General features: G+C 40.1%; 1 protein-coding gene across 4 annotated transcripts; it reads left to right on the top strand.

Moving 5' to 3' along the window:
• Window positions 1-25867: 25867 nt before the first annotated feature.
• On the top strand, window positions 25868-118317 carry HACE1 (HECT domain and ankyrin repeat containing E3 ubiquitin protein ligase 1). 4 transcript variants are annotated; one of them, XM_084777087.1, is made up of 25 exons: window positions 25868-26296; window positions 34300-34354; window positions 34566-34655; window positions 35517-35621; window positions 42729-42804; window positions 52553-52684; window positions 63755-63837; window positions 72153-72249; window positions 72399-72500; window positions 73457-73563; window positions 77378-77528; window positions 84099-84433; window positions 84901-84969; window positions 85193-85280; window positions 89493-89604; window positions 89700-89797; window positions 90013-90100; window positions 95225-95374; window positions 95910-96106; window positions 102714-102845; window positions 109484-109582; window positions 109861-109931; window positions 111942-112115; window positions 115921-116034; window positions 117497-118317. In XM_084777087.1, exons 1-25 carry the CDS (start codon window positions 26221-26223, stop codon window positions 117597-117599), a joined length of 2904 nt encoding a protein of 967 aa, XP_084633213.1. In that variant the 5' UTR covers window positions 25868-26220; the 3' UTR covers window positions 117600-118317. The 4 variants fall into 4 exon arrangements, with proteins under 4 accessions (XP_084633213.1, XP_084633214.1, XP_084633215.1 ...); XM_084777088.1 differs by having other exon boundaries at window positions 25870-26116; XM_084777089.1 differs by lacking the exon at window positions 111942-112115 and having other exon boundaries at window positions 25878-26296.
• The last annotated feature ends 25862 nt before the right edge of the window (window positions 118318-144179 follow it).

The raw sequence follows: 144179 nt of genomic DNA, 5'->3' as shown, positions 1-144179 counted from the left end.
TTCCGAAGATCTCACGTTATCACAATGGCGATGAGGTTAGAAGCAGCACTCCACTAGTACAAAGGAGGGACCCCAAACTCTGCTGCTCAGGGACAGCTTGACTGCATGGTTACTGAGACCTGTGGCTGCTCAGGGACAGCTTGACTGAGTGATTAGTGAGACCTATGGCTGCTTCCCTTGGCTCAGGGTTTCTTCTGGTTGCACTGTGCCCTGCCTTTCCTGCAGTGTCTCCAGCCCACAGACTACCTTGTTTTCCTTTCGCAGTTGCCTCTGTGCATTCCATTCCTTTGGCTCTCTCCTACCTTAATCTGGTTTTGGTTATTACTGTTCTCAGTTGCTTTCTCACTAAAGCTGCTCAGATGAGAACTATCATTCTTTGTGTTCTTATAAATATGAGATACATACTCTTTTTTTTTTAGGTGAAGTGGGTAGCTCACGCATACTCTTGGATGAAGTCCACCATTGGATATTTTGGATGTTGTGTACCCAAACTTGTTTTTTTCTGCTAATTTTTATCAGTTTCCGACTATTAATATTCCACCCTGCTGGTGATGAAATTTCTTCCTGTAACTTGCACAGTAAAGTTTTATTTTTAGCCTACGTTGTTAGTTACAGGTTCATATTATCAACTCCCTGGTGATTCTCCAGTGAACAGTTTTTTGCTTTAAAGTTTAAATTGCTCATACTGATATTGTTTATGGAATGGTCAATGTGTGTTAACTGGAGTGGTGTTTTTGTAAGAGGTTAACATTTAAACATTCATTTTTACGTTTATCTACTTTGTGTGTATGTACACTCATGGACACATGGGTGAATATACTCATGCCTCAACACGTGTATAGAGGTCAAGCACACCTTGTGGGAGGGAGTCAGTTCTTCTCTCGCACCTCATGGGCTCGAAGGTCAAATTCAGGCCTTAGGATTGGTGGGAAGTGTTGTTCTATCTTGTGGACCCAAAGTTATCATCTAAATTTGTGATTTGTTTTTTTTTGGGGGGGGAAGTGATTGTGCTCCACAACATAGAGCTTGTCCAGTTTTTTGAAGACCTGAGTAGAACTAAAATATTAGAACAAGAAGATGCTCTTCAGTGTGCTGCTCCCAACTTTATCTGCAGCACCGCTGTCCTGGGACTCCAGCTTTTGGTCTGGAACTGCACTATTCCATGTCCCAGGTTCAAGTCAGCTGGCTGGCACCATAGACACTGGATTCACCAACTTCCATAATCACGTGGGCAAATTCCTCATAGTAAATCATCTAAGAAATACATATGCATACATGTGTTTTATCAATGTTTTCGTTGGAGAACCTAGGCATCTTGCTATAATACTTGATTTTTTTGGGATTAATATTTTTGAAGCATATTTTTTATTATTTCTTCCTGAAAATTTTGGGAAATGAAAGACTCTCAGGAATAGTTCATAGTTGTTTTGTTTTTATATTTTCATACATTAAAAAAATAACAAAGTTTTGTTATATACAGAGTATGGATCCTGATTTAGGAAACTTTGAATCAGTCACCAGAGCATCTCAGCTGAATTACAAAAAGCTGTGAGGAGGGCAGACTTTTATTTTTTTCTGTGATGGGCTGTGATGATGAACTATTTTTAGGGCAGCTATTTAAGCCTGTTCTGTAGCCAAGTGGTTTAATTTTACTGAAAAGAACTGAAAGCTGAGAGAAGCAGGTCAGCTAGCTGCAGACCTTCACTTTCCTTCCTTTCCTCCGGAACCCGCCCCTGAGTCTCATCCCTAGTTCTGTAGCTGACCACCTGCTGCAGCCTCCCTTTGCCCACCCCGCCCTCATCTGCAGTTGATCACACAGATGTATCCTTCTAAACTTCATTCCCCTTACTCACTGCTTTATTCCAGTCCCCAACTCCAAAAGTCTTTCTCTGGGAATAGAAGGCCAGTGAAGAAAATAGAATTAAAACAGATCTTCACCTCTCACCTCTCCCTCCATTCCTACAACTGCCATCCCCCGGTCTCACCACTAGCTCTGCAGCTGATCACCTGCTTTGGCCTCTCCTCACTCTCTGTTCCTATTCCCAGGGGACTAAGCAGATTCTGGTGGGACACCCTGCTTTCCTCCTTTCTGTGAACCCCCTGAGCCCCCCATTCCTTTTTCAAAGATGTATTTATTTATTTTGTAATATGGGAACTTTTTCTACATGCATGCCTGCACAGCAGAACAGGGAATTAGATAAAATAGATAATTGTGAGCTACCATGTGGTTTCTGGGAATTGAACTCAGGTTCTCTGAAAGAGCAGCCAGTGCTCTTAACTGCTGAGCTGTCTCTCCAGCCTCTGCCCATTTTCATTCTTAACTGTCACCTTCCAATTCCTAGAATCACATTTATTCTGAAACCCCTCCAACCATGGCCACATCTATCAGGGTCCCAGAAGAACTTTCTCCCAAGCAACACATAACCACAACATTCTACTAAACACCAGATGGGATAACACAAACTAAGGAACAAAACACCCACCCAACAAAGACAAAATCACATATTAGCACCTGAAATTACAATCTTCCCAAACTCAGATGCCTAGACACCAGTGTAAAGAACTATCAATAACAACCAGGACACTATGTTTCCACTACATCCCTTCAAATCTACCTCAGTAGGCCCTGAGTACTGCAACATAGCTGGAGCAGAAGGAAACAACATTAAAATAGCTCCTATGAATCTGATATGGTCCTTAAAGAAAGAGGAAATGAATAAATCCCTTAAAGAAATCTATGGGAACACAAAGAGTAGGGGAGAAAACAAATAAAACATTTCAAGATCTGAAAGTAGAAATCCTAAACTGAGGAAAACCTAGAAATACAAGCTACACAAAATGCACCAGATGGAAGAGAGAATCTTGGGCACAATAGAAGAAGTGATACGTCAAAGAAAATGTTACTCTAAAAATCTCCTGGCATAAAACATCCAGGAAATCTGAGACTCTGTGAAGAGACCAAATATAAGAATAATAGGAAAGGAGAAGAAACTCAGCTCAAAGACACAGAAAATATTTTTTTTAACTGAAAAGAGATTCCTCTCTCATACAATATGCCCAGACCACAGTTCTCCCTCCCTCTGCTTCTCCTGGCAGGAAAGAACAGGCATCTAAGAGACAACAGCCGAACAGGACAAAACAAGATGCAATAACAAACAAAGCAAAAGCCGTCATATGGAGGTCTGACAAGGCAACCTAACAGGAAGAAAAGAGCCCAAGAGCAGGCAAAAGAGTCAGAGGCACATTTGCTCCCACTGTTAGGAGTCCCACAAGAACACCAAGCTAACAGCCATACTACATATGCAGAAGACGTGGTGCAGACCCATGCAGGCCCCATGCTTGCCACTTCAGTCTCAGTGAGCTCATATACACTCTGCTTAGTTCATTCAGTGAGCCATGTTCTCCTGGTGTCCTATATCCCTTGGAATCCTAAAATGTTTCATCCTTCTCTTCCATGGGGTTTCCCAATTCCCAACGAGAGGAACTCAATGAACACATCCAATTTAGACTCTCTCTCTCTCTCCAAATCATGTTTGGCTATGGGTCTCTGTACCTGCTCACATCTACTTCAAGATAATGCCTCTCTGATGGCAACTGGTCAAGGCACCTATGTATGAGTGCATTAGGAATAATTTCATTGAAAATTATTTATTTACCAGTTCTGTTTGGCTCTACTCTAGGTCTCTGAGATAGCCAGACTCCAGATCCTGTCCATCCTGGTAGTGTAAAGCATGGACTCCTACTCCAGGCATGGGACACATGTTAAAACACACATTGGTTGGCCACTCCCACAAATTCTGTGTCACCATTGCCCCAACACATCTTGTAGGCAGGACAGATTGTAGATTGAGGTGTTTTGGCTGAGATGGTGTCCAGGTTTCTCTTTGTGTAGCTTTCAGAGTACCTTTCTGCACCAAAAAGACTAGAACAGAGGGATGAAGGCTCCCTGCAGACACCAGATTCACCCCTCTACATTCACTGAGCTTTGTGGATGTTGTATTCTGTAATGTCCAGCCTCTCATACACACTGCTATCAGTTTTCAGACAAACCTCTGTCCCAGCATCAGCCTGGGTTGTTTAGGGATCTGCACAGGACCCACTCATCCAACAACTCAACCAAATGTAATCCAGTCCCAACCCTGGAAGTCTTGCTGGCTACAAACGATGGCCAGTTGAGACTCTTCCTCCATTATCAAGGGTCCTCACTAGAGCCATACTCATAGATTCCAGGATGCCCTCCCCCAACACTCTCAATTCCAGCTGTGTCTCCTTTCACACACTCGGTCTCCATTTTCCCCCTGATTTCTCCAGTAGATGCATGTCCAGTGTGAGCCTGGCCTTTGGCGAGTACTCTCCCAGGAAGCCAAGCTCAAAACAGGAGTGCACTTTCCGGTCAGAAAAGGGTGAAGCTCAGGTTGACTTGGGAAAGTCAGTGGCTGATTTGTGAGCAGCCAGTATGGACGCTCTCTTGGAACTCCAAAACTGTGAGAGGCAAGAGGTGGGAGCCCCTTTCTGTGCAGGCAGACAAAATGGCTACTTTGGGAACAGCCAGCTGCTTGCTCCCACAGACCTTGGGGACATGCCAGTGAATGACCAAAGCCCTTGGCTGAGTGATGAGCAGCCAAGCCCTGGGGGGGTCCAATGAATTCTTCAGGGAGATCGTGAGCACCTCCTTCACCAGAATAAATTATGACTATCAGAAAATCTTTGATGAAACAAATGATACTAGCCCTTTTATTTCATGTTAAACTTATAAACCTTGGGCAGTGGGAGGAGTTTTGAAGGTGAAGGTGTTTGATTTTCTGGGGCTTGGGTGGCCAAGAATACTTAATTTACAACACAGCCTCATCATAAGAGGGGGAAAGCAATACTTAATTATCCTATGGTCAGGGAAGAACTCCAGTATGAGTTGTTACTTGTGTTATCTTAGCCATCTGACAGGTATAAAATTTAAACTCAAAGTGTTTCTGATTTGTACTTCTGTGATGGCTAATGTGGTGGTTTGAATTAAAATGGCTCCCATAGGCCATATTGATGTGAGTAGACTACAACAGCCATGGTGATGTTCAGGTCCAATGAGAGCCATGTCCAAAGCCTGTTTTGATGTCCATAGCCTGATTAATCATCAAGGACTGTGCAGATGTCCATGGTTTGTGCTGCAGCCTAGATCCATGTTGATATCCAAGGTCCCAGCTGCTTTTGAGGGACTTGTCTGGATTTGTGGACCTACTGCAGCTGGGAGGCTGTGATCATGCTCTGTGATGTCATCAGAAACCACATGTTCTTGCTGACTATCAAAAGGAAGCTACTTTTGCAGTGATATTAATTACTGTAGATGCACAGTTGAGAAAGAGAGACATGAATGACTTCTTTCTATGAGAACCCCTATTCCCTCCAAAGCCACCAAAGTAACAGCTTAAATAAGAAACCATAGAAAAGAACTCTTAAAAAGTATGATAAGGATGAAGTGTAACTCTCTGACAGTCTAGTGGGGACATGGGAGGAGAAAGACTCAGTTGTTCTATTTAAGTGACAGACTACTGAGAGTTTGAGCACTCATTCATGCTCCAGTGAGTATAGAGATAGCACAAATTGGACTTGATTTTTATTTTTATTTTTAAATTTAAATTTAAGCCTTCCAGGGGACACAGCCTGCAGAGCTCCATAACCTAACCCTCTTCCAGGTCTATGGGACTTTGGGAACAGTCAAGTTAGAGCCTGATTAGCCTCTCTTCTGTCCACCTGGAACACAACCAGCAGAGGAGCATCCAGGCCTGTAGGTCCCCAAAAGCACCCAGCCAGCAGAAGGGAACATTCTGCTAGTCCCTTGTCCAACTGTCAGGAAAAAGGCTCTGCCTGCCTCCCCAAGGAGTCCTGTCAGCATCAGGAACATCCAGCCAACAGTAGTGACAACCGGATGGCTAAAAGTCAGCGTAAGAACAAAGTCAACAAGAGCCATGGCAATATGGCATCAGCAGAACCCAGCTGCCCTACTACAACAAGCCTTGGACACCCTGACACAACTGAAGCAAAAGAAGATCCAACCTTAAAAAGATGATAGAGCCTTTAAAAGAGGATATGAACAAATTCCTTAAAGAAGTAGAAGAAAATTCAATCAAACAAGTGAAGGAAATTAATAAATCCCTTAATGAAAATTTAAAAATATAATTATAAAAGTGAAGGAAGTGAATAAAAAGGTCCAAGAGCTGAAAATGGAAATAGAAGCTATAAATAAAACACAAACTGAGGTAATCCTGAAGATAGAAAACCTAGGGGAAAAAAACCAGGAACTATAGACAGAAGCATCACTGACAGAATACAAGATATGGAAGAGAAAACTCAAGTGTAGAAGATACTATTGAAGAAATTGATACATTAGTCGAAGAAAATGCTAAATATAAAAAGCTTTTGACACAAATCATCCAAGAAATCTGGGACACTATGAAAAGACCAAACCCAAGAGTAATAGGAAAAGAAGAAGAGTCCAAGCTTGAAGGGCCAAAAAATATTTTCAACAAAATCAGAGAAGAATATTTCCCCAACCTAAAGAAAGAGATGCCTATAAACATACAAGAAGCTTATAGAACACTAAAGAGGTTGAACTGAAAAGAAAATCCTCTCACCCCATAATAATCAAAACACTAAACATAGAGAACAAAGAAAAATATTAAAAGCTGCAAGGGAAAAAGGCCAAGTCACATATAAAGTCAAACCTATCAGAATCACACTGGACAGATGAACAGAGGCTATCTAAAAGTCAGGAAGGCCTGGGAAGATATCTTACAGACATTAAAAGACCACAGATGTCATCCATGACTACTATACACAGCAAAACTTGTAATTACAATAGATGGAGAAAATAAGACACTCCAAGACAAAAACTAATTTAAACAACATCTATCCACAAATTCAGCCCTACAGAAAATACCAGAAGGAGACCTCCAATCCAAGGAGGCTAACTACACCCAGGAAAACACAGGACATAAATAAACCCATACCATCAAAATCAAAGGACACTACCTCACACATATACTCTACCACCACCACCATCAAAATAACAGAAATAAATAATCATTGGTTATTAATATCTATCAACATCAATGGACTCAATTCCCTAATGGAAAAACACAGGTTAACAGAATGGGTGCAAAAATAGGACCGATTGTTACAGTATTTTGTATCCGTTTTGCCTACAAAGCGAATAACTGACACAGGGAAACTGATACATACTTTAAAGCTGCCAGCACTTTACTGGACAGAGTCTGAACTGATTCTAATCTACCTATAAACTAAACAAACTACTCTAAACCTTATAACATACATATATTCCAAGCACTTGCCACTATGACCCTTGGGGGTCAAGTCCCCACCGTCCTCCTCCAACCGCAAATAACAAAACAAAACAAAAAACAACCCTCATCCCTCTCCAATCTTCAAACTTTTCTCCTCCTTCCAGGAAGTCCCGTCTTCCACTTCCTGTCCTTCTGCCCAACTGATTGGCTAAACAGCGCTGTATTGATGGTTGATACATTTATTTAGCATTCCTCCACAATTCCCCCTTTTATTCTAATAAAAAACCCTTTTACCTATACATTTATATCATTACACCAATATACAATATATGTACACAAGAACCACAAAACAATCGTTATATTTATGTTATAATGTTTTCCTGTCTCCAACCCCATCAGAGACTTGAGAAGGAATAAAATCAATTAGCTGAGTAAATAGGAAGTACAGGTTAGAAGCTTCCAAAATGAAAAAAAAAAAAAAAAAAAAAAACAGAGACACTTTAATACCAGAATAGTCACTTGAAACTCTTTAAGACATTGGAGCATCATCTTCAGCCTTCTGGCCCACTTTATCTGACAGACATGTTTGTAAAGCAGGGACTATTGAGGACTTACTTACCCTGTCTTGGCAGAGTTAGGCCGTCAACTCCACCTGCATCCAAGTTGGCCCATTTCAGCAGAATTCTGTCTGTGGCAGACAATAAGGACATTTTTTTGCCCAAGGGTAGGTTTGCCATATCTGAAGCCATCTCTAAATGTAGGTTCCTCGATGCTCATTACCTTCTTTGAGGCAGGCTGGGTGTTGCCAGGAGTCAACCTGTCTCACTTTCAAAGAATCATTAAAGCAAATAAAATTTCTTTAAATGCCATATTCTGTAGATCTCTGAGGTTTTTGAAGACTTAATCTAAATATTTTACCTTACCTATCTATTAAACCTAAGATGTATAGTCTTGTGATAAAATTGAATAGTACAATAAATTAAAAATAAACCTATTGTACATCAATATCTAATATTCTATACCAATGGATTAAAACTAGCCTTGTGAGTAACAATTAAGGCCTTAAGTTGAAGAGTAAATTCAATTAATAATAATAATAATAATAATAATAATAATAATAATAATAATAATAATAATGATAATAATAATAACAATAATAATAATAATAATCAGTAGCCCTCCTGTATATGAACAACAAATTGGCTAAGAAAGAAATTAGTGAAACAACCTTCTTTACAATAGCCACAAATAATATAAAATATCTTAGTGTAATTCTAACAATGCAAGTGAAAGACTGCATGTCAAGAAATTCAAGTCTCTAAAAAAAATAAATTAAACAAGATATCAGAAGATGGAAAGATCTCATATAGTCATGGCTCAGCAGGATTAATATAGTAAAAAAATACCATCCTGTCAAAAGCAATCTATAGATTCAATGCAAGCTCATCAAAATACCAAAACAATTCTTTACAGACCTTGAAAGAGCAATTCTCAACTTCATATGGAAAAACAAAAAACCCAGAATAGCTAACAAAATCCTATACAATAAAAGAACTTCTGGATGTATCTCCATGCCTCACCTCATCCATCCCTCTACTACCGAGCAATAGTAATAATAACAGCATAGATTTGGCATAGAAACAGACTGGTTCAAATCAATAGTATTGATTTGAAGACCCAGAAATAAACTCACACATCTACGGACATTTGATTTATGACAAAGACGCCAGAACCATACAATGAAAAAAAGAAAACATCTTCTATAAATGTTGCTAGTCTAAGTGGATGTCTACACGTGGAAAAATGCAAATATATCCATATTTATCACCTTGCATAAAACTGAAATCAAAGTAATCAAAGACCTCAACATAAAACCAGAAACACTAAGCTTATTAGAAGACAAAGTGGTAATCAGCTTTGAACTCATTGGCATAGGAGACAACTTCTTGAACAGAACACCAGCAGCTCAGGCTCTAAGATCAACAATTAATAAATGGGACCTGATTAAACTGAAAAGTTTAAGTAAGGCAAGGACACTGTCAACAGACAAAACATCAGCTTTCAGGTTGGAGAAAAGATCTTCACCAAACAACTTTACATCTGACAAAGGACTATTATACAAAATAATATATGAAGAACTCAAGAAATTAAACGTCAGCAAACCAAATAATCCAATTTAAATATTGGGTACAGAAGTAAACAGAATTTTCAACAGAGGAACCTTGAATGGCTGAGAAGCAGTTTTTAAAAATGCTTAACACCAGTAGGAGGGATCCAAGATGGCTGTGAGCAGTGTGGGCTGCGGTTAGAAGCTCTAGTAAATGATTCAAGGAATTGCACAGAATTCTGAACCAGGAACACCAAGCTCCCCACCCCACTACAGTGAGAGTACACCACAGTTCGAAAGGACCAAAATACAGAAAGCCTGCATACCCCTACACACGAGAGGAGTGCGGATTTTCTTGGACCAGAGTGGCAGCGGCGGTGGTGGCAGTGGCAGTGGCAGTGGCGGCTGCAGCTGAGGTTTGTAGCTGGGAACCCTCTGGAAGAGGTGATTGGGTGGTAACTGGTAGGAATTGCTGTGGGAGAAGGGACTCAGTGCAAGATTTGGGCCCTGTGACCCAAGCTCAACTCAGCACACAGCTCGTGCCCTGAGACTCAAACTGGACTCAGAGGGCGGTTCAGCCCCTGAGACTCTAGCTGAGCTTGGCTTGAGATTTGGACACAGAGAACGTAGCTGAGCTCTGTGCACAGTTTGGGCCCAGAGTCCCTAGCTGGACTTGGCAGGCAGTTTGGCTCCAGAGACTCTAGCTGAGCTTGGCGCATGGTCCTGATCCTGAGATTTTGGCTGGACTCGGTGCATGGATTGGCCCAGAGTCCCTGGCTGAATTTAGCATGCTATTTGGGTCCAGAGGCCCTAGCTGAGCTTGGTGGGTGGTTCAGGTCCTGAGGATCTAGCTGAGTTTGGCATGCGGCTTGGGCCCAGGTCCCTGAATGAACTTGGGGGGCAGTTTGGGTCCAGAGAACCTAGCTGAACTGGGCAGGTGGTTTGTGCCCAGGGAACCTAGCTGAGCTTGGCGCACAGTCCCAGACCTGAGACTTTGGCTGGACTTGGCGCGCATATTAGGCCCAAAGTCTCTGATTAAATTCGGTGCACAGTTTAGGTCCAGAGTCCCTGGCTGAATTCGGTGGGCAGTGCAGGTCCTGAGATTCTAGCTGAGCTTGGTGCATTATTTGGGCCCAGAATCCCTAGCTGAGCTTGGTGGACAGTTTGGGTACAGAGACTCTAGCTGAGTTCAGTGTGTGGTCCAGGCCCCGAGACTCTGGCTGAACTCTGTGAGCTCAGTGTGTGGTTTGAGCCCGAGACCCTGGTTGGATTCAGTGCTAATAGGACTAAGTGCATGGATTAGGCTCAGAGACCCATTTGAGTCCACAAACCTGTTTAGGTCCAGAGACACGAACTGGACTCAGTGTGTGTGCGGTTTGGGCCCCATGACACTAACCTGGCAACCATTGAGGCAACCATTAAAGAAAATGCTAAATCTGGAAAAATCCTGACACAAAACATCCAGGAATCAAGAACACCATGAAAAGAAGAAATCTGAGGATTATAAGCATTGAGGAAAGAAAAGATGCAAGACTCCAAGGCCCAGAAAATATTCTCAACAAAATCATAGAAGAAAACTTCCTCAATCTAAAGAAAGAGATGCCTATAAACATACAAAAGGCCTGCAGAATAACAAATAGAATAGACCAGAAAAGAAAAACTTCTCATCACATAATAATCAAAACAAAAAATATACAGAACAAAGAACACATATTAAAAGCTGCAAGGGAAAAGGGCCAAATAACATTTAATGGTAAACCTATCAGAATTACACCCGACTTCTCAGCAGAGACCATAAAAGCCAGAAGGGCCTGGACAGATCCTGCAAACCTTAAGAGACCACAGATGCCAGGCCAGACTACTTTACCCAGCAAAACTATCAATAACCATTGATGGGGAAAACAAAATATTCCATGACAAAAACAAATTCAAACAGTATCTATCCACAAATTTAGATTTACAGAAGGTACTAGAAGGAGAACTCCACCCCAAAGGGACAAGCTACAACCAAAACTACACAGGAAATAGATAACTACACCATCGCAAAAACACAACCACAAAACACTCCACTGGAACCAACATCAAAATTAAGACTCTTAACAGTCACTGGTAATTAATATCTCTCAACATCAATGGTCTAAATTCTCCAATAAAAAGACACAGACTAACTGAATAGATGCATAAATACCAACATTCTTCTGCATCCAAAAAACACATGTCACCCATAAAGATAGACATTACCTCAGAGTAAAAGGTTGGAAAAAATATTCCAAGCAAATGGTCACAAGAAGCAAGCAGGTGTAGCCATTTGAATATCTAACAAAATAGATTTTAACCAAAATTAATCAAAAGGGATGAGGAAGGACACTTCATACTCATCAAAAGTAAAATCAACCAAGATGACATCACAATTCTGAACATCTATGCTCCCAAGACAAGGGCACCCACATTTGTAAAAGATCTGTTAATGAAGCTTAAACCACACATCGATCCCCATACAATAAGAGTGGAAGACTTCAACACCCCACTCTCACTGAAGGAAAGGTCATTGAAACAGAAACTAAGCGGAGAAATAATATCATTAACCAATGCCATGGGTCAAATGGATCTAACAGATATCTATAGAACCTTTCACCCAAACAAGAAGGAATATTGCTTATTCTCTGTACCCCATGGAACCTTCTCCAAAATTGATCACATAGTAGGTCACAAAGCAAGCCTCAACAGATACAAGAGGATTGAAATAATACCCTGTATCCTATCAGATCACCATGGTCTTAGGCTGCAATTCAAAAACAACAGAAATGACAAAAAACCTACACATGGAAACTAAACAACTCTATGCTAAATGACACCTGGTTCAGGGAAGAAATAAAGAAAGAAATTAAAGACTTCCTGAAATTCAATGAAAATGAAGGAACAACATACCTAAATTTGTGAGATACATTGAAAGCAGTGCTAAGAGGAAAATTCATAGCAATAAGTGCCTTTAAAAAGAAATTGGAAACATTGCATATAAGCAACTTAATGACACAGCTGCAAGCTCTAGGAAAAAATGAAGCAGAAACACCCAAGAGGAGTAGATGTCTAGAAATAATCAAACTCAAGGCTGAAATTAATAAATTAGAAACTGAGAAGACAGTCCAAAGAATCAACAAAACCAAGAGCTGGTTCTTTGAGAAAATCAACAAGATAGACAAACCATTAGCCAAACTAACTAAAAGGCAGAGAGACAGTATCCAAATCAACAAAATCAGAAATGAAAAGGGAGACATAACAACAGATACTGAAGCAATACAAAGAATCATAAGATCCTACTTAAAAGACATATATGCCACAAAATTTGAAAATCTAAGGGAAATGGACGATTTTCTTGATCAATTTCACTTGCCAAAATTGAATGTAGAACAGATACACAAGCTAAATAGTCCCATTTCCCCTACAGAAATTGAAGTAATCATTGGTAGTCTCCCAAACAAGAAAAGCCCCGGGCCAGATGGTTTCAGTGCAGAATTCTACCAGACCTTCAAGGGCGAGCTAATACCGATACTCTTCAAGCTACTCCAAAAGATAGAAATGGGTGGAACATTACCAAATTCATTCTATGAGGCCATAGTCACATTGATACCTAAACCTCACAAAGACCCAAAAAAGAAAGAATTTCAGACCAATTTCTCTTATGAACATTGATGCAAAAATACTAAATAAAATACTTGCAAAATGAATACAAGAACACATCAAAGATATCATTCACCATGACCAAGTAGGCTTCATTCCAGGCATGCAGGGATGGTTTAATATATGGAAATCCATCAATGTAATCCACCATATAAAGAAACTGAAAACAAAAAAACACATGATCTTTTCCTTAGATGCAGAGAAAGCATTTGATAAAATCCAACACCCATTCAGGTTTAATGTTTTAGAGAGATCAGGGATACAAGGCACTTTTCTCAACATAATAAAGGCTATATACAGCAAGCCAATAGCCAAAATCAAGTTAAATGGTGAGATACTCAAGGAAATTCTTCTAAAATTGGGAACAAGGCAAGGCTGCCCACTCTTTCCACATTTCTTCAACATAGTACTTGAAATTCATGCCAGAGCAATAAGACAACAAAAAGGAGATCAAGGGGGTCCAAATGGGAAAGGAGGAAGTCAAATTATCCCTATTTGCAGATGATATGATAGTGTACATAAGTGATCCCCAAAATTCCACCAGAGAACTACTACAGCTGATAAACACCTTCAGCATTATGGCTGGATACAAAATTTACTCAGAAAAATCTGTAGCATTCCTATATACAAATGACAATCATGCAGAGGAAGAAATGAGGAAAACTACACCTTTCACATTAGCCACAAGCAATATAAAATATTTAAGAGTTACTCTAACCAAGCAAGTGAAGGACTTGTTTGAAAAAAATTTCAAAACTCTGAAGAAAGAGATTGAAGATGACATCAGAAGATGGAATGATCTTTCTTGCTTGTGGATTGGGAGAATTAATATAGTAAAAATGGCCATTTTACCAAAAGCAATTTACAGATTCAATGCAATCCATATCAAAATACCTACCCAATTTTTTAAAAGATATTGAAAGTTCAATTCTGATCTTCATATGGAAAAACAAAAAACCCAGAATAGCTAAAACAATCTTGTACAATAAAACATCCTCTGGAGGAATCTCCATACCTCATCTCAAGCTGTACTGTTAAGCAACAATAATTAAAACAGCATGGTACTGGCACAGAAATAGGCTAGTTGATCAGTGGAATCAAATTGAAGACCCAGATATGAATCCACACACATATGGTCACTTGATTTTTGACAAAGAAGCCAAATATATTCAATGGAAAAAGGATATCATCTTTAACAAATGGTGCTGGTCTAACTGAATGTCTACATGTAGAGAAATGCAATTAGACCCATATTTGTCACCATGCCCAAATCTCAAGTCCGAATGGATTATAGACCTCAACATAAAACCAGAGACATTAAACCAGTTATTGGAAAAATTGGAGGAAAGCCTGGAACACATTGGCACAGGAGACAACTTCCTGAACAGAACACCAACAGCCCAGGCTTTAGTGTTAACAATTAATAAATGGGACCTCATGAGGCTGAGAAATTTCTGTAAGGCAGAAGACACTCTCAAGAGAACAAAGCGACAGCCTACATACTGGGAAAAGATCTTCACCAACACTTCATCTGACAAAAGTCTAATATCCAAAATATATAAAGAACTCAAAAAAATTAAACACCACCAAACCAAATAACCCAATTGAGAAATGGGGCTCAGATCTTCAACAAATGGTGCTGGTCTAACTGGATGTCTACATGTAGAAAAATGAAATTAGACCCCTATTTGTCACCATGCACAAAACTCAAGTCCAAGTGGATTAAAGACCTCAACCTAAAACCACAGACATTAACCTAGTTAGAGGAAAAAGTGGGGAAGAGTCTGGAACTCATAGGCACAGGAGACAACTTCCTGAACAGAACACCAACAGCCCAGGCCTTAACATCAACAATTAATAAATGGGACCTCATGAGGCTGAGAAGCTTCTGTAAGGCAGGTGACACTGTCAAGAGAACAAAGCGACAGCCTACAGACTGGGAAAAGATCTTCACCAACTCTTCATCTGACAAAGGTCTAATATCCAAAATATATAAAGAACTCAAGAAATTAAATACCACCAAACCAAATAACCCAATAGAGAAATGGGGCGCAGAGCTAAACAGAGAATTCTCAACAGAGGAATATCAAATGGCTGAGAAACACTTTAAAAAATGCTCAACCTCCTTAGTCATCAGAGAAATGCAAATCAAAACGACACTGAGATTCCATCTTACACCCATCAGAATGGCTAAGATCAATAACTCAACTGACACCTCATGCTGGCGAGGGTGTGGAGAAAGAGGAACACTCTTGCATTGCTGGTGGGAATGCAAACTAGTACAACCACTTTGGAAAGCTATCTGGTGCTTTCTCAGAAAAATGGGAATAGGGCTTCCTCAAGACCCAGCTATTCCCCTCCTTGGAATATACCCAGAAGATGCACTACCACACAACAGGGACATATGCTCAACCATGTTCATAGCTGCCTTATTAATAATAGCCAGAACTTGGAAACAACCTACGTGTCCCTCAATAGAAGAATGGATAAAGAAACTGTGGTATATTTACACTATGGAATACTACTCAGCTATTAAAAACAAGGAATTTCCAAAATTTGTGGACAAATGGATTGAACTAGAAATTGTCATAATGAGTGAGTTCACACAGAAGCAAAAAGAGCTAAATGGTATATACTCACTTATATCGAGACACTAGTCCAAGGTGTACGTCCCCATGAAAAACTGTACCTACCAGGATAGTGTGTAAGAGGGGAGGACATCCTATTGAACTTTAGGTGTGAGAAGCCTGGGAGAAAGAGGAAATAGAAGGATCCAGCGGGTCCTGGAAAACTACAGGCAAGTCTGGGCCCTGGGGTCCTCCGCAAACTGTGGCAACAGCCAAGGAAAAAATAGGCAGTAAACCTTGAACCCCTACCCGGACTAGCCGATGGACATTCTCCACTGTTGAGTGGAGAAGGAGATCTAACTTTCACACAAACTCTGGTGCCCCATATTTGAACATGTTCCTTGGATGGAGATGCCTGGTGGCACTCAGAGGAAAGATAATAGGTCACCAAGGAGAGACTTGATACCGCATGAGCATATTCAGGGGGAGGAGGTCCCCCTCAGACACAGACTTAGGGGAGGGGAGGGGAGTAGGGGGGAAGTGGGAGGAAGGGAGGAATGGGAGGATACATGGGATGGGCTAAACACTGAGATGTAATATGAATAAATTAATTTAAAAAAAGAGAAATGGGGCTCAGAACTAAACAGAGAATTCTCAACAGAAGAATATCGAATGGCTGAGAAACACTTAAAGAAATGCTCAACCTCCTTTGTTATCAGGGAAATGCAAATCAAAACAACTCTGAGATTCCATCTTACACCCATCAGAATGGCTAAGATCAAAAACTCAAGTGACACCACGTGCTGGTGAGGATGTGGAGAGAGAGGAACACTCCTTCATTGCTGGCTGGAATGCAAAGTTGTACAACCACTTTGGAAATCTATTTGGTGCTATATTAGAAACCTGGGAATAGGGCTTCCTCAAGACCCAGCTGTTCCACTCCATGGAATATACCCAGAAGATGCTCCAGCATACAACATGAACATTTGCTCAACCATGTTCATAGCAGCCTTATTCATAATAGCTAGAACCTGGAAACAACCTGCGTGTCCCTCAGTAGAATGGATAAAGAAATTGCGGTACATTTACACTATGGAATACTACTCAGCTATTAAAAACAAGGAATTCCCAAAATTTGTGGACAAATGGATTGAACTAGAAATGATCATAGTGAGTGAGTTCACCCAGGAGCAGAAAGAGTCAAATGGTATATACTCACTTATATCTGGACACTAGCTCAAGGGGCGTGTCCCATGAAAGTCTTCACTTACCAGGAAAGTGGGACAGAGGGGAGGACATCCTATTGGGACTCTAGGTGAGAGAGGCATGGGAGAATGGGGAAATAGAAGGATTCAGAGGGTTCTAGAAATCTACAAGAAGAACATTATGATGGGCAGATATGGGCCCAGGGGTCCTGCTCAAACTATGACACCAGCCAAGGCCAATGCGGGCAGTAAATTTTGAATGCCTACCCAGATCTAGCCAATGGACAAGACATTCTCCACAATTGAGTGGAGAGTGTGGTCTGACTTTCACACAAACTCTAGTACCCCATATTCGACCACGTCCCCTGGATGGGGAGGCCTGGTCACACTCAGAGGAAGGATAGCAGGTTACCAAGAAGAGACTTGATACCCTATGAGCATATACAGGGGGAGGAGGGCCCCCTCAGTCACAGTCATAGGGGAGGGGACTAAGGAGAAAATGGGAGGAAGGGAGGAATGGGAGGATACAAAGAATGGAATAACAATTGAGATGTAATATGAGTAAATTAATAAAATATATTTGAAAATGCTTAACATTATTAGTCATCAGAGAAATGCAACTCAAAATGATTCAAAATGACAATGTTACACTTGTAACATGGAATTCTTAAGATTGAAAACTCAAGTGACAGCACATGCTGGGCAAGATATGGGGGAAGGGGAGCACTTCTTTATTGCTGATGGGAGTGCAAAACTGTACAGCCACTCTGGAAATCAATCTGGTCCTTTCCTAGAAAGTTGGGAATAGCTCTTCCTGAAGACCTAGCTATTCCACTCCTGGGCATATACCAAAAAGATGCTCCATCATACAACAAGGACACTTGCTTAACTATGCTCATAGTCACTTTATTTGAATTAGCCAGAAACTGGAAAGAACCCTCTTCCACAAGGCTCCCTTTGCTTCTCCCAGTATTTGGCTGTGAGTTCCAGCATCTGTTTTGAACCATTGTTGGGCAGAGCCATGCTAGGCTCCCTTTTACAAGCATAGCAGAGTGTTGTTAATAGTGTCAGAGGTCGGCCCTCTCCCTTGGTGTAGGTCTCAGTTTGGGCCAGGCATTGGTGGAATAGTCCCTCAATCTCTGGTATATCTTCATCCCTGCACGTGTCGTAGGCAGGGTAAATTTTGCATCCATGTTTTGGGGGTGGGTGGGTTGGTTTCCTCTCCCTCCTTTAGGAGTCCTGTCTGGTTAAAGGGTGGCCTGTTCAGTCTCCATGACCCCCACTACTAGGGGTTTCAGCTAAAGTCTTCTTCATTTCTTCCTAGAAGCCTACCCTGTCATATGTCTCCAGATATTCTCAGAGATGCCCCTCCCTCGGGGTTTATTTTCTCCCTGCAAACTCTCTGTTCTGCTCCTACTCTTTCCACATCCGATCCCCATCCTCATTTCTCTCAGTGCTCTCCCTCTCCTATCCTGTTCCTTCTCTTCAACGGCTACCTCTGTGTATTCTATTTCCCCTTCTGAGTGAAATTAAAAGTTCTTCCTTGGGCCCTCCTCATTACTTAGATTCTTTGGGTCCGTGAATTGTAGTATGGTTATCCTGTACTTTACGGCTAATATCTGCTTATAAGTGAGCACGTACCACACGTGTCTTTCTGGGTCTGAGTTTCCTCACTCAGTATGATCTTTCCTAGTTCCATCCATTTGCCTGCAATTTTCATGATTCTTTGGTTGAGGGACATCTTTCTATGTAGCTGTGCTCTAACCTTGTTACATGACCTAAATTAGCTCCAAATTCACAATCTTATTTAGGCTTTGCCCCCTGGAGCGTTTATATGTGTGATCCACTGGTCTAAGCTAAAACCTGGAGTTAAGTAATTATTTTTCATACAACACGTACAAAACATATTTTCCCTTCCCCTATATCTCCCAAATTCTCCCCATCTCCCTCCCCATTCAGCTTCATGTCCTTTCTCTCTCAAAAAACAAAACCTCAAAACAACATCCAGGAAGATACAAACTACTAAAACAAAACTAATGAAACAAAAATCCCATATACAAATTATTGAGTTTATTTTGTGTTGGCCAATGAAGTCTAAGCATGAGGCCTGTCCTGTGTATATCACTACCCAGTGATATCCCATTGGAGAAAATTTGTTTCCCTTTTCCAGCAGGCATCACTTGCAAATAGTTTTCTTGGTTAGGAGTGGGACTTTAGTGTCCACCTCCCCTTCCCAGTACTGGGCTGGATTAAAAAACAAACAAACAAACAAACAAACAAACAAACAAAATCTCTCTCTCCTCTCTCTCTCCTTCCCTCTATCCCTCCCTTCTTCTCCTCTTTTCTTCTTCTTCTTCTTCTTCTTCTTCTTCTTCTTCTTCTTCTTCTTCTTCTTCTTCTTTTCTCTCTCTCTCTCTCTCTCTCTCTCTCTCTCTCTCTCTCTCTCTCTCTCTCTCTCTCCCTCCATTTTGAAACAAAATTTATCCATGTGATTTCTCTAAACTTTTGGCCAAAAAGTTTTAGCCAACTATCTGGTGCTTGCCACATTGAGGCAGATCCCAATGATTTCTCTAGTAAGTGAGATGAAATCTCAACTACTGTGCACTGATATGAAGTTCCCATTTTATGATTACTTGGTGGCACCTCAAACATTCATTTTTGTAAGTGAAAAGTTTTGTTTTTGATAATGAAACTTACAATACACATTGTGTTATTTTAAAACTTTGCCAGGTATTTTGGTGTTTTGTCCATGTGACAAATGGGAAAACTATGATCTTCAGCTAGTAATCCTTAAGGCTTTGTAGATTTCCTCCCAGTCCTGCCTGGCTGGCTTGCTGTGGCAAGTTGTTCCTCTCCTAGTCGGTAGGCACAAGTGACTCAATTTAAATAAATACATAATGTACATATTAAATATTTCACCTCTCTCTATTTTTCTATATTCTAATTCTTCCTCCTTGAGATATCCTTCCCTCCCTACTAGTCTTTTACTCTATACCTAATCTATGTGGCTTATCTAGATCATAACATGGCTACCAAGTCTTAAGAGCTAACATTCTCATATAAGAAACAGTACGGTATTGGTCTTTTTGGATTTGAATGATCTCATTCAGGATAATTTTTTTTCTAGCTGGCATTCATTTACTTGTGAATTTCATAATTTGATTTTTTGTTAAACTGAATATTTCAAGGTGTTCATGTACCATATTTTCATTATCTGGTCACTTGTTGATGACTATCAACTCTGTTTCCAATTTCTGGCTATTATGAACAGAGCATCAATAAATATGGATGAGCAAGTACCTCTATAATAGGATAGAGTCCTTTGGGTATATGCTCTGGAGAGGTCCAGCCGTATCTTGAGGTGGATCTATGCCGAGCTTCCTGAGGAACCACAACTCTGATTACTATGATTACTCATAGTGGCTATATAAGTTTGCATTACTCCAGCAATGGATGAGTGTTTTCCTTACTCCACATTCTTACCAGCATGAGTGGTCATTCGTTTTATTGATCTTGGAGGTTGTGACTAGGAATCTCAAAGTAATTTTGATTTGTATTCCCATGATGACTAAGGATATCGAACATTTCTTTAAGTGTTTCTCAGCTGCTTGTGTTTCATATTTTAAGAACTATTTAGTCCTGTGGCCCCATTTTTCCATTAATCTTTACATCCTAATTGCAGCCTGCTCCCCCTTCTCCTCCCTGCCCCACCCTCACAAACCCCTCCTCCCCATCCCATTCTCCTCAGAGAAGGGGAGGTTCCCCATGAGTACCAGTCTACTGTGGCACATCAAGTTGCAGTTGAACTAAGCACATCCTTTCCCACTGAGGCAGACAAGGCAGCCCAGCTATGTGAAAGGGATCCAAAGGCAGGAAACAGTCACACATAGCCCCCACTCTAATTGTAAGGGGACCCATACGATGACCAAGCTGCATATTTGCTAATATATGTGTAGGGGTTAAAAGAGGGTACAGGAGGTAGTGACATCAGGATTCATATCTCCTCATGTTAGTAGTCTCAGCTAGAATCTCCACCATAGACTCCAGGGAGCCTCTTCCTCCCCACGACTCCAGAGATGTCCCCTCACCAATATCCGTTCTCTCTTCCTGCCCTCTCTTGACTCTGTTCTCTCCACATCTGATCCCAACCCTCTCTACCACTCTCCCACCCAGTCCCCTCTTCCATCCGCTTCTGATGTCTTTTTTATTTCCTGTTCAGAGTGAGATTTAAGCACCCTCCCTTGGACCCTTCTTGTTACTTAACTTCTTTGGGTCTGTGGATTATAGCATGGTTATCCTGTACTTTGTGGCTAATATCCACTTTTAAGTGAGTACAGACCATGCATGTCTTTCTGGGTCTGTGTTACCTCATTCAGGACAATATTTTCTAGTTCCATCCATTTCCTTGCAAATTTCATGATTTCCTTGTTTTTAATAGTTGTAAATGTACACTTTTTTTTTTTGAGACAGGGCTTCTCTGTATAGCCTTGGCTGTCCTTGACTTGCTTTGTAGACCAGGCTGGCCTTGAACTCACAGTGATCCACCTGCCTCTTCCTCCCTGAGTGCTGGGATTATAGATGTGTGATACAATGCCTAACTTTTTCTATGATTTTGTTGAAAATATTTTCTGGGCCTTGGAGCTGGAAGTCTTCTTCTTCTGGTCCTATTATTTTTAGATTTAGTCTTTTCATATTGTCTCAGATTTCTTGGACGCTTCATGTCTGGATGTATTATTTTGTCAACCATAACTTTTATGCCTGAGATTCTCTCTTCCATCTCTTCTATTCTATTGGTGATGCTTGCACCTATAATTTCTGTGGTTTTAGTTGAGGTCTTCAATCCACTTGGAGTGAGTTTTGTGCAGGGTGATAAATATAGATCTGTTTCCATTCTTTCACTTCAACCATGCATTTTGACCAGCACCATTTGTTGATGATTGTGTCTTTTTTCTTATGTGCATTTTTGGCTTTTTTTAATTTAAAAAACTGCCAGGGACCAAAAGGCCTGAGGCCGACCCCCACCCATTCAGTATTTGCAGCAAACATCCTGCTGGGCCACTCATTAGGTATGCAAGGCATCCGGCTTAGTCCTGAGAAGACAGCGATCTGATCCTAAGATAACCACAGAGACATCCTGCTTTGTCTCACCTGGAAGACCCCTCCCCTTGCAAATGTTCCCAGGGCTCAACCCAGAAGATTTTGTACTTTTCCACTACTCTCCTTGTGTACCCCCGCCCTCACTAAAGCAGGTTTTAAAAAGCCTGCCATTACCTTCAATAAATGGCTCTTGACAAGCAACTGTTCGCTTGAGCTCTACGTCTCTCTCGCCCATTTCTTTAAATACAGGTTGCGACCCCCCTTGGCCCCCCAATAACTGACCAGCTGGACTGGTCGGTGGACTAGTTATCGTTACATGGACTAGTTTAAAAAACCCCACAAAATGAAACAAAAAACAGGTATCTGTGGGGCTGTTGACTTATGTCTGGACCTTCATTTTGACTCCATTGGTTTCCATAGCTGTTTTCACGTAAATACTATGCTTTTTTTTGATTGCTATAGCTCTGTGTTTTTTATGTTTCTATGTGAAGTTAAGGATTGTTTTTTTCATTGTCTACTAGATTGTTGGAATTTTGAGGGAGTTTGTATTGAATCTGTAGACTGTTTTTGGTAGGATCATCATTATCACAATATTAGTCTTACTGATCCATGATCATTGAAGATCTTTCCATCTTCTGATGTCTTCTTTCTTTCTTTAATGTCTTAAAGTTTTTATTTAATTATGGATTTAAAATTCATTCCTGCTAGCCACATTTTGGGCATGTAGTAGCTACATTAGGTAGTGTTTACTGCTGGAAACTATGCAGATTATAGGGCATTTCTGTCACTATTGGAATCTCAACAACTTGACAAAGAGGCGATAAAGCCTATTGTAATGTTATTCATACATCCCAAGAGGAGCTTTGTGGGAGCTTTGCGCTCTAAATGGTAGAATTTGGACTTACCAGTCTACAGTTCAGTAAGTTTCTACCTGTAAGTCCTGGTCCTGTAATAAACAGTGACCAGCTTGGGGAGCATTGCTTACCGATCTGGGCTTAATGCCTAAGGATATAGAGGTGATCTACATGGAGCTGGGGAACTATTGTTATCTTGTTGCAGCTAAGTGCTGAGGGACTAACTTCTATGTAGCAGAGAAATATTTTTTTACCACTTAGCCCTTGTTTTTGAAATAGCCTTCCACTTTGTTGCCCAGAGTAGCCTGGAGCCTTTATGCTCAAGCTGGGGTAGTAAGCCATGGTATCATATCTGGCACTGAACCATGCGTTCCTTTTATTTATTTCTGAAACTCATTGTTCTTTTATGTATTTTTTCTTACATGTATGTTTGTGTACCACCTGTGTGTCTGGTGCCCATGGAGACTAGAAAAGTATGGTGGGTCCCCTGTAACTGGAGTTATGGCTGATTATGAGCTACCGTGCTGGACACTGAATCTAGGTTTTCTGCAAGGGCAGCAAGAACTCTTTACCCTTGAGACATCTTTCCTTTCCTTTTAGTGTGTGTGTGTGTGTGTGTGTGTGTGTGTGTGTGTGTGTGTGTGTGTGTGTGTCTGTGTGTGTATCTGTGTGTGTGTGCAATGAGGCCAAGGCCTTGAGCATGTTAAGCTGGTGACCTTCTGCAGGTGTGTGACCTCACCACAGGAAGCTTACATCTTGGATGATTTAAGGAGGACAAATAGAGCCAGAGCATTTTCACTTGGGGCCAGGTTGCAAAGTTTAAGCACTGCCCTGCTTGGCCTATTGCCTTTGTCCTTCCTCTGAAGCTTTGGCTTTTCCACCCTTCTTGCCAGACAGGTTTGAGTCTCATCTGAACTAACTGGTTAAGTTAGGATGATGGTGATCTGCCTTGAGCCTGTAGCACAGGTGCCTTGTCAGTTGTATGTTGAAACTGGTTAGGACCGCACTGGGCGGGAACCTCATGCCAGCCACCCTCTTCCTCCTTACATCCTGCACTTGGGCTTATAAATGTCAGAGAGTGATTGTCTTTATACATGAGGTGAGCAGGCAGGGGTCACTCTTACCTAGGTGAGATCACTGCAGGGGAAGCTTTGCCTCTTTGAGAGAAAAGCTGAGAATATCTGTTGCTTTGTTTCTCACTTACTCCAGCATCTCTTGGCACTGGTGATACATAGAAGAAAGGCTTCCTCTCTTAATTTTTCCTTTTCAGTAGTGTTAGCCATTCTCATATTCACCACAGATTGGACTGATTCAAGTTTCAGATGCTTAGATTTTTGCCCCTTTGAACTTTTTGGTTACTTTTATAGTATGTGTGACTGCTCTGCCTGCTGGTAAGTGTACAATGCGCATGCAATGACTGCAGAGGCCGGAAGAGATCATCTGATTCCTTGGAACTAGACTAAAGACAGTTGAGTCACTGTGTGGGCATTGGGCATTGGAGAACAATCCTGGGACCTGCAACAGCACCAGTACTCTTTTTTGTTTTTTACACATTTTTTTATTGAAAAATAAAATAATTCATATTACATCTCATTTGCTATCCCATCCCATGCATCCTCCCATTCCTCCCTCCTTCCCACTTTCATCCCATTCCCCTTCCCTATGACTATGACTGAGGGGGACCTCTTCCCCCTGATTATGATGCTAGAGTATCAAGTCTCTTCTTGGTAGTCTGCTATCCTTCCTCTGAGTGCCATCGGGCCTCCCTATCAAGGGGACATGGCCAAATATGGGCACCAGAGTTCGTGTGAAAGTCAGACCCCAGTCTCCAAGCACCAGTACTCTTAATTTCTGAGTCATCTCTTCAGCCCCTTAAACTACTTTAAAAAGATATTTTATTTTTGATTATGTACTCGATGTGTGGGTATAGGCACCTAAGTGTGTCAGCTTTCCTGGAGCTGGACCACATGAACTTTTGGGGTGCCAGTTGTGGGTGCTGTACAAGCTCTTAACCACTGACCCATCTTTCCAGTACCTGAACAAATTAAAAAAAAAAAGTTTTTATGTATTTGCCTGCATGCATGTCTGTGCACCATTTGTATGCTTTGCCCAAGGAGGCCAGAATAGAGCATCAGATGCCCTGGAACTGGAGTTACAGACAGCTGTGTGCTGCCATGTGGGAAGCAAATCTGCTTCTCTGCAAGAGCAGCCATTGCTTTTAACTGCAGAGTCATTGTTCTAGCTCCAGCTTCAAGTTTATTAAAGCATTTTTGTTTTAATTGAGGCTTTGTGTCTACCAGGCCTAGTGGTGAGCACCTGGGATACCAGCATTTGGGAGGTAGAGGCAGGAATATAGTGGTTTCAGCTTCATATCAAAAATCAAAGCTAGCCTGGTCTACATGTGGTAGCGTCAAAAAAGCATACCTCCCCCATCTCAAGTCAGGTCCTCATCGTGTAGCCCAGGCTAACCTCGAACTCAGGATCCCCCTTTCTTTTTATTTTTCTGAGTCCTGGGATTATCTATAAGTATTAGCACACACCACTTGGCCATTTCTGGTTTTCTATGATTTGGTATACTCAGAAAGTTAAGTCTTTGCATTTCCCATTGGGGCCTGCCATGGGAACTGAGACTGCATTTTGCCAAATAAACATTTTTTTTCTTTTGTCATTTATGTCCTCTTCAAAGTTTGGAGTTGGCGTCATGCCATACAACCGGGCATAGGATAGAGCCGTGTCCCTATTCTCAGAAATACAATCAGCTAGAGAAACAAATAATTAAGGCGTTGTTAGGTCACGAGAAAGGAAAAATTTACACATTTTGCTTTCGATTTTGAGTTTTATTACTCTTCAAGCCTTACATACGTAAGCATGATGGTTAAGGCAGTTGTTTATAACAAGTGCATCTATTTTAGCATGGTGGTGATGGATCTAGGGTCAACTGCAATCCTTTATTATGTTTTATTGGAGTGTGTTAGAATTGAGGGAGAATGCTCTTGTACAACTTCGGAGGGGAATAAGAGAGGGCTTGAGGAGACACAGAAAGTCTTTCTACATACCTCTCTGTAGCCCTAGCCTGCAAGCCGCGGATAGGAGGCCATAGAGGCGGGGCTCCATCGGGGTGTGCATCCCAGCCAGCTCAGAACTACAGTTCCCAGAAGGCTTCGCGAGCCCAGGAGGGAAGCGGGGCCGCCGCAGGAAAGGCGCGAGCGAGCGGAGGCGGCGGCCGGTGCCCACCCCGGCGCGGTCTGTCTGGCAGCCGTCGGTGCCGCGGGACTGACTCAGCTTAGCACCCTAGCGTTCCCGAGCGCTGGCCCAGGTGAGCTCGCTCCTTCGCCCGCGGTCCTGGCCGGTGCCGGGATGTAGGGCGCGGGTCGCGGAGGCCGCGGGCGCGGCGGGGGCTTCTCGGAGGCCGCGCCGAGGATGGAGAGAGCGATGGAGCAGCTCAACCGTCTGACGCGCTCGCTGCGCCGCGCGCGCACCGTGGAACTGCCGGATGGTGAGGCGCCCCGGGAACGCGCGCTGGACTTTTCTAGGCTGGCGGGCGGTGGGAGTCCGGGGGAGACGCGGGGGGCTAGGGGACGCGGCCGGCGTGGGCGGGGACCGGCCGCCCCGTGGAGTTCGGTCGGAGCGGAAATGCCCGCGGGGTCCGTCCGGGCGCGGGGACAGGGTGCGGCGACGAGCCTGGGGCTGGCTCGGGCTCGGGACTCCAGTGTTTACTTAAGCCGCAGAGTGAGGTAGGCGGGCTAGTATTTTTTTTAAAATGTGGGGCGCCGCTCTGTTTTGGCACTAGACAAGGGTTGTCAGACACCAGACAGGTATGTCTGAAGCCCTGTTGGTATAGTAGGCAGTCTTTCTGTAGGCATTTCTGTCCTCATCGTTTAGTCAGGAAGACTTGTGTTGAGTGGGCTGGGTGAGAACTGGGGTGAATTCACACCGAGGAATAAAAGCTCTGTTCCGGATTTTTGCTTTGGAAAACTCCAAGTAAAGGAGATTGTGGGGCGGGAGCAGCCCACATTTTCTTGCAGCCCTGTGAAGTCAGACGTTTTAGTGGCAGTGGGAGATGGGAGTTATGTTTGTAAAGCCCAGGCTGGCTGCAAACTTGGTAGCTAGCCTTCTGCCTCAGCCTCCAAGTAATGGGATTCCAGGCATTCATTCACCTACCATGCCCTGCTTAGTTTGTTTTATTCCATTTGCCCCAGGACTTTGCTTCAGTTAGTGACTGAGAGTGATAAAAGAAACGTGGAGTTGGCGAGTTTGGGGATAATGTTTTTTTGGTTGTTTGTTTTTTTGAAAAGTTTTATTTATTTTTACAATTTTGAGTAGAGAAAATTTGGGGTAACTGTTCCTCAAATATAATCTTGCGTTTGTTACTTTACTAGAATGAAGCAATTGATTTAGAATAATTTGAATTTTAGTAAGTAAACTTAAGGTTGAAACTTTTCTCTTTTTCTACCTGTGAATCTTTTCACTAAGGGCTGCTCTCACTTATTTTCTGAGGTCATGCTATTGACACTTGATAGCAGCTGTGTGTATAGTTTATTGGCATTGCTATTTGTATTGCTAACATGTATCTAGTATTTTTCACAAATATGGTATTGAAGGCTTTCCTAATATTTCCTGGTTTTAAAAATTAGTGTATTTTCACTGTAGAAAAATTTGATAACAGAAACAGAAAAATTTGCCATTCCACTCCAGTAATATAAGATATTAGCATTTTCTTTACTTAACATATTGCACACAGTATTTTGTTTTGCATTTAGAACACATCACAAATGTGTATCCATAAATATGGTTAATGGTTTGGTAGGATTTGATAGGATGAATGAAACTTGTGTGTAATTTTATTTATCTATTTTTGCTGATTTTTTTTTTAATGAGGCTCAGCCTTGTCCTTAAGACTTAGTCTTCTGCCTCCTTAGGGTTCCTTCCTAGAAGGCAAGCAGGATTTAATTATATAATCAACATTTTTAAAGACTTTAACTACCAGTTTCTTAACCCATTCTTTGGGAAGTTCTACTCAGCAGTCTGAGTGCTTAAAAACTTGAAAATTGCAATTAAAAATGAAGTGTTTCCCCTTGTTGCTAGGCAACAATGGCACATTGCTTACATCTTCTCCTTGGTTACAAGTCTGTGCTTGATTACACTGAATTTGTTCATGTTGTTCCTTGAACTTTGTTTTGATGAACCTCTTAGTTTGTCTCGTTCAGGTAGATCATGTTCAGTGAATTGTATTCTAAAAATACAAATTGTTGGGGTTGCATTTTAGCTCTGAATAGGGGCTGGTGAGATGGGTCAGTGCGTGGAAGTGCTTGGCCTTACTAACCTGGCTACCTGACTTTGAGCCCTGGACTTCCTACAGGAAGGAAGGAAGGAAGGAAGAGAGAACTGACCCCACAAAGTAGTCCTCTGGCCTCTACACGTGTGCTTTGAAACACACTGATAATAGTAAAAAAGGCTGAATAGAAGCTCTAAGAACTTTGTAAATTTAAGAATTGAGCAGTCAATAAGTGTCTAGTTAGAATAAATTGTTAAGAATATGTGTGTAGTTAGCTTTCACCCTAAAAGTAACTTTCTTGCATAGCACAAATATGTAGATACTTGATTTACCGACTGGGATCCTGAGAGAGATACCCTTATATTACTGCTAAGTGATGAAGAACATGTTGTTGAGTCATCCTAGGCAGGGCTAACAAAGCTTTGTGAAAGAAAAGAAGGAGCAGCAAAGAAATTATGTCAGAGATGTGACTGCTCAGTGAACTATAGAAGGCTCATGTATATTGTGCACCATGTGGAGAAAACTAGTTTGAACTGTTAGATTTACATTGAAGGTAGTTTGTTTAATAGGATAGAATTTGAGTGCAGTTTAACATATATGTATTTGAATCATGGTTAGGATAACTGCCAGCTTTGAAAACAACAGCACATCTTCCCCTTTCGTGGTCATTGCTGGAGCAGGAGCCGTCAAATTAAAGTTCAGTCTCATTTTGACTTCTGACCAAAGGCAGGGACTGTAAAAGACATATCTGTACCTTTTCCCATTTGGAGGAAGATGATGTCTTTCCCTCTCCTCAAAGGGCTGAGGCAGAAGTATGATGTTTTATCTGTGTCCGTTTGAGAGGATGGTGAAGTTCACGGTGTATGAGGACATTACAGAGGCCAGCAGACTGGCACAATAATCCAGGTACACACGAAGGGTTCAGTGAGGAAAGGCTAAAGGCACAGCTGTCTGCGTGGTTATTCACCCCAGCAAGGTAGCTATCACCAGGGTCGAGCTGGACAAATACTGCAGGAAAATCCTGGAATATAAAGTCAGATCTTGCCAGGTAGTAAAGGAAAAGAGCAAATACAAGGAAGGAATGAGGTAGAGAAATCTCATACACAACTTCCTTAAAGACTGCTTAAGTTTGAAGAGAAAATAAACATACAGTGAATAGGAGCACTTTGCTCAGTACGTTTTTCTGTTGAGTAGTTTAGTTCTAAGATCGTATTAGTAAAAATGGTCAACTTACTGATTTTCTCATCCCTTAGAAAGTGTTCTGTGTCTGCTTTTCAGGGTGTCTTTGTGAATGTGAAGAAGGAAGTATCTGTGAACAAAATTCTTAGTATATTATTTCTTAGTCTCTTTAAAATTTTAAATTAAAATTATTTTACACATAAGGGTGTTATGCCTGAATGTATGTATGCACAGTACTTTTGTGCCTGTGAGGTCAGAAGAGGGTGTCATATCCCTTGGAACTAGGGTTAGAGATAATTGTGAGCTGCCGTGTGGGTGCTAGGAGTTGAGCCTGCATCCTCTGCAAAAGTCTGTTATTGTGACATTTCAGTTCAGTAACAAACACTTAGATCGAATGTTTGTGATCTATTATCTGTTTGTCTATCCATCCGTCTCTGTCTTGCTTTGAGAGAGAAAGGATCACCATACGTAGCTCTGGATGTCCTGGGATTCTGCCTCCTTAGTGCTGGATGGAATTACAGATGTGCTACCATGCGTGGCTGTGATCTATGTCTTTATAAGGTTGGATGTAACTTAAAAATGTAAGATCTGTATCTAAATTTTAATACAAATAAAAGCTTTATAAAAGCTAAATAAATATAATCGATGCTCCTTGATTCTCACTTAAGCTGTGTGCTTTAATTTGTTTTGTTTTCTTGAGAGTCACTGTTTAGCCTTGGCCAGCCTGATACTCAAGGGTTGGGTTCGAATTCAAGGCAAGTCCTCTTGACTCAGCCTTTCAAGTGCTGAGATCACAGAGTGTGCCGCTGTGCTGGCCTTGTACTATCACAGTTAAATACAGGTATTACCTGCCTATGACTTTATTCTGAAGTCACTGAACTGGAATTGTCACTGTTTAGAAGTGCAGAGTGTACATGTGAGAAAGAATGCAGTGATGTCAGTGGAAACTTAGGACAGTATTTTCAACTTCCGGTGATGACTGGTTGGCAGTTAGTGAGAGCAGTTTACTGAGATGCAATTAGCGTTTTAAAGAAAAGGATAAAATAATTAGGGTATAGTGCATATATTAAGAATAGAATTGAAGGACTGGAGGATTGCTCAGAGGTTAAGAGCACTGGCTGCTCTTCCAGAGGACCTGGGTTCAGTTCCAACACTCACATGGCAGCTCACAGCTGTCTGTGACTCTAGTTCTAGGGGATCTGACACCCTCATAATGCATTCAGAACATCAGTGAACACATAAAATAAAAATAAAAACCCATTTTTCCCATTAATTAATTTACTTTACATCCTGATTGCAGTCCTTCCTCCACTCATCCCTGTCCCACCCTCTCACTCCTCCCCCATTTCACATCCCTTTCTCCTCAGCGAATGGGAGGTGTCTCCATGGGTACCAAACTGCCCTAGCACATCAAGTTGCAGCAGGACTAAGCGCATCCTCTCCTACTGAGGCCAGACAAGCCAGCCTACCTAGGGGAAAGGGAGCCAACAGCTGGCAACAGAGTCAGAGACAGCCCCTACTCTCATTGTTAGGGAACCCACATGATGACCAAACTGTACATCTGCTACATATGTGTAGGGGGCCTAGGTCCAGCCCATGCATGCTCTTTGGTTGGTGGTTCAGTCTCTGTGAGCCCCCATGGGCCTAGGTTAGTTGACTCTGTAGGTCTTGTGGTGTCCTCACCTCCTCTGGCTCCCTTAGTCCTTCACCTATTTTCTGCAAGACTCCCTGAGCTCCATATATTGTTTGGCTGTGGGTCTCAGCATCTGTTTCCATCAGCTGTTGGTGGAGCCTCTCAGAAGACAGTTATATTAGGCTCCTGTCTATAAGTATAGAAGAGTATCATTAATAGTGTCATGGTTTGGCTCTCCCCCATGTGGTGGGTCTCCAGTTGGGCCAGTCATTGGTTTGCAGTTCCCTCAGTCTCTGCTCCATCCTTATCCCTGCACATCTCATAGGCAGGACAGATTTTGGGTCGAAGATTTTGTGGGTGAGTTGGTGTCCTCATCTCTCCATTGGGTGTCTTGCCTGGCTACAAGGAGATGACCACGCTAGGCTCCATATCTCCTGCTGCTAGGAGTCTTAGCTAGGGTCACACAGTCATACATGCAGTCAAAACACCAGTGCATGTAAAATAAAAATAAATCTCAAAAAAAAAAAAAAAAAAAAGAATAGAATTGTATTGTAGACCTTTTGGTATTGTATAGAGAGGACACTGGCCATTATGTAACATGTACTGTTGGGACTCTGAAATCAGTTGTTTAAATGCCGACATCACACAGCTGAATTTTTAGGGGTAAAATAGGGATCATAGTGCTTGCTTTATAAGGCAGTTGTGATATAAAAGATCTCTTATATGTGGTGTTTAAAGTGATGCCTTTAGGGGAGGCAGGAGGCCAGTCTTGGCAGCATAGAGTTCAAGTGGGTCTCTTGAGACCCAGTCTCACCCACATCTCCTAAAAGAAAGATACTATTTATTATTTTTATAGTGGAAGAATTATATCTGCATACTGATACTGTTTTAAAGAAAGAAAATTCCAAATTATTTGATTTTATCAATGAAGACTCAGGAGCCAGATGCTGGGGTTAAAACTTGCTAGCTCAGAGAGGCAGAAAAAACACCTAGTTGACATGCCTACTCAGCTTATGTCCCAGAAGAAAAAAGCCTAAAGCCCGAGACCAAAAGCTCAAGGCCAGTAACTTGCTAACTCACCTGACAGCCTGGGAGGAAAAAGCCAAAAGCTAAAGAATTCCTTCTTTTTCTCCACACTTCCCGTTCAGCTCTTTATTAGCCAACCAGAAGGTGTTGGAGGAATGTTTATAAAACATTGAGAGTGGTGATGCTTAGCAGTACCAAAGTCCAGTCTGTATTTACTCTCTTTGGTACAGAAATCAGCATTTTAATAACAGGAAGACAGTCTCTACACAGTGCACAAAATGATCACCCTAGCATGTCTGCATAGAGAGTTCCAGACTAGTCAAACAAAACAAACAGATTTAATGTCTCTAAAATCTTCTAAAAGAATTTTGAAATCTATTTCACAACAATGTGAATATTAATAGTGATAATTGTTCACTTGAAAATGGCTAATGTTACGTGTTTGGTTTTATCACAAGGAAAATGTATCATAAACAAAAATTATTTTTGGCTGTTTTAGACTTATAGAAAATTCAGCTTTCCTCCCAACATCTTAGACTAACATTGTAGTCAAATCTAAGAAGTTGCTATTTGCCCAATACTGCTGTGAAATACACTGCAGACTTCCTAGGCTTTTAGCTTTCCCACTGTTCTCTGCTAGCGTGGACCTGGGTACTGCATCAAATGGAGCTGGGCCCTTTAGTCTTCCCGGTTTTCACCGTTCTTCAGTGCCTCTTCTGATGATTGGAAGGAGTTCTGGTCATGCATTTTGTGGCATTACTTGGATTTGTCAGGCGTCTTCTCATCAGATTTCGGTCACACATTTTGGGGAGTGTGCCCTTTTCTGTGGATTGTAAGAGTTATTTGTAATAATATTATCAATCACTAGTCCATTAAAGTAGTAGTGCTGGGGCATTTACTGTAAATTTATTATTTTTCCATTGTAATTTTTGGGAGATACTTTGGTATAAGCCTCAGTACTTTAAAGGCTAAGTAAATTCTCTAAAATAATATGATAGCACTAGTAATGTATTAAAATAAGTGACACTTCAGATACTGTGTGTGTGGTGTATGTGTGCACATGTATAACATGTGCACAGAGCCAGAGGAGGATATTGGGTGTTTCCCTCTGGGTTCCACCCAGTTTCTTGAGATGGAGCCTTCCCTTGGACCTGGAGGCTGGACTGGCCGGCCGGCAGGACAGCAAGCTGGGGCTCCGAGTGCTCTAGGCATATATTTATGTGGGTGTTGGGGCTCAGAACTGAGACCCTCATGCTTGTGCAGCAGGTGTTTGCACCCACAGAGACATCTCCCAGCCCTGAGGATGTTGATTCTTAGTATATTTTTGAATCACACTGTGTTTTTATAAAAATAGGAATATAAGTCTTATTCTTAAGACTTACAAAGCAATAAGCATATAGTTAAGGTTTCTTTCTTAGTAAAGATATTTATCTATCACTCATCTCTCTCTCTCTCTCTCTCTCTCTCTCTCTCTCTCTCTCTCTCTCTCTCTGTGTGTGTGTGTGTGTGTGTGTGTGTGTGTGTGTTTTCGAGTGGCTGTGAGGGTCAGCAGAGGAGGTGAGATCACTTGGAGCTAGAGCAGCTGTGAGCTGTCTGCTGTGTAAGCAGCCACCTTTCCCTTCTGTTCAGGTTTATTTTACTCTTTTCATGTTTACACGTACTGGTTTGTTGCCCCTTCCCCTTCCTTGCTCTGTCCCTCGTTCCCCCGCTCAAGCCTGTCCCTCCCCAGTGTCCCTCCTTTTAGTGTCATATCTTGTTGTTCTTTTACCCTCCCTACTCACGGCTCTTTAAAAACTCCTTTTTACCTCTTTGGCTTTTGCTTTGTTTTTGCTTTTCTTTTTTCTTCTTTTGGAGAGAAAAGGTTGCACTCTGTAGCCCAGGACGGCCTGTAACTCAGTGTATAGCAGTCCTTATGAAACAGTCTCCTGGCCTCACCCTCTGGAGTACTGTGATTGTGGGTAGAGCCACCAAGCCTGGTATATATTTAGGCTTTTAAGATTATTTTAGCACATATTTTAACACCCTACTATTTAAAATTGGGGTGTTAAAATTTCCTGAGTTAAAAAAAAATCCCCTAGCTCTTCTTAGTTACAATAAACCATGTCTAAAAGCACTGTATCTTTTTAGAAATAAAATATTACTTGTTAAAGTTACAGGAAATATTAGATCTCCAATTTTGTTTTCATACTCACAAGCTAAGCTTTCCTGTGACAGGGTAGAAGGCATGAGCAGTAATAGCGATGTGGGATTTGTAATGTCTCTGGTGTTTTGCCTCATTGGACTGCTTCACTTTTTATGTACAGCTAGAAAAATTGTAATTGTTTGTATCATCTGTTGCAAAAGTAGGAGATACTTTAATTCTTTTTCCGTTTATCTTTTTACTCAGATAATGAAACTGCAGTCTACACATTAATGCCAATGGTCATGGCGGATCAGCACAGGTAAGGAAGCTCTTGCTTCTTAAGTGTGCGCCATATACTTTTGTTTTGTTGACTTTAAACAGTGTTATATTGACTGTCATTCTTCAGTTAAAGAACTGTTGGAATTAATAACTATTCTTAAAGAGCTCTTTCTGATATACTATGTTTTAAAAATGTTTTTATTATTACATATCATCAATTCCTCCTTTTGTCTTTCTTGGGGGGAGTATAGGTCTGTTTCTGAGCTTCTTTCAAATTCAAAATTTGATGTCAATTATGCTTTTGGACGAGTGAAGAGAAGCTTGCTTCACATTGCTGCAAAGTAAGTCTGAAATATTTGGCTTTAAACTCTGTTCTAGAGTAAGGATGTAAATTCTGGGCTGTTCCCTTGCAGTGACTATGGGGAAAGAGGAAGGTGGCAGCCAAGGTTGCTAGGCCCTGTTTAGCCCTTGCTGTGCTGTGTACTCCCTTGGGAAGGTGCTAGCCTTGATATGGAATTCATGTCTCAGGTTCATGTGCTTGTAGCCTGCTTTAGGTGAGGCACAGGGATTGTCTAGGTGAGTGTAGAGTGTGCACTCACCAGCATTTCCTCTACCTGACCACTCACTCACTGTTAAGGGTTAAAAGGGCATGGAGATGCATGTGGACTCAGCAGTTGTGTTCTTGTTACCTAGGTGGGAGTGTTCTTTTTATCCATAGTCTGACAGTGACTGACGGATACCTATCTTCTTTCAGGATTTAGGTGGAAGCGTAGAGTAATTTTTCATCATTAGCTAGCTCCTGGAAAGCCAGAACATCAAGAATATTGTATAGTTTCTTTGCGAAACTAATTGCTTATTTTGCTTTATTTGAACTTTCATTCATAGTAGAATGTAACATCTTGAAGGTAGATGATAATTAATTTTTGATATGAGTTAAATGGTAGGTAAATTGGGACCTTAAAAAATGTTAGCCAGGCGTGGTAGTGCACACCTATAATCCCAGCACTCTGGGAGGCAGAGGCAGACAGATCTCTGTGAGTTCCAGGCTAGCCTGGTCTACAGAGTGAGTACAGGATAGCCAAGGCTACACAGAGAAACTGTCTCGAAAAAAAATTTCTTTTAGATAGATTTGTTTGTTTTAAAATTTTGTCTGGTATTGCTGTTCATTGAATGTATCTGATTGTCTTTTAATATTATTGTAGCTGTGGATCCGTGGAATGCTTGGTTCTGCTGTTAAAGAAAGGAGCAAATCCTAACTATCAAGATATTTCAGGCTGTACACCCCTTCATCTGGCTGCTAGAAATGGGTAAACTTTGTTTTCATAATGATGTATCATCAGTCCTGGACATATTTGTTCAAAGAACTCATTCTTGATTTTTTTTTCTTCCAACAATTTATCTTGAGAAAAATTACAAAAGTGGTGTCTGTATTTTTATAACAATTTTTCATCTTTTAAGGATATTTGTCCACTTTTCTCTTTAATATTGATCTCAGATTATTTTATTAAATTTGCAAATGATGATTGTATTTAATAATCTATTGAATTTTGATCTAATAGTTTTCCTTTTGTACTCCTTGGCTTATTTCTAAAACTACTTGTTAATTTTATTAGTGGGGTTAAATTATTAATATATTTCAGAGTTTATAGTTGTTCAAGAGCAAATTATATGAGTAATAGTTCTAGTGAAGGGTAGTTCTCAATACCAAGACTATGCCTCATTTTATGTATTTATTTGTTGGCAATGCTGGAGATTTTACACAATAGGTCAATGTCCAATGATTGAGCTGTGTCCAATGGTTGAGCTCTGCCTAACCCTGTTTCTCATTTAACTGTTGTCTTAGTTGCTTTTCTTGTTGCGCTAATAAAGTGCTCTAACAAAAGCAATTTAAGGAAGAAAGGGCTTAGATTGGTTATAGCTTGGGGGTTCTGTTTATCATGATGTAGAAGTCAGGGTGGTGGGATCTGGCAGAAGCTGATGACATCACATCCATAGGCAGGAAGCAGGAGCAGCGGCTGTCTGCTGCTGCTGCTGCTGCTCAGCTCATTCTCTACTTGCATTGGCCAGAACTTGCATCAGGGAGGCCTTCCCACAGCAATTAGTGAAATCAAGACAATCCCCTGAAGGCATGGCCAGAGGCTTCTGAAGTGAGTCTAAAGTTCATAATCACAGCTATGAGAAAAGCTTCCTAAGTTAATGTGTTTAAAGAAACAATAGCCAAACCAACACAATATTAGTGTTTCCAAAATGTGAAGATGTAAAGATGGCATATTTGGTATATTGTTTGTCTTTTTCTGATAATTCTGATCATTACTAATTAATGTTATTGTTATTGGGTGCTATTTTAAGCCCTGTACTGTCTATGGTGTTTTCTTGTCTTTTTCTGCTACATATTTAGGTGTTATGTCGTTTTACCTTTATCCTGTGTGTTGGATAGCTCTCTGTCAACTTGACACAGCTAAAGTCATTGGGAGAGACAACTTCACTGAGAAAATGCTTCAACCACATTTGCATGTAGCCAGGTCTATGGGTCATTTTCTTGATTAATGATTGATGATTGCTACTGTGAGTGGTGCCACCCCCAGGGCAGATGGTCCTGGGTTGTATAAGAAAGCAGGCTGCACAAACCATGTGCAGTAAGCAGCACCCCTCCATAGTCTCTGTCAGTTCCTGCCATGAGTTCCTACTGGGACTTCCCTCAGTGATTGATTGAAACGTGAAAGCTAATAAACCCTATTGCATTAGGGAATCATACCAAAATGATGGGAATAAAATTTAAAATGATAATAAGCAGTTTTTGATTTAGGCCTTGGGGAATTTAGATATATAAATCTTTTCCAAACATTGTAAAATTTCTCTGTCAGTTTATTTTCCTATTGTGTAACTTTTAATTAGTCTTAGAGATACTTTTATTTCCTGTTCTGAGCAGGAATTCTATGTAATTGAAAATGGCTACATACATGAAATGGCTAAGGAGATAAAATGACCTATTTCACTAACTTGAGGCCAAACTTTTTGCATATGAGTATAGATACTGAACCAAGAAAATAATGAAGCATAATTATATGTAGATTAGGTAGGGGAAAAATACAGGATTTGGTTTACAGTATATTTGATTGTCCCATTTCATGAGTGAGCCAATTTAATTATGCATTAATTGATAGGTAACAAAGTGCTTCTTAAGCAGCTGTTTGTACATTAGGTACGTTGTAATATGGCACATGTGAGGACATCAATTGTTAGCTACCTGCTAGATACATACCTAATGTACTGGTAGAATATATTGGCAGAGATCTTTCTTGAATGGTTAAGTATCACAGTGTTTTTGAACAGCTACAGAGGAAAGGGCAGCTTGGTGCATGGGAGGGATCCAGAAGTTCTCATAGACACACAGTGTGTGAGGACCAAGGAGTAGGTGTCAGACTCCAAAGACTGAACGGTCTTGATCTGACATGACTGTTCAGGTCAGTTCTTCTGAAATAAAATCCTTTTAAGTAGAACATACAAAGTACTTCTGATCATTATTGTCAACAGTAACTGAAAAGACATTAGCATTTTAAAGACACAGAAGTAGGGCAGGAACCGCATAATTCACATAGCAATCAGCAAGATGAAGAGGTTCAGACAACCTGTTCTCTGACTTAGATGCCTTTCCTACTGCTACCAAGAAAACTTGTGACATTCAATACTTAGGTATTTTAACTTTTATTGCTTCTTGAATGGTATTTTCAAAAGTAGCTTTTTTGAGGCCTGCTAGGTGGCTCTGCAGGTAAAGGTGCCATCACCAAGCCAGGCAGCCTAAGTTCTGTCTTGGTTCTTACCTGGTGGAAAGACAGAGAGACTCCTACAAATGCTCCTCTGACTTTCAGATGCAGGCCATGGCATGCACATACATATACATGTATGCACACATGCACACACACATATAGTGAGTAAAAATGTAATAAAAGGAAAAGGCCCAAAGGAGGACTCCTCCTTTAATAACCAGGCAGTGGAGGCACAAGGCTTTCTTTACTCCCAGCACGTGGGAGGCAGAGGCAGGTGGATCTCTGAATTTGAGGCCAGCTTGGTCTGCAGAGTAAGTCCCAGGACAGTTATGGCTATACAGAGAAACCCTGTCTTGAAAAACCAACAAAAAAGCTTTTTACTATAATTGCAGAATGAAATCAAATTTGTGTAAGTTACATAAGAATTTTGTCTTTTTAGCTGGTTCGGTTTAGTTTCTTTTGCTCTCTCAACTGCCCTGTCAGATGGATAGTATGTATCTGTTGGCCTGTGTTAGCTTGCGTAGTTCTCAACACCATTAGTGTTGTCTTGTGTTGCCCTCCTTTCTATTTTCTTTCTTTCTTTTTTTTTTTTGGTTTTTCAAGACAGGGTTTCTCTGTGTAACAGTACTGGCTGCCCTGGACTCACTTTTGTAGACCATGCTGGCCTTGAACTCACAGTGCCTGCCTCTGCCTCCCGAGTGCTGGGATTAAAGGTGTGCGCTACCACACCCGGTCCTCATTTTCCTTTTTCTTAACTTTTTTTTTTTTTTATACACAAGATCTTGCTCAAGCTGCCTTGACTTTTCATCAGTTTTTGTCTCCTACATCAGTATTCTAAATGGTAGGATTACAGGTGTGAACCATCATGCCCAGCATCTCCTTTCCAATATAAGCCCCATTAAGCTTTTATAGGGTTCTGTGTCATTTAGGCCACTGTAAGCATCCTATAATTGTAAGAATGTCTGGGCAGGAAAATAGTTGCTTCTTTGTTTAGGAGATTTATCCTTATTCCTGATTATATGAAATATTAAAAGGAAATACTTTTAATTAGAAATTATTATTTATTACTTTGAAATTATAAACTATAAATTATCATTTATCTGTAAGCTACAGATTGGTAAGGTTTGAAACATGATTAAAAAATATTTGGAGACTAAATTATGAGTTCATAAAGCGCAAAACTAGCACCAGCATTTTAGCTGTAAGTTCCAGCAAAGAGCTGAGCTGTTTCAACTGAGAATGTGGAAAGTAGTGATCGTGGCTTTAGGTAAGAAAGGTAGTACAGGCTTTGTTTCTGTCTTGTCCTACACCTTTTACAGCTTGTTTTTGGAAGGGAGAGCATTACACATAGCTATTTTTCTTCAACCAGCCTTCCTTAAGTGCTTTCTGGGTCTATTTCCCTGGCCCATTTCCACTCGACTGTTTATTTTGGAGCTAGACCAATGGTCTACGTTGGATTCTGAGTAGGTCTTAAGATTCCATCTGAATGGACACAGTCACAGGTGCATATCTGGAACAATGGATTTAAAAATTAATAATAATATTATTTTGAGAGTTTCATATATGAGCACTGTATCTTCATAATTCCTACCTGTTCTCTTCACCCTCCACCTCTTCCCATGTCCCTTTACCAAACTTGTAATCTTTCAATAATTGTTACGTGTATATACATATGGATGTTTAATACACGCACATTATATATGTATGTAATAGTAACTAGGACTAGAGCAGCCTAAAGGGAAGTTTTGTGAGCAGACTTAGTACGTTCACTGAGTTCATTTTGCTTTGCTGTCTGTATGTTTGTTGAGTGCTCATCTCTTTAAGAGATAGGTTCTCTCTTAGCAGGCACTGACCACCTGAAGCTCTTCATCTAGGAGTGAGAGACCACGTGGAGTTTGCCCTGTCCACGTTGTCGTGTCAACTGGTGTTAGCGCTATGTTGATGTTTCTAGGCAGCCATATTGTTAAGAGGTTATAGATGTACTTCCTTGATATGTATGGAAAACACTATTGCACAGTAGATGTTCTGGTCTTAAGCTTGTATAATCTCTGCCCCGGTTATGTGGCTTCCCTGACCTGAGATGTATGGGTTTTGCATATGCATCAGTTGGAGTTGGGTATTAGTCACTTAATAGAGCTGTCAGGCGTGTTTCTTATGGTTGTGTTATTATGAACTTCTAAGATAATTAATAATAATGTTTTAGATACAGAAACTTTGTAGCTGGGCGTGGTGGTGCACACCTTTAATCCCAGCACTCGGGAGGCAGAGGCAGTGGATCACTGTGAGTTCAAGGACAGGACAGCCAGGGCTACACAGAGAAATCCTGTCTTGAAAAACAAAACATAACAAAAAACAACAACAAAAAAAGAAACTTTGTAAAATATTAGAACTTCAACATTATTCACAGCTTTATTTTCTGTTTCTTTGAGTATTATTCAAATTTAAAAATGAGATTTAGCCTTGTTTCAAGAACAAAAATCAAAACAAGAAAGCAGTTGTTTTGCAGTGCTAGTTATTTTTTTACTCATAGGTTGAATGTTTATTAGTAGTCAGTTGATAAAGTATAACTGGCTATGTTTGTCACTGATTTGATTAAACAGTTATATAATCCATGACACACAATGTTGTTTAACTAGTAGATTAAAGATATGTACTCTGTATACCATATACTATGTTAGGTATACTGCTCTATGATAATACTGTATACATCATATAATGCATATATGTTATACTATATTATGATTGACTCAGTTAGATTTGAGCTAACTTCATGTCATAGGTTATATCATAGTTTCTCAATTCAGTACTGGATATGTATCAGTTATCTGTGTGTACATTTCTCTGTCTCATAATTTGATTGCCATGTGAAGGATACCAGTAGGAAAGCAGGAATCTTGAGCAGGTATTATTAATCAAAGTACGTTTAAGATAAATATTGGATAGTAACTAGGAATGGATGAAGTTGGAAGGGAGTTTATGAACAAAACGAAATGAATAGGCAGTTCAGAAATACACAGAAGACTCATTTGAATAGACACCCCCTCAAAGCCACATGGTCATTGAGCGCATGAGGAGATGCTCAGCATCAGGGTTAGAAAATGGAATGAGCTTCCAGCTCCACTAGAAAGTGATGACTATGGAAAACACAAACACAAAAAAGACATTGGCAAGGAAGTGGAGAACTTGGAACACATGTTAGGTGGCGATGTGTAATTGTAAAGCTGTTGTGAAGAGCAATGTGACAGTGCCTCAGAAATTTGAAAATAGAATTTCTATATGATCTAGCCTTTTCACAACTAGATACACTCAAAAGAATCAAAAGCAAGGTCCAAAACATTTTGTTGTGACATATATATCAACACTGTGTATAATGAATGGTAAGATGTGGAAGTAGCCAAGTGCTCCTCAACTGGTGAATGGATGAGGAAAATTTGGTATATATCGATAACAATATTTTTCTTTTATTTCTTTTTCTTTTTTTAAAAAAGATTTATTGCTTTATTATTATGTATATAGTATTTTACCTGCATGTACAACTGTAGGCCAGAAGAGAGCATCAGATCACATTACAGATGGCTGTGAACCACTATGTTGTTGCTGGGATCTGAACTCAGGACCTCTGGAAGAGCAGCTGGCACTCTTAACCACTGAGCCATCTCTCCAGCCCGATAACAGTATTTTTCAACCTTAAGATGAATCAATTTCTGATGTGCTAAAACATACATAAGTCTTGAAGACTTTATCATAAGTAAAGTACCATATAGATCTATACACTTAAAAATGGTTAAGGTGAGCATGCCTTTAGTCTTAGTACTTCAGAGGCAGAAGCCTCCATGAGTTTGAGGCCAGCCTGGTCTACAGAGCGAAATTCCAGACCAGGCAGCCAGGGATCTGTATTGAGACTATGTCTCAAAGAATCAAACCCATCAAACAAACAAACATGGTTAAGATAATAAATTTTATGTTAGATAGATTTTACCACATAACATTTCTTTTTAAATGTAAGTAGAAAGGGTACATATATTTGCAGTTTACCAATTCTTTGATTATGTTTTTTAATCTTATGAGGATTGAACCCAGGGTCTCAAACATGCTAAGCAAATGCTTTGTCACCATGTTATATTTCCAGCCTGGATCTATGTTCTAATTTGTCTTAGTATTTTAAACATTTTGCAATCGAGAAAGCAGGAATACAATATTTGGTATCTTGCTGTGTCTATTGCTTACCCATTGGACGCGTATCTTCTTAAATGTCTAATGAAGATTGCTATTCTGTCTAGTTAGCCAAAGATAGAGATTTCTAATTTGATTTACTTAGTCAAGACTAGAAATTCCTCAGATGTCTGAATGATAAGTTTGTCCCAATGAAACAAAACAAAACAAAACAACAACAACAACAACAACAAAAAACCAATGGATTGTATCATTTCTTTAATCTGTTATTTGGGTCATAGAAACAGTTTTGTATTTTATATCAAAACAATACTTATTTACATACTGCAGCTGTAGTTTGAAATTGTGGCGAAAGATCTTGTCTAATATTGATGGTTGTAATCTAATGTTGGCTGTATCTAATATTTCAGTGGAAGAGTCGTCATTTGTACATTTCCCATCTTAGTCATCTGTTACTGTCTTTTCTCTTTTCAGACAGAAGAAATGCATGAGTAAATTACTGGAGTACAGTGCGGATGTCAACATTTGCAATAATGAAGGCCTTACAGCAGTATGTGCTATCAGCTTTATCTAGAAAATAATGGTGAATGTGCTGCAAATGCCAATTACAGTCCTAGTGTTTCTGTGGGTTACTTCTGCAAAGTGCTTGTGAAATACACAGCGGGTTTATTAAGAAAAGTAATGTTCGTGTTCTTTTCTCCTTTAGATTTATAACTTTCACTTATTTTGAAGCCTTATTCCCCTTGTTTTTGTTAGTAACTTTCAAGATATTTTCTGTAAAAGTATATTACCAGCCAGGCATGGTGACACATGCCTTTAATCCTAGCACCAGGGAGGCAGAGGCAGGCAAATCTCCTGAGTTTGAGGCAAGCCTGGTCTACAGAGTGAGTTCTAGGATACCTAGGACTACATAGAGAAACTGTGTCTCAAGAAACCAAAAATAATCAAACAAACCAAAAAGAAAGGTTTTGCCAGTACACTGCACAAGGGTTATTTTCAATTATGTCTTTTAAAGAACTTTTGCTGTATGTATTTCAGGGAAATTGTATGCCTATGCAGAAAGGGTCAGAGGTAACAGAGAAAATGAGAACTCACCGTATTCCCTGTACACAGATAACCATTATTAACATCCATTTCCTTCCAGGTTTGTTTTACTATATTTAAACTAGTAGTTTCTAAAATCTACTTTTCATGCAAAAATATATAGTATACTTTTGATTTACATATTAGGATATGGTATTGATACTACTGGAGGGATTGTTTTAAAAAATCTCAAAGTTTTAATCACATAATTGTAATTTATTTGAATAGTCTTTGCTTTTGAAATAGAACAGCTGTTTGGAAGACATAGCAGAAGGTGTTAAGCCGAAGCAGAGCAAAATATGTAATTTGTTAAATGGAATTTAACCTTCCTTTGATAATACTAGCATATTTCTTTTGTAAACAGACACAATCTCATTATGTAGCCTTAGTTCATCTAGACCTTTCTATATAGACCTGGCTGGCCTTGAACTCAGAGATCTGCCTGCCTCTTCCTCTCAAGTTCTGGGTTAAAAGTATATATCATCATGCTGGGCATTTGTAGATTTTGAACTTTTTATTTTGTGAATAAAGAAGAGTAATTGAATATCTACTTACCAAACTGGCTTTCAATACATTTTTACTTAAATTTTCTTATGGCTTTTGAAATAAAATCTTGTTGTATAGTTCAGGCTGACATTGAACCAGTGACAGTTACCTTGCCTCAGCTGAATTTAGCATGGCTCCCCACATGTAGCCTGCATCTGACCTTCATCTCTAAACAGGGCTTCCCACTATGTAAACAAAGACTAGGGAGAGTGGACTGGTATAGATCTCTCCAGTCTTATAGGGCTAAAAGGTTGCCATTGAAACTTTGTAAAATAGACTTGGTCCTTGAGGACAGCTTGGCTATCCAGGGTGGTGCCGAGGGTTAGGAGGGGGTTATGGATGGCTGGGGGTAATTGTTTCCAGCGTTTCCGGGATTATAGAGTTGCTCAATGGCTGCGGGGGATGGTGCATGGCTGTTCGTACTTGGGAGAGAGTTTATCTTGTGACTTTAGGAATTTTGGTCTTGATTTTGGGTTTTTATCCTCCGTAGCCAATGAAGGCTCGTTGTGGGGATAGAGCGGGGATAGAGTGTTGTGGGTCATGGAGGACCTTTTCTCTAATTAGACGAGTTGCTTTTTCTGAAGGGACTAACTCACTCCTGGACTGTCCTCAGGATCATGCTCCTCATTTGGGTCTTGTCCTCTGTCCTCCTTTGTTTTTTCCACTAATGGCTGCTCGTTTGGAGGTTTGGGGCTTTTTCCTCTGCATTGCCTAATGACAGTTATTACTGGGGAGGAAGGAGAATGGCAAAAGCCAGCCTTCCTGAGTTTCTAATTTATGAGCCATGTAGGCAATGTGGGCCCAGACATCTGGACCATAGATAGCTGCCAGTAGGAACCATGGCACAAATTGAAGCACCTCATTCCTGAATTCTGGGTCTTCCTTTTGGGAGATTTTAAGTCCTCTTTCTTTAGGTAAGACTCTAAGGGAATGAATTTGGGAATTCCCCATGATAGGAAAGGGAGGAAGTGCTGCCTGAGACTCTCAACGTTCCCAAGGCAGTTTGCCAGCTGAGGATTGACATGCTCAACAGTACACACCTGCCCACATATTTAAGAAACTGGCAGCTGTCCTAGTGTCTTTTAAATAGCCACTGCATCACCGGGTTCTTTATGAGAGGCTACAAGGTTATAAGCCTACACCTAGCTGGGCTATTGAGATAGGTATCCACTCTGTCATGGCAAGAGCTGGGGCAGCAAAGGACACCATGGAGGCTCTGACAGGAGTCTTTCTGCTTTTGGGTTAACTCCCTCAGTATGATCGTTTCTAGTTCCACCCATTTGTGCACAAATTTCGGGATTTCCTTGTTTTTTGTAGCTGAGTAGTATTCCATAGTGTAAACGAACCACAGTTTCTTTATCCATTCTTCTACTGAGGGACACTTAGGTTGTTTCCAGGTTCTGGGTATTATGAATAAAGCTGCTATGAACATGGTTGAGCATATGTCCCTGTTGTGTGGTGGAGCATTTTCTTGGTATATTCCAAGGAGTGGAATAGCTGGGTCTTGAGGAAGCCCTATTTCCAGTTTTCTGAGATGGCGTCACATAGATTTCCAAAGTGGTCGTACAAGTTTGCATTCCCACCAGCAATGAAGAAGTGTTCCTTTTTCTCTACATCCTTGCCAGCATGTGATGTCACTTGAATTTTTGATCTTAGCCATTCTGATGAATGTAAGATGGAATCTCAGAATTGTTTTGATTTGCATTTCTCTGATGACTAAAGATGTTGAGCATTTCTTTAAGTGTTTCTCAGACATTTGATATTCCTCTGTTGAGAATTCTTGGTTTAGTTCTGAGCCCCATTTCTTAATTGGGTTATTTGTTTTCTTCAGTGTCTGTTGTTATATCTTTCTTTTCGTTTCTGATTTTGTTTATTTGGATTGTATCTCTCTGCGTTTTTGTTAGTTTAGCTAATGGTTTATCTATCTTGTTGATTTTCTCAAAGAACCAACTCCTGGTTTTGTTGATTTTTTTTTTTTGGATTGTCTCTTTGTTTCTAATTTATTGATTTCAGCCCTGAGTTTGATTATTTCCAGACATCTACTCCTCTTGAGTGTGTCTGCTTCTTTTTTCTAGGGCTTCCAGATGTGTCGTTAAGTTGCTTAATATGGGATGTTTCCAATTTCTTTATAAAGGCACTTAGTGCTTGAATTTTCCTCTTAGCACTGCTTTCAATGTGTCCCTCAAATTTGGGTGTGTTGTTCCTTCATTTTCATTGAATTTCAGGAAGTCCTTAATTTCTTCTTTGACCCATGTGTCATTAAGTAGAGAGTTGTTTAGTTTCCGTGTGTGTGTGTGTGTAGGTTTTTTGTTATTTCTGTTGTTGTTGAAGTCCAGCCTTAGACCACAGTGATCTGATAGGATACAAGGTATTATTTAAATCTTTTTTGTATCTGTTGAGGCTTGCTTTGTGACCTACTATGTGATCAGTTTTGGAGAAGGTTCCATGGGGTTGCTGAGAAGAAGGTATAATCCTTTGTGTTTGGGTGAAAAGTTCTATAAATATCTGTAAGATCCATTTGTTTCATGACGTTGGTTAATGATGTTATTTCTTGGCTTAGTTTTTGTTTCAATAACCTATCCTTCAGTGAAAGTGGCGTGTTGAAGTCTCCCACTATTAATGTGTGGGGATCTATGTGTGGTTTAAGCTTTGTTAATAGTTCTTTTACAAATGTGAATGCCCTTGTATTTGGAGCATAGATGTTCAGAATTGTGATGTTGTCTTGGTTGAGTATAAAGTGTCCTTCCTCATCCCTTTTGATTAATTTTGGTTGAAAGTCTGTTTTATTAGATATTAAAATGGCTGTGCCTGATTGCTTCTTGTGACCATTTGCTTGGAATATTTTTTCCAGCCTTTTACCCTGAGGTAATGTCTGTCCTTATAGGTGAGATGTGTTTCTTGAATGCAGAATGTTGGATCTTGTTTATGCATCCATTCAGTTAGTCTGTGTCTTTTTATTGCAGAATTGAGACCACTGATGTTGAGAGATATTAATGACAATTGACTGTTAAGTCCCTTAATTTTTCACATTGGTTACAGTAGAGAGTATGTGTGGTTGTCTTTTTGCTGGTGTAGTTATCTATTTCCTGTGTAGTTTTGGTTGTAACTTGTCTCTTTGGGGTGGAGTTTTCCTTCTAGTACCTTCTGTAATGCTGAATTTGTGGATAGGTACTGTTTGAATTTGTTTCTGTCATGGAATATTTTGTTTTCTTCATCAATGGTTATTGATAGTTTCGTTGGGTATAATAGCCTGGCCTGGCATCTGTGGTCTCTTAGGGTTTGCAGGATCTCTGTCCAGGCCCTTCTGGCTCTTATGGTCTCTGCTGAGAAGTCAGGTGTAATTCTAATAGGCTTGCCATTGTATGTTATGCTGCCTTTTTCTCTTGCTGCTTTTAATGTTTTTCTTTGTTCTGTATATGTTGTGGTTTTATTATTATGTGGTGGGAAGATTTTCTTTTCTGGTCTATTCTATTTGGTGTTCTGTAGGCCTCTTGTATGTTCATATGCATCTCCTTCTACAAATTGGGGAAATTTCCTTCTATGATTTTGTTGAAGATATTTTCTGGGCCTTGGAGTTGGACGTCTTCTCTTTCCTCAATGCCTATTATTCTCAGGTTTCATCTTTTCATGGTGTCCTTGATTTCTTTGATGTTTTGTGTCAGGAATTTTTCAGATTTAGCATTTTCTTTGATGGTTGTTTTGAGTTCTACGGTTGTATGTTCAAGTCCCAAGATTTGTTCCTTTCATTTCTTGGATTCTTTTAGAGAATGTCTACTCTGTGTTTCTTTCTTTCTTCTCTAAGGCCTCTGGATCCCGTTTTTCTTTTGCCTGTGCCTTATCATAATTCCATTTTCATCTTCAGATCTTGAACTATTTTATTGATTTCCTTAATCTGTTTGTTTGTATTTTCCTGAAATTCTTCCAGTGCCTCTCTATAGGTCTCTTTTATGTCTTCAACCTGGTTGGTTTCATCTTCCTGCATTTGTTTATAGATTTTATTCGTTTTTTCCTATTATCATCTTCATTACTAAGGATTTAAGGTAGTTTTCTTGTATTTCGATTGTGTTTGGATTCTCAGGTTTGCTTTCTTTGGGATAGCTGGGATCTGGAGATGCCGAACTGTTTTGGCTTTTGTTGTTTGTGGTCTTACACTGTCCTTTAGTCATTTTGCTCTCTCTGATGTTAGGAGGTAGATTCTGGTGTCCTTCACTGGTTGTTGAGAGTGGATAGTTGGTGAGTGATTATAGGTCACATTTCCTTGTCTGTGGGGATCAGGGAGTTCTTTCCTTGAACAGGCAGGTGACCTGATTTTCGTTCCTGAAGACTTTGCTCTGTGCCTTAGGCTCTGGACTGGGTCAGCAGAGGTAGGCTTCTGCCTGGACGCTTACACGCTACTGCTGTGATTCAGACCAGCTGTATGGGGGTCCCAGACCACAGGCAGTGCGTGCTCCAGCTGGGCAAGTTGCTCCCAGCTGCTCAGGCTTCCCCGCAGCCCTGCTGCCAAGTCCCTACCTGGATCTGACCCACTGAGTTGTGGCCACCTTTCAGACCAGAGTATAGGATACCTCAGGACTGTCCAGCCTCTCTTGAGAGCGTGGGAGATCCTGCCGGGCTGTGGGAACTGCCCAAGCTGGGTTTTATCTGCCCACATAGGCAGGCCTAGTCGGCTGCATCTGGTTCCAATTTGGACCTGTTCGCACCACAGGCTGAGCGTGCTCTAGCTGGGCTAGGTGGTCCCCGCCGTCTGGGCTTCCATGTGGCCCCGGAGCCCTCCGCACACCGGCGTGAGGCGGGTAGAGATGTCCTAGGGCGGATTTACCCATTTCCTTGAGACTTCCCCAGGCCCGGAGCTCCGGAGTTGTACCATCCCACACACTGAGTTCAGGCTTTATAGGCTGGCTGCAGTCCATAGGTAGGTTCCGTTCCAGCATCTGGAAAGTGGGTTCAGGACCTCCGTGGGCTGTTGCTTGACCCACGGACAGGCCTGCCTGTGGTCTGCACGTTGTGGGACCCCACTCACCTATTGTCCTCTAGTTCTAGCAGTCTGTGGGTCCACTCAGGTCTCTAGTCTCTGTGCAGTAGATCAGATACAGTGGGTGATAGGCGCCGCCATCTTGGAACTTGGTTGTTAACTTTTGAGCCAGTCTCATTACCCGTAGAATCTCTTAGGAGGATGTTAGCATTTTAGGTGCTGGGTAGGGAAGATGTAAGTGTCTCAGTCACCACGTAGGATGAAAACTTGTATTTAATCTGCCCTTTAAAATGTGTTATGTGTTCTTGATTCCAAGTGCTTTGTATCTGTAATCTACAGATTTCTTAGTTTACAACTCTTTTTAAAAAAATATGTATTTGATCAGATTAATGAGGAGCTTTCCCTGTCATTGTAAAGTTGGTAAGTGATAGGGATCTGAAAGTCTTAAGTTGTATTAAACAAAATTTCAACTTTGATGTGCTTTTAGTTCCATCCTAGTTCATGAGGCCCAAACTACTTACTACTAATTCTGGAGTCTTTTAGGGGTTCTGTGGTCCAAGTTATTACATGCCTTCTTTTTAAAAAAATTTACATTTAAAGATTTATTTATTTTTATATTTTATGTATGAATGTTTTACCTACATGTATGTCTAGGAACCATATATGTGCCTGGTCACCTAGAGGCCAGAAAAGGGCATTGGATCCACTGGAACTGGAGTTAAAGATGGTTGTGAGCCACCATGTGGGTGCTTGGAGCTGAGCCCAGGTCCTGTGCAGGAGCATGATGTATTCTTAATGCATGAGCCCCCTCTATAGTCCCCTCACCTCTTACGTAGCTTTTGCTTTTTCTTGCTTAGGATTCTGTTTTTTGTTCTGACATGACAATAAATATTATCTAGCAAGATAAATTGTAATACATGCTTTCCAGCTTCCAACCTTCTGCTTCCCTCTTGTCTTGATGAGCAGGTTCTTTAAAACAAAACAAAACAAAGCAAAAAAAACTACTCTTTTACTGTTACTTTAGTGGTGTTGTATTAAAAGCAACCAGACTGCACTTCTAAGATAAGAAAGTGTGTCTTAATATTTGTAGTGGGGAAAACATAAAGTGAAAAATAATATGTAATACTTAGTCTGAAATTATCTGCTCCACACCTTAAATTTTGGAAACTTTGTTGGTTCTTTGTGAACTTCACATTGTGCACCTCAGTTTCTCCCATCCTCTAGCCTTGCAGCTTCCTCCCTCAACATAGGAAAAAAAAATCTCATTGTGGAAGCTGTAATGTTTCACGGTGTGTCCCACAGTATACCCTTTTGTCCACACTAATTTGCTTGCAGATGTTCATTGCAATGACTTCTCGTACGGGGCTTCTGGCTTCTGCTGCCATACTAGTACTGGAACCTCACTGTTACTCCTGCTGGATATTCTGTCATTGCCCTGTGTCATGGAGGTCATGTGGTTTTGGACCTGTAGTTTGGCCCCTTCGTGCACTCCAGCAGTTCGTAGATAAGGTAGATGTTGGGCTGGGACAACTCAAAGCCCCGGATCTGGGCCTGGGTGGTATCTGAGCTGGTCAGCTCACAGATCTTCTGCTCTCTTGCCTTCAGGGCTAGTTCACCAGTAATCTACTGTGCTGCTTAGGTGAGGTATAGGGCCTGCTTTCCCAAGTGCTGCAGCTGGTGAGGGTCAGGGGCAGCTCTCTTGCCTGCCATAGACAGCAAGGGGAGAGGATTGGGTAGACAAGTTGTAGGGTCCATTTCTTGCACACTCACACCCTCAGGCTGTCTTTTTCTAGCCTCCAACATCAGGGTCAGGCTACTGTGCTGCCCAGATGAGGTGCAGGGCCTGCTCTCCTGAGCGCTGCAGTAGGTGAGGGGCAGGGCTTCCCACTGTAATTTTTAGTGCTGGGGGATGGAATTTGGAACTCTGTATGTTCTAAGCAGGAGTTTAATATGATCCATATGACAACAGTGGTTTTCAATCTGTGGGTCATGTCTTTATGGGATCACAGATCAGATATTTACATTATGATTCTTACGAGTAGGAAGATTATAGTTATGAACGTGCAACAAAATAATTTTATGGTTGGGAGTTAGCACAACACGAGGAACTGTATTAAAGGGTGGCAGTGTTAGGAAGCTTGAGGACTACTGTGCCACAATGATAATTTCTGTGCTGCTTAATTTTTGTCAACTTGGCAGAACTCACAGTCATTGGCAAGAAGGATCAACTAAGGGTTCCAGTGTGCACCCTTGCTCCAGCTCCAGTTTTTTTCTTTTTTCTCTTTTCCTCCTTCCCTTTCCTCTTTTCAAATCCTACCATATACTGTCCTCTCTAGTCTCCTTCAAATCATGGCTTCTTTTTTCACTAATTGTTATTGTATGCAAACACACACACACACACACATATACACACACACACCTAAACATGCACATAAATGCATGCAACAACAACACACATACATATGCACACATACAGAAAACATGCTCAGTCCAGTTAATGTTACTTACATGTGTGTTTTCAGGGCTGACCTTTTGGAATTGGACTACGCGTTAGTGTGCTCTTACATGAGGAAGACTACCTTTCCTGCTTCCAGTTTTTTGTAGTTGCCTATATTTCTTTGTGTTTCGTATGGAGGGCCCAGCCCACTGTAGACGGTAGCATCCCCGGGTAGGTAAGCCTGGGCTGTATATAAAAGATAGATGAACAAGCCAGGGGAAGCAAGTCAGTAAGCAGCATTCCTCCACGTTCTGTGCTTGAGCTCCTGCCTCCAGGTTTCTGCGTGGGTGCCTGTCCTGACTTATTCAGTGATGGACTGTGATGTGGAACTGCAAGCCAAATAAACCCTTTCCAATGCAAATTTGTTTAGCTCAGTGTTTTATTACTGCAACAGAGAAGCAAACTGGAACAGTCCTTGAAAGGGAATTTCTTTCTTTTTTCGAGACATAGTTTCTCTTTATAGCCCTGGCTGTCCTGGAACTGGATCTGTAGACCAGGCTGGTCTCCCTAGTGCTGGGATTGCAGATGTGTTCCTGACGCTGGATTTCTTGTAATTTAGGCTAGACTTACATTTACTATGTACCTAAATTTGGTCTTGAATTCCTGATCTGCTTGCTCCTACTTACCAGGTGCTAGGATTACAGGTTTGCTTCACCCACCTTCCTCTGTTATTCCTAGTTAGAAATTTAACATTATCTTTCAGTGATATAGGTATTTTACATCTTGTAAAAATTATTGTTACATATTTTATTATTAGTGTAGGATATATTTGCTACTTACCACTCCAAGAAGTGTGTTTTATTTAGGTGTATGTTTGCTTCTGGGCAAGGAAAATTAGTAACCTATATTTTTTTCTAGCAATAAGCTGTTAAGAGGCCAGTGTCATCTAAGAAGCAGATTATTTGGTTACCAAAGCCTAGGGGATGCTTATTGTATAGAATCCTTTAGTTCCTGATTTTGTAATATATGGTGACATAGCCAACATCTTCTGAGATCAGATGAGATCGGGCGCATTCAGGTTAGTATGGCTGTAGACAAGCCAACATCTTGATGCGTGGTTTTTCTCTTTTAAAAGCAGGGAAAAATTATTATAGAACCTTTAGTGTGGATGTTGTGCTCAGAAGAGAAATAGCATTGTTCATATGCTGACTTTTAATGAAACTCTCTTGCTCAAATGCTAACAACAAAATGGCTTCACAGATACACTGGCTGGCTGTGAATGGGAGGACAGAGCTACTCCATGACCTTGTGCAGCACGTCAGTGATGTGGATGTTGAGGATGCCATGGGGCAGACAGCATTGCATGTGGCCTGCCAGAACGGGCACAAAACGGTAAATCCCTCCATGAAGATGTTCAAGGAATGCATGTGTTTGTTTTTAAAAAAGTTTGAATTCATGAGATTTTCATTTTTCGTATTTGTAAACATGCAGCATTATAGCAAAATACTATTTTTTATTTTGTACAGACTTCTGACTAACATTCTATCTGGGCAGAGGGAATAGTAAATAGTGCTTTTGACTTCGCTGAAATTAGTTATAATTTTGATTTTATTTCTGACTCTATTTTAAATAAATGACTATTACAATTTTAAATTAGTATGTCTTTACATGTATTTTAAGCCATTATCTAGTTTTAACAAGTACCAACACATTTGTATTTACCAATTGTCAATTATGGAATTATTGAATAAAGTGAATATTGATATTGCTTTTTAATATTTTCCTTGCATTATCATAGTTTTCTGTTTCCTCCATATGATGGAACTTTCTGTAGATTTCTGTGAACCTGTATTTGTTCTATAGTGTTACTTTCCTCTTACTGTCATCTAGACATTTAATTCGTAATAGTTTTTTTTATTAGGAGACTGCTGCTTTGTATAAAGATGGAGAGCATAAGGCTTTAGATTGCCTTTCCTGGTCTGTTTATGTTGTCTTTCTTCCACATTAAACCTTGATAATAGAATGTAATTTCTTTATTTGATAACCAGAACAATAACAAAATGAGCTGAAAACAAGTCATTACCAGTAACTGAAAAAAGTTTGTATGTTTGCATATAGATACATACTTTTGTTTTTTGAGTCAGGGACTTACTATGTAACTCTGGCTGGCAGGGAGCTCCCTATGTAGATGAGGCTGATCTTGAACTTACAGTAATATTTGTTTGTCTCTTGAGTGGTGAGATTATAGGCGTGACCACATGTACAGTTCACACATTTATTTATTTTGTGGCAGTTCTTAGTCTTACTCTTTTGTTGGAAACCAGTGTTGGGATCTAGATTTCTGTCTCTGTTTCTGTCTCTGTCTCTGTCTCTGTCTCTGTCTGTCTGTCTGTCTCTCTCTCTGTGTTATCTTTCTCAGGTGCCATCCCCCTTTCTTTCTTTTTGAGTGAGGTCTTTCATTGGCCTGGAGTTCATTGAGTAGGTTAGGCTGACTGGCCTTTGATTCCAAGTGATCCACCTGTCCCCGCTTCCCAAGAGCTAGGATTGCAAACTGTGTAACTACACCTACCTGTTTTTCACAGATACTGGTCTTCTTCAAGATGGTGATGTTAATTTGTTTTTAGTAAGGTCTGGGGGAAAAGAGGGATGTAAAATACAGGTTTTTTTTTCTCTTAGAATGTCTTCTAAATATCACTGTTCATGTGTAGATTATGTTTGTTTTTATCATCTGAAAAATATCCAAACACTTTTCTTTTTTGTTTTTGTTTTTTTCAAGACAGTGTTTCTCTATTTAGTCCTGGCTGTCTTGGAATTCACTCTATAGACCAGGCTGGCTTCTAATTCAGAGATCCACCTGCTTCTGCCTCCCAGGTGCTGGGATTAAAGGCATGCACCAGCACTGCCTGGCTCAAGCATTTTCAAGTAGCATTTGTTCTCACTGGTTCATCATTTCTTTTGTTCTTTCATCAGTATTATTGGACTTTAAAGATATTATATTTGAAAAAAATGAAGTGTCTTGATTTGAGTGACTCCGCCCCCCCCCCCCCCCCCCCCGTGGTACCAGAGCTTAAATCCAGGGCCTTACGCATATAGTATTCATTGCTGGAGCTGTGTGCCCAGTCCCAGTGAGCTAGATTTTACAGGAACTACTACATACTAGAAAACGAGTCACTGATCACTCTCAAGGGGTAGAAAAAAAGAATCTACTTTAGTGTCAGCATCCTGCCATACCAGATAAATATAATGTTACTTGCTAAGACTTAGAAACCTTACATTTGTATAGGAACCCTGAGGTTATAATTGGAAGTAGCCCACAGAGGCTAACATTAGCTGTTTGAAGCTAGTGTAGAAACAAAGGTTATTAAGAAAACCTTGGTGGCTGTCCTGGAACTTGTTTTGTAGACAAGGCTGGCCCTGAACTCAGAGAGCTGTATCTCTCCCCAGTGCTGGCATTAAAGGCGTGCACCACCACATCTAGCTATTGTGTATATATTTCATAGGGCAAAATATAAAACTTTAAAGGGGGAAAGAATTGTTATTAAAAATATCTTTGAAAAATCTTACCAGCTATTTCAAATTAAGACAAAATAACAACTTAAAAAAATTGTAATTTGCTTTATCTTCATTTTACAGTAAATCTCAGGAGCTTACGAAAAGATTTTGAACAAATGCCTGAGAACATAAAAGCTTTTTGAGATTTGCAAATAAATATCTATTCTTCCATTTTTTAAAAAAATTTTACAAGAAATGCCTTTTCTAAAAGATAAAACACCTGGAAAATAGACTCTTTTCATGGTTAGATTACATAGAGGGTTAGGTATGAAACTATAACTTATTTCAAAGTGAATTCTACTTTTAAAAGAAGAAATTTTAATCCCTAAGTTCATATAACCTAATATGTGAATCTTCTCAAGCCTCACAAAGCTGTAGTTGAACCCTTGTTTGGGTAGATTTATGCTCTTGAAACTTAAAAACATTTGTGGCATGCTGCTGTGCAAGGTCCACTCAAGGCTTGCTAGGAATAGTGGCCGCTTCTGTTCTGTTGGCGCTCTCGGCATCTTAAGCTGGCTTCAAGCTTTTCTTTCACAGTGACCTGACAGACATGCAGACTGAATTGAACACATTTGTAAGACATTAATCCAATTATGCCTTGAGGCATATAGGTAAGCAGACAAATGTTTCAGAATGTATTTTAATGTTCAGAGTGATTTTATTTATTCCAGTGCTAGAATTTTCCTTTAACTGCTTCTGGAAAATATGACCAGATAATTAAAATTCCTCTGACACTTGTTTTCCTAACACAACTGGATAGTAATGATTTTTGTTGGCTATCACAGAAGGGCCAAAGAGTTCATAGGTTTAGGAGGGTAGGCGTGTAAAGAGGCCATGCTGCTCATTACTGAATATGGAGCTGTCATTTTTTCTTAGCATGTAAATTACTTGTCTTTGCTGTAAGTCATCATTGGAACTATGTAATATAAAAGAATGCTTCTGCTGGGTGGTGGCGCACACCTTTAACCTCAGCACTTGGGAGGCAGAGGCAGGCAGATATTTGAGTTCAAGGCCAGCCTGGTCTACAGAGTGAGTTTCAGGACAGCTAGAGCTGCACAGGGAAACACTGTCTTGAAAAGCCAAAAAAAGAAAGAAAAGAAGGTTCCCTTTTTGTAAAGAATAATATCACAGCTTTACTGTTCTTTACAGTTTGATCCGTGTTATTCTGAGAGTTGACAGTGATAATGCAGAGCTGTTTGGGATTTCTGTGAATTATAGTTTAGGTGGGCTCATGTTAGAGATTGCATGTTAGTGTTCTTGGGAGGCTGTGGTAATGGTTCTTGGGAGGTTATGGAATCTGTAAAAAATGTGTTATATTTAAATGATCCCTTACCATGTGAAAATCCTCTCTATGCTTTCTCCCCCTAGGTCTGTCCTGAGCAGCTTCTCATTCTGTAAGGAGAAAGGGCCTATGTTTTGCATAATCAGGGACTACTAACTGAATAGGTTTTTCCTTTCATATTTTAGACTGGGTCTCATCATGTCTGCCTCATTGCCCTGGAAACCCGTGTAGACCAGGCTAGCCTTGAATTTACAAAGAACCTTGCCTCTACCTTCTGGGATACATGTACGCACCACCTATCCTGCAAAAATTCTAACTGTAAAACCAGTGTTTGTATGTATGTGTGTGCGTGTGATATGCATGTAAGCATGCTTGCCACAGTTTTGTGTGTGGAGGTCAGGACAGCTTTTGGGGGGTTCCTTTTCCTTCCACCTTTATATGAGTTGTAGGCAGTGAACTCAGATTGGCAGGCTGTGTGGTCAGCACGTTAGCCCCTGAGCCATCTCTCTGTCCTGAAACTCCTAGCTTTTTAAAGAACTTCGCTTCTAATTTTGATACACAAAATGACTTCAATTTGGTATAGTTTTTAAAGTTGTATTTGTTAAATTAACTTTAAAATGTATGGGCATCCCCATTCTCATGTGGATGTGACTAGAACTAGTTAGACTCAGTGGCATTCAAAAAGAAAAAAGAAAAAAAAGGACATGTTGGAGGGGGTTATGGAGGGGCTTTGAGAGGAGTTGGAGGGACGAAGTAGGGATTAATATGATCAAAATGCCTTGTATACATGTATGAAAATCTCTAAGAGTAAATTAAAACTTTTATATATTTAAAATTATGTTGATACACTTTTATTGTGAGCTGCTGAACTTATTATTTTTATTATTGTTTTTCAAGACAGAGCTTCTCTCTTTAGCCTTGGCTATCCTGGCACTTACACTGTAGACCAGGCTGAGCTTGAGCTCACAGAGATCCACCTGGCCCTGCCTCCCACGTGCTGGGATTAAAGGTGTGCTCGTCATCAGCCTGGCTCTGAACGTATGTTTTAAAACAAGTAAACAAGAAGCCCTACAGTTCTCAAAATGAGAAATTATGATCATCATTGCAAATTGCAGTTGCACACTTTGGACACTTTGGTCTTAATACAGACAGTTTTAATGAAGGTGTTTGTTTGTGTGTAGAGTTTCAGGGCAAGACATACTTTTAAAATAGATGGGAGAGAATTCTGATTTTCTGCATAGCCGTGATCACCACTTAGGATGCTATGCATCATTTGTTTGCTTTATCTCTTGGTCTTTTTTCCCTCATTGCAATATAAACTCATGAAAAGGGTTTTAGTTGGCATGGTGGCACACAGCTTTAATCCCAGCATGCAAGAGGCAGGGGCAAGAGGATGTAGAGTTTAAGACTATCCTGGTCTACATAGTGAGTTCCAGGCCAGTATGGGTTGCATAGGGAGACCCTCTCTCAAAAGACAGCATTTTGTCCTTTCATTCTTGAACTCTGGTATTTAAAATAGTTTATAGCAGGGCCTCTTTTTTTGGTGTGTGTGCCCACACGCACACGTGTGTGTGTGTGTGTGTGTGTGTGTGTGTGTGTAGGCCTGAAGTTGGGGTTTGATGATCTTCGTTGATTAGTCTTCATTCTGTTTACGAGGCAGGGTCTTCTGTAGCATCTGGACCTGCCAGTGCCAGTTCTAGCTTTTCTAGCCACTGGTCTTGGGAGTCACATCTGACTTCTGAATGCTGGGATTCAGGTAGCTGCTGTGCACTTTTATTTTGGTTTCAGGGTATTCCAACTTCAGTCTTTTTACTTGCTTGGCAAGAACTTTATTCACTGAGCAATTTCTCCAGTTCTGTTTGCAGCCTCTTTTCAAAAGCCTAAGAAAGTTTTTTTTTATTTATAACTTTTGGTATATCATTACATAAAATAGTTGTTGATAATAAGCAGTTCATTGATAAAATACAGTTTTACTGTCTATTAAAGATGAAGGCAAATTTCTGTATTACTAAGATGAATTTGTTTAATTAACAGTTGGCTTTATATATAATACTGCAAGATATAGAGCATCTTCAACTTTTTTTCAGAGTTGATTAATATTTTGTGTTCTAACCAGTGTTGAGAATGCTGCTTTGCGTAAATACATACTATAAAATGACAGAACTATGTTTTGGACCATATCAGAAGTTGTCATAAAGTCCAAGTTCATCTAAGTTTTTCTTTTTAAAATAAAGCCTCTGAAAATACATTCCTTAAAAAAATTTATATGTATGGGTGTTTTGCCTGTATGCATGTTTGTGTACCATATATATGCCTAGTGCCCAAGAAGGCAAAGAGACTGTCAGATCTCCCAGAAAGAGAATTACAGATGCCTGTAAACTGCCATGTGGGTCCTAGGACTTAATCCTGGGTCCTCTGGAAGAGCAGCTAGTGGTCTGAGCCATCTCTCCAGATCCTTTATATACTTTTGTATTAATTTAAATATAAGCATGTATTTAAATAAAACTCATGTCAGCAACTCAAAGAGCAATTTTAAAACAAAACATCTTAATACAATGTATTCCAAAGTTACAGTAACTTGATACTGACATGTTGAGGAAGGAGTGTAAGGTAATATTAACTCTTTCTTTTTTATAGTAAAACTGTTGTTTCTAAAGAGTAGAATATTTTGTATGTTCAATAATAACACTTGAGTTAATAACAGAATTGTCTTGAATCTAAGCCAAGGTGTTTGAGCTATGTGCAGATGGTGTGAGCGTGTGCAGTGCATGGTGTATGTTCAGAACCAAGGCTGCAGGGAAGGTGGAGGGCTGGTTAATAAGTCTAGCTGATGCCATGACAGGCTTCAGTTTCTTGTAAGCTTGGAGTAGACCTTAGAATACCACAGAAAACTTGTCAGCCAACCAGGGGAGGGCCTGGCTACCTGGCCAGAGGAAGATAAGATTTCTTTTTCTTTTTCTTTTTCTTTTTTTTCTTTTTCTTTTTTTGTTTGGGACAAGGTTTCTCTGTGTAGCCCTGGCTGTCCTGGACTCTCTTTGTAGACCAGGCTGGCCTCGAACTCACAGTGATCCACCTGCCTCTAAGATAAGATTTCTTAAGGTTAGTTTACTGATGGTCTGGAAATATCTTGTCTTACGATTAACTGATTAACTTGTGACCTCTGACTAGGGCACAGGCACCCTCTCAGTCTGCCCTAGCTTTGAATGCTCCAACCATGTTAAAGGTCACCAACCCCACCCTTGGAATTCCACTGAATGCCTCTAAAAAGAGCCTGCAGGGTCACCATTTTGCCTAAATGGTGATGTCTGCATGTGTAAAGGCTGCTTGCTTTTTGCATACAGCTCTGTGGTCTTCGAGGATCTAGTGATCTGGGCATAGCAGTGTGTGATGCAACAAGTGCGAGTGCTTCCAGAAGCAGCTCAGATTCATTACACATTTGATTTTGAATTAATATTCAGTCCTTGCACATTCAGAAACCTTTATTGTTGCCAAATTTTTCATGATTCCCTACATTCCTTGAATATGCTGTAGTTCATAGAACATAATAAACAAGAATTTGATTGTTTAAAATGGAACTTAAAAGAGTGCCGTTTTGCCCATTGTTTTCATTGCACTTATGAATACTTGTCATTTTTTCCTTGTAGTATCTTTAAGTGGAGTATATATTGGTTGCTCTTTTTCTACAAATAATTATATCTGATTTATTTGTCTGGTTAAAAATCTTAGGTTTTGAAAATACTTAGGAGTTGAAAAAATTGAATCAGAAATTTACTTTGGTCAATTATGTTGTGCCTTACTGATGTGACTGAAAGTCTTTAAGTCACATTGCTTCAAGAACCTTGCTGTGTTGATTAATTAAGTAAATGTCAGAGAATGTGCTTCCCCATCTGAGTTTCATCCATTATGTGCACATTAGCACATTTACATAGTTGGTAACATTTGTTAAATTTTAAGACTGTATACTGTCTTGAAACTTTTGGGGAACAAATACTTCAGTGTAATTTTATGTAGGCTTTATTTTCTATGGTATTTCACTTCTAGATCGTGAGAGTACTTTTTTTTTTAAAGCAAGAAAACAGTTTGTTGTTGCAATCAGGGATTTCTGCTTTACCATTGACACTTTTTATTGTTGCTTTGAACTATCTTGGTGTGACTTGGCCTTGTGTAATCCAGGCCTGGGAAGGGCTTGAAAGGCTCACTTTGCAGGAGGGCTCAACAGGAACTGCACCCCCAGAACTGGACGGCGGTGCTAGTGACTGGAGATTTAAAGAAATCCTGCGACTACGGTTGCTATCACTTTCTTGCTGCCTTTCTTATCACAGTGTGGAATCAGTAGTTGATTGAGTTTTAACTGTCATTTCCCTTCCTGTTCTAGAGCTTTCCTAAAAAAAGGACCAGCAAACAATTAAAAACATTAATGGTTGATGACTTCTCCTTCTTGTATTTTTTTCTCTCTCTCTGCCATGATCACAATGTCCACATCAGCCAGAGGCCAGAGGAGGGTGTTGGGTAGTCATTTCTTATTGTTTTACACCACCGTTCTATGAGACACGGTATCTTTAATTGAGCTTGATGCTCATGAGTTTAGCTAGGGTGGCTGCCCAGTGAGTTCCAGGCATCCACTCACTTCCTCATTGGGTTACCTCATGCGTGGGGTTACAGGCACATATGGCCATGCCCTGCTTTTATGTGAGTGCTGGGGACTTGAGCTCATGTCTTTGTGCTTTCACAGCAAGCACTTCTACCCATTTGGCTATCTTCCCAGTCTTGCTTGCCTAAACAGAAGGAAGTTGTATAGGAACATAATTTCCTATAACCCTTTGCTTTTGCTGCTGGAGATTGTATCTACTAAGCACACACATGAGCAGAACAAAGCAACCCACGCACAGAAAGGGTGTTCTTCCCTGGAGCCCCTCCTATCATCAGGTGTTCGTGTGGTGCGTTGTGGGGTGTGTTATGGGTGTGTGGCTGTACTGTCATGCACATGTGGAAATCAGAAGTGTGTGGAGTCCTTCCACTCCTGCACCAAGTCAGTCCTGGGCATTGAGCTCAGGTTGTGAGGTTTGTACAGCACACAGTTCCGTCTTCTGAGCCACTTCATGAGCCCCAGCTTTTCAGTTTCCCTTGTGTGCGTTGGCAGTTTCCCTGCTATGTTCCAATAACATTGCAGTGCTGTTGTCTACAAAGACAAGTTTGTTAGAGAATCTCTGCCAATTCTGGTTTTCTTTCGCTTAATGTGGAACATTTTAAATGTCTTGTGCTCAGTTTCTTACATTGTGGTTTCTTTATCATCTGTTTCTTGCTTTATTTTTATTTTTTTTGAGGGGGAGCAAAGGTTCCCCAAATTTCTGCTTTTGAGAAAGTATTTTAAGTATTAAAGTATTATAGGTAAGTACATTTTAGACCATGCATCTGAATAATAGAATGGGTGACTCGAGATTTATACCTTTGAAATAATTTTTAAAAACTTGAAGGCTTTTAAAAATGGTTTAGATTCCAGTGTTAGATTTATGAAGTTTAATATTAGTCTGATTTCAGGTTATCTCTGAGATCTTATGTACTTCATGCTAAAAGATTTCACATTGACATTGCTTTGTTGAGGTTCTTTAAGTGTGTTCAGACCGGGGGCTAAGTGAGTTGCTTAGATCTGGCTATTCATGCTGTTCAGTTCTGGACAGACTTTTGGGATTACTTCTTGACATCTCTGTCAACCATGCCCATCACTCTTGGTTTCTGTCGTTTGTCTCTCTGTACTGAGTCACTGATTTTCTCATCTTATTTTCTGTTTATTTGCTTTTCCTGTCTTGTTGATGTCCCAAACATTGTCTTTCTAAGTGTTAGTTGGATTATTTCTTTTATACAATTGTAATTTTTCTTATTTTCTAAATGAGGGAGTACTCCTCAGGGTCCGACCCTTATTCTATGGTTAAAATACTCTTTGCATCCTTGTGTATCCTCCTTTCTCCTACCTTTTCCCCGTCTCTATCTCCCCATTCTGTCTTTTTGAGACTGGGTTTTACTGTATAGTTCAGGCTGCCCTTCAACTTGCTTTGTAGCCCTCGCTGACCTTATACTTGGCATACCTCTGTGTTACCTTCTTGAGAGCTGAGGTGATAGGCATGTACACCCTGCCTAGTTACTTTTCTGACTTTTTTGTATGGCTCCCTTTACTTTTTATATTTTCCTGAGGTTTTTTTGTTTTTTTTGGTTTTTTTTTTTTATTTTTGTCTTCATGTTAGAGGTTTGCTTTAGTTGTATCTTAAATATTGTCTGTCCCTTCCTATTTAGGAATGAGATACTAAGGGGCATTGGCTGGGCGCATTGCCCATGGAATGCATTTAGAACTGCCTGGCTTGGTTGTACACTGAGGTTTCTAGTGGCACTATCATATTTTGGAGTCAGTGTTTTTGGGCTGTGTGGCAGTTCTATCCTGCATATGATGGAATGTTTTCTGTATTCCTGATCTTTGCTCACTAGCTAACCAGTAGCATCCCGTCTTCCCTAGTCATAAAAAATCCAAATATCTCCTAGTATTGGCAAATGCAACCTGTGCAGAACTTACTGATTTAGCGTGTTCTAGGGCTCTTCTCTCTGTGTGGGTGAGCACTGTGATCCTGTTACTGATGTAGGGCTAGGGTTTAGAGCACCAGTGTGTGTGGTTAATCCACAAGTAATACTCAGAAAATTGATTCCAGTGCTGTTTTCTTTTTAATGTCTTGATGTGCTTTCTTCTTCTCCTCCTCCTCCTCCTCCTTCTTCTTCTTGTTCTTGTTCTTGTTCTTCTTCTCCTCCTCCTCCTCCTCTTCTTCCTCCTCCTCCTCTTCCTCCTCCTCCTCCTCCTTTCTTTACCAGGAAAAACTGAAATGAGGACCATAGGAATAAAACTAGAAAATGTTATTTTTGAGGTTTTTTCAGGTGGGCTTTGTTCTATCCTGAATCTCAAATGTGCATTTTAACATTTTATGTGAACTCACTTTCTCTTGTTGTGAATCAGATGACTACAGAGGGCAGAGGGCATATGGTTGAGTTTCAGAGAGTTCGGGCCAGAATGGACTTCCAGTGATTGGAGAAGGGCTTCTTAGCTTCTAATGTTGTACTTCAGCAGTTACTCCCTGGCTTTGGGAGAATTACAGCTCTGGATCTATTACTTATTTTCTTTCTTTCTTTCTTTCTTTCTTTCTTTCTTTCTTTCTTAGAGGTTAAAAAGTTTTAATTTTAAAATTTAGGTATCTAAATGTAATAATGTCTAATCTGCCAGCTTTTTGTAGCTATGCAACTGTAAATAATTATAATTAAAAATAAAAAAGTCAGTTTCTTGGTTTCACTAGCTACATTTCAAGTCTGGAGTAGTCATGTGACTGTTGACTGCAGTATAATTGAGGACTCTCCCAGGCAAGCAGAGGGCACATTGTATCAGGTTGGCAGTTGCACAGAGTTCACAGAGTACCTGAGTGGGCAGCGAGGTTTTCATGACATTGGGCTTGTTCACCATTATAACCGTCATGATCTTGCACACCCACTTTCTTTTTAACACTTATGGGGAGAATTCTCCTTATGTGGAGTAAAGTTCTAATAACTATGTCTTTTGTTTGACTGCTCTGGTTTTACTGTTGTAACTTTTTTTCCAGACAGTGCAGTGCTTGCTAGACAGCGGTGCTGACATCAACAGGCCTAACGTATCAGGAGCCACGCCACTGTACTTCGCTTGTAGGTATGAAACTTTGTATTTTCACATAAGCTTCCATTAAAGAATGTTATGTTTCAACTATTATTTTCACACATAAATCCTTGTGTATGTTTTTTAAAACTGTTTTACTACAAATGCTTTGCTTTCATTTAGCATGATAAATACCTTTCTGTTACTTAATTGCAGGAGAGAAAGCATTTTCTACTAATATTATTGTTATTTTGAGGTAAGATCTTACTCTAGTCCAGGGTTGCTTAGAACGCACAGTGTATAGCTCATGGCTGACTTCAAACTTTAGGTCCTCTTCCCTCGGCCTCCTGCATGCTGGGATTAGAAGTGTGAACCATTGCGCTTGGCTTTTCATTCAGTTGCCAGGGTTTCTGTCTTATCAGTGGAGCTGTTCTTGTTTATGTAACTACTTCAGGCTTAGGACAAAGCAGTAATCCAGTGAGTTCCATAGGTCTACCTGCTCCCTTGGATAAACTGCTGACTACACCTTGGTTCAGAGCCAAGTCTTCTCTTTCTTTATGTGTATAACTTTTTAAAAAGCATTCAATCTTCATTGTAAGTTATGTGTTATGTAGTCTGTTTCTGCACTCCTGTCTTGGTTATTTTTCTTGACTTGTTCTTTTGTATTCTAACTTTTGTAAGCAGCAAGTACTTTGCTTACTCACTCACCAATCTCATATGCATGTAAGAATTAGTCCACAGTGATAAACAAGGCCAGAGTTGCAGTAGAGGACTTGTTCTGAGCATGTCTAAGGCCTTTCTTTCATCCCCAGCACCAGGGGAGTGAACAAGCCAGCCACAGCATCCACAACACAAAACAAACCCTGAGGTGTAGTATGCTAGGTATAAACACACTTGTACCTATACACTTACACACACACACATATATATATTTGTATGTGTCACATAGAGGTAGTTTGCACTTAGGAATAGTGCAAAACCCTGCTGTGATATTTACTTTTTTTGCTTTATAGTCCTGTAGTTGTTCCTTGCTTTCCTTGGGTATTGGTTCTAGAACAGCTTTCACCCCTGATGAATATCTGCATCTAATATAAAGTCCCTGATGTGAAATGCCAAAATATTTAGATGTAATTTTCAAACATCTTAGGTGTAGTTTAGTCACCTCTGTATTACTGCATCTAATTATATGTTATACAGTATTGTTTGAGTAATGATGAGAGAAAAAGTATTTACATATTTGGCACAGGTACAACTGTTGTATGCCTGTATATTTTCAATCTGTCCATCTGGAACCCATAGGTGTGGATGGCTGATTATATGTCAGTTGTAATCATTTAGATTTTTTATAGAGAATCTGGAAACTTTATCCTATTCTTCTATATAATTTAAAAATTACTTTTATTTTATGTGTACGGTTATATGTTTGTGCTCCATGTGCATGCCTGGTACCTGTGGAGCCCAGAAGAGGGTGTCTGATCTGGAACTGGAGTTACAGATAGTTGTTAGCTGCCGTATGGATGCTCTGAATTGAACCGGCATCCTTTGCAAGAGCACCAAGTGCTCTTAGGCACTAAGCAATCTCTTTAGCTCTCTTTTATATCATTTTACTAGAGGTTCATTTTCAACAGAAAGATGTCCTTTTCCTCTTTTGTTTCCCATTGGCATCTCTAATTTTGCCTTGACCAGATTATCTGTTAAGTAAAAAAAGTTTCAAATTTAATTATGTATCTTTGTGTCTTTTGGGGGTATGTGCACATAATTATAGATTCCTGTACAGGCCAGAAGAGGGTGCTGGATGTAGAGGTGATTGTCACTAACTACTGTTCTGGAAACTGAACTCAGGTCCTCTACAAGAGCAGAACATAACTTTTAACTAATGAGCGTTCTTTCCAACCATCTTAAACCTTTTATTTGAGGCAGTTTACAAAACACTGTAGTTATTCTTTATATGTATATTATATGTGTATGTATTCTTTTATACGTATATTATGTATTATTTTAAAAAATTATAATCATATTCCATCTCCCCATGAAACCCCACTTGTCCTCTCAAAATTCATAGCCTCAGTTTCTTTAATTGTTGCCACACACACAGTATGTAAATACTATATATATATATAGTATGATATTTTTAATTTAAATTATGTGAGTTGCAAAACTTATTTAAGCTGTTATATTTAGGGAACTTTTATGTGCAAGAGCTTTTTGGTTTTTAGTCTTGCAGTTCATATCTGAGTTCAGTATTATCCTATTCTTATGATTTAGTTGATTGGCCAATAATCACTTACTTCTATTATGAAAAATAATAGTTTGAGTTTCTGGAATAATATCCTACCTTTCATTTAAAAATTTTAAAAAATGTTATTTATTATTTTTATGTGTGTGGTGCTGTGCCTGCATGTCTGTTTGTACACCATGTGTGTGTGGTGCTCTTGGAGGCCAGAAGAGGGTTCAGATCCCCCTTACACACTCTGGTGGAAGGTCTTAGGCATGTAAGGCTGAAAGAGCCCAAAGTTAGAAAGCTGTAAGAGTTGGAGAAACAGTTCTATTTTTACAAACTACATTGTGATATCCTTGGAAAAAGTGTCATCTTATCAATATAAAAATTAGTCTTTCTATGGAGAGGGAGAGTCAGTTTTCTTCAAGGGTGTGGTCCCTGGTGGGTTGACTACACTCCAATGGGTGGGCCCTCACCTAGAGTATATAGTTGGCATAAATTGGATTCAGTGGATTATTGAGAAAAAGAAAAGGACATGGTATTTCTTGGGGGTGGGGTCTGGAAAAATGTAGGAGTAGTGGGAGGAAAAGTATGAAATTATCAAAGAATTAATAAAAATGTTATATATGTGTTAAACTAGCTTTAAATTTTATAAAGAATAATTATCCATTAAACTTATGATGTTATTTAGATTAAATATTCTTTTTGTCCCTAAATAATTCTGAAATATAGTGAACTATTGAAAACGCCAGCCAATTGGGAGAGTAGCCCAAAATACACTGCAATGTTTTCTATTGAGTGTACTTGTACTCAATTTGTATCTTAGCTACAAGGCATTGCATATCATCTTGTATGTTTCTGTTTATTTTAGTGGATATAATTATAAAGTTGAGTGGATATAGTTCTAAAGCTGGCTACTAAAAAAAGTTGGCATTAAAAAAAATAATCCCTAGCCAAGTGTGGTAGTGCTGGTTTTTATTTTCAGCATGTTGGAAGCAGAAACAGGCAGATCTCTGTAAGCTCAAGGTTATCCTGAGTTACAAAGCAAGTTCCAGGCCATGCAGGCTTACATAGTGAGTAAGGCCTTGTTTCAAAAATAAAACCAACAAAAATGTTCTTTCTGCAGGTCTTCACAGTCTGGACAGTTGTAAACTGTTAGAGCTTTACACATGTGTCACTTGGATGACTAATTGTTCTCTTCACGTTTTATATGTTATAAGCAATTGCTTCTTGTTTTTAATTCATTTTTGAAATGAAATGTCAAAATTCATCCTAAGTGTGATTTTCAGGTAGTTTTAGAAATCTAGGTTTCTCAAAATGTTATAGTGACATTATTTCTTCCTCTTCTTCCTCCTCCTCTTCCTCCTCCTCTTCCTCCTCCTCCTCCTCCTCTTCCTTCTTTGTTTGTTTGAGATAGGGTCTGTCTCTTAGCCTTGGGTGTCCTGGCTGTCCTTAAATTCACAGAGATCCACCTGCATCTGCCTTCCAGAGTGCTGGGATTACAGGCGTGTGCCACCATGCCTGGCAAATTAATTCTTTTTTAAAGATTTATTTTTATAATTTTTTTTACACAACGATTTAAAAAGTTTTTATGTATATTTTGCCTGTGTGTATATCTTTGTATTATGTGAGTGCCTGGTGCCCAAATCGTTCCGAAGAGGGCAGTTAGGTCCTCTAGAACTAGAGGACCAGGTGCTGAGGACTTCACCCTGATCTTCAGCAAGAGTAGCCAGTGCTCTTAACTATTGAGCCATCTCTTCAGCCCGAAGATTTGTTTTACTTCTACGTGTGTGTGTGTGTGTGTGTGTGTGTGTGTGTGTGTGTAGGCATGCGTACCTAAGTTCTAGTGCCCACACGTGTCATTGGATCCCCCTGGTGCTAGAGTTACAGGTCAATAAGCTGCTTCTCCAGCCCTCACTGCTAATAATTTGTTTTGCTGTTTGTAGGACAAAAATTTTTATATGGAGGCTTAAAATCCGCCTATGTATTACTGTTTAATTGTTGATCTTGAGCCAGTATATTTACTCTTGAAGCATTGAGTGAACCTAGTAAAAAGAAACTTTAGACAGATTTTCACAAAGAACACTACATAAACTGGTAGTACTCAGAACCGACAGTGATTCAGAGAGCTCTAAACAGAGCGTCTGAACAGTAAGCTCTGTGTGTGGTGACCTGAGTGATGTCAGCCACGGTTTTGGCTTATTTGGGCATGATCGGATGGATTGGCTGCCTGTGGTTACCTGAACCCTAATCCGGGTACAGCATTCTGTCTGTCCTACTCACCATACAGATCACTTCTGTCTTTCTCAAATAGGAAGAGTTTCCTCCCCATTACAGAGCCATCAGTTGATTACACAGTGGCCATCAGTTGACCTTCTAAGTCAGTTCTTAGGCCATCTGCTGGGTGATGACGCCTGATCCCTCAAGTTGTGGGCTCAGTCCTAATCTTAGGTACTTGGAGCAAGTCTCGCCCTCTGCATCTTCTGACCTGGCTGCCCGCAGGTTTCCTAGGACTCTGTGTTTGGGCTTGAATCATCAGTAGAGTGGCTCATAGATCTCAGGGAAACATTGTGCTTGTATTTATGAGATTATGAAGGGTTTTCTAAGGGACGAAATTAAGTACCAGACACAGAGACCCATAGGGCAAGGTCTAGAAGGCTCTCAAGTAGGAGCTTCATCTTTTGTAGATAGTGTATTGAGATGCACCATCCTCTGAGAGGGCCAATGGCTTCTTAGTCGCCTTCCTGCAAGGCTCTCTTTTCTCAGCTAACCAGAAGTTTTCCAGCTCTGATTTTTTTCTTTTTCTTTTTTATTCTTCAGCTGAGACAGCAAGAAAGATGATTTATTGACTTACACTTGGCTACAAGTAAACAGAGCTAGTCCAGAATCCCAAAGGTCCAGGGCAGAGGGCCAGCGGAATTGTTTGGTTGTAAGGAAGTCAGTTTGTCAGGTGGTCCAGGTCTATCGAGACTTATGACCGACAGCAGCATACAGTTCGATAACTCGTACCAGCATCCCAGCCTTCAGCATGTCTTGCTTCTGCTGCTGCAGCCTTCGTGGTATACAAGGTAACTTACTTGGACCTCTGCCTCACCTTCTCTGGCGCTTCAGCCTGTGCACTTGCTTCTTCTGCCACTCTTCTGCCTTCACTCTCATGGCGCAGGAGTTTCAAGGAAGATGGCCCAAAGGCTAAGAGCCTGATTTTCATTTTTTAATGGAAAGTTCATTGCATTGGCATGATTGAAACATGCACAACTGTGCAGAAATGTTATTGAATCAAAAGCAGTGTGAGTTAATATGTTAGGACAGCGTGGCAAGCCCAGTGGGATGTTTCTGTTCAGACTCTTCGTGGCTTTTTGGGCAGCATTTCTTTCTCTGAGGTGCAAGGTAATGTGCCATCTGAAAAAGGGGGTCTTGTGGTACGGATCTTTAGACAGGATAGATAAGAACAGTGTCAGATTAGTGTACTTTTATTTTCTGTGACTCACTTAGGGAAGTTAGCTTTGGGGAAACCAGGAGCTGCTGGAGGAAGAGCATGAGAGTACTGGAGAGGTTTTAGTTCTACCATTCTAACACAAATTTCTAGAACCAAAGCCAGAAGGCCAAACATACTAGCTGTATCTTTCTAGTTATTTAAGACACAATAAGGAATTAGAGAAGAGGTAGGAAGTGTGGATGAACACACACACACACACACACACACACACACACGCCCTGTCACATCTGAATATTTGGTGTGAACAACATACTCCTATTTGTTTATTTACTGTTAGGTTGAAGTTTGTTGCATAGGAGCTCAAAGCACAGGGACAGAACGTCCCTGAAGACAAAAAGGACAAAGATAATATTTGCCACCTATTAGATCCTAGAAATTGTGGTAGGTTTCTATTTGTTATTTCCTTCTTTTCTTTCTCTCTTTCTTTTCTCCTCCTCTTCCGCTTCTTTTTCTTTTTTGTGTTTTCAAGACAGGGTTTCTCTGTGTAGCCTTGGCTGTCCGAGACTCACTTTGTAGACCAGGCTGGCTTTGAACTCACAGCGATCTGCCTGCCTCTGCTTCCTAAGTGCTGGGATTAAAGGTGTGCACCACCATGCCCGGCTCCTATTTTTTTTAAATCATTATTTATCACTTAATTTATCAAGTGTATGAAATATTAAGTTAAAGCTTTATAGTATAATTTATACATGTTATAGACCAACTACCGGTCTTGGTGCTGCTGAGCAAGTCTGTTTAGATAGTGGCCGTTTAGGGGCTGGAGCGATGAGATAGCAGGTAAGAGTACTTGTTCTCGCAGAGGACTATAGGCTTAGATTTTTTTCTCAAACAGCTACTTTATTTAGGGTTCTTAAATGCTTCTACTGTCCTTCTAACTCACGGACCAGAGGTAGGAGGGCACAAAGGTTAATAGGGGCGAGGTATGTGGATCTTTTTAGATGTAGCTCCTTAGGGCAGTTCCACTCTGCATTGTTAGGATGCCAACAGTCCAGTCAAATAGCAAACACCAAATAGCAACATAAGTCAGTAGCAGTGGCACAATCCAGCAGAAACAGCAAAACTCCAACGAACTGTCAGGACTCAGAATTAGCAGAGTACCATGAGAAGTTCTCTGGACTATTTCTCTTCACAAAGAGAACTGTCGAAAAACAAAGACCAGAGAAGCTAAAGCATTGCAAGATGTAGTAATGCAAAAGCGTTGTCTGTCTGTGGGCTTCTGTTTATCTCCTCAGAGTCCACACAAGGTGTTTTTTGCAGCTGCTAGTAACCCTGCCGGTTGCAGGAGGCAACAAGACAGCTTCCAGCAAGACGTCATGAGCCCTTGAATGGGTCTGTTTTCTGCTAGCAAAGGTCACAAGGTTGTCTGAGCGGTGGGAAAACACTCCCACATCCCATACAAAAAACGCATTTATATGACACAACGGAGTCTTCAAAGAAAACAGAAACTTCCACTTCGGAGGACCAGTGTTCAGTTCCCAGCCCCCAAGTGGGGACAGACAACCATCTGTAACTCAGATCTAAAGACCTGACTCTCTCTTTTGATGTGCACATACAAGATGCACATTTATACACATAGGGAAAACATACATATAAACTAAATAATTTTTTAAAAAGTTGACAATTTAATTGAAAACAGACATTAAGCAACTGGAAGAGTTACTAAAATTGAATAGTTTATATAAAAACTGTAGCTTATTGGCTCCTAGCAGAGGTGTCACTATGTTTCTGACATAAATTCAATTTACCTTGGTCACTTTTCAGTTTATTTGTGGACATGATAAGGAGCTGCCTTGCATAGGACAGTATGGACTTAGCTTTCTAACATTTTGGCTGGCACCGCCAGCTTAATGACACTGATGCCTAGTGAAGACTTCTGAGCTTTCTGCTTTATGCTATTAGATTAGCAGCTGTGAGACTGAGGCAGACTGAGTTTGGGGCCAGCCTGGACTACAGAGTTAGACTTTTGTTGAACGTTAATAATGATGCTAATTACTGTTGTTTTCAGAGGGCTGATCTACTGACTTTTTTTTTTACTTGCAAAATTTGGATACTATTAATTTGAAACAATTATTTACTTATTTTATGTGAGTGTGTGTGTGTGTGTGTGTGTGTGTGTGTGTGTGTTTTGCTGAATGTATGCCTGTACACCACTTGTGTGCTTGGTGCTGCAGAGAACAGAGGAGGGTATTCAATTGTTTGGAACTTGGAACTGGAGTAATAGACATTTGTGAGCCTCCATGTATGTACTGGGAATTGAACCCCAGTACTCTGGAAGAACAGCTGGGCCACGCTCTAGCCCCCTAGATATTGTTTTTAAGTTAGTTCTGGCCACTTGGTATGTTTATCAAGGAAGGTAACTACTATTGTTGTAAATTAAAAACAGTGATAAAACTTACTGTAATTGTTCTTTTTGGCACTAGATTCATAGCGGGGCACTATGGATGCCTAATTCAGATTGGCTATAAATTATTTTTTATACAGTGCCATTTGGTTGAAATACAATAAGCATGTATTTAATTTGTTTACATATCTTGGAAATCTGTGTAGTCTTTATTGCTGTGAAGCGATGTGCCTCTGTAGAGGATACTAGTGGTCAAATTTATAGTAGAAAGTTAAATTAAAAGATTAGATTTTAAATTTGGTTCTATTTCTATACAGTCATGGCCAGAGAGATACTGCACAGATTCTTCTATTACGAGGAGCCAAATATTTACCAGATAAAAATGGAGTAACCCCTCTAGATTTATGTGTACAGGTATGCTTTTAATACAGTATTCTGAGCCCACTTATGATATAAGTAATGAAATGGTTTTCATAAATGACAGTGTAAAGATGTTTAGTCTGAAAACTATGATCTTTAAAAGTCTGTTTTTAGCCCTGAGTAATTGAGAGTTTTGTTTTTAGGGTGGATATGGAGAGACATGTGAGGTGTTAATTCAGCATCACCCGAGGCTCTTCCAGACTATTGTTCAGATGACACAGAATGAAGACCTTCGGGAAAGCATGGTAGCATATGCTTGCTCATAGGTTGTAAAGGAGTAATAATTCTAATGATTATTTTAGTAATGAGAGTTTGTTATGCTATATGAATTATATTAGCCCTTGGTATATGGGGATTCTACGGCCAAAAATCAACCAATTGATGATCAAAAAATACTGCAATTACCCATGGTCAGCCTTTTTGTATTCATTCCCTAAAGGATACAGTATAGCAGCTATTTACATAGCACTTATATTTTATTAGGCATGATACATTATGTAAAATTGATTTTAAGTTTATTAGAGAATATGCATTGAATATGTGCACTTACTGTGTCTTCTTTTATTAAAAAAAACAAACAAACTTGAGCATCTATAGGTTTTGGGTACATAAGGGCCATTTGGCGTTGGTTGCTAGGAATACTGAGGTGTAACTGGAAATAATAACATACCTTGTCTCATATTCGGCTCTCTGAGTCACTTGTCTACCTCTCTGGTCTTTCCTTATGATAACTCTTCCTCATGGATAGAGGCTGCGAAGGACTATTACATAATGGCTGGTAATCACTTGTGAGCTCTGTTTCCTGTTGTCTTTGTGGTGCTAGGGAGTAAGCCTGGGCCTCTTGCCTGTACTGTCCTGCTGAGCTACGTCCCCAGCCCAAGCTCCGGATTTGTAATAATAATAGTCTCAGGAAAATTGCAGAGGTGCAAACCCTCAGAAACTTTACAAGTTTCAAATTAAGTTTTCACATGCATACTTGATTTCCTGTGTGTATATTTTAAACTGTATAACTTTAAAGAAAGATTTTGTCATATTTTTCTACGTTGGATCTTAAGTTTATGCAAAGCAAAATAACTAAAGTTCTTGATTTTACTTAATTGGTTTCAAGGTGTTTATTAAACAAATACATGTGTACATTTTGATAGATTTTAATGAGTAACTTACTGTGTAACCACTTTGTTTTTAATTTATATAAAACCAGTTACGGCAAGTTCTGGAGCATTTGTCTCAGCAAAGTGAAAACCAGTACCTAAAGATTCTGACAAGCCTTGCTGAAGTTGCTACAACAAATGGTCATAAGCTGCTTAGGTAAGCATTTCAGTAAGTCAGCAGAAAGTAGTGCCTGTCTGCTGATCTCCTGAATAATTAGGTATCTTTTGCCACTGACGAGCTAGTTGACATTTTTGCTGGCTCACCCTGTTAGTTACTGTTGTGAACTGTGATAAGATGACACTGTGTCTGTGGTGACTTGGCTTGAGATTGCAGAGGGTAAGAGTCCATCATGGCAGGGAGATGTGCATAGCAGCAGGTGAAGCAGCGGGGGCAGAAGCTAAGGGCTCACACCCCGACAGAAAGCAGAGAGCACCCTCAAAATGGTACACAGGTTTAAACTCAGAGTCCCCTCCGGGTCAGTAACATACTTCAATAACAGTAAGCTTCTCCAAAGTGCCTCCAGCGTCACACCAAGCATTCAAAGTCCGAGACTGGAGGGGCCACCATCTCATCCCAACTACCAGACTACTGGTCGTTGTTTAAAAGGCCTGGCTGAGCAGCTCTCACTCCGGAGACTTTAAGAAGAAACTTTGGGCATGTTAATGTGAATTTGGCACATGTACATGGGATTTTGTGAAGTGATTGCTTTAGATTACTGCGATAAGGAAGTGTGTAAGAAGAATCCGTTATCTTGCGTATGGTCATACTTCCCGTCAGACCAAGCAGCTGGGAGCTAGACATAGGGCCGGGAGTTTGAGGTCATCCTCGATTCCATAGTGAGTTTGGCTAGCCTGGGCTACAAAAGACCTCAGGATCTGAATCTCTGACTTACAAAATTGGGTACATCCTACTGATTAACCTTTCAGTATTCCTTCGTGATTCATTATAAAGTTTTCCCCCTGTACTGCCCCTCTCCCTAGTTTAGTTCTTTATTATTTTTAGAAGATTATATGGTTTTAATAACTCATTGTGAGGTCTAAAGAGCTAAGCTTTATATTACTTTTATGTGTAGCTTATATATATATATGCTATACTTCCTCATACATGATTAGCCACTCCATTTAGGAGAGTAGGCAGCTATTACTAAGTACTTACTGTGTCACTGTTTCTTAACTGACGGATTTGACCCTCTTCTAATTTGAATGCATTCTTCTTTGTATTACTCTTTCAGTAATTATTTCTGCAGTGACAGTTTGTGATATAGTTGATATAGAACTTTTTCCACCATTGTGCAGAGTCTATAAAAGTAGAAGGATCCAGAGGGTCCTAGAAACCTACAAGTAGAACATTATGAAAGGCAGATTTGGGCCCAGGGGTCCCACTCAAACTAAGGCACCAGCCAAGGACAATACAGGTGATAAACTTTAAACCCCTACCCAGATCTAGACAATGGACAGAACATTCTCCACAGTAGAGTGGAGAGTGGGGTATGACTTTCACACGTACTCTGATGCCTCACCTTTGACCATGTCCCCTGGAGGGGGAGGCCTGGTGGCACTCAGAGGAAGGACAGCAGGTTACCAAGAAGAGACTTGATACCCTATGAACATATACAGGGGGAGGTAATCTCCCTCAGGAACAGTCATAGGGGAGGGGAATAAGGGGAAAATGGGAGGGAAGGAAGAATGGGAGGATACAAGGGATGGGATAACCATTGAGATGTAACAAGAATAAATTAATAAAAAAAAGTTAAAAAAAGTTATACTGTACCCACACTTACAGCTGCTTACATATATACATGTGTATGCATGTGGGTTATAAATTGCATATGAAGAAGACATGGTTTTTTTTTCCTGAAAATGGTTAACACTCGCTCTACTCGATCCACTTTCCTGCAAAATTCCTTTCTAGAGTTGAATAATACCCTGTTTTGTATGTGTGAACAAGTTGTTTGTCATCTATTAATCTGTTGGCAGACTTCTAAGCTGGTTCAATTTTCCCACTAACGTGAACAGAACCGCAGTAAACATGGATGAGTAAGGGTCTCAATGGTAGGATGTGGCGTCCCTTAGGTATGTGCTTGGGAGTGGAACGACCAATGTATCTGCTAGGTCTGTTTTTAATTCTCAGGAACCCCCAACCTGAGTTCCACAATGGCTGCTGTTGGTTTGAACTCCCACCACCAGTGAATAAAGATTTCTGTGATGACTACAAAAAACAACAACAAAAAAAGATAAGAATAGGAACCCACATTGTCAGATTTATTGTTACTCCCATGGTTTATTCTTCTTGGGATGAAAGTCGTTCTGCCCCATCATTGCCTTCTTTTTCCAGTCAGGGTCTGACTATGTAGCTCTGGTTGGCTTTGAGTGTGTTATCCTCATGTTTCATGCTCTGCTGTGGGAATTCATTGGTGAGCTGCTTACACTCGGCTGCTTTCTGTGCTCCTGTACTCTTTACTTGAAAGGCCTTCTGCTAATTTGTGCCACTGCCGCCTTCTTGTTTGTTTGTTTTTCCTAATTTGCTTTTGATACTCTCTTTGGAAGCACTTTTAGTGTCTTCTGTCTGTAAGACTCATTGAAACCGAGATTTCCATAATGTACTCTTCTCACTTTTTAAAAAAGTCAGTCCTAATAGTTCATGTATTTGATGAAATGTAAGACTTAGAAAGGCTAATTAAAACATAGGAAAGAAGTGGAGGGGGAAGAATGGGAGCTGTATTTGATTAAAGCACATTATGTGCGTATATGAAGTTCCGAGTAAAAGTATATGCATAGTTATTTTCATCCAGCTCCTTTATAATATAATGAGTGACTATGAAAATCATAAGTTAAAAAACAAGAAATCCCCATGGGCTGTAGGCTTTGGAGTCAGTTAGGTTCAGGTGTAAGTTCAGCATACTGTTACTAACTACCTGTGTGATCTCAGCAACAGACTTTTTGTACAGTTTCCTGGTACATCTATTGTGTATTTTTGAGTGCCTACTATTTACCAGGCTATCAGGTTATTATGAATAAAACACATGACCTATCTCCCTATAATGAGTTTATAGTCTAGTTGAGATTTTATTCTATTTTTAAGTCAGTGTTAGAATTAAATGACCTAACTGTACATGGTGAAGACACAGTAAACTTTTGATGAGTAAATTTGCACAAAACTCTTCTCTCCTACTCAAAAGTTTATGCAGCTTTTTGTAAAGTCGTTATAGAAGATAACTTGTGTTGGAGATTTTAAACTAAAACCATCTTCTAACCACAAGTAATTATGGTGGTCGTCAGTGTTTTTAAGGTTGGCTGAATTGTTCTTTGATTTTCATGGTGGAGAATATTACAGTATGTGTGTAGTTACAAGACAATCCATTATACAGGGAATAACCCTCATGCAGATGATGCTAAGATACAGCTTGTGAAGGGTTTGTGTGAATACTTCATTACTACTGTTCTGAGGGATAAACAGTTACGGATAGGCTAAAAGGGCCCCAGCCTTAGTTAAGATGCTTGTGTTGTGTGTTGACCTGAAACATAATGTTTATGCTAGTGCTTCTCTAGGAAATGCTTTCAGAGTTCTAAACAATTGGTTTAATTTATAAGTATACTTTTAGAAATGAACAAAATGCCTTAAAGTTTGTGTTTCAACATACCATCTGTTCTGTGGGTGTAATTTTCTTCATAGTTTATGCTATGATCATTGGTTATATTCTGGAGGTGCTTACACATTAGAAATCTATTGATTTCTAATATATATTCTGATCTTTTAAATAATATATATTTAATAGTACATATTAATATATATTAATAATATATTTTCTGATCAAAACATTCTGTCTCCTAAAATGGTAAGAAATTGTCTTACTACAGATAATTTATGAAACAGATGGTTATTGGGCTAAATATATTTTGAAATAACTATTTGAAGATGAATTTGTTTGGCTCCACCTAATCTGTTCACATTTCAATTTTTTCATTTTCAGTTTATCTAGCAATTATGATGCTCAAATGAAGAGCCTTTTAAGGATTGTGAGGATTTTTTGTCATGTCTTTCGAATTGGCCCCTCATCGCCCAGTAACGGAATCGATATGGGCTACAATGGGAATAAAACTCCAAGAAGCCAGGTGTTCAAGGTCAGAGACGTTGTTGTTAGGAAGGTAGATGTAAGAGAAATGACGGTAACACAATATGCTTAATCAGAACCTTATGAACAGGATGTAAGTTTGGTTCATAACTTGGTCACATATTTTCCCTTTCATTTCTGTCTAAAGAACATGACCTAATTGGTAAGTTTTTTTTCTTACACATAAATTGACCCATTAGTGTTTTTTATAGATAGAGATATTTAGTATTAAAATAATTTTACTGAATTCAGGTTTGCTGATTTATTTTATGGGTTTTTAGATGTTGAAGCTAGGGCCATCTGTGTGCTACCCAAGCATTTGACCTACTAAGATAACCCTAGCTTACTCTTTACTTTTCCCTTGGCGACAGGTTCTCATAAGGTTGGTCAGACTGACCTGTCGTGTTCTGTAGCTCAGGCAGGCCTTGGGTTGGCTATCATCCTGCCCCTCCTAAGGGTCTGGGATTACACGTTTCAGCACCAGGTCCAGCTCAAATGATGTATTTTTCAATGCAAACTATAACCCATCACTTAAAAATGTCTTACTAGAAGATAAAATAATCTAGTTTTGTTGAGTTTTGTCATATGGGTACTGTGTGTTTATGTCTGTGTTATATATTTTAGAAGAAGGGCTATTCTTACTTAATAATTCTGTTAACAATTCCGGGGATTACTTTAACGAAGAAGATTTGGGATTAAAAAAATTTTTTTTTAATTTGGCTGCCTTTCCTAATATATATCATTGTTGTTACTCATGTCAAGTTATAAGTGTATGAATTAACTATGCCTGTGTTGCTATTAATCTTTCTTGTTGTTGTTATATATGTAATGTAAGACCATGGCTTTGATCTTCAGCACAGCAAAGAAGCAAGCAGTAAGAACAAAAATGCATGTGTGGGTCACACTCATACCTTTTTATTGTTTATCATTTTTAAGGATAGTCTTTCTTAAGAGAGTTCTGTGTCATAAGATTTACCTTTGAGGTTCGCGAAGACACTATTCTTGCAACAATCTTTAGGTTATCTCTCCAAGAAGTGGTAATAAGCATATTTTTATGTAGTATCATTTACTTGAAAATATTTACTGTCTATAAAATTTGAATCTAAATTAATGTTACATACTAAACAATTCTGATCTGTTCTACACGAAACTTTTGACATGCTTAATAAGTAAATGCCCTGTAATCATTTTGATACTATATTTAAGAATTATTTGTGTGTTATTGTTGTGTGAATGAAGTGTGTATTAGAGTGCAGGCTTGTGGAAGTCACAGGGAGGCCTTTGGGAATTGGTTCTCTCCTCTGCCCTTCTGTGGGCTCTTGGTATTGAGCTCATGTGGCAAACACTTTACCTGCTGAGCCACCTTGCTGTCCAACACTGCACTTGTGATTCCTAAGAATAAGTGTAGTAGCCCCTTAGAAAGGAGTGTCTAATTATCTGTTTATATGTTTCATTCTCCTTCTGTTTTTTTTTAAAATCAGTACAGGAAAGATAATTTCCAGCTATATATTTTTTCCCACCGCTTGTGCCACCTTCTGGAAGAGGAAAATCAAGCATTTTTTAATTCAAATTGGCTTTCCATGTACCAGTTCCTTTAGTTAGGACTGATAGTTACTGATTCTATAGCCTTTCATTTTACGTGACTACCCTGCTCTTCTGTTAATGGTTTTTAAATCGAGCTTTACTCCTCACATCACATCATCTGAAGTTGTTCTTAATGTATTCTGGCATTTCTCACCCCTGATTTTTACTTTCTACTCATCTATAACAATAAGTATAAAATCATATTTGGGATAGGCAATGGCCATTGTTCTCAGTATTGATGTTTTTCATTATTCTTGAAATTTGAATCTGTCTTGCTAATAGGTGCTAAGTAAGCATATAGCAGTTTCTAATGCTAGTTTTCTACACTATCAGCACAGGCTTAACTATAGAAAAGTATGTCAAAGATTTTGTTTCCCACTCTCTCCTTTTGCATTTTTTCAGTGTTAGGATTTAAATATAAGGCCTCACACATGCTAGGTGACATGTTTTTTCTTTGTTCAGTGAAATCCAGACTTTCTGTTTTGTAATATATGTATGGGTTTTCTTTTATTTTTTTGCTGTACTGGGAAATGAACTCAGGACCTCATATGTTTTAGTTAGTTGCTCTGTCTCTAAACTGTGTGCTGACTATTTAATTTTAATTTTTCATGTGATATTTTGATTATGTTGTCCCCTAACTCCTCCAAGAGCTCCCACTTCCCTGCCCACAATTCTATGTTCATAGCTCGCTTGCGCTCGCTCCCGCTCCCCCGCCTCTCTCAATCAATCAGAAATAAATAAATCGATAAGAACAAAACACAAAGCTGTAAATCCTGGCTCTGACACTTTTCTTTTTATGAGTATTGGGCCAGGGTCTTCAGTTCCATTCCATCCATCAGTGTATCTGTTTTTGTGTCAATACTATGCTGCTTTTAGGTTTGTAGTTCAACTTGAAACCAGGAATGGTGATAGTTCTTTTATTAAGAATTGTTTTAGCTATCCTGGGTTTTTTGCTTTTCTATCTGAAGCTGAAAATTGCCTTTTCAAGATCAGTGAAGAATTATGTTAGAGTTTTGATGGGGATTGCCTTGAGTCTGCAGTTTTCTTTTAGTAGGATGCCCATTTGTACTGTCTTAATCCTAATGATCCATGAGCATGGGAGGTCTTTCCGTCTTCTGATACCTTCTTCAGTTTCTTACTTCAGTGACTTGATGTTTTTAATCAGACAAATCTTTGACTTGTTTGATTAGAAATATCCTGAGACTTTTTCCATTATTTGAGGCTGTTGTGAAAAGTGCTGTTTCCCTGATTTCTTTCTCAGACCCTCTGTCATTTGTATATAGGAAGGCTACTGGTTTTTATGGGTTAATTTTGTATTCAGCTACTTTGCTAAAAGTATTTATCAACCGTAGGAGTTTTCTGGTGGAGTTTCTTTTGGGTCACTTATGTTTACTGTCATATCATCTGTAAATATACTTAGATTTTTTTTCCTTTTTAATTTGTATTGCTTTGATCTCCTTTAGTTGTCTTATTCTAGGTAAGACTTCAAGTACTGTATTTAATAGGTATAGAGAGAGTAGATACCTTTGTCTTGTTCCTGCTTCTAGGGGAGCTGCTTTGAGTTTCTCTCCAGTTAAGTTGATGTTGGCTGTGGGCTTGCTGTAACCTGTCTATCATACTCTACATCCATAATCTTTATGGAATTTTTATCATCAAGGAAGGGATGTTAGATTTTGTCGAAGGCCTTTTCTACATCTAGTGAGATAATCATCTGGTTTTGTCTTTCTATTTGTTTATGTGATGGATTACACACACACACACACACACACACACACACACACACACACACACACACACACAAAATGTATGTTGAAGCATCCCTGAATCTCTGAGAAGAAGCCTACTTTATCATGGTGGGTGATATTTTTGATGTGTTTTTGGATTTATTTTGAAAATCTTTTACAAGTTGACTAAAAAATAAAATGCAACAGAAATTAAGTATTAACTGTTAAACTTGTTAGAAGTCTCTTCCTAGCTTTATGAATTGCATATGGCATCTGAGTAGCGGGGAAGCATTTTATCTTTGTGGGTTAGAGATAAAGTAGAGACTGTGGCTGTCAATTCCTGTGGAACTCATTGTTCTGTCTACTCATGTGAAGTTGTAAACGTCTGGGCCGTTGGCTGAACTGCTAATGTTGGACTAGAAATATGTTTTACCTTTACCACATTCTGTCAAAGGTAGCTGTTGGTTCCTACTTGCCGTCTCATTAACTGTATGCGCTAGCTTGTCGTTTTATTATTAGGATTAACTAATGGGCCTTCCATTAAGTTTGAGTGTGTTTATAGGCCATTTGTTTTTAGTAGGTGACATGGTATTAGTAGTTATCTGATTTATTTTAGAAGTCCTCTAAGCTAATAGTAACACTTGACCATTCTTTCATTGTTAAGAGATTTTTATGTGTCTAGCAGCTTTGGAGTATTTGAGGGAGAACGTTGTTACAGCAAAGAGAGTGAAGTGAGTCTTCTCACGTGTTGATGTGCCCTTTTCTTCCTAGTAGTAAGCGGTGTATTTTAATGGTTTCAAAGAATTGTAATTTGGAATCTATTTCTTAGAAGCCAAGAAAAAGTTGAGATATTTAGCTTAAAGGACTTGTGGGTAGGGACGTATTTCGGCATTTGACGTTATCTGGTTGAGAAGAACAGGATTTGAAAGCTCTGTGACATTGGTGAACAAGTTGGCTTTCCTGTCAGATTTTGATTTTGCTTCAATGTATTTTGAGATTTTAAAAAGTTTCCCAGTAAGCTTGGAGTTACGTATTGCCATATATAATATATATGCAGGTTTAATATTTTGGTCCTGAAGAGAAATTCTTGGATTGTGATTAGAATCCTAAGGTATTTCCAGTGATGGTCTTAGGTTGAGGTTTGTGTTATTTAGTTCTTTCTTAAGCCACACAGATTTGAAATCTTTGAGCCTTAAGGGCTAAGTGTTGAGAAGCCCTCCTTGTAGGTGTGCAGGCTGCTCATTTCAACCTGGGGTGAAAGTAAAATTAACGTCACTAAAGAGAGGGTGCTCTGGCTTCCTGCCTGCCTTGAGCATAGTATTTATTGAGTCAGCGAATTAGGCTTTTGTTCGGTGTAGTTGTGACTAATTTAATTTTGCTTTTAAAAAATGTATAAATGAAAAGACCAAGGATAAATTAATTATTTGTAAATTCAGTGAGTAAAATTCTCAGGTTTACAGAAAAGTGAAGAAAAGCGAAAGATGTGGTGGAGGTATTGCTATTAATAGACAATAGAAGGTTTCCTGGCAGTGCTGGCTATTTAAACATTCTCTAAGGTTGCAAATATGTCTGTTTTTTCTCTTCCATGATGGTTCCTGAAATCAAGATGACTTTGTTGTTATTTTTTAGATGAGATATTTTTAGGGGAGATCTTTCTTAAATGCTTGGTCTGGTTTGTAGGTTTTGTCTTTATTCAGAGTTCAAAGGAAAGATTAAATGTTCACTTGAGGAAGACAGCTGATTCTTAATAGGAACATTTAACATAGTGTATAGTATGAAGTTCTGTTAAACCTGTACGCCCTTTCAAATTCAGTAGCTGGGCATGAGTACTTTTGTGCACTTTATAAACTAATTGCTATAGGTCATCTGTAACTCGTATCTGGGACATGGTCTGTGAGGACATGATTTAAACAATAACATGTAATACACGATTACCTTGAAGACGACCTTTCACCCTTCTCAGCAGCGATGTTAAATAGAAGTAAGAGCCCGCTATCTTCTGCCCTGTTTGCCTGTAACCCCAGCATTTGAGAAGTAGATGCAGGAGAATCTGGAGCCCAGAGTTGGCGTGGCTACATATGTAGGTTGAAGCTGTCTTAGGACTCCTTCAGAAGTTAGAAAGAGAACCACAGCTCGCTGGAGGTGCAGGACAGTAGAGTGTGTGTGCTTTGCATGCTTGAGGGCCTGGCTTTGATTCCCAGCACTGGGGCAAGAAAACCCCCACCATATTCTAGTCTGCTTTTCTTTTTCTTTTTTTAAGCACAAGTTCTTATTTTTAAAAATTTATAACGCTTTTTAAAATTGTGTGTGTGCCCCCATATGTGTGCATGGCAAACTATGTATAGAAATCAGAAGACAATCTCGGGAGTCAGTTCTCTCTTTTATATGTCCTCAGGATTGAAAAAAATGTACATTATCCAGTTTGGTAGCAAGTCCCTTAAGTAGCTGAGACATCTCACTGTCCTGCTAAGTCTATAGTTTATAATTTAGTCATTATATTTCTTGTCCTAAAAATTAATGGTTATTGGGGCTAGAGAGATGACTCAGCAGTTAGGAGCACTTGATGTTCTTCTAGAAGAATTTGGTTCAATTCTAAGCACCCACATGTGGCTCCCTTTCATCTGTAGCTCCAGTCCTAGGGGATCTAATGGCCTCTTCTGGCTTCATTGGGCACTACACACACATGGTACACAGTTATGGATGTAGCCAGAACACCCCCACACTAAGATAATAAGATGACTCTAAAAATTGCTAATTATTAGAGATGAATTATATGTTAGTATATTTTAATATATGCACATCTACAGTATGCCCCACTTTATAATTTCATATTATAAATTATAAAAACATAGGAGTGCTTTTCATTAGGTGCTTTAAAGGTAATTTTAGGCTCTTAAATAAAAAATACTTATGTTTGAAAATTGTTGGCATCATTATAATAAATGTTAGGGGATTATAAAAGCAATAAGCAATTCAAAAATACATATTTGAAAATGAATGATTACTTATAAATTTTTTAGATTTAATTTTCTTTATAAATTATTGGAATAATACATGTAAGTTTTTGTGGAAATGGATAAATTTATTTTTTAACATTTGTATACTCTCATTACCTTTAAGCTTTACTGTCGTAAAGACTTGTGAAGATAAAAATGTCTAGAATAACTTTCTTAGACTCTCCATTTGGATATGAGGTTTAATTTTGTCTTTTTTCTTTAAAAGCAATATACTCTTAAGAATGTTGTTTTAAAGCCCATCTCTTTTCTCTTTAGCCATTGGAATTGCTTTGGCACTCATTAGATGAATGGTTAGTTTTAATCGCCACAGAATTAATGAAAAACAAAAAGGACTCAACGGATATCACTTCTATTTTACTGAAACAAAAAGGCCAGGATCAAGATGCCACGTCCATTTCACCATTTGAACCTTCAGGACCTGGGAGCTATGAAAACCTATCCTCTGGTACAGGGGAATCCAAACCAGATGTGCTGGCAGGGAAGCAGGAAGCCAGTGCAGATTGTCAGGATGTTATTGCTGTGACAGCCAACCGGCTAAGTGCTGTCATTCAAGCTTTTTACATGTGCTGCTCTTGTCAGATGCCTCCAGGGTAAGAAAGTTTTGACTTACTATTATTTTTCTTTTATAGATGAAGAAAAGCTGCAATGTTTTTGTAATTTCAGTAAAAACAAATATAATTCCTTGGCTTTTTAAAAGGCTCTATTAGCATTTGCTTTAGTATACACATTGTATTAATACAAATCTAGTAAAAATATTTACATTTTGTGGAAGTATATACGTATATTTTTATGTGAATTGGTGAGTGCTAATTCATAAGGAGCTGCACAGATTTTTACAATTTTTGGAAGTCGTTTGTATGTCATTTTTTAGTGACAAATTACATGGGTTAGCTCATTGTGCATAACTGCCTAGGTGTCCCTTAGATATATAAGGAATATATATATATATCTAAGCCTTTTCTTTCACCCTAGAATCCAGTTTCACTTAATTTATTGGATTTGAATATTTTATCGCCAACTTTGTATATCAGCTTACTGTCTTTTCCTCCCTGCCCAGAATGACTTCGCCTCGTTTCATTGAATTTGTCTGCAAACATGATGAAGTGTTAAAATGCTTTGTCAATAGGTAAGGCTTTATGGGATTCTTAGACTACCTTGGCACCCTTTTCTCCATTTAGACATTTTTATTTAAAATAGATAAAAATTAATTCTGTTACTATTCAAAATGTGGTCATTAACAAAAGTATAGCAGGTGGAGATTAATATGTTTTTCCTTCTACCTTAGAATTGAATATCTGAATTTGCATTTCACTCAGTGATAATTATTGTTCATTTTATTTTTCTTTTAGAAATCCCAAAATTATATTTGATCATTTTCACTTTCTTCTTGAATGTCCTGAGTTGATGTCAAGATTCATGCATATTATAAAAGCACAGGTGCAGACCTCCTTCATCTTATTGTTACCACGGTGAAATAAGATATTTTTATTTCTTTAAAAGTTATTTAATCATTTGTAATTTTTCACTTTAAAATTGTGTTACTTAAAAAATTATTATTTTGTTATTTTGTGTGTATGGTTATTTTGTCTGGCTGTATGTCTGTGTACCATGTACATGCCTGTAGATGTCAGAAGAGGGTTCAGATCCCTGAACTAGAGTTACAGACTGCCATGTGGGTGTTGGGAACTCTGGTACTCTTAACCTCTGAGACATTTCTTCAGACCTCTGAAAATAAATTTTAGATTCTGAGTTTTTTAAAAAATAATTTTACTTTAAATTATTATGTGAAAAATGGAACTCTGTTGCTAGTTCAGTATGAGGAATGAATTTTCTTCTCCCACAAATATATATTGAGTGCCTCGTGTTTACAAAAAGCATGTTCAAAGATAGCAGAAAACACTGACACATTTCTTTTTCTTTTTAAAACAATTATTTATTTTTATTTTATGTGTATTGGTGTTTTGCCTGCATGTATGTCTGTGTGAAAGTATCAGACCTTGGAGTTATAGACAGTTACGAGCTGCCGTGTGGGTGCTGGGAATTGAACCCACATGTTCTTGAAGAGCAGTCAGTGCTCTTATCCTCTGAACCATCTCTCAGCCATCATTATTACCATGGCCATATTTTTAAATTAGGTTTGTAAGATCTTTGAGGAAAGGATTTTATTCCCAAATACATTTAGGAAATAATACTTGTGCCCTTTAGGAATTTATAAAACACATCAGTAGTATGTTCAAGTATCATTAAACCCTTTGGTAAAAATAGTGATTTAGTTGGGTGTGGTGGCACACACCTTTTAATCCCACAACCAGAGCTACACAGAGAAACCCTGACTTGAAAAACCAGGAGGGGAAAAGTGATTTAACGTGACAATTCTTCAAATGTAACTGATTTGACAACCTTTTTTTCTACTAGGGTTGTATCTGTTTATTTCACTCCTCTGAGTTTCATGAACTATGTGAGAAAAACCTTGCGTTACTCTTTATTACGCCACATTTCTTAACATCTTTGAATCTTTTTTTTTTTAATTAAAAAAATTTTGTTTGAGACAGGTTCTCAGGCAACCCAGCTTGGCCTTGCACTCACTATATAACTGAGAGACCATAAATTTCAGATTCCTTGCCTCTGGATCCTAAGTGCTCAAATTATATGCGTATTTTATCCCACCTGACTTACTTGCTGTAGGGGATTGAACCACGTTGTTGTGCAAGCTAAAAGCAAGCGCTCTGTTACTTGAGCTACATTCCTGTCCCATGGAACTTTGAATTTTGTCATCTATAAAATACAGAGATCATTACACACACTTGCTAGGAATAATAAAGTCTAAAGACTGGTATATATTCTCAGTATATGGTGGTAGTTTTGGAGATAGAAATCCTTTTGCTCCCAAGTAGGATCCTTAAAAAAAAATTATTTTGATGAGTGTTTTTGCCTGCATGTGTGTGTGTTTACCACATGAATCCATTGTATATGGAAGCCTGAAGAGGGCGTCGGGTTCTCTGGAGCCCAGGTTACAGGCAGGTGTTAGCCACCATGTAGGTACTGGGAACCAAACTGGGATTCTATGGGAGAGCGGCCAGTGATCTTAATCACCGAGTTATCTCTTCAGACCCTCAAAGATGATTGTAACTAAATCCAACAGGGAAGATAGTAAATGTATCTATAAGTTAGCAATTATCATATTAGTAAGTTCTTTTAAGAGAGGAGGAGATTTCTTTGGGTGTTATAGTGAAGGGAAATTTCAAAAAGGGACAGATTGTTAAGTGACTCTGAAAGGCCTGGAAAATATGCGTATTTTTCATTTGAGTGAAAGAGAGGATGAACATTGTAGCCACTGTGAGAAAAGTGTATAACATTGGTGACTGCAGCAGAAACTTTGTGTAGGTGAGACGATCTAAAAGGTGGATTTGGATCATGTGCTATTGGGCTTTGATTGACAGATCCAAGAGTCTTGTTAGGAGTCACACCAGATAATTCTGCCAACATTTTGGAATATGAAAAAAAAAGTAAAGAAAGAGAAAAGAAAGAGTAGATAGCAAGTAAGATGAACACACATATGTACACCAGGGTGGCTAAAGGGTACGCTTCTGACTGTAAACTGTCTGCATGACTGTATTTCCACATATAATTCACACCGAAAAAGCCAGACTTCAAAAGCTCTCCTCTATGATAGTATTTGTACAGAAGTGTAAAGGCTCTCCCCTCTTTATCCACTGGTCACCTGAAAACCACAAATGATGAAGTTGGCAGTCCTTTAGTAAAGGTAGTTAGTGTGTTATGAATTGTTACTTTCCTGTTGCTGCAAGAAAACACCCTGACTGGAAGCAACTTAAGAAAAGAAATGTATCGTTAAGGTTTCTATTGCTGTGGTAAAACACCATGACCAAAGCAACGGTGTTTGCTCTTTTGTTTGTTTTGTTTTGTTTTTTTCAGGATAAGGTTTCTCTGTAGCCCTGGCTATCCTGGAACTCACTCTGTAGACCAGACTGGCTTCAAACTCGGAAATCAGCCCCTGTTTCCTGAGTGTTGGGACTAAACGCAGGCACCACCACTGCCAGTGGGGAGGAAAGGGTTTATTAGCTTCTGCTTCCAAATCACAGTTCATTACCAAGAAAGTCAGGACAGGAACTCAAAACAGGGCAGGAACCTGGAGGCAGGAGCGGATGCAGAAGCCATGGGGATAGGTGTGTGTATATGTGTGCATGTGTGCACACACTGCTTAGTGGCTTGCTCTTCATGGCTTAGTCAGCTTGCTTTTTTATAGAACCTAGAACCATCTGCCTAGGCTTGCCCCCACTCACAGTGTGCTGGCCTGCCACGGCAGTCACTTACTAAGAAGTGCCCTAAGATTTGCCTATAGCCCAAATGTATTGAGGCATTTCTCAATTAAGTCTCCCTCCTCTCTAGTGACTGTAGCTCCTGTCAAGTTGACAAAAACTGCTCAGCACAGGAACGGTTTGTTTGGCTCACAGTTCATGGCGGCAGAAACATGAGGAATTGGGTCATAGTGTGTTTGCAGTCAGGAGATAAATGCTGGTTCTCTCTTACCTGCCTTTGCGCTTTTGTTGTTCAACTCAGTACTCTAGTACCTGGAAGAGCACTGTTCACATTTAGGGTAGTTCTTCCCCCAGGCAACCTAATCTGAAACTTTCCTGATAGGTGTGCCAGACGCATTTTTTTTTCATGGTGATTCTAAATTCTGTCAAGTTGACAAGATTAATCATGGCAGTTCGTGTTTTAACTTTATTTTGATGGGAACGTTCTCCAGATTCCAGAAGACGGTTAGGTACAGTAGAGTACAAAGCACTAGTTGCCTTGGCATGAGAGTAATCAGCCTACGTCATACCATGTACAGCACAGACCTCCTACATGACTGGATAACAGTTGCATGCATGTAATTACTATGTTTAGTCCTTAGACCCTAGTTCAAGTCCTCTGCTTCCCAATAATTCCCTTAATGATTCATGAACTGGACTCAGTTATCTTGGCTACTGCCACTTTCACTTGGATGCAGTTCTTTAATGTTTCCTTATTTTTCGTCACTTGGATGTGTTTAAAGATTGTAGCTCAATTTTGTAGCATGTATGCCAGTTGGAGTTAGTCAGCTGTGTCCTCATGCTTACATTCATAGTGCACATTTTACTTTTGTGAGCATGTGTGTATGTGTGTTGTGATGTGCATGTGAGTGTAGAAGCCTGTGGAAGCCGTAAGAGGACATTGAATCAAACCGCTAGAGCTGGGGTGGCACACGTGTGTGCGCTGCCTGATGTGGGTGCTGAGGACCTAAGGCAGGTCCTGTACAGGAGCTCTGTGTTCCTAAATACTGAGCAATTTCTCAGTCTCAAAAGCTTCATTTTTGAAATATTAAATGGAAAAGTCAGTATAATTTTTCTGGGTGTGAAAATGTATCCATATAACCATTATTTGATTTAAAAGAAATTTACAGTGTTTTGTTACATATCTGATACTAAGTTTTTTGGTAGAATTTGTCAGTTTCTGTTGAAAACATAGAAATTAAAAATATATTAGGGAGTTAAGATCACATCTTTGCAAATGGTTATTGATAAGTTAGAATATTAATGATTGTATAATTTTTTTCTCATCTGGTTTAAATACTGATAAGATTTTTACTGTCATTTTTTGGGGTAGCCATTTAAAGATCGCTGTGAATGGTTCTATGAACATTTGCACTCAGGACAGCCAGACTCAGACATGGTGCACAGACCAGTGAGTGAAAATGATATTCTCCTGGTTCACAGAGGTATGTTTAACAAAGAAACTGATAGATGGCCAAGCCGCAAACTAGGTGTGACTGTAAGTTTTAATATATTAAATTAACCAATGCTACATATTTAGATTCTATTTTTAGGAGTAGCTGTGAAATTGTATCAAAAGCAAATTGTGCAAAGCTAAAGCAGGGGATTGCTGTACGATTTCATGGAGAAGAAGGCATGGTGGGTATATAAAATATAACGTACTTTAAAAAGCAGGGGGGTGGAATTACAATCGGGATGTAATGTGAATAAATTATAAAAATAAACAAGAAAAAAGTTGAATATTTACCTGATAAATAAAGTCATTGAATATTATTTCAATTTTGTTATTTAAGAGAAAAAAATTAAATACAATATATTTTCGTTGTTGCTAAATTTTATTTTCTTGAATTCAGGGTCAAGGTGTTGTGCGAGAGTGGTTTGATATTCTATCTAATGAAATAGTCAATCCTGATTATGCACTTTTCACCCAGTCAGCAGATGGTAAGTTGTATTGTATAGAGCTTTTCTGTGACTGCCATGTTCATCAAACTACATCAGAGAATTTTATCTGTTCCTTTACTAGCCCTTTTGTCTAGGTGGGTGTTCCCATGCCATAGAAGAGAAAACTGAACTTCAGATTTTTGTCCTCACTCACATAGCTTTCTTATAAAGAGTCAGTTTCTAAATGCTTCTTGCCTCAAGGCCTGAAAAGTTCTCTTTAGAGCTTTAAAATTTATTCAACTTAAGGGTCATTTGTTACTGTATTTGACTGTCCTTCTGTATTTGTTTTAGTTAACATTTTCTTTTTAACAAGGTTTTTGTTGTTGTTGTTTTTATTTTATTTCATTTATTGTCACATTGTAGATGGCTGTGAGCCACCATGTGGTTGCTGGGAATTGAACTCAGGATCTCTAGAAGAGCAGGCAGTGCTCGTAACCACTGAGCCATCTCTCCAGCCCTAACAGTTTTTTTTTTTTTTATATAAAATGGTAGTACATGGACTTTTAAAAACTATTTGGAAACAAAATTTTGCTACCCCTATTTATATTTCCTAGTCATAAAGTCTACTGCTCATGAAAATCAAAGTCTAGTAATTATGATGCTCCATCTTCCTGGCTTTATTTTTAGTCCTTTTAAGAGATCAAAATTAGGCCACTAAAAGCATGCATTTAACCATATAATATAATGAGCCACCTTGTGGAAATGGCTCCTGCAACCTGTATAAAGGTACAGTTTGATACTGTAAACTAAATGCGAGCAGTTACCACCCATTTTGATAGATGTATTTGAGAACTACCTAACTTAATAAAGACATTTGAAGTGAAGATAGGATTTTAGTTTTCAAGTGCTTTTCATGCGTACTTATTTTTTCTGAAAATATTCCTTCCCTAGTGTTTGCATTCTTTCGAAGGAGAGAATATCTTTTTAAAAAATTATTTATTTATTTACTCACTTTACATCCTGGTCATAGCCCCCTTCTTCCTCTCCTCCCAGTCCTACCCGTATCACCTCCCCTCCCCCATCTCTATTCCTCAGAAAAGGGGAGCCCAGTTTATCCACCCCAGCTTATCAAGTCCCCTCAGGGCTGAGTTCTTCCTCTTCCCCTATGGCCTGGCAAGGTGATCCCAGCAGGAGGATGTGATCGAAAAGCAGGCAGCAGAGACAGGCCCCACTCTTGTTACTAGTGGGCCCATGTGTAGCTTGAGCTGCACACAAGCTACATCTATGTCGAGGCCCTAGATCCAGTCCATACATGGTCCTTGGTTGTTGCTTCAGGCTACACAGAACCCTCTAGGCACTGGTTAGTTGGCTCTCTTGGTCTTCTTGTGGAGCTCTTGTCACCTCTAGGTCCTTTTATCCTTCTCTCCCCCCACCCCCCCGACTTTTCCACTAGACTCTGCACATTTCCCAATGTTTGGCTGTGAGTCTCAGCATCTGTTTCAAACCGCTGCTGGGTGGAACCTCTCAGAGGACAGCTCTGCTAGGCTCCTGTCTGCAAGCGAGGCAGAGTATAGTTAATAGTGTCAGGGTTGGCTCTCTCCCATGGGGTGGGTCTTGGGTTGGGCCAAGCATTGGTTGGACATTCCCTCAATCTCTGCTCTTTCTTTGTCCCTGCACGTCTTGTAGGGAGGGTAACTTTTGGATCAAAGGTTTATGGGTGGGTTGGTGTTCCCCTCTTCACTAAGAGTCCTGCCTAGGTAGAGGACTCAGCTAGAAGTGTCAGCTATAGTCCCCTCATCCTTCCAGAGGCCTGTTCTGACCTAACCCTCCAGCTTGTCACAGAGATGCCCCCACCCACAGTTTGTCTTTTCTCTGCAGGCTTTCATCCTCCTGCCCCTGCTCTCCCCAGGTCTGATCTCCGCAGTCACACCTCTCTGTGCTCCCTCCCCTACCTTGTTCCCTCTCTTAACCACTATGTCAGTTCTATTTCCCCATGTGAATGAGATGGAAGCATTCTCACTTGGGTCCTCCTTGTGACTTACCTCGTTTGGGTCTGTGCATTGTAGTATGTTTATCCAGTACTAAATGGCTAAAATCCACTTATAAATGAGCATACACCATGTTCATCTTTCTGGGCCTGGGTTACCTCACTCAAGATGATCTTTTCTAGTTCCATCCAGAAGTGAGTATCTTACTAATTATAACTTCTGACTGCTCAACTGGAGTAGCACCAAGTGCCTGTTGAGGAGAAGAGAGAGTTAAGGGAGGCACCAGGAGCTATGAAGAAGCCGGAAGACTAAGGGCGTGCGCCTGTGTAGTTGAAGTTATTTAGGGATGTGGGGCTGCCTGCGGCAACTCTGCCTTTTGTTGTTTGCTGTGAGGTGATTTTTATGACAAGTTTAATGAAACACCAAGTTTAATTACATAGGCCTATTTTTTAAAGCTAGACTCAGCATATTGTAGTCTTATTTCTATTCTTTTAGTTTCTTACTCTGAGTCAGTTTAGTTGCATGTAGAGTCATTAGATGTTCTTCCTCAATGATGCGAGTAAGAGCAGAGGTGGACTCACAGACACTAAGGTTTTGATTTGTTCTTTTTGTCATTCATCTGAGTCTTGGGTGACAACATAGTGTTAGTAATGTAAAATCCAGGTGAAATGGCCCGTTATTAGGTTTGGTTGTCATGAAGGAATTATATTTAGGATTTAAGAATTCTTGACGTGGGGAATGTTTAGATAGACCTAATATTTGTAGTATTGTGAAATTACTTCTTACTAAATTAAAGTCAGGACAGTGTAGTTAGTGGTTAAGCATTTGGCTTCCGCAGTGGTGGTAGTTGTGAATCCTGGCTCTGCTACTGTTCTGTCTGTGAATATATTGGGCCAGGAACTTAACCTTTCTGAGCCTCAGATCCCTCGTTTAATAATGATGATAATCTGTGTTTTAGAATAAGAATTTAGTTAGTTGATGCATGAGAAAGCACAACTCAGTCTCTGGCACATGGAAAGTGTGAAGTAAATATTAGGTGTTCTTACTTTTATTTTCAAAATATTTTCTTATGCAGTAAATTTTCCTCTTGAAAAATGTTCACTATTTCAATGTTCAATATTCCAATAAACCCTATTTATTTGTCAAAATTCTCAGTTTTTAAATTTCTTTAGGTTTCTAGAAAGTATTTTTAGGGGTGTGTGTGTGTGTGTGTATGTGTGTGTGTTCATGAAATGGAGATGATGGTGGCGGTCAGAGCTCCCTGCAGCAGAGTCAGGGCTGTGAGCTACTAGAGGAGAGCTGGAAGCTGAGCTCTGATCCTCCTGAGGAGCAGGAAGTGCTCCTTACCGCAGAGCGTCTCTCCAGGCCCAGTTAAGCAGTTTTTAATGCTATCAGGATCACGGATATATTCAAACTTAATATTAAACTTAAATATTTATCGTTTTAGTAGTTTTAAAGTAGAAATTCCTTTTCTGGAGATTTTTGCTTGCTTATTTATTTATTTATTTATTTAAGGAACCAGCTTTCTCAGAAACGTATTAGATAGTGAAGGAGTATGCAGAACTAGGGGAGGAAAGTAGAATCACCAAAATCTTCACTGGTTCATCTATAGTCCAAAGCGTTATTACCTAAATAGGTAAAGATAGCCTAGTCTCAGAATCCGTTCTGAACTTAGGTGTCTGTGAAGTCTTCTTTGGCTGTCAGTGTCTCTTGCCTTGCAACAGGAAATTGTTGTGAGTCAGTCCAGAGAGATGATATGTTTCACCTGCATATTTAAATCCTTCAACCACATGTTTTCAAATTTGTTACTTCACACCTAAGTAAACAGACCACAGCAGCTTAATCTGGTGTGGCACTGGCTAATCAAGGACCTATGAAAACACCAAGTGAATTGTTTTCAAAATAAGTAAGGGGGCTGGAGAGATGCCTCAGAGGTTAAGAGCATTGGCTTCTCTTCCAGAGGTCCTGAGTTCAATTCCCAGCAACCACATGGTAGCTCACACCATCTATAATGAGATATAATGCCCTCTTCTGGTGTGCAGGCATATGTGCAGGTAGAGCACTGTATAAATAAATAAATGTAAAAAATTAATCGTAAGTATTCAAGGTGACTAGACATTTCATTTTATAATAACTGCCCACTTTTCTTTGGTGGTATTTTATAAATTCAATTTTTATTAATTTGTTTTAGTCTTGTTGTATAGAACAGTAGTGTAAAGATGAACTTACTATATATTTAACTAGATGAATGGATGAATTTGTATTTCACATTAATGGTCAGAAAAGAAAAGACAGTTAAAGTCAAGATGTGGCTTTTGATTTTGCTAATTTGCTATTTTTCTTGGAAGTCCTCCTTCCTTCTTTTTTTCCTTCCTCCCTTCCTTCTTTCCTTCCTTTCCTTTTTTTCCTATAAAATAAAAAATTCACTATTGAAGCCATTTGAAAATAGGCCATTTACTATGTTAAACAGTCATCACCACTTCTAATTCTAAAACTCTCCCACCAGCCCAAGTGGAAACTCTGTACCTTTCATTCAGGTTCCTCTAGTCTCAACCAACAATAATTTGTTGTGACTCTAAATTTGTCTATTCCAGATAGTTCATAAAAATGGAATCGTACTGTTACCTAGTTTTCAGCAGCAATCATACAGTTGTTATTTTTTCCTTCACTTCATTAGTACTTGTTTAAACTGGTTTATTTGTCTTTTGAAGGAGTAGATGAGTTTTCGGCTTAACAGATTTTCTGATCATTACTTGGCATTAATACATTACATTCAGTGGTTAGATCTGTTACTAAGAATGGCTATTTTCATAGTATTGTTTATCTTAATATTCAAAATCTATTAAGTACTGGCCATGTATAAATGAATGAAATCATGTTTTCTCAAAGTTTATAGCTGAATAGTTATGACTACAGAACCTAGAAAAATGCATGTATATGTGTGTATTTTTTAGTGTATTTACCAGGGTCTCTTTGGTGTCAGAAAGTATTTTATAACTTTCTTGCTACACAGGTTATCCTGAAAAGTGTGAATTGATGGTTATCTTTTATACTTAGAATTCTACTGTCTGTTTGTTTACATATTCCACAAAGAAATGCATAATGTAACTGTAACCATGCTGTGAATAAATTTACCTACACTGGAATGTTTTCTCTTCTGCATATAGATCTTACTGTTTCGTATTTATTTCAATAGGAACAACTTTTCAGCCCAATAGCAATTCCTATGTCAATCCTGATCACTTGAACTATTTCCGGTTTGCTGGACAGATCTTGGGATTAGCTTTGAACCACAGACAGTTGGTCAATATTTACTTCACACGCTCCTTCTACAAGCACATCCTCGGTATGAGTTTGCTATCACTTTTGAAGACATTTGCACTGCTTTTCTTGCAGCTTCTAGGGAGAACTGATTAGATAAGCAGTGCCATTTTTGTTCAGATAATTACTATTCTGATTCATGACCATCTGTGTTTCTAAGGTGTGGGGGGCGGGCGTGGCTAGAGGGAGAGAAAAATGCCTGACATTTTAAAAAAGCACCTTTAGATTTTTCCCACTTCCATTTTAGTGTGTATGTGTTTATACAAAGCATCCATTTTTGCATGCGTATACCTAAAGTAATTGGCAATTCTGGAGCTTATAACAGCTTCCTAAATAGCTGTTTTCAAAGAAAGACAGCATTGTAAAGATGTAGAAGGAATAGTAGCTTAATTTAATGGACTTCTAAACTTAGAAATTAGCATCCATTTAAAACATGCTGCAAATTCGATTATATTTTGTGGTTTTGCAGAGTATCTGTAGAGGGCAGCATTATACCATTAAATAGGTAAAGGAAAGTTAGAAGCGTGTACATTGTAACTGCTGTTTTTGCAATTTTTTAGGTATTCCTGTAAATTACCAAGATGTAGCATCTATTGATCCAGAATATGCCAAAAATTTGCAGTGGATTTTAGATAATGATATTAGTGACCTGGGTCTAGAACTGACTTTTTCTGTTGAGACTGATGTGTTTGGAGCAATGGAAGAGGTGCCTTTGAAGCCTGGGGGTGGAAGTATTCTTGTGACACAAAATAACAAAGTGAGTATTCAGATTTTTGCCCTAGTCATTCTTTCTAATGGCTCTGGTTGCCAGTTTCTCTATTTATTCCAGCACTGGTAGGAAAGCTTGCTTTGTTGTTTGCTAGTAGTTAGAAGTACTTCAGTGAGAAAGTGAGTGACGCATTCATGTGTGAAGTGGGTGTAAGCTCTGTGGATGTGCATTTACTCACATATTTGCAGACAACTAAGGACAGGCTGCAGCGGCACAGGGGAGATCTTCAGAGAGCAAGAGCTGCCTGTGTGTGTCTGAATAGTGGTTCAGTACTGTTTTTGTTTGTCCTGCCCTATTTTTTGAGACAGTTTCTCTCACAGAACCTGAAGCTCACCATTGTCACCACACTGCCTGGCCAACAATCCTAGGAGTCCCCATGTGTATCCGCAGAGGCTGGCGTCTCCAGGATTGGAGCTCAGGTTCTTCAGCTTAGAGAGCAAACAGTTTGCTCCCTGAACCATCTGATCTGTGCCAGGCTTAAAGAGTTTTAAATTTTATACATGCTTTTATGTTCCAGTAAATCCAGTATGTATGTATGTATGTATGTATGTATGTATGTATGTGTATATATATATAAAATTTATATACATAATTACATATATTATACATATATAACTTGTTTTTATTATTATAGGTCATATATACATGATACTTGTTTTAAAGTTGACTTGTAAACCAATGACATTTAATATAATACAATTTTATATTGCTGTATATATCTATTAAAATTTTATGGAGTGTATATTAAGTAAAATGTTGAATATTAAGTGCTCAAAGACATGGTCACATTTTTAAGAAGTCACACATTTTAAGATTCATGCAGTGTATTTGACCATATCTTCCCACTCTGTACCTCCCAAATCCTCATCTACCTCCCTTCCCTCCATCAGTTTTGTGTCTTTCTTTTTAATAACCCACTAAGATAAATTTTTGCCATCTATTTATTCCTTTCCTTCATGGTGTGAGGCCATCAGTGGAGTGTGTGGCCCACCTATCAGGAGCCATACCCTTAAAGAAACTGATTGTTCCCCCCTTACTCCCAAACTCCATAAGCTGTCAACCTGCAATAGTTCCTGAGTTAGGGTGATGACTCATTAACCCCTTCCCATCTGTACTAGAACATTGACTGCCTTGTCTTGGATAGGCCTTCTACAGGCAGACACAACTGCTGTGAATTCATGAATATAGCTGTTTTGTCATGTCCAGAGGAAACCGGTTCCTTTTGCTTATACCTGGCCTCTGGCTCTTATGATCTTTATGCCTCCTGGTGATCCCTGTTCCTTAGGGAGGGGTGTGGTGTAAATGCCCCATTTATGGCTGAGCACTTCACTCATACTTATTGAGCACTTTGACCAGTTGTGAATTCCTGTGTTAACCACCAGCTACTGAAGAAGAAACTTCTGATGATGTATAAGAACTGCACTAAGCTATGGGTAGAGAGTGATACAAGTTAGAGGGCAGTTTGGTACTCTGTCCATTTAGCAAAGTGCTAGTAGTAGGGTCATTCGTGGGGCCTGTGAGCTCTCCAACCGTGGGCTTTTTGCCAGATTTACCCCCGTCGGTTACCCCCGTGACCTCTGTGCTAGTGTTGTGTCTGTGAGCAGCTCTTGCCATGCTGGTCCGTAGTGTAGCTCACAGCTAAGAAAGGCTGTTAATGACTCTTACTCCCCCAGGAGCACCTTCTACTTAGTACCTTTCAGTTCTGTGAAAGCTAGCCAGGAAGGAGGAGGCTTCCTAGTCAGTACCAGCTTGAATTTTCCATGTGCTGTGATCAGTATTATGGCATCTTCAGCAGCAGAGGCTTACATCAAATCAAGAGCAAGTGCAACAGCTTGTACTGAAAACAGGTCTCAAGAGCATGTTTGACCATAACTTAAGGGAAAATATCTCATTCCTTGCATTGAGCTTTTTATTTGCCAATCGTGGTCACACTTTAAAACTTACTGACTTCAGTATTCTATTCTATTGAATTAGGAAAATGATAGAGAAGTGTTATTAACATTTTTGTTAAGTGAAAAACAATGCAAAAATGTTTTTTGGTAACAATCCATAAAATATGTTCTTAGTTTCACATAATTATGAATTAAAAACTTTAAACTTTATGTATTACACAAAAGATAAAGTTCAGTTATAGGAAATACAACCGAGAGCGAATGGTGAGCAGAGTGCGATGTCATGTACAAGGTGGCTGTGATTGGCCAGCCCTGGGACATGTGGGGCTATTGGGTAACTTTTATCAGCGCCGGGCAAGAGAAGCAGCTGTTTCAGCAGTGGTCACACCCACGACTCAGGATGGCCAGCCCTTGGGTAGAATGAATGCCGCAGCCGTGCCTTATCATTCGGGATATGGAGCCCACAATTACAGGCCCAGGATGCAGGCAACTCCAGATCCCCCTTCACTCTTTGATGATACAAGTGGTGGTGGTCAAGCCAACTAGGAGGATGCCCAGCCCCAGGAGCTGATGTTCCCTTCAGTGTCAGCCACCTGCATGGAGACCCTATGGCCAGTATGGCTATGGCCTATGGCTGTGCCACAGCATCTCAAGGGAAGGACATAGTGCACAAAGAGTTGCACCGTTTTGTGTCTGTGAACAAACTGAATTTTTTTTAACTTGGTTTCATTTCGTTTTGTTACTGTGGACATAGCTGTGTAGAACCTAGGGCTATTGTTCTACCCCTCCACACATCAGAACTGGAAAGGGCAATGCAGTCATGATGATGATGTGCCTCTGTGTGCTGCAGCCTTGGGCCCTGACAGCGTGGGGTGGGGGCAGCCCCTCAGCAGCATCTCCAGCTCCACCTTACCTTGGGAGCAGGTGCTTTCCAGCCCCTCATCATAACGCTGGCTGACCTTCCATGACTCTGGTCCCAGGTGGCACTGATTTTTCTATATATTGAAGATTTGGTTTCCTGGGGAGGGAAAAAAAGAATGAATAGCAAAATGGCACCAAAGCCCAGCCCTCCTAAGTTCAAGTCAGTGGCCTCCAGCAGTAGTTGATACTGAAGGAGTACTTACTTGATTTTTAAAAACATGATGAGTCAAGTTCTGTTAAACTCTAGATTGAAATAGTAAGAAAGGAAGAAAGAAGAAAATAGGAAACTGCTTATATTTTTAAATATATATGAGCTCAATGAATTATAAAATAAATTTATTATAATTGTGTATGCTATGTGTATGTAGGAATGTGCACCTGCCCTGGTTCATGTGTGGAGTTGATTGTCTCCTTCCACCTTTGTTGGGTCCCAGCTTTGCCAGGCGTGTGCTACAAGTGCCTTTACCCTTTGAGCCCTCTCAGTTGTAGGATGTCCACCCTGCACTACATTTACTGTTTTAGTTTACATTGAAGACCTACACTCAATTACGAGTACTAAAATCATAAAATTTTGTTAAGCAAGAGATTATGTTTCAACAAAAAACTGCAAACATTAGCGTAGTTCTTCAATGTGAGTGCTCTGTCTGGTGAGTAGATCCACCACTCCTCTCAGATACATGTAACGTGACGAAGTGGAAAGATCTTTTCATGCACCTCTGTGCTCTTTAGCTCTGTGTTTATGTGCATCTCCCAGCAGCTGCTTGCACTCTTATATGAGCTTTGCTTAAATTTTTATGATATTTATTTTATTGGCTGTTTTGTGTTTATGTCTTTTATTGAAAGAAAGCTAGAGCGAAGGAAAGTGATACAAAATATAAGTGATATATGATGTGACATATAAACTTGATATATGTGATAATATGTTCATTTTGAGGGGGCATTCATTGTGAATCTCATCTAAGGTTGGAATACTATGGTAATAATCTCAAGACTATTTAGCTAGTTACTTGCTTGATTGCAGATTTTTGTAATGATTGGGATTGTAGTGGCTGTTAATGACATAGATCAATCATTGTGTTAATAAATCTCTCTTTACCGAGATGTAGCAGTACATGCCTTAATCCCAGCGCTCAGGGAGGCAAAGGCAAGTGGATCACTGTGAGTTCGAGGCCAACCTGGCCTACAAAGCGAGTCCAGGTCAGCCAGGGCTACACAGAGAAGCCTTATCTCAAAAAACTAAAATAATTAATAATAATAATAGTCATCATCATCATCATCATCTTTCTTTTTTGAGATAGTGTCTTAGTTTCTTTTCTGTTGCTGTGAAGAGGTTTCATGACCAAGGCAGTTTGTAAAAGAAAGCATTTAATTGGTGGCTTACGTTCTATTTCCAAGGGTTAGAGTCCATGGTCATTGTTGCAGGGAGCATGGCATGAGGCAGGAGGCATGGTACTGGAGTAATAACTAAGATCTTGCATCCCGATACACAGTGTGTGTGTGCGCGCGCGTGCGCGTGTGTGTGCATGCGTGTGGGTCTGTGTCTTTGTGTGTCTGTATGTGTCTCTGTATGTGTGTATGTATCTTTGTACTGGGAATATCTTGGACTTTGGAAACCTCAAGGCCTATCCCCAGTGTCATACTTCCTCCAGCAAGGCCATACCTCCTAATTCTTCCTAAATAGAACAGCTGCAGTTCTCATTCAAATAGGTGTATTATAAGGTTTGAACTCACTGTGGGGACCAGGTTGGTCTCAAACTGTGACAGTTTTCCTGCCTCAGTTTCTTTGTAAGGCTAGCAGTACAGGTGTGTGATGTAACACTGCTAATATGTAAAATCTCTAAGATGTCGCACGTCTTACAGTAGCCATTTATTTGCCTTACAGTTGACACTAGCACTCACAAGGTGAAGGTAAGAGGCTCATGAGTTCCAGCTGGAATGTTAGCGTGCAGTAGGAGTTGCGTGTGAAGCAATAGTTGTCAAGTAATGTTGATTTCTGTTATTCTGTTAGAGATGTATTTTCTATAAAGAGATAAGGAAACATTCAGAAACAGTTTAGAGTCTTTCTGTCAATGTAGACACTTGCACAGAAATTAGTGCAAGTCAGAGTTCGTAATGCTAGAATTTTATTACTCTACTGAAAAATAATTGATACTAAAATTCATTTGACTCTAGTGTGAAAACTGGGAAGGAGCTGATACTCACAAATCAGCATCTGGTTATTGTGGTCTGGATACTAAAATAAATGTAGAAAATCATATTAGAAGGAACAGAAGAAAGTGTGAGGATAGGATAGTATAGTTACAAGAATGTAAGAACAGAATGTGGGGTGGTTGGAATAAGTACGATTCTGATGTGGACTACAGCAAAAGTAGGTGGAGTTAAATTGAACAATGCACAATATTTTCATGCCTCACATTTAAGATTTTTTATTATGTATATGTGTATGTATGTATGGGTGTTGTGTATGTACATATATATGGGTGGATGGAAACTTGAGTCCCCTGAGGAAGGGTCTCTTATAGAAACAGGAGCGAACCCTAGTGATCCTTCTGTCGCAGTACTGGGATTATAGGCCTGTGTGAGGCCAGGCCCAACTTTTAACCTGAGTGCTGGCATCACGTCTTTGTGTTTGCACAGCAAGCACTCTTACCCACTGAGCCATCACTTCTGTGGTCTGAATGCTTAATAATTGATAGGGTCTCAAACAATAGTTACATGTAATACTTTGAAGATTATAACATCAAAACCTTAACAAGAAAGTAATTCTTGTTTAGGGAAAATAGGATCATATATAGCACCTTAAGCATATTTTTCTTTTTTATTAAAAATATTCTTTTTTATATCCTACATCCTGATCATAGTTATCCCTCCCATTCCCTCCCCACGTCCCCTCCCTTCTTGATCCACTCCTTTCTCTCTCTCAACAACACATAGCATAATAAAATATAGTGAGATGAAACAAAACAAAGAATTTGGACAAGGCAAACTAACAGAAGGAAAAGAGCTCCAAGAGAAGGCACAAGAATCAGAGTCCCACTCACTCACACATGCAGGAGTCCCATAAAACCACTAAACGGAATGCTTAGTGTATAACCAGAGCACCTGGTGCAGACCGTGCAGGCCCTGTGCATGCTGCCACAGTCTCTTTGAGCTCATATTATTATTTTTATTTTTTATTTTTGCATTTGAGAATATCTGTGGTAAAGAGAGCCTTCGCCTTCAGCGATATTACACGAGGTATTTTGGTCAGAAAGAACTGGAAGTTTAAAGACATTGAGGCCTAAGCAGGCTTGTGTTTGGGGAACAGCCATAAGGCCAAGAACGGCCGAGAATGGAAGGGGATGCTGTTAGCACCAAGGTATAGATCAGATTAGTTAGGGCCTTAAGGACTAGAAAGTACATTTGGATTTTACTTGCACAAGTTAGTGAGGAGGAGAGTGATATGACTTTAATGTGTGTATTCTAAGACCTTTAGTCCACCGTGCCTGTGGTGTGGAGAAGCAGAGCTCAGAGATGCAGGCAGGAACAGGGCTGCATATGCAGTAATGCGGGTGTGTGCTAGAGTGGACACTGAGCAGAGCAGACGGAAAGCCCTCATCATGCCCAGTGCATGACGTGCAAGAAGTCATGGCAGTGGTTGCTAAGGTTTGGCCCTGATGGCTGAATTTTGGTACCAGGTTAGTTCTAAACCTCTGTCTCTTACGTGAGAAACAGATGCATTGGTACTGGTTTAACTGTATGAAGTTTAAAACATAATCATCACAAAACTTTCTTTTTTATAGGCGGAGTATGTCCAGCTCGTCACTGAACTTCGAATGACAAGAGCCATTCAGCCTCAGATCAATGCTTTTTTGCAGGGTTTTCATATGTTCATCCCACCTTCCCTCATACAGCTGTTTGATGAGTATGAATTGGTAAGGAAGAACATGCTCTTTCTTGTTACACCAGAGCACAACTGCATTTCTTGTAATTCAGAAATACTTTGAGGGTTGAGGATGTAGCTTAGTGGTAGACACTTGTCTAATATTTAGTACAAGGAAGGTCCTGTATTTCATTCCCCAAATCATAAAAAATTAAAAGCAGAAGTAATTTTGGGTATACTGAATGGGATATAGTTAATGAGGCATTAATGTTTGGAATTTATACTTAGAAATTTGTAAACATATGTCGTTTTATTTCTCTTAAGTCAAATAACCATATTAACAGTTCCTTAATGTGAAATGTGGTGAGGTATGATAGAGAAAAATGAAATAAGTTTTTAATGTTTTTGACGTAGAAGATGTGTGCACCATATATAATTTTATAATTCTCTATTTCCGTCTTTTATGTAGTCTACTATCTTCGTTCAAGTCCCCAATGGATGTTTTATTTTGTTCTTCAATTTGTCTGCATTTTACTGAGATTTAATAGAATTATATTTTATATTATTTATGTCTGTTTCCTTTTTGTTGTTATTAGTGAATCATTTTCAAACTCTTTGTGTCTAACACCTTAATAAGACACAATATTTTAAAGAGTGTGTACCACTGTCTTAGTTGCTTTCATTATGGTGACAAGTACATGACAGAGAGGAGCTCAAGGGGGAAGGGTGTGATTGGCTCCTGGTGTGAAGGCTCCTGTCTTCACTCTGCTGGGCAAGGCATGGAGCAGGAGCTGTGCCTGGCTGTGGTAGTGGGAATGTTGAGGATGCTTGCTCACTCCTTGGCAGACCAGGAAGGAAAAACTAGCGACAGAGTGAGCTTAAAGTAGGGGCCTTATGCTAAAGCTTGCCCCCAGCTGCCTACTTTCTCCAGCTGGATCCTACTTTCTAAAGGGTTTAAACTCCCCAAACTGTATGCAAACACAGAGAGTCTGTGGGAGGCATTTTAAAGCCAAACCAAGTTTGTTTGTTTATTTGTTTGTTTGTTTGTTTGTTTCTTTCTGTCTGTCTATTAGAAACAACTCTATGTAATGGAAAAATGTAATGTATCTTAGTATAGTAATAACATTTGCTAATCAATTTTGAAGTCCCCTGTAACTCAGTTTTATTAAATGTTAAGTTTTTACATTTTTGTCTTATTTTAGTTGTAAGATTATTGGCATAGATTTTTTCTTTTTCTTTTTAGTTTTTTTAAAAAATTTTATTTAATTTTTATGTCAGGTCCCCTGGAACTGGAGTTACAGACAGGTGTGAGCTGTCATGTATGTGCTGGGAATTGAACCTGGTCCTTTGAAAGAACAGACAGTGCTCTTAATCACTGAGCCATCTTTCAAGACTCTTCATTTTAGTTTTTATGTAGTTATCAGCATTTAAAAACGGGAATAGTTAAGAATTGTTTTTAGACATGACTGGAATCTGAATTTTGATGTATTACACTTCAATTAAATTAGCTTTGTGACATTCAAGTGAAAATGCTAGATTTTGTGTGTGTATATGCACAAAATAAAGTGCAGCAGCAGAAATAATTGACACAATTTTGCCTGGTGGTTTCCTGATATTTATAGATACATGAAAGCATCTAATTTAATTATATTATATAGTTAGTGAATTAGCAAACCTGTCAAGCCAGCAGCCAGATTAAGTACTAAAAACCCTACTAAATGTCCTTCTTCTGTCCCTGTCTAGTCACTGTCCCCATGAAGCATAATTACCCTCCTGAGTGCTAAAGTCTTAGCTTAGTTTTAACTATTTATATATAAAAATACTTCATCAGCATGTAGTTGTACATAATAATAGGTTCATTTAATTTTATACATGTACATTGTATATTTTGATCACATTCCTCCCCATTACCCTTTTTCCCCTGGTACACCCTGTTACCCCCTTTCTTTCCCCAACTAGTCCCCCCCTCCTCCTTTTTTGTTGTGACCCATTGCATTTTATTAAGGCTATTTGCAGGCACTAGACACTGTATAAGTAAGCTACACCCTGAAGAAAATGTCTTCCATCCACTGTCGTCTGTTAACTGTAGATACATTACTAGGAAGAAGTGGGCTTGCCTCCATGAATCCGTCCACCCTTCAGGACAGCTGTGGGCCAGCCTTTCACCTTCCTTTGTACATGGAGTTATAGAACAAAGCCATTCTGCACCAAAAAAGGAAACTTTTTTACAATTTTGTTTACTTACTTAAGGATTCAGGTGTGCTTCTAAAGTTCTAGAGAGGAGAAAGCACTCAGTAGCACCTGTCACTGTGGGTGGAGAGCTAAGTAAAGAGATGAATGTCAGATTGAGAAATAATGGCACAGCTTGTCCCTAAGACATTCGGAACATGATCCATGTAGGAGGCTCATGCCAAATGCCTGAGTGGTTTTCATTTCACGTTGTGCAGCATCTATAATTCCTGAGTATCAAAATACTACGTCATATGTATTCTAGGCAATCTAACTTCTGTGATGTATGTTCCATTAGTATGGCCTTTATACCATGTAGACTAGATTTAGTTTTATCAATTGTTTTGTATGTGCATCTGTAAGTATACAAACACATTTGTAGCTTTTATTTGTGTTTGGAGTCAGGGCTCCATGTAGTGCAAGCGAGCCTCAAACTTGCTCTTTAGCTGAAGGTGACTTTGAACTTGTAAATCATCCTGTCTCCACCTCCCAAGAGCTGAGATTACAGGTATGGGCCTCAGGGCCTGATACTTCGTTATATCTTTAAAAGTTTTAGTTCTTTTATTGTATTGGGAATAAATTATTATCTAGGTGTGGCCGTGCATGCCTTTTAATTCCAGCACCCAGAAGGCAGAGGCAGGGGCATCTCTGTGAATTCAAGGCCAGACAGGGCTACATAGTAAGACCTGTCCTTACCCTCCCCCCCCCCCAAAAAAAAACCCTCAAGAAATAATTAATTGGAACTTAACAAGTTTTGCTATATGTATGTTTTGTTGTGAATTTCCCTTTTGCTAATTGTCATCTTAAGAATTTTCTCAGTTGTTATAAGGCATTTAAAAAAAATCACTAAGTATCACTGCTCTGGAGGTGCTGGGACCTGGGAGCTTGGAGCCCATAAACAAGGTGGACTGAAGTCTCATGCAATAGTTAACTTTATTCAGAGCACCAGACAAGTTATACTGTGAGGGTTAAGACACGAATAAATGTTCAATCAGAAGAGTAAGCCACACGTGGCAGACAAGCCTCTTGGGAAAAAGGCGTTTCCCATAGAGGCAGATAAGCAGATAACAGTCACCAGTTGTAATGAGTACTGTGAAGTGAACTTACTCCTCCATGCTCCGCCTGGGAGGAACACGGAAGCACATTGCAAGAACAACAATTTTTTAAGAAACTGAGGTCTCGAGGCTCTTGTCTTGGTTTCTTGGAGTTTTCTCACAAACATTCAGTAATCTCCTACATATCTCCCTTCTTGGCCCATGATCTGACAAGAAAGTAATCAGTGTTTCTTAAGTGTATAAAACAAAAAGAAGCACCCCAGAACAGGTTTGGTGGCACATGCTGCCAGAGGTAAGCATGTTTTTGTGAGGTCCAGGCCTGTGGTCCACAGAATGAGACTGTCTCAAAAAAAATTTTTTTTTCTCCTTATAACAAATGTGATAATCATAAAATAGTTAAATTTTTTTTGAGAGTGCAGTTGAAATAATTTTATTCATAATTACTAATTATGAGAGAATAATAATATTAAAAGCTTATCTTCAGTCTAATATTAAAAGCTTATCTTTAGTCTGAAAAGAAGAAGATTAGACTCGTGAGTTGTAAGAAACATGTAAAATTTATTCCCGTGCTCTTTGGCGGATCTGTGTCAGCCTCCTGCCAGGGAGCAGAGTTGTCTCAGGGGTTCAAGTAAAGAAGTCTTCACAGAGGGGCTATTCTAGCAGTGTTTATGAGGGATGAAGAGGATCTGGCAAAAGGAGGAAGCCTTTGTGGCAGCTACAATCGAAAGAGACAGGTAGAAGAATTGTAGTGAAGGGCCCTGTGTGAGAGTGAATTGCGGGAAGAGGCTCTGTGCTACTAGTTTGCGGTTTAAGAGACTGGGTCGCTATACAATGACAGCGCTGAAGCCAGAAGGGAGCAGAGAAGCCTCCTTACCTGTGGGCCTACCTGTGCATCTCAGTGGCCAAACTCTTACCCGCAGTTAGTAAGCAAGAGAGCCGGTCTGCAGAGAGGACCTAAGTAAGAGCCACTCGTGAGCCTGGCAAGGAGTACTGTGACATAGGCACTAACAGTTCTGAGTCTTACAGTCTGGGATGATCTCTTAGAGAAGAGCCTGTTCATGTGGCTCATCCATTATTATAAAATGGATATTTGCTGTACTTGAAATTAAATTAAGGTGAGACGTGCTTTATTAATTATGTTAGCATAAATGACATTTGGAAATGAAAATTATTCTAGGAACAGAACAAAAGTAGTGAGAAGACTGACCCCATTTTTGCAAATTTGTGATGCCTGGCTAAGTTTGCTTGCGTGTATAATCAGCTGTACCTAGTTATTTGGTTGAAGCATATGAAGAAAATCCAATTTCATGTGGAAAAGAGAGACTCCTACTGACCTCCTGAATAGATTTAAAAATTCCTCAAGAGTTCTCAGGCATTGCCTTGTATTAATTTTGCTAGAGCATCTGCTGCCCTGGCTAGGTACATAGTATAATAGTTGCTGTAAGTCACGGCTCGGAAGTATGTTCTCTGTCCCTGTTAAGAGAAACACATCATTTGTTCCCTCACCTCACTATATGGTTTCCATCTGTGAAGTGTGGGCTGATTCAGAGGTGAAGATTTGCTTTCTGTTCTTATTCCCCTTAGAAAACCTGTGGATGTCTATTTTGATTTAACTTTTAGGTATATAATCAAACATACTAGATTCCTGTGTTAGATGCTTTGGGAAAGAAGCCAGTCAGACATTTAGGATAACTGAGGACATTGCCCAGTGGTTTTTTTGCTCCCAGGCGGGTACAAGACCCCTAGGATCCATGCCTGGTGTATGCATGACCCCTAGGATCCATACCTGGTGTATGCATGACCCCTAGGATCCATGCCTGGTGTATGCATGACCCCTAGGATCCATGCCTGGTGTATGCATGACCCCTAGGATCCATGCCTGGTGTATGCATGACCCCTAGGATCCATGCCTGGTGTATGCATGACCCCTAGGATCCATGCCTGGTGTATGCATGACCCCTAGGATCCATGCCTGGTGTATGCATGACCCCTAGGATCCATGCCTGGTGTATGCATGACCCCTAGGATCCATGCCTGGTGTATGCATGACCCCTAGGATCCATGCCTGGTGTATACATGACCCCTAGGATCCATGCCTGGTGTATGCATGACCCCTAGGATCCATGCCTGCTGTATGCATGACCCCTAGGAGCCATGTCTGGTGTATGCATGACCCCTAGGAGCCATGTCTGGTGTATGCATGACCCCTAGGAGCCATGTCTGGTGTATGCATGACCCCTAGGATCCATGCCTGCTGTATGCATGACCCCTAGGATCCATGCCTGGTGTATGCATGACCTCTAGGAGCCATGTCTGGTGTATGCATGACCCCTAGGATCCATGCCTGGTGTATGCATGACCCCTAGGATCCATGCCTGGTGTATGCATGACCCCTAGGATCCATGCCTGGTGTATACATGACCCCTAGGATCCATGCCTGGTGTATGCATGACCCCTAGGATCCATGCCTGGTGTATGCATGACCCCTAGGATCCATGCCTGGTGTATGCATGACCCCTAGGATCCATGCCTGGTGTATGCATGACCCCTAGGATCTATGCCTGGTGTATGCATGACCCCTAGGATCCATGTCTGGTGTATGCATGACCCCTAGGATCCATGTCTGGTGTATGCATGACCCCTAGGATCCATGTCTGGTGTATGCATGACCCCTAGGATCCATGTCTGGTGTATGCATGACCCCTAGGATCCATGTCTGGTGTATACATGACCCCTAGGATCCATGTCTGGTGTATGCATGACCCCTAGGATCCACGCCTGGTGTATGCATGACCCCTAGGATCCATGTCTGGTGTATACAAGGTTCCTAGCATCCACTCTTAACACTGCAAGCAAAGCCATGAGAAAATACAAAATTTTTTATTACCTTGGAGAAAATAGACTTCAAAAAAATTTGAATAACTCCAAAATGGAGTTAATAAGAGGCTAAATCCTTTTTTAAAATAATGAAAATATGATTATTTCTTGATGAGCTTTCCACTTGTTTAATATTCAGGCTTTTGTTATTAAGAATGTGACCTAATGGGATTTAACATATTTGTAAAGAATACTAAAATAAAAATAAAGTGAGCCAGAGAAAATACTTACAAAATTGTGTACATAGAAGTTTTTGCTGCAAATGTTTACTATAAATATATAAGCTTCTGCCCTTTTTATGTTTTAGATTGTATCAGAGTGAATCCATCCTGTCATGTCCCATTGAAATACGAGCATTGAGGGGTTTTCCTTATGTAGTGCTTATTATTGGTGACATGTAGAAACTGTCACAGAAGTAAGCCAGGTTTATATGAGATTAGTTTCTAATTAAGGCAAATTTACTATTTAAATGTAATGGCTTTTTTTTTCCCAAGGAAGATTAATGAAATTTTTTTCTTCTTCCCCAAAGGAGCTACTGCTTTCTGGCATGCCAGAAATTGATGTGAATGATTGGATAAAAAATACAGAATACACAAGTGGCTATGAAAGAGAAGATGCAGTTATTCAGGTAAAGTCTCTCTGGACCTTAGAATGAAGTTAGGTTTGCCATTTAATTTTGTAAGCTTTTTAGCTCTATTGGATGGAAATCTACATCCACTAACAAAGTAAAGATTTTGCATAAATTCTTCTTTGGGGGATATTGCATATGAAAGCCTTGTGTGAAATCATCTTTGATAAATGAGTTTCAGAGAATAAAATGTGCTTTATGAATATTGCATGGTCCCTGGTTCTTATAAGTCTACATTTGCTCTGAAATGGGAGCTAAATTGTTGTCATTCTTGATAGTGGTTCTGGGAAGTTGTGGAAGACATTACTCAAGAAGAGAGAGTTCTTCTCTTGCAGTTTGTTACTGGCAGGTAAGAAGTGCTTTTATAACAACATTGAAAGAATTCATTTTATTTCGTTCCTAACGACCAAGAGAGTAATCAAAGAGAAAAGCAACAAAAATAAAAACCATTCTGTGTCTTACCTCTCTGTTCATATCTTAGGTATTAAACAAATTGAGATATTGAAGATAGAAAACATTTATAGTAGTGCTAAATCTTTAATATACTTCACAATTTTTTTTGTATCTTTTATGTTTTTTGTTTGGTTTAACAGTAAAGGTACCTACTTGGTTTGTGTGGATGGGTGCAAACACACACGCGTGCGCGCGCGCGCGCACACACACACACACACACACTCACACACACACACAATCTTTCTCTCTGATAGAGTCTTAATTTGGGTTGAGTTTCTATTGCTGTGATAAAATATAATGACCAAAAAGCAAGTTTGGGAGCAAAGGGTTTATTTGGCTTACACGTCCACATTGTAGAACCTCTGCTGCCTCTGGAACACAGCTTCTGCGTGCTGACCCCAAGGAAACACTCCCCATAAGTTCTCCTTGATGCTGGTCTCTTACTCATCACTAATTTTTTAGTTCCAGCTAACCAGCATCAGTTGTCCAGGTAACACAGAGGTTTCATTTCAGTGGCACTGGTGTCTTGTTTTGTTAATCATGGCTGATTCCTCAGCCCCAGCTGAATCTTTGAATTAAAAATAATAAATAATCTTAATTCATAATACCAAATGGCCCTGATAGTCTTTAAACTTCACAAGCCAGGCCCCCATCTTCTGTACTGTTCTCAACATTCTTATCTTCCACACTTCCACAAAACATTTAACCGAGCTCCCAACATTCAATGGTTTTTCCTAGCCCAAAACTCCAAAGTCCTCCCACAATCCTCTGCTAAACATGGTCGGGTCTGTCACGGCAGTACCTTACTCTGCTGCTACCAGCTTCTCTTACTTTGGGTTTCTATTGCTGTGACAAAATATTATGACCAAAAGCAAGTTGGAAGGAAAGGGTTTATTTAGCTTACACGTCCATATCACTGTTCATCGTTGAAGGAAGTCAGGACAGGAACTCAAACGGCAGGAACCTGAGCAGAGGCCATGGAGGGTGCTGCTTACTGGCTTGCTCCTCATGGCTTCCTCGGCATGCTTTCTTACAGAACCCAGGGCCATCAGCCCAGGGGTGGCCTTACCCACAATGTGCTGGCCTCTCCCCCTTTAATCACTAATTAAGAAAATTTCCCCAGCCAGATGGACGTGGTGGCACACGTCTTTAATCTCAGCACTCGGGAGGCAGAGGCAGGCAGTTCTCTGTGAGTTAGAGACTCTACAAAGCGAGTGTAGGACAGCCAGGGCTACACAGAGAAACCCTGTCTCGAAAAGCCAGCAACAGCAGAAAAAAAAAAAAAAAAAAAAAAAAAAAAGGGTCCCCTACAGCCCACACCTATATAGATATTTTGTATATATAGATACTTTCTTAGTTGAGGTTCCCTACGCTCAGATGACTTTAGCTTGTGTCGAGATAACATAAATGCAACTGCCTGCATGTGCGTGCACACACATGTAGCATTTTCTCCAGTTCTTATTGATCTTTAATATGTTAAAGATTTATAGTGTATATTTTTGTGATATATTTAGCTATATTTATTTGACAATACAAATTATATGACATTAAATACGAAAGATGCTAGTAAACTAGTTGACTTAAGCCTTTTTTATATTTATGAAACATATCAGAAAATTTTTATAATGAAATTTTATTTCTTTCTGTTTATGAAAGTGTAGTTCAATTTTTCATTATGAATGTAGTGTTTTCCCTCAAAAGTTAGGAAGAGGAATATTATTCCACTATTCCACCAGCAGTAGCTATTATATACAATTTAATGTATTTACTTCCCATTTTTTCTGTTTATTTAAAAATATTATGAATGTTGTATTAGTTTGCTTTTTGTTGTTTTGATAAACACAACAACCATAAGCACTTTGGGGATGAAGCTTCACCTGGCTGACTGGTTGCTGTCTGTCATCAGGGTAGCCAAGGCAGGAACTGAAGCAGAGGCCAGCAGCAATGAGTGCTGTTCCTGGTTTGTTCTCTGTTTGCCTGTACAACCCACATGGTGGGCTGTGCTCAAGAAAATGTCCCATAGACTTGCGTACAGGCCAATTGAAAGGAGGCATTCCTCGATTGACGGTCCCTCTTCCAGGTAACCCAGCCTTGTATCAAATTGATTGGAAAAAAACAAAACAAAACAAAATTCAGTCAGCACAAGTGTGCTTATTTATTCATTTATGCTTAGAACTGATTCAGGACTCAGTCCTGTGTGCTAGACAGGAAGTCCTACCCTGAGCTGCTTCTTCAGCTTGTTTAACTTGTCTTTCACATTTTCCTTACATGAAGGATTAGATTGTTTAGGTAGATACTGAAACACCATGGTAAGGTCATACTCTGAATTTTGTGTCTTTAAATGGAAAGTTCAGCTTTTTATTCCTAGTCACTTTGTTAATTTTAAAGGTAAAAGTAAAAATACGTAGACTAATGAGTTGTTTTTTTTTTTTAATTTCACAAATATATCTATCCCTGCCCTTTTTTAAAAAAGGGTATTTTATTACCCAAAGAAGAATGCTCATACACTTGTGATTTATTAGCAAGATTCAGAATTTTGTTCTCAATATGACTGGAGACTGAACCCAGGCCCTCATGTGGTAGGCCAAGTGCTTTATGAATAAACCACATCCTGAAGCCCACGCTTTATTCTATCTTTTTTTTTTTTAAAGAGTTCCTTCCCCAACTCTTCCCAGATCCTACCCATCTACTCAAATCCATGCCTTTTATTTTTTCATTAGAAAACAAAAGAGGCATCTAAAAAAAGAGAAGGAAAGAAAATAAGATTAAACACACACACACACACACACACACACACACACACACACACACCAAAACAAAACAAAACGAAGAAAACAAATGGGACAAAACAAAGAAACAAAGTACCAAAGAAAAAGCATGCTGGGCAGGGTGGCGCATACCTGTGACCCCAGCACTTGTGTTGTGCTTCCTCTATATTGTATTTCTGGGGTTCAGATGTAGTAGGTTTGCTGGGTTCTGGTAGAGACACACTGGTCTGCCTGTTACTGTGGTTCCATGTTGGTGTGTAGGCATCTGGGTGTGTGATGACTGTAACTCTGGGTGTTGCTGTTTGGTCTTCTCTTTGTTGGTGATGTTACTCCTTGCTCTGGTGGGCCTCTCTGGATTGTAGGGCAGTGTGTTGCCTTGGGGGAATCCCTTTGAGAACTAGGCTGGGGTTGCCACTGAGGAGCCCTGCTAGGATATGTTTCTAGCTATGGGGGTGGATTAGAAGGGGGGTGCTGAGAATGTCTACAGGAAGGAGGAAACCTGGGTGTGCCACAGGCTCACCTGAGTTCTCAGGAGTGGAGACATAAAAGGAGGATAGCCCTAGAGTGGCCTGCTGCAGGGCTGGGGTGAGACTGGGGAACTGGAAATGGAGGACAGGAAGGAGTGTGAAGATTACCACTCCATCCCCAGTCTGGCATGGCCACTATAGCCAAAGACAGGGAGTCTTTTCCTTTTTATTATTATTATTTTTAATTTGTATTCTTCTTTCATATCCCAACTGCAGTTTTCTCTCCCTTTACTCCTCCTAGTCCCTCTCCCACCTCCCCTCTTCCCCATATAAACTCCTCCTTCATTTCCTTTAAAAAAAAAAAAAAGGCAGGCCTCCCAGGGATACATGGCCTGACAAGGTACAATGGAACTGGGCACCCTCATATCACTAGAGAAATGGGGGGAGGGCAGTAAGGAGAAGGGAACAGGACAACTGTACAGGACAAAGAACTGTGGGAAGGCTTAATAAGAACAAAATAAATGAAATACGTATGAAAGTGCTATGATGAAGCCCAGTTACTTTGTTTGATAGCAATTAAAAGATGTGAAAAGCACACATTTAGTATTTATATGTTGTATGTCAATATTCTAATTTATTCTAGAGACACTGTAGCATGTCATTGTAATTTTAGTTTTTTCGTGGTGCTAGGGCTCAAACTCCCAGTCTTGTGTGTACTAAGGAAGTGATTTCCATTGGGCTACATCCCCAGCTCACAGCAGTATATTTTCCCTCTAGGATTAATTTGTTTAATCATGATACACATACAGACTAATTTAAACTATTAATTTAAAATGCATAGAACTTGAAAAGTTGTAATTATATGTTTTATAGCTCTGTACCCAGGATTAAAATTTTTAGTGATGCATTAATGCATTAAATTTTAGCCTTCTTGTGGTCTTAATTTTTTATGCAACAGTTAAAAATAATATTTGAGGGCAGGAAAGATGGTTTGTAGAAACTATTTGATAGACAAGTACAAGAGCCTTGAGTTCAGATGCCCAGAACCTGTGCAAAAGCTAGGTGTGTTCGCTTGTGCCCATAACCGTAGTACCAGTGGGCAGAAGCAGCCAGTGCAGAGGAAGTGATGCTCCTCAGATGCAGTGAAAGATACTGTCTCAAAGAATAAGGTGGTGAGCAATAGAAGAGATCCCTGAAGTCGCCTCTACACATACATGTACAAGATGAGCATGGGCGCGCGCGCACACACACACACACACACACACACACACACACTATATGTTTGTTATTCTCCGTATCTGGGAAAAGAAATGTAAGTATTTTTGTGGTTGTTGTTTCACTGTGCAAAACAAAGTAGAGGGAAAATGCTTTGTGCTTAGGTATTTTTCACAAAGAAGGAAATCATTGTATTATGATATGTAAGGCGAAAGGATTTATTTTGTCTTACAGTTCCAGGAGGGATATAGCCCATCATGTGGGGACAGTGTGCATGACAGCAAACAGGGATGTTACTGGGACAGGACCAGGAAGTAAGGCTGGGCTATAAAACTTCAAGACTGACTCTCACTGACGTACTTTCCTCAGCAAGGCTCTATTTCCTGAAGCAGAGTTTCTCAAACTTTCTAATGCTGTGGCCCTTTAATACAGTTCTGCATCTTGTGGTGACTCCAACCATAACATTATTTTCATTGTTACTTTGTAACTAATTTTGCTACTGTTGTGAATCGTAAAGGAAATATCTGTGTTTCCAGTGGACTTCTGAAAGGGTTGTTGATACCCCCCTCCCCCAAAGGGTCATGACTCACAGGTTGAGAACCATTGTCCTAGAGGTTCCACAAGTCTCACAAACAATAACATGAGCTAGGGACCAAGTATTCAACCACACACACGTTTACGGAGGACATTCTTCATTCAGACAACATCTACTTTTTCAGTTTTGAGTTGCTAGGCAGTTTGGCTCATCCCAAGGATACAAATTCTAGTGATACGAATATAAAATAGGACATGTTTGAAAGTCCTAGTTTAATAGGGAGGCACACAAAAGCAAACCTTTGTCCTGGGATTTTTATAGCTGTGATAAATCCCCATGACCTTAAGCAACTTGGAGAGGAAAAGGTTTATTTTGCTTACACTTCCATATTAGAGTCTGTCAGCGAAAAAGTCAGAGCAAGAACCTGGAGACAAGAGCTGACTCAGAGGCCATAGAGGAGCACTGCTTGCTTTCTTACAGCACCCAGTGCCACCAGCCAGGGTGGCATTTATTGCCCACGGTGCACTGGGGCCTCCCACGTTAATCATCAGTCAAGAAAGTGTACCACAGGCTTGCCTACAGGCCAGTATGATGGGAACAGTTTCTCAGTTGAGATTCCTTCTTCCAGAATGACACAGAACTAACCAGCACACTGACACAAACACATCATATGGCCAGGCAACGTAGAGCTTAGCTGAGGGAAGCAAAGAGAGTTCTTCTTGGAAGCTTGCTAACTAACCGTGAAGCAACAGACAAGAATGTGTTGGGAGTTTTCAGACTAAGAACTGTCAATCTGTCATTGTTTTAGAGTTGAATATATTCTTACCCTGACTTAGAACTGAAAATGATTCTGTCAGCTGATTTTCTTTCCTGGTCACACTTGACGATAGAAACTCTCAGTTCCAGGGTCCCGCATGGTGGGTTTGCCAACATTATGGGTGGAAGTGGTCTGCAAAACTTTACAATTGCTGCTGTACCATATACGCCAAATCTTTTACCAACTTCCAGCACATGGTAAGTTAAACTGACTCATTTAAATGAATTATGGAATATTTTTATTAATTTTAAATAACCAAAGGTAATTGCTAACATTTCCTTTTTGATCTTTAAGATGTTAAATTTATGTATATCTTACTATAACAGGGAAAAAGAAATAACCAAAGCCTTCAGCAGTTACATTCCATTGCTTTGTTATGGTATCTGTCATTACCCTTGAGAAAATATTTTTATTACTTCAGTAAAATGTAAAATACATAGTTTCCCCTCTCTCTACCATCTTGTCTCTCTCATTATTCTATCTTCCCCCAAATTCATGGATCCTCCTTTAATGTTACGTACACATAAAAATAAATAAATACAAGAATACCACCTACTGGGTCTGTTCAGTATTGGTTTTATGTATGCTTGTAGGGTTGACTGTTGGTATTGGAACATTAGTCAGGGATCTCATCCCTAGAGAAGACTTAATTCTCCCTCTCTTTCTCCCTCTCTTAGTAGTTGTTGCTTTTAGCTCCTCATCTAGGGGTGGGGCCCTGTGAGACTTCCCCCCTCTACTTTGGGACAACAACTGTTGTTAGAGTTGTTCAGGTCTTGTGTAGGAAGCCATGTTGCTGGGATTTTATTATGAGCGGGTGCTTCCCTGTCGTAGGTAGATATCACAACCTCACAGCAGGCTTCCTGGTCCTTTGTGTCTTACAATCTTCCCAAGCTCTCTTTCTTGATGTTCCCTGAGTCTTTGGTGCAGGAGTTATGTAGTAGATGTATCACTTGGGTCTGGACGTCCCTCAGTCTGTTGTTCTCTGCATTTTGACTGCTGACTTTCCGTAAAAAGCAGCTTCTTTGATGAGGCGTGAGGTCTGTACCTAGGTCTGTGCCACTTGTATTGGCTGTGGTTCCTGTAGGAAGAAGGCCTATGGTCTCAGTGCGGCCTAAGGGAAAGGAGATGGTGTGAGAGGAGGGCCTGGCGCCATCACTGGGGGCTGAACCACAGGAACCCGGGCTGGCTGCTAGGTGTGGTCAAGCTGTATTTTTGTAATGAAAGGACAACTTCATCCATTATCTCTCCAACTCTCCAATTTTGGAACTAAAATGAATCAGTGGTTAGCTAATTTAGTCCTTTTCTAGTAGAGAAATTCTGGGATGGGGCACAAATTACCTGAAACCTAATTGAACATCACTAAGGTAAAGTGCCGTAGTGTCTACATTCAGTTTCATGGTCACTTTCTTGTGTGTCTCCCTGTTACTTGCTTTTAATAGGAACATTTACTTTCACCCGCTCATTTGCATTCTGAAAGGGACTGCTCTGCCGCAGTTCTTTTTCCTTCCTTTTTAAATACCACTTCAGGCTTTTCCAATTTCAATGCAAATTTGAGAAAGTGGTTTTATGTTAATTATGAGCAGTGTTTTTACTGCTAGATAAAACAAGAAATTTCAGAGATTCTTTGTTTAATAGTGGTCTTTTTTTTTTTTTTTAAAGCATCAACATGCTCAAGTTACCTGAATATCCAAGTAAAGAAATACTCAAGGACAGACTCCTGGTGGCACTGCATTGTGGCAGCTATGGCTACACAATGGCGTAATGAAATCTGGGAAACTCGTCTAACACTGAGGCACAATCCAGAGTGACAGAAGTAATCCAGGGAGCTGTCAGCGGAAAAGCAGCCTTAGTGCCGCCCACAGGCAGGGCTCCTGCTTAAAATTCATAAAGAATCAGGTTTTCTATTTACATTTATTTTCCATGTTTTGTTTTTCTCTGTGATACAATTAGAAAATACAAAATCATAGTAGACTTTGCTAATTGGAAGTAGAAACTGTCTTTTGTTTTGTTTTGTTTTTTAATCTTATCCAAAACAGTGTTAAGGCAAACCTTTTTCTACATTCCATCTCTGCTGTGAACCTGTCTAGCTTAAAGGGTATTTTCTGTATATTATATGAGGACATCCAGCTGGTATGTTCTATTGCATGTAAACTACCATTTATATTTTGGAAAATTGTATAGAGTGGATTAATTTAGATTGTGTAAAGCCACAAATCTGTATTTTCCCATGTTATACCTATATTGCAATGGGTTTTATTTTTGTTGTTTAGCTTTTTAGTATTTTGATATATGATGTAAAGTTTAGACAGGAGTGACAATGGATAAAATGACATCTAATTTATATATTAAAGCTTATACTATAGGAATTATTTGCATCTTTCTGTGCTCAGCGTCATGTATTATACTGTGTGGTCTCTGTTTTTTCTTATGCCTTAATTTGTAATGAAAATAAAATAAAAATATATTTATCATACTTTTCATTATGTGGCCTAAGGTTTATGACCCACTTGAAGAAGTAATATAATCTTCAGGTTATAAATTAAATACATATTTTAAAAATTTGCCTATATGATTAGAATGCTATGTTTTAAGTGATAGCTGCCTGGTAAAGGCATCGGATGAGCATTTTGGAACAATGGTGCTGCTCAGTTACAGCAGGAGTAGTTACAGCTCGACTCTAAGGGGAGGAGGAGCACACAGACAAGCATGCTGCAGGAGGTGCTTCTCATGTTACAACTCTGCCACTGGGGGCAAAGGAGAGACCTGGGCCGTCTTGGATAGAGTGACACATGAAGCATTTCTCATATGAGCAGCCAGTATATTTGCGCAGTCATGTTTGAGAGAGAGAGAGACATTCAAAGTAGCAAATTAGAACCAAAAATGCACAAAAACAATGTATCATTTGGGATACTGTTTTATTTTTTATTGTTTAATATAAGAAAACAACAGATTGCATTAACAAGTTTCATATAATTAGCTCTAAAATTAAGGCTTAAATACATTATTTTTTTAACTATAGGGGAAAAAGAAGCCTGGCGGTAGTGGCGCACACCTTTAATCCCAGCACTGAGGAGGCAGAGGCAGGTGGGTCTCTGTGAGTTCGAGGCCAGCCTGGTCTATGAAGTGAGTCCAGGACAGCCAAAGCTGCACAGAGAAACCCTGTCTCGAAAAACCAAAAAAAAAAAAAAAAAGCTCACTACCTTGTTAAAACAACATCATAAGCCTAGTTTTTGAGATTATAGCTGCCTTTTATTTGTTCATCTAGAGTCTGGCAGTTCTCAGCACCAGGACAGATTCCAACAACTCTTGACTGGAACCAGCTGCCTCCTGCTATTGATAGTTCAAGTGTTGGACCACAGCTCTCCTGCTGTGTTGGCTGAGCCTTAGCTGCTGCAGGAGTGAGTGTTTAAGCTAGGATTTTGTTGTTTGTGTCCTAAATTCAGATACGGTTGTTTGTCTACAAACTAAGGATGCAGATTATGTGGGGTCACAAGCTGCATTTAGTTGAATTTTTTCTTACCTGTTTGGTCTGCTCTTTATTTTGAGAGATTGACCAAAAACTTTGAGGCACTGGTATCTTTGAGTCACCTTCATAAATGAATGTGTTTGATCTTAGCATGGCGTTCACACATCAGCATCACAGGAGCTGAGTAAGGGAGCATACTCAGTTCTCAGTTGACTGGTGTTCTTGCTGCTGTAGGTGAAGGGGGGCCATTCAGCAGTCTGTGCATGTGAACCCTGAAGTGTGAGAGAATGCAGTTCAGGGGGTACTAATATGGAGAATAATCCCGAAAGTCTGAGGCTTACTTAACAAGAGTCCTGGTAAAGTGAATGACTCAAAATCAAATCTGGCTTTAGGCAACATAGAGTAATAGCATTTGAATCGATCCACTGAGAACAGGACATGTTGGTAAAAACAGATTTATAAAATATCAGGGCTAAAATGTTGAGTTCTGGAATGCTGTGGAGGTACATAAGAGGGCTTGCAGCTGGACGTGAGACAGCCTGGCTGACTAGGTGAGAAGGATGCAGCTGTCAGAAAAACCAAGCCCTGGTTAGTAGGTTCCAGCTGTCTTCTTTCCCATGAAGCCCTTTCACATACTCACTTGTGAGGAAAAATGGCTTCTAAAAAGCATTTACCCGTTTTAGGAAGGAGACTACCTTAGACTGCCCTGGAGACAGACCTACATACATTGTAACCCAGAAAAACTGCAGCGCCATCTTGGTAGTAAGGGTGACAGCAGTACACAAAAGGGTGGATGGGAAATGCAAGAGGCCTTTAGTCTAACAGCTGGCCGACCTGCCAAGGCTGAAGACCAGTGACACCTGCAAGGCCAGGCACGCCTGCCCCCCAACTGGCAAAGCTGTGCATGAGCATTTTCCTGTTAGGCTAAGAGGACATGTTGACTCCCATTGGATTTGCCTACAGTGTGCTCAGGGAATTAATCAGTCTCAGTAGAAGTTGCCTATCCAGTTTCTGCAATAAGTCTTATAAAAAGCCTCTAGACAAACAATTTGGTGACAGCCCCCCCCCCACTACCCCCTTTCAGGGAGCCCTCCTATTATATCCTGCAGTCTTCTCTGCAACTCACCTACTGTTTTGGGAGTTCTGCTTGTTTTCTGCAGTAATTCCTCTGTAGTGAAAACTTTGGTTTCTTTAACCCAGTTATGTGAATATGGTTTGTTTTAATCCCAGGTGTGGGATATGGGGCTGCTTCAGGTAGCCCATAGAAGCTAACTCGCTCTGGCAGGGATGTGATTTTTGCCAGCTGAGGATAGGTGACTTTGGAATTGTAGAAACTTTGCAGAGGGGATAAATGCCAGAGCCCCTAGAGGGGCCGGGCACTCTGAAGAAGTCAGCTGCTGCTGCATTTGCTGTTGCTGGATTGCTGGACACATTCTGACTACGAAGATTGGACTTGCCCTTAGGAACCTGATGCCCCCACTCAGCAGGAAGTAGTCTAAAAAGAGATCTATTCCCCCTTTCACCCTCAAACCTGCTTTCCCACCTTCCTAGTGTTGGGGTGGAGAAGGGTGGCAGATATAAGAACACAGTAAAGTAGCCAAAATGCCTGGTTACATTCCTTTTTAAAACTTTCTTTTGGGAACTGTGTCTTGCCTCCTGTGTCATCTGGGGATCAAACTCAGGTTGTCAGGTTTGTACAGCAAGCACTGTTACCCACTGAGCCATCTCCCCAGCTCATAATACTTTTTAAAAAATATATTTTATATTAGTACATCTCAATTGTTATCCCATCCCTTGTATCCTCCCATTCCTCCCTCCCTCCCATTTCCCCTTTACTCCCCTCCCCTATGACTGTGACTAAGGGGGACTTCCTCCCCCTGTATATGCTCATAGGGTATCAAGTCTCTTCTTGGTAGCCTGCTATCCTTCCTCTGAGTGCCACCAGGTCTCCCCATCCAGGGGACGGGGTCAAATATGGGGCACCATAATACTTTTTAAAGGTACTTTTCTTCAGGAAAATCATTCGACAAAGTTTCAAGACAGTAGGTCAAGAGCCCCTCCTCAATGGAGGCTTTGGTTACTACATGGTACCCTAGTCTGTAGTTCTGGCTACATGAGTATAGCTGTCCACTCAGATTGTCCACTGGAGGGGTTGTGGCTGAGGCTGAGGCTGTGGCTGAGGCTGTGGCTGTGGCTGAGGCTTTGGCTGTGGCTGTGGCTGTGGCTGTGGCTGAGGCTGAGGCTGAGGCTGTGGCTGTGCTATGTGTCTTCAATGCCTCTGATCCAGGTGAGTGAATTTTGCCCAAAGACTTTATGTTTGTAATAATTAGCTGGTTTATAACCAGTGAGATGATGACCTCTAATTCCTGAGCGGGTTCTAAATAAATAATCCCTTTGTTGCTGTTGTAGCATGAAACTTCTTGCATAAGAAAGTTGTTAGATAATCAGAAAATGTAAAACAAGCCACCAGGTTTGAAATTTACCTAACTATTGTCTGCCCAAGATTATAGGTATGACAGATCAAGCATTGGCCATAAATCATTTTAGCAGTTTTTTAGTAGTTACCATAGCAGATTGGGTTTTGTTGTTTTGTTTTGTATTTGGGCCATTTTATCTCGTTCCATGATGAGTCTTAAGTGAAGAGCTGTGTTAGTGGTGGAACTGTTCTCACTGTCAGGCCAGGAGCCATAGTGGACTTACATCTTAAATGTAAATTTCATTCTTTGGTTCATGTGCTTGGGACTGTTTATTAAATAGGTTATCTTGGCTAATTTGACTCGGATTGGTTTTACGGAGTTCGTTCAAATTGCTTATCTTTTTCTTTTTTCAACATAATATTTTTCTTGATTCTTTGGGAATTTCACATCATGCTCCCTGATCACACTTACTTCCCAGTTCTTTCATGTCTGTCTCCCAACCTTTGTGACCTCCCTCCTGCCCCCCGCAAAAAAAAAAAAAACAATTTAAAAAAAGGAAAAATGCAATATGTATTATCTATATCTATATATCTATATCTGTAGTCAAACTTCCAGTGGCCTGCCCCTAAATAGAACTGAGCTATACCCCTCTTATATCCCTGCTAGAAGCCATTTATTGTGGAGAGCTAATTTCAGCATCCTTAACAAACTTTTGTTTTGTTTTGTTTTGTTTTTGTTTTTTTGAGACAGGCTTTCTCTGTGTAGCCTTGGCTAACCTGGAATAGCATTGTAGACCAGGCTGGCCTCGAACTCACAGCAATCCACCTGCCTCTGCCTCCTGAGTTCTGGGATTAAAGGCGTGCACCACCAGCCCAGCCTTAACACACTTTTAAAAGTTTTCTTCAATGACTTCCTGTTTAAGCTGCTACTTTTGGGGGGCAGGGTGTGGCTAGGGGTTATCACATAAGATTTCCATGTCCCTCTTTCACAACGATGCATCTGCAGTCATCAATATCAAGGCAAAGTAGCTTCCTTGCTTATTACAGCCAGTGGGAGCATAGATCATAGGCTTGCACATGGTTCCTGGCCACAGCTCAGGCCATAAATATGGCCCCCCCATGAGCACCAGTATGACCCAAGGACATCAGTATGGCTTCAGGCTGCAGTTCAAACCATGGACCTCCACATAGCCTTCAGTAGTAACATGGCCACCAACACAACACAGACCCTGCAGTAGGACCTCGGACCCAGACATAACTCTTAGCTGCAGGATGGACCTGGATATCACCATGGCCTCAGGTGGTAGTGCAGACCACTCACATCAGCCTGTCCATAGCCACTGATTTGTTTCTAGTTCCACCTTTCTCCATAGTACACTTTACCACTCCATTTGAAAAAATATATATCTTTCCCATCTCTCCATCACGTTTATCATGGTGCCTGCCACCTAGGCTGCTAGGTGGAGTGGCCTGGCTGGCTTCTGCCACCTGCATCTTGAGGTGGGGTGGCCTTGCAAAAAGTAAATCTCTTGAGATTAAGTTCTTTGATAATTGCACATGTGTATATTATATAATTATTATTGTAGGATAAAAATGTATTCGTAACAAAACCATAGTATTTTTTTTTAATGTCTTAATTTCATTGCCTGTAGGTGAGTTCCCACATATTAAAAATAATTTAATTCTTGGTAATCTTAATTCACAGTGAAAACTTAGGAAGCAATTTTGAAAAAGTCATTAGATTCAGTATGTGGGTGCTTTGCCTGTATGTGTGCTTGTGCACCATGTGTGTGTCTGGTGCCTTCAGTAGCCAAAAGACAGCATTGGAACCCCTGGAACTGGAATCACAGATGGTGTGAACTGCCATATAGATTCTGGTAATTGAGCCTGAATCCCCTAGAAGAGCAGCAAGTGTTCCTAACCACTGAGCTACCTCTCCAGCTCCTTTGGAAGTGATATTTTAGCTCTCTATCTAATGCTAGCATTTTATGTATATGTGTTTGGTAATTTCTAGGAGCAAATAGGATAGTACCCTCCCTAGTGTGGAGATTCCTGTTCTCTTCTACTCTAGGCTAATTCTATTCTATTAGTTTTTGTTTGATGGTGATGAGAGTCAAACCTGGAGCTTTGTACAGTTTAAGCCTCTGAGCTGTCCCCCAGCCATTTCCCCCCATGTGCAACAACAATATATTTGTCAATGGACCCAAGTTTACTTTTTGCCTTAAAAATATTTATTTGATGTATATAAGTGATTTGCCTGTTTGCAAAATATATGCACCACATATATTCAGTGTCCTCACAGACCAGAAGAAGGCATCAGATGCCCATGAGACTGGTGTTAGATGGTTGTGAACTGCCATGTGGGTATTGCGAATTAAACCCAGGTCCTCTAGAAGAGCAGCAAATGCTCTTAACTGTTGGCCCATTACTTTCCAGGGCTTCAGTTACTCTGTGGTTAACCTTAGTAGTCCAAAGATTTTTAAATTGAATTTGTTCCAGAAGTAACTACTTCATAGTTTTTTGTTTTTTATTTTTTAAAATGTTATTGATTTATTCATATTACATCTCAATGGTTATCCCATCCCTTGTATCCTCCCATTCCTCCCTCCCTCCTATTTCCCCTTACTCCCCTCCCCCATGACTGTTCCTGAAGGGGACCTCCTCCTCCTGTATATGCTCATAGGGTATCAAGTCTCTCCTTGGTAGACTGCTATTTTTCCTCTGAGTGCCACTAGTTCTCCCCATCCAGGGGACATGGTCAAATATGGGGCACCAGAGTTCATGTGAAAGTCAGACCCACTCTCCACTCAAGTGTGAAGAATGTCCTGTTCATTGGCTAGATCTAGGTAGGGGTTTGAAGTTTACTGCCGGTATTGTCCTTGGCTGGTGCCATAGTTTGAGCAGGACCCCCGGGCCCAGATATGCCCATCATAATGTTCTTCTTGTAGGTTTCTAGGACCCTCTGGATCCTTTTATTTCCCCATTCTCCCATGCTTCTCTCACCCAGAGTCTCAATAGGACGTCCTCCTCTTTATCCCACTTTCCTGATAAGTGAAGACTTTCATGGGAGATGCTCCTTGGGCTAGTATGCTGATGTAAGTGAGTATACACCATTTGACTCTTTCTGCTTCTGAGTTAACTCACTCATTATGATCATTTATAGTTCAATCCATTTGTCCATACATCTATCTTTTGGAGTAGCTTGAAGAATATCAGTATTAGCACATCCTTGAAGGTCTGGTAGAATTCTGCACTGAAACCATCTGGCCCTGGGCTTTTTTTGGTTTGGAGACTACCAATGATTGCTTCTATTTCTGTAGGGGAAATGGGACTATTTAGCTTGTTTATCTGCTCTTCACTCAATTATAGCAAGTGGAATTAACCAAGAAAATTGTTTTTAATAGCTGAATATTATTCCATAGTGTAAATGTACCGCAGTTTCTTTATCCATTCTTCTAATGAGGGACACTTAGGCTGTTTCCATGTTCTGGCTATTTATAAATAAGGCTGCTATTAACATGGTTGAGCAAATGTCCTCGTTGTGTGCTGGAGCATCTTCTGGGTATATTCCAAGGAGTGGAATAGCTGGGTCTTGAGGAAGCCCTATTCCCAGTTTCCTGAGATAGCACCAGATAGATTTCCAAAGTGGCTGTACTAGTTTGCATTCCCACCAGCAATGAAGGAGTGTTCCTCTATCTTCACATCCTCGCCAGCATGTGGTGTCACTTGAATTTTTGATCTTAGCCATTCTGATGGGTGTAATATGGAATCTCAGAGTTGTTTTGATTTGCATTTCCCTGATGACTAAGGAGGTTGAGCATTTCTTTAAGTGTTTCTCAGCCATTTATATTCCCCTGTTGAGAATTCTCTGTTTAGTTCCACGCCCCATTTCTCAATTGGATTATTTGGTTTGGTGGTGTTTAATTTCTTGAGTTCTTTATATATTTTAGATATTAGACCTTTGTCAGATGTAGGGTTGGTGAAGATCTTTTCCCAGTCTGTAGACTGTCGCTTTGTTCTCTTGACAGTGTATCCTGCCTTCCGGAAGCTTCTCAGCCTAATGAGGTCCCATTTATTAATTGTTGATATTAAGGCCTGAGCTGTTGGTGTTCTGTTCAGGAAGTTGTCTCCTGTGCCAATATGTTCCAGGCTCTTCCCCAATTTTTCTTCTAACTGACTTAGTGTCTCTGGTTTTATGTTGAGCTTTTTGATTCACTTGGATTTGAGTTTTGTGCATGGTGACAAATATGGGTCCAATTGCATTTTTTTAACATGGAGACATCCAGTGAGACCAGCACCATTTGTTGAAGATGCTATCCTTTTTTCACTGAATAGATTTGGCTTCTTTGTCAAAAATCAAGTGACGATATGTGTGTGGATTCATATCTGGGTCTTCGATTCAATAACACTGATCAACCAGCCTGTTGCTGTGCTAGTGCCATGATGTTTTAATTACTGTTGCTCTATAGTACAGTGTGAGATTGGATATAGAGATTCCTCCAGAGGATCTTTTATTGTACCAGATTGTTTTAGCTATTCTGGGTTTTTTGTTTTTCCATATGAAGTTCAAAATTGAACTTTCAATTTCTTTAAAGAATTGTGTAGGTATTTTGAATGGGATTGCATTGATTCTGTAGATTGCTTTTGACAAGATGTCCATTTTTACTATGTTAAGTCTCCCAATTCATGAGCAAGGAAGATCATTCCATCCTCTGATGGCATCTTAAATCTTTTTCTTCAGAGTTTTGAATTTTTTTTTTCAAACAAGTCCTTTCCTTGCTTGGTTAGAGTAACTCCTAAATATTTTATATTGCTTGTGGCTAACATGAAGGGTGTAGTTTTCCTATTTTCTTCCTCTGCATGCTTGTCCTTTGTGTATAGGAAGGCTACTGACTTTTTAGTTAATTTTGTATCCAGCCAATTTGCTGGAGGTGTTTATCAGCTGTAGTAGTTCTCTGGTGGAATTTTGGGGGCCACTTATGTACCCCCATATCATCTGCAAATAAGGATAATTTGACTTCCTCCTTTCCCATTTGGATACCCTTGAACTCTTTTTGTTGTCTTATTGCTCTGGCTAGAACTTCCAGTACTATATTGATGAGATATGGAGAGAGTGGGCAACCTTGCCTTGTTCCTGATTTTAGAGGAATTTCCTTGAGTATCTTACCATTTAATTTGATTTTGGCTATTGGCTTGCTGTATATAGCCTTTATTATGTTAAAATATGTGCCTTGTATCCCTGATCTCTCCAAAACTTTAAACATGAACAGATGTTGGATTGTGTTAGATGCTTTCTCTGCATCTAAGGTGATGATCATGTGGTTTTTTATTTTCAGTTTGTTTATATGATGGATTACATTGATGGATTTCCATATTTTAAACCATCTCTGCATTCTTGGAATGAAGCCTACCTGGTCATGGTGAATAATATCTTTGACGTGTTCTTATATTTGTTTTGCAAGTATTTTATTGAGTATTTTTTGCATCAATGTTCGTAAGAGAAATTGGTCTGAAATTCTTTCTTTGTTGGGTCTTTGTGAGGTTTACGTATCAATGTGACTATAGTGTCACAGAATGAGTTTGGTAATGTTCCATCCACATCTATCTTTTGGAATATCTTGAAGAATATCAGTATTAGCACATCCTTGAAGGTCTGGTAGAATTCTGCACTGAAACCATCTGGCCCTGGGCTTTTTTTGGTTTGGAGACTACCAATGATTGCTTCTATTTCTGTAGGGGAAATGGGACTATTTAGCTTGTTTATCTGCTCTTCACTCAATTATAGCAAGTGGAATTGATCAAGAAAATTGTTCATTTCCCTTAGATTTTCAAATTTTGTGGCATATATGCCTTCGAAGTAGAATGTTATGATTGGTTGTATTTTTTCAGTATCTGTTGTTATGTCTCCCTTTTCATTTCTGATTTTGTTGATTTGGATACTGTCTCTCTGCCTTTTAGTTAGTTTGGCTAATGGTTTGTCTATCTTGTTGATTTTCTCAAAGAACCAGCTCTTGCTTTTGTTGAATCTTTGGACTGTTTTCTTAGTTTCTAATTTATTAATTTCAGCCCTGAGTTTGATTATTTCCAGACATCTACTCCTCTTGGGTGTTTCTCCTTCTTCTTTTTTTTCCTAGGGCTTCCAGCTGTGTCATTAAGTTGCTTATGTGGGATGTTTCCAATTTCTTTTTAAAGGCACTTAGTGCTATGAATTTTCCTCTCAGCACTGCTTTCAATGTATCCCATAGATTTGGGTATGTTGTTCCTTCATTTTCATTGAATTTCAGAAAGTCTTTAATTTCTTTATTTCTTTCCTGACCCAGGTGTCATTAAGCAGAGAGTTGTTTAGTTTCCATGTATGTGTAGGGTTTATGTAATTTCTGTTGTTGTTGAAGTGCAGCCTAAGACCATGGTGATCTGATAGGATACAAAGTATTATTTCAATTCTCTTGTATCTGTTGAGGCTTTCTTTGTGACCTACTTTGTGATCAATTTTGGAGAAGGTTCCATGGGGTGCAGAGAAGAAGGTATATTCCTTTTTGATTGGGTGAAAGGTTCTGTAGATATCTGTTAGATCTATTTGATTCATGGCATTGGTTAATGATGTTATTTCTCGGCTTAGTTTCTGTCAGTGACCTTTCCTTCAGTGAGAGTGGGGTGTTGAAGTCTCCCACTATTATTGTGTGGGGAGCGATGTGTGTTAAGCTTCATTATCATATCTTTTACAAATGTGGGTGCCCTTGTATTGGGAGCATAGATGTTCAGAATTGTGATGTCATCTCCGTTGAGTTTACCTTTGATGAGTATGATGTGTCCTTCCTCATCCCTTTTGATTAATTTTGGTTGAAAGTCTATTTTGTTATGTATTAAAATGGCTACACCTGCTTGCTTCTTGTTACCATTTGCTTGGACTATTTTTTCTCAGCCTTTTACCCTGAGGTAATGTAATGTCTATCTTTATGGGTGAGATGTGTTTCTTGAATGAAGAAGATTGTTGGATCTTGTTTATGCATCCATTCAGTTGTTCTGTGTCTTTTAATTGGAGATTTGAGATCATTGATGTTGACAGATATTAATCACCAGTGTCTGTTAAGAGTCTTAATTTTGATGTTGGTTCCAGTAGAGGGTTTGTGTGGTTGTGTTTTTGCCATGGTGTAGTTATCTATTTCCTGTGTAGTTTTTGTTGTAGCTTGTCTCTTTGGGGTGGAGTTTTCCATCTAGTACCTTCTATAAAGCTGGATTTGTGGATTGGTACTGTTTGAATTTGCTTTTTTCTTGGAATATTTTGTTTTCTCCATCAATGGTTATTGATAGTTTTGCTGGGTAAAGTAGTCTGGCCTGGCATCTGTGGTCTCTTAGGGTTTGCAGGATCTCTGTCCAGGCCCTTCTGACTTTGATGGTCTCTGCTGAGAAGTCGGGAGTAATTCTGATAGTTTTGTCATTAAGTGTTATTTGGCCCTTTTCCCTTGCAGCTTTTAATATTTTTTTCTTTGTTCTGTATATTTTGTGTTTTAATTATTATGGGATGGGAAGGTGTTCTTTTCTGGTCTATTCTGTTTGTTGTTCTGTAGGCCTCTTGTATGTTTATAGGCATCTTCTCTTTCTTTAGATTGGGGAAGTTTTCTTCTATGATTTTGTTGAGAATATTCTCTGGGCCTTGAAGTCTGATATCTTCTCTTTCTTCAATGCCTATTATCCTCAGATTTCTTCTTTTCATGGTGTCCTTGATTTTTTGGATGTTTTGTGTCAGGATTTTTCCAGATTTAGCATTTTCTTTAATGGTTGCTTCAAGATCTACGGTTGTATCATCTAGACCTAAGATTCGTTCCTCCATCTCTTGGATTCTGTTAGACAGACTCATCTCTGTGATGAGTGCCTTCCTCTCTGAAGTCTCATGTTCCCGTTTTTCTTCTGTCTGTGTGTTTATCCTTGAATCCATTTTCATTTTCAGATCTTGAACTGTTTTATTTCTTTCTTTCATCTGATTGTTTTTACCCATTGCCTCTTTAAAGGCCTCCAGAGCTTGAAGAATTTTATTGATTTTCTTCATTTGGTTGTTTGTATTTTTGTGAATTTTTCCAATGCCTCTTTATAGGCCTCTTTTATGTCCTCCACCTGTTTGGCTGTGTTTTCCTGCACTGATTACAAATTTTATTTGTTTCTTCCATTACCATCCTCATTACTAAGGATTTGAGGTCATCTTCTTGTATTTCTGTTGTGCTTGAATTCTCTGGTTTTTTTTTTTTTTTGGATCACTGGGATCTGAAGACACCATATTGTTTTGCAGTTCTTTGCATATGATTTTACTCTGTCCTTTAGTCATCTTGCCATCTGTTTTTGGCAGATAGCTTCTGGAGTTGGGTGGAGGAAGTCTGAGGGTAGATTAACCCATTTTCTCATGATTTCCATAGGCCAGAAGCTCTGATGTGTCACTGGTCTGGATGACATGAGGCCAGCCCTGTAGTTTGGGTCTCTCACAGCCAGTGATTCTCCAGCTCTACTGTATTTGTCCTGCATCTCTGAATGTGTGCTAGGTCTAGCCAATGTGCCTACAGCCTTCTGGGACCCCTTGTAGCAAGGAGGTCTCCAGGGATTGAAGCAGGTCGGGTGGAGGTGGTCTGATGGCCACTCTTCTCTCTGTCTTCCTGAGAATTCCTTAGTCCTGGCGCTTTGATACTCCCTGGTCTGTGCTTCCCGGTAGTGTTACAAGACCCAGACCACTTGCAGAGTCCAAGTTAGTGTCACTGGGTCAAACCGCCCACACACTAATTCCAGTTCGGTTCTCTGGACCCAAATGGGTCTCATGGCCTAATCCACACACTTAGTCCAGTTAGCACTGAGTCTAACCAGTGTCTTTGGCCCAAACTGCACACTTAGCTAACTGAGTTCAGCTATAGTCTCAGGGACCAAACTTCCTGCCAAGTACAGTTAGAGTCTCATGGTTGGGACTGCCTGCCAAGTCCTGCCATGGACTCTGGGCCCAAACAACGTGTCAAGCTCAGCTAGGTTCTCTGGGGCCAAACCACCTGCCAAGCTCAGCTAGAGTCTTTGGGCCCAAATGCCCACCAAGTCCAGGCAGAGTCTCAGGACCTGGACCGCACACCAAGCTCAGCTAGATTCTCAGGGCGGGCCCAATCTGCCCGCCATGTCCAGCCAGGGACTCTGGGCCCAATCTGCTCACCGAGCTCAGCTAGATTATCAGGGCCTGAACTGCATGCAGAGTCCAGCCAGAGTTTCAGGGCCAGGAGTGTGCGCCAAGCTCAGCTAGGGACTCTGCATCCAAAGCCCATGCTGAGGTCAGCTATAGTCTCAGGACCCAAACCTTTTGCCGAGCACAGCCAGGAACTCTGGACCCAAACTGCATGTAGATTCCAGCCAGAGTCAGAGCCAGGACTGTGTGAAAAGCTAGAGTCTCAGGGGCTGAACTATGCACTGAGGCTGAGCTTGGGTCTCAGGGGCCGAATCGCGCGCACTGCATCCAGTTTGGGTCTCAGGACACGTGCTGCACATCAAGTTGAGCTTGGGTCATGGGGCCCAAAGCGCATGGCATGTCCCAAATCCTGCCCAGAGTCCCCTCTCCTGCAGCAACTCCCACCGGCCACCACACCAATTGCCTCCACTGGAAGGCTCTGGGCTGCAAACCTCAGCCTCCGCCACTGCCGCCGCTCCAGTCCAAGAAAATCCGCATTCCTCCCATGTTCAGGGGTACGCAGGTCCTCTGCACCCTGGACCCTTCGAAATGTGGAGCACTCCTGCTGCACTGGTGTGGGGCCCTAGGTGTTCCTGGTTCAGAATTCCGTGTAATCCTCTGAATCGTTTACTGGAGCTTCTAAACACAGTCCACACTGCTCACCACCATCTTGGATTCTCAATTCATAGGTTTTTAATTGACAACTTACATTGTGTGATAAAATCTTGTACCATTCTTCTCTGTCTCATCTGGAGGTAAGCCATTTCTTTATCCAGTGTATCTGGTTCTCACTCATTTAATCACTTGGCTATTTCAGTTATCCAATTGTTACTGAACTTGGGTGTCACAAGTGTGCCCCCAGTAAGCCAACTAAAAGGGCCAAAAAGGTGATCAAAGAGATGTAGTGGTGTCTAAGCTCATCTCTGGGATCCTGACATAAGAACAGGCTTTAAGTAGAAAGTAAGAGATGTAAATAACTAAGCAGTTGGGCCAAAATGTGGTCCCTTGCCCATTGCAGTCTCAGCCCCAAGTCTCTCCAAATCAATATTTCCTGTTAATTCACCCAACAAGTTGTAAATCTTTCTCCAGGAGATACATTATTTTTCTCTGGCAGACAAATTACTTCTCTGGATGTCTTTAGGCCTTCAGCCCCTTCTTTCAATAGGAAATTCCCAGGGAAATTATAATTTCTTCAAGTCTATTCTTTCCATAGCAATAGTCTCTTTAGAACAACACTCACTCCTGCCAGATAGACTGTTATGAGGTCAACTGATGTATGGCAACCGGAGTAGGTGAAAGGCCTGGTTATTTTTAGTGTTTTCACTCTTGAAAGGAAAATGAGGGCATAGATAAATACAGGATAAAGTAAACTCTCAATTGCCTATATATAGAGTTGACCCTAGGACTGGACAGATTCATATCAGATTTTACCAAATCTTTAAGAAATATCTAGCACCAACACTCCTCAAACTGTCCCATGAAATAGAAAAAAGAAGGAACACTACCAAACCCCATTCTATAAAGCCAATATTTTCTCAGTACACAAACCAGATAAAGACACTTTCATAGCAACAGCAACTATAACAACAAAGAAAATTACAGACTAATTTCCTTGATGGATACAGACACAAAATCTTCTGTAAGATGCTTTGAATTTTAAATTAAAATGCATTCAAAAGATCACCAGATCAAAATATTTTCATTCAGGGTACAAGATTATTATAAAAATATGTCAATAAATAAATATAATATAACAATAACAAAAAAAGGCCTTTGGCAAAGTTTAGTAACCCCTCATGATAAAAGTCCTAAAGAAGTTAGGAATAGAAGAAAGATATCTCAACATGACAGACCTATATAGGACAATTCTATAGCCAACATTATATACTAAATGCAAAAAAAGTGAAAGCATCTCCCCTAAAGTCAAGAATAAGAGAAAACTGCTTACTCTCAATTCTCTTTGGTATAATGTTCTTAAATAGGAAAGGGAAAAATAAGAGCTATGTTTAGAAAGGGAGAAAGGCAAAGTATTTGGTGATTTAAATGAGAATGGCCCTCATAGGTTTATATATTCAACTTCTTGGTCTTCTGTTGGTGGAATTGTTTGGGAAGGATCAGGAGGTGTATTTTGTTGGAGTTTTGATTTAACTTGAAGTTACAGAGCAGTTCCTTCACTTTGCTATCTTGGATTCTAATGACAAATTAAAAACCTTAACTCAAATACTATCGTTTAACAGTTGTTTTGATGATGGTGTTCTGTCATGGCAATCCTGATTTGTAGGGTTTATCTTTTTATACTAAAAGATCTTAACAATGCCAACAAAAAAGTCTTATATCTGATACTTTTAGCAAAGTAACAGGATACAATATAAACACAAAATTTCAATTCCTATCTTTATAGCAATAATGGATTTGCCAAGAGAGAAGTCAGGAGAAAACCCTCCACTCACAATAATGTCAAAGAAGCAAACAACCTTAGAGTAAACTTAGCCAAGGCAGTGAAAGACCTCTACAATGAAAAATTTAAGATCTCAAAGAAAGAAATGGAAGGAAATGCAAGGGGTTGGCAGGATTAATACTGTGAAACTTGGTTATTAATCAAAATGATTTACAGATTCAATGCAATTGACATGAAAATAGTGACTTAAAAAAACAAAACAAAACTATATAAACAATACTAAAACATATGGAAGCACAAGAGACCCTAGAAATCCCAAGCAATCCTTAAGCAGAAAGAACAATGCTGGTGTTGTTACAATACCTGATCTCAATAGTCTCTTCAGTCATTGGTCCAAGGAAAAACAGATACACAGAAGTAGAAGAATGAAATTAAATTCACATCTCACATCCTAAGAAAAAAATTCAAAGTAGATAAAAAACCTTTTGTAAAGTCTCTTACCCTGAAACTATCACAGGAAAACAGAAAAGACAGCTAAGATCAACAAAACAAGTGACAGCTCATGCTGGAAAGGATGTGGAGAAAAAGAAACACACATTCCTGATGGGTGTGAAAACTTGTACAGCCACTATGGAAATCAATGTGGCACTTCCTCATGAAGATGCTAATCAGTCTCCCTCAACATCCAGCAATACCACTCTTGGGCATATACCCGAGAAACGCTTTGTCCTCCACAGAGACACGAATCATGTTCATTGCTGCTATATTCATAATGACCAGAAATTGGAAATAACCTAGATGTTTCTCAACAGAAGAATGCATAAAGAAAATGGGTTACATTTGTAAAATAGAATGTTACTCAGATATTTTGAAAAATGCATCATGAAATGCGTAGGCAAATGGGTGGGACTAGAAAAAAATCATCCTGATTGAAGTATCCCAGATGTAAATGAAATAACAAAATAGAATGCCTAGTGGCCATCTCTTGTCACCAAATGGAGCTTTCAGTACTAGGAGTAGGTTACATCTAATTGGGTTATTGGCCAAACGGGTCCCACAGGAATCCCCAAACAAACCAGACTGCTGTCAAGACAATAAGTTGCTTTCAACAAACTGACCTGACAGCAAGGTCCCAATGCTGAAGACAACTCCTACACAATTAGTTAAAGATGGAGAAATTGAGTTCTTGCCTACCTAGAGCCTTCATCCCTATGATCCAGCATCTTTGCTATAGGAAGATACTCTCCATGCTATCAAAAGAGACATGTAAACACCAAAACAGCCTCAAATCCTTTCATCTACAGTGCTGTCCTGCCCACAAGATATACAAGAGTAATGATGACACAAAGTTTGTGGGAACAGCCAGCCAACAACTGATCTGACTTAAGGTCCACTTCACAAGATGGAACTAACCTTACTTGGCAATGCTTGGATGACTGTGAATATGAAACTAGATAGCACTGTAACCTAGGGTAAAACAAATGAATACTGATCTTAAAAAAAAAAAGAAAGAAAAAAAAGATATATAGGATAAAATGACTCCTAATGACAATCTGCTATATTTATAGATCAGAGCCTGGTTTAGCAGTTATCAGAGGTGCTTTCTCCTGCAGCAGATGAGAAAAAAAAATATTGAGATCCACAGCCAGACATTACGCAGACTTAGAAACATTCAGCTCTAAATGGGATGTCTCCATTTGATTCCTCCACTTAGAGCTTAGGGAATCCTGAAGAAGAGGATGTAGAAAGAATGTAAGAGCCAGAGGAGATGGAGGACACCAAGAAAACAAACCCTATGCATCAACCTGAGCAAAGCTCATGAGCTCACAGAGACCGAAGCAGCAAGCACAGGGCCTGCATAGGTCTGCACCAGGTCCTCTGCATATATACTATAGCTTTCAGTTTAGCCTTTTTATGGGACTCTTATAATTGTTGCAGCTCTGAAGGGAAAGGCTTCCCCTATAGAAGTGGTACAGCTCTGCTCCTACAGGTATCCTAACAATTGGGAGCCAGGGAATATTACTCACCGCACAACAAACCTCATATGAGATTTATTGAGAGAACTCCTCTGGCAAGGCCTGGCCACTTTCCTGCCTTGAGGTTTACAAAGTTTACAAAGGGAGTCTCCAGCAGGGAAGCCTTTCCCTGACGCTTGAGTTGGCATGAATAGCCTACAAGTACTGAGTGTCTGAAATCAGTGGGTCTCTGATTCTTGTGCCTGCTCTTGGGGCTCTTTTTCTTCTATTGGTTTGCCTTGTCCAACTTCAATGTGATGGCTTTTGTTTTATCTTATTATATTTTACTTTTTGTTATATTTAAAGAAATGAATGAATGGAAACCTAGACACTAGAGTAAAAGTTACAATGGAACTGTCATTTATTCCTGCTGGGGGAGGGAAAGTAATTTTCCTCAATGTAGTGACACTGAATATATCAACCAATACCGGGTAGGCCTCATGTTCAGGAGTAGTGGAGCAACAAATAACGGACTTTACAGTTATTTTATGTGTGTGATTTTATTTGGGTGTTTCTTGGTTTGAACATGGGGATTTGTTGTTGCATTGGGCTTTTGTTTTTTGAGAAAGAATTTAAAATGTGGTTATGGGGGGTGTTGGGATTTAATGGTGGAGCTACACCACATGGCAGGTCCCACATAGGAGGCTTTATTGGGGGGAGCATTACAGAGATTGTTTCTGGGTGAAACAGGAAGAGAGAAGAATGGGGGAAGGGAACAGGTCCCTTTATGAGGTGACCTAGTGCATGCACAGAAAGCACACATGGCTTAAGGGACAGTTGCATCTTGGTGGCTGGTGATGGCATGTCCCACTAAGTTTCTGGGGCTGGCCATGGATGTTTGGAGTCCCACTGTCAAGTTCCCTCCAGCTGGCATGTCAGTTCCTGGTTACTAACATTCCTCACTTTTGATTATTATTAAAAATAATAATAATGGAGAACTAGGAGGAGGGTGATGGTGAGGACGGGACATGGGTGTCTCACGCTCTTCGTTCTGCTGACTGGGGACATTCTCAGGGTACAGCTAACCCTCACCATCAGGCCATATTGGTTAGTTGATAGCATCTCGTTCTGTGGCCAGGGTTTGATAACCCTGTGAAAAAGGAACTGGCTAATGGTTTGGTTAGAGACTTTTTTGGATTGTGGTGGAGGAATGTGTTAGTGAAGTAGGGTGAAACTAGTAAGAGAAAGAAAATGAGGAGTATGGAATTGCCATTCTGATGGGATGACAGTAGACAATTCCAATAGCTATGGGGAGGTGGGAGGCTTTTGGCATAGCCATAATGGTCTGCATTGGCTATAGATCCTTCTTTTTTGTAAGTAATCCATGTTCTCTCCAGATGGCAGCATGGGACAGAAGGATATGTAAGGCATATTTAGAGTCTGCATAGATATTTAGGGATTGCCCCTGTGCCAATTGGAAGGTGTGGGTAAGAGCTATAGCTTGGCCTGCTGATTAGTAGTATGGGTGTGTGTCTCAACCACCTCAGTATCTGACACTATGGCATAGCTAGCTTTTTGAGCTCTTTGTACAAAGGAGCTGTCATCTGTGTACCAGGTATAGATGGCCTGAGGCAATGTGTCTTCCTGTATGTGTGAGGGATGTGGCAATAGTTCCTCTAGGGTTTCAAGGCAGGAATGAGGTTGGAAGTAGTTAGTGTTAGGTTAGGGAAGAGGAATTGAAATATTAAGAGATAGGCATGGTTGGAAAGAAAGTGTTGAGTCTTCTACTAGTGACACCTGGAGAGAAGTAACCCTAGACAGTAGAGATTGTAAGCTTTTATACATTAAAAGGTGGGACACTGTTGGGAGAAGACAGTAATAGGTGACACAAAAGTTAGGTTTTTTGATTCACGAATAAGGAGCTCAGCAGCATCTAAAGCAAATATGCAGGGTGCCCATCCCTGGGTTGTTAGGTCTAGTTTCTTTCACTGGTATGCTACGGGTGCAAAGGTGGGTCCTGGTTGGTGACCTAGTACCCCGAGGGCACATCCCTCTTTCTCTGTTATATATAGAGAGAAGGGGTGGGCTAGGTCCGGGAGATGTAAAGCTGGGTACTGAAGAAGAAGAACCTGTTACAGCCTACGAAAGAGTTTGGTGAAAGGTTTGAGAAGGAGTTCATGCAAGGGGTAAAAAGAGAAAAGGAAGAGATCCAGGAGCGTAAGAAGCCAGCCATTCCTAAGAATGATAAAAATCTTTGGTAGAGGTGACTGTTAGACATTGGCTTAGGTGTTTTATGTCTAAGGTAATGGACTTGTGGGTTGGGGTAATTGTTAGACACAAGTAGGTGACCTGAGGCATAGACAATTGGACCTTAGAAGGTGAGACTCTGTAACCTCAGCTAGACAAGAAACTTAGTTTGGCTAATTTGTAGGGATGGGCTGCAGAGGAGACAGACATCTACATATTGTATACATTTAGATTCGGGGAGAGAGAAGGAGAGTAGATCAGAGGCTAGGCCCTGACCAAACAGATGTGCCCTGTCTCAGAACCCCAGGGCAAGACAGTCTAGGTGAGTTGGGTAGAAAAGTGGGTGTCAGGGTCAGTCCAGGTGAAATCAAAGAAGTTTTGTGACTGGGCATTGATGGGGATAGAGAAGAATGTGTCCTTGAGACCCAGGACTGAGAAAGGGCAGGTTCCTGAGGGGACAGTGAAAAGGAGGGTCCAAGGATTAGCCACACAGGGTAGAGCGGAACTACTGCAAAGTTGGGAAGCTGGAGATCTTGAACCAGATGGTGGGTTCCATTGCCTTTTTAGCTGGAAGTGTAGGGGTGCTAAAGGGAGAAGAGGGAGGGCAAAGAAGGTTTTTCTTAGGAGGTTAGAAATAATAGGCCTAAGTGCTCCAAGGCTCTCTCTTGAGGATTAAGGTTGGGTGATATACCAAGTAGGGCCCTGTAGCTGGATGGCAGCAGGTGAATGGTGCCTGACCACAGGAGGGGTTTTGGACATTGCTGACTTGGGGGTCCACCTGAGAGGCTGGCAAAGGAGAAGGTGTTTTTAGAACTGGTAGGTTGTGTAGCTAGGAGAATGAGAAAGGAAGCTATTGGTGAGCTTGGGGTTAGGTGAATGAGGGAGGGAGCAAAGGAAATGGAGACTCCTAGTTTGGCTAGAAGGTCCCTTTCCAATAAGGGGATAGGACAGGTTGGCATCACTACCAAGGAGTGGGTTATAGGAATGCCCCCCTGAAAATGCAATGGAGTGGTGGGGTTTGGCGAGTCTGGTAAGGTTGTCCCCCTATGCCGACAATTGGGGAATGAGAAGGAGAGATAGTCTCCCCACCCCAACTCCTTCAGGACTGAGTAAGTGGCTCCAGTTTCCAGAAGGAAGGAGGTGGGTTACCCTGTTACCCCAATGACTACCCATGGCTCCCCATTAGCGATGGCCGTAGTCAGGCCAAGGGAACCCAGGCACCTTCAGTCACCCATGGCCAGACCCAGGAGATCTGCCTGAGGTGATCTGGAAGTGATGTCCCACACACTGTGCCACAGGGGACACAGGGACAATCAACAGCCCAGTGTCCCTCTTGGTGAGACTTTGCACGTGGCCCTGGTGGCATACAAGGATTAGGACAGGCCTGGGCCCAGTGATCCTCTTGTCCACATTTGAAGCAGGGACCTCTCCAAATTTTTAAGCTTGATTCTAATGTTGGGGAAATTCTGGGAAAAGACGTAGGTCATCAGAAGTTGCCTGCCTTTTAGGGTCTAGATTAGTATGCAGTAAGAGGGCCTTTGCAAGGCGCTCCAGGAACTGAGAAGGGTCTTCATTTTTTTTGTCCTGAATGAACTCCTGGAGGTTTTCATAATTTACTGGCTTGAGGGCAGCCTTAAGGAGACTAGTCAGGAGGTAGGTAACAAGCTGATCTCCAGCTAAAATGCCCTCCCATGTATTATAATTCCATTGGGGGTCCTGGTCGGGCACTGTCTCTGCCCCTGCTTGGTGTGCTGTGTTAATTTGGTGTACTTCATCTGCATTCATTGTAGCCCGATCCCAAACTGACCTGAACTCCTCAGGTAGGAGGTTGTTGGTAGAAGGAGATCTCACCCACGGGAAAAGGTCCTAAATGGAGGCCAGCCAGAGCTGACCAGAAAGGGGGAACTCACCAATGCAGCTAGTGTTGCATACAGGAATGTAGCAATTGGACAGCAGAAAAATGATAGCGTCAGGATCCCAGGGGGAATAGGGTTTCAGCGGCCTGGCTTCGGTGGTGTAGGCACCAGGAGCAGCATGGCTTCCTGAGGAGCCTATCTAAGTCACCCACCAGAATGTTGGGATTTAACCGTGGAGCTGAGCCACCCATTCATGGAATCACGCCATATGGCGAGTCCCACGTAGGAGGTTTTATTGGGGGAGAGACATTACAGAGACTGTCCCTGGGTGAGATGGGAAGAGAGAAGAAAGGGAGGGGAACAAGTCCCCTTATAAGGTGACCCAGTGCATGCGCAGAAAGAGCACACGTGGCTTAGGGGACTGTCCCGCTGTCGCTGAGTTTCTTGGACTGGCCGTGGATGCCCTCTGTGCTTCTGTCAAGTCTCCTGTAGCTGGCCACATGGATGCCTGATTACTAACAGGCAGGACTTGGGGGAGGGGAAGAATATGATCAAAATATATTTGTTTAAAAATTGTTTTAAATATTAAAAATATTTATTTATTTATTTTAAAAAGAGCAGAATACGAAATGGGATGGCTTATTTTGCTTATGAGCAGTCTTCCCCAAATTACTAGACAAAGGAGAATCAAGTTTTAAAATTTCTTTATGCAGAATAAAGTGTGACACTCAGAAAAAAAAAGAAAGAAAAGTAAAAACAAAATGTTTTTAAATGAATAAGACTGGAGATAATTGAGTTAAACAAAATAAGCCAAAAAAAAAAAAGCCCCCCCAAAATACCCAAAACAAAACAAGCCAGATTTAAAAACAAATGCTGCATGATTTTTCTCACATGAAAGACATAGGTTGTGTGTGTCTGTGTGTCTGTGTGTCTGTGTGTGTTTGTGTGTGTCTGAGTGTACATGAGCATGTGTGTGTGTGTGTGTGTGTGTGTGTGTGTACATGAGCATGTGTGTGTGTGTGTGTGTGTGTGTGTGTGTGTGTGTACATGAGCATGTGTGTGGAGTGTGCGGTGCACATGGGTCATGAAGTAGAAAGGGGATCATGAGAGGGGAGGAAGACATCTTAAGGGAAGGTATTTAAAGAGAAGGTCATGGAACATACGTGATATGAAGACAGAAGGGAGCACAGACCATCTGATGGGAGGAAAAAGAACCATGCAGAGAGGCACAGACAGTGTGGAGGGCAGTGGCAAGGAGCTGAATAAGAGCAGAGTGTATTAATGTGTATTATAAAATGCCATAGTAAAACCCACTACTTCACATACTAACTTAGAAAGTTTAAAAAATCCTTTAGTAGTTATAGAATGGAAAACTTATCTCTGTATGACACGAGCCTATTTGCAGAACTCAGAGTTTTAGCATTTGCAGTCTTAAGGGTCATTTGTTCTCTTGTGAGCTAAGCTTGAAGCCCCACCTCCATTTCCAGAAATGGATGCCCAAGCCTTGGAAGTGCAACATTTTGCCACTTAGAGACTCTGCATATAGTTGTCCTTATCCACAGCTGTTTTGCCAGTATTAACTGTTTGGCTATTTTCAGCGTGATTTAAGGCACATTATCTTGTTTTAATAATAAAGACTTTTTTCCCCTTATGAAACATGTTCCTGTCTGTGTGCTTTCACTGCTACTAGGCAACAGAATTCTTTTAGGTTCAACAGCAGTAAGAGAATTTCCAGTTTCCTTCTGTGGTGGAAACTATTTTTTTTAGGGCGGCAAGCTTTCTTTTAGATGGTTCCTGGTAAAATTTTAGGTACTAGGCTTAGGTTGAGGTTACTTGCCTGCTCTCTGATGCTGAATGACATAACTTTAGTTTATGACAAGGACTTTGATTTTACAAATGAGACAATTGGAGGCAGACAAGTATTGACTTGCTTAAGGCTTCAGGAAGATTGGCTTGACTAAGCTGGAGTTTGGAACCTAGGCTTTTAAATTCTTAGTGCAGCAGGGGCTCCCTTGTGCCACACTGTCTATCTGTGACATAGGTGCTTCATAGAAGGACTAAACCACCTGCTACCTGTTAGCAGCCATGTACAACAAGCCTGTCGAGAGGCTGTGGCTCTGTAAGCTGGTAGTTAGGCTTCTTATGTCCCCCTGTGCAACCCTATGCAATAGCACTCAGGGTAGGTATTCAGTCATCTCCAAATGAGGAGGAACAGATGTATTGTCATATTGTACATCATAGCTAGCCATTAACTTTTATTATCATTACAAAAAATGTTCAATTTCCAGCACACTTGGTGTCTGGAAGTGTGTTGTCTATCCTCCTTCCCCCATCCCTTTTCCTCTCCTTTCATGGTGTTTTGAGACAGGGTTTCCCTGTATGGCCTTGCTGGTCTGGAACTCACTCTACAGACCAGGCTGGCCTCGAACTCAGAGGTCTGGCTCCCAAGTGCTGGGGCTAAAGGTGTGCACCACCACTACCAGGTGACTCCCAGGGCTTCAAAACAGCATGATGCTGAACTGAGCATCCGAGGCCTAGTGGTATAAACCTGTCTCAAAGGACTGAGTCTAGTGGACTGAAATGAAACTCCCAAGGGAAGTCAAACACACAGCTCCTGCTCAGATCAGTTTAGCAAATTTCCTTTCAGTGCTTCCAGTGCATTTAACATTGGTTTAGGGACTGTGACTGGGGAAATTTCATTTGGGAAGATGAAAGCCATATTTCCAACACTGTCTAAAGCTGTGCACTATGGTAGATGCCTGCCATAGACACGCATCATCCACCTGCTAGAAAGCGGGTTTGTGGAGGTGGACGAGAGAGAGAGTAGTAAAGATGACCAAAATACATTAAGTTTTATATGAAATTGTCAAAGAATAATAAATAAATACACATTTCAAAAGAAATGTATCAGTGCATAAGAAGAGATTAGAGGACACTCATTGTCCTGGGATCTTCAAATAGTTGGCGTAACTGAATTCTAATTTTTTCTTTAAATGTGGAGGCAAATAAATCAATAAGGGTGTTGGTTAAGCATTAAGCAGAAATGATAGTACAATAAATATGGTAAAAATAAGACTGTGTGGCAGCTTTACGGCTCTTGGGTTTTTAATTAGCAACTTATTAACTTCCTCAGATCCAGATTCCTTGTTATACCTTGATAATCCTCATCCTCTTGTGTTTCTTGATTTAGAGACTGTTGTGTGTCTGCGTAGCCATCTTGATTGATGGCAACATTTTTAGCTCTGTATTTTTCTCAAAGGATTTGCAATATCTGACTGACTTCATGGGAAGAAGCTTCCTGCAGGAATGGTGAGAGCTCTTGAATAACGTGTACTGTATCGCTTTATAAAATGCATTTCCTTATATCTAGTTGTAGAGAAAAAAGAAACTGACATTCTCATTCAAATGCCAAAATTCTGCCCTCTATGGCCATCATGATGCCATTGCCAACATTCACGTCATTAAGAGTGCTGGCCCTCAGCCTGAGCACAGCTCTGCTTCTCCAACACGTGACATCAGCTGCCACCTCCTCCTAATTTTCTCTAGCCTACATTTATTCTTCCCTTATTCTTCCCTTTCTTTCATCTAATACAACTAGCTCCAAGGTGTTCAAACCCACATTTCAGGAAAGCTATGGACTGCTGATGACTTCTCTGCCTCCCTGAGCAGCCTCCTTAGCACCTTCCAGCACAGTAAAAGTTTCTCATCTGGGAGGAGCGAGCCTGGTCAATACTAACTTGATTTCTCCATGACCTGTTAACCCTATTTTCAATAATAATGATAGTGATGATGATGATGGTATCATTAAAGTTTTTATTACTTAGATATGTTCATTTTCTTTATTACTGATGAGTGATTGGGATTTGATCCACAATTTTAAAATGTTCTCCAAACAGGGCACTGTATAACTAGAATTATTATGTGAGAACTTTTTTTTTCTTATCTGCAGTGGCAAATTATACACAGATCTTTTTTCATTTGTTCCTTTTTACCCATCAATTTTTGTTGGTGTTTGTTATTTAATGTGTTGCTGAAGAAAATGATTTTTATTTATTTTTTCAAAGTTCAACTATTTTTAAAAATTTGTTCACTTTACATCCTGATTATAGCCCCCTCCCTCATCGCCTCTTGATCCCACCCTCCTTTCCCATACCCTCTCTTTCCCCAGCCCTTAGAAAGGGGAGCCGTCCTCTTCTAACATCTGGCCTCAGCCTGTCAAGTCTCATCTGGACTGCTTGTATCCTCTTCGTCTGTGGCCTGACAAGGCTGCCCTGACAGGGAGAAGCGATCCATGTGTGGGAGCCAGAGTCCATGTCAGAAGTAGGTCCTGCTCCCTGTATTGTGGGACGCACAAGGAGACTGTGCTGCCTATGTACTATATCTGAGCAGAGGTTCTATGTCCTCTCCATACGTGGTCCTTGGTTAGTGCATCAGTCTCTGCAGCAGCCCTCCCCTCCTCTGCCAGGTTTTCTTAGCTAGGAATTAAAAAACTATATTGAAGAGATACAGAGAGAGTGGACAGCCTTGTCTTGTCCATGATTTCAGTGCAATTGATTTAAGTTTCTCTCCATTTAGTTTGATATTGACTGCCGGCTTCCTGTATATTGCCTTTACTATGTTTAGGTATGTGCCTTGTATCTCCAATGTGTCTAAGCCTTTTAACATGAATGGGTGTTCGATTTTGTCAAATGCTTTTTCAGCATCTTAGGAGATGACCATGTGGTTTTTTTCCTTCAGTTTGTTGATATGTTGGATTACATTGATGGATTTTTGTATGTTGAACCACCCCCCTGTATGCCTGCGATGGAGCCTACTTA

The sequence above is a fragment of the Acomys minous genome, assembly GCF_964271855.1.
Source record: "Acomys minous genome assembly, chromosome: 3".
Lineage (NCBI taxonomy): Eukaryota > Metazoa > Chordata > Mammalia > Rodentia > Muridae > Acomys > Acomys minous.
Note: the sequence above shows the minus strand (reverse complement) of the source record. Positions and strands in the feature narration are given on the sequence as shown.

Bases quoted from the DNA above. Each gene is read 5' to 3' on its own strand.
- HACE1 (XM_084777087.1), top strand. From the start codon at position 26,221: ATGGAGAGAGCGATGGAGCAGCTCAACCGTCTGACGCGCTCGCTGCGC. The intron at 84,970-85,192 runs GTAAGGCTTTAT...TTTTTCTTTTAG, and splicing joins TTAAAATGCTTTGTCAATAG to AAATCCCAAAATTATATTTG. The intron at 96,107-102,713 runs GTGAGTATTCAG...TCTTTTTTATAG, and splicing joins TTGTGACACAAAATAACAAA to GCGGAGTATGTCCAGCTCGT.